Source organism: Neoarius graeffei, chromosome 8 (assembly GCF_027579695.1).
Source record: "Neoarius graeffei isolate fNeoGra1 chromosome 8, fNeoGra1.pri, whole genome shotgun sequence".
Taxonomy (NCBI): Eukaryota; Metazoa; Chordata; class Actinopteri; order Siluriformes; family Ariidae; genus Neoarius; species Neoarius graeffei.
This window is the reverse complement of record NC_083576.1, coordinates 61,326,469-61,470,647: the sequence shown is the minus strand read 5'-3', so window position 1 is coordinate 61,470,647 and position 144,179 is coordinate 61,326,469. Positions and strand designations below refer to the sequence as shown.

Here is a 144,179-nt window from a genome sequence, read left to right as displayed (position 1 = left end):
TTGAAAAGCGCATAGCTCCCAAATGCCATTGAAGTCCACTGAGGCTGGGAGTCCGTGGGAGTCTGTGGGCGTGCGTTTTCACAGTATTTGTCCAATAATCGTCTTGCATTTTGAGACTGAAAAGCGCATAGCTCCCAAATGCCATTGAAGTCCACTGAGGCTGGGAGTCCGTGGGACTCCGTGGGCGGGCGTTTTCGCAGTATTTGTCCAATAATCGTCTTGCATTTTGAGATTGAAAAGCGCATAGCTCCCAAATGCCACTGAAGTCCACTGAAGCTGGGCTGCATCACGCTGTCACGAGGGGGAAAAACTCACGCGCACATTAGGCGAACTGGGGAAAGTTATAACGGAATGATTTCGCACTGTAGTTGGGTTGAGCACATATATTTCTGATTCTGATTCTGGATCTGAAATAGCAATGTTATAAGGTCGGCTATAACATAAGCCTAGCGCAATTCATCCTACACGATGTTCATCATTTTTAGACGAGGCTGAGCCTCCCTCGTTGTCTTAGAGCAATCGCCTGTGCATGGGTTGTATTTACTTATTTAGATAAGTTAGTTACTTAGTTACTGACTTACTTAGTTTGTTTGCTAGCTATCGACACAAAGTTGTTTGCTTGCTTATTTATTAATTTATTGATTTATTTATTTTGTCATTTATAGACACGAAGATAAAGTAGGTTTTACTTTTTTATGAATTTATAAACACAATACAGTAAGAGGTTTTATGTATTTATTTAATTTGATTTGATCGTCATTTGTTTGTTTGTGTGTTTGTTTGTGCAGAGCCATTTCCCTTAATGTTTTGAATGAAAATGATGGGACTGTGCTGCAATGCAGCACCATTTTAATACACCTTTACTGGCACACACTTGACATTTACAGCAATTACACTGTTAAGGCTATATGTGGACCATCACTCCAGATGAAATCATCTGGCATGAAAATAAGCACTACTATTTTTGACTTCCTACCTGTTTGTGTTTCGGAGGTTAATTTTAGACGGTGCTCTGTTTCTGATTTATGGCACTGACTTTACATGTAAAAACAGGACGTTCGTTCATTTGTGGTTGGGTGTATTCAGCTACAAGATGGGTGTCACACAGTTTAACGTGACAGCATGGGTGTTTCAGAGAGAAAGTGGGTACAGGGTATTACCGGGGGATATAATGTGCAGTCTGGAGGTATGAGGTGTGTTGTAACACTGTCCTGTTAACATATTAACTGAATGCCAGGTATTGGACATGACAACAGGGCTTGCAAGTAAACTAATACCTACCTTAGCCTCCTAGGGCTTAGCGGTCACATGCGTGGACAGCACTTTTTAGAAATTCGGAACAAGAATCCACATATGTGGACATACTTTTTCTCTAAAAGTACATCTTATCAAAAGATGATGCTTAGTTTTTATTCTAATCAGGTTCTAATAAGCCCAAATAGCAAAGAGAAATAAAAAATGCATGTAAAAAAACAGCTTGTGCCTTAGGAGGTTAGAGGAGTGTGTCTTTATTGTGTACAATAATCTATAGAGGCTTGTCAGCAAACAGAGGCATTTCAGAGCTTCACTGGAACAGTGTCTGCCTGGATCATTTAGAAGCTCTGCTTATTCAGAGTCCATCTCTGAAAAACAAACTTTTGCATGCACTTCCTGGAGCTGTTATCTTTTGACATCTCAAGCCCTTGTGGAGTAACAGGATATTTAGTTGTAACTTTAACTCTGTTCTCGGAAGTACTCCTGATCTTTCTTTTCACTTTAAGTCCAGCTGGCATGGTTACACATTAACTTGGTGTAAATCAGTTTTTTGTCCAAAAGAGAACCTTTGTAAAATGCAGACTGTCCCCCCAACATCAAAACTACTTTATTAAAGCCAATTTCTTTCTCTCCCGTTCTGAGTTATCAGTTGTGTCTCAGAGCATGCCACAGAAGGAGATATATTAAGCACGGGTGGAGTTTACTGGGCAGAGCAAGTGGGAAAGGAGCCAAGTGCACACTGAAAGAGTAAGACATGATGTGTGTTTTTCCATAATAAGGGATTCCCTCAACTACAAACCCAGACATACTGAGCCATGCATGTTTTTCTCATTGAGAAACAAAGGCCTTGGTAACACAGCTCTGACTCACAAGTGTCAATTCACAGATTTCAGTTTTGCTCAGCAAAGGCAGAAAGGGATGAGGAAAAAGCAGATCTAGCTGGTTTTGGCTTGTCGAGATGTTGACGTGCACTGAAAGTGCACCAGCCCAAGCAATGAAGCCCCAACTTGCACATATGTAATGCAGTCATGCAGCTTTCCTTTTTATTTTCTATTGGCTATTTCATTTATCTCATATTATTTTTACTTTTATATCTAAACACAATATGGGGAAATATATCTGACTTTATGGGGTTTTTTTTCAGTCATGATATCACCATCTGCTAGTGTCTTGCAAAAATATTCACACACACCCTTAGTGTTTGTCCTCTTTTTGTCACATTCCAAGCTGGAACTAAAATGGATTTTTGGACGGTTAATACCATTTGATTTACACAACATGCCTACCACTTTAAAGGTGCAAATTGTTGTTTTATTGTGACACAAAAGACAATTAAGATGGAAAAAAAACAGAAATCTGGAGTGTGCATAGGTATTCACCCCTTTTCCTATGAAATCCCTAAATAAGAGCTGGTCCAACTGATTCACTTCATAAGTCACATAATTAGTTGATTAAGATCCACCTGTGTGCAATCAAAGTGTCACATGACCTGTCACATGATGTCTGTATAAATCAACCAGTTCTGGAAGGACCCTGACTCTACAACACTACTAAGCAAGCAAAATGAAAACTAAGGAGCACTCCAAACAGGTCAGAGACAAAGTTGTGGAGAAGTATAGATCAGGGTTGGGTTATAAAAATATCTCAAACTTGAGTATCCCATGGATCACCATTAAATCCATTGTAGCAAAATGGAAAGAATATGGCACCACTACAAACCTGACAAGAGAAGGCCACCCACTGAAACTCACAGACCAGGCAAAGAGGACATTAATCAGAGATGCAACAAAGACACCAAAGATAACACTGAAGGAGCTGCAAAGATCCACAGCGGAGATGGGAGTATCTGTCCATAGGACCACTTTAAGCTGTACACTCCACAGAGTGAGGCTTTTTGGAAGAGTGACCAGAAAAAAAGACATTGCTTAAGAAAGAATGTTTGGAGTTTGCCCAACAGCATGTGGCAGACTCCCCAAACACATGGAAGAAGATTATCTGGTCAAATGAGACTAAAATTGAACTTTTTGGCCATCATGGGAAATGCCATGTGTGGCGTAAACCCAACCCCTTGAGAACACCATTCCTGCAGTGAAGCATGGTGGTGGCAGCATCATGCTGTGGGGATATTTTCCATCTGCAGGGACAGGAAAGCTGATCAGGATTGAAGGAAAGATGGATGGCACTAAATACAGGACAATTCTGGAGGAAAACCTGTTTGAGTCGGCCAGAGGTTTGAGACTGGGATGAAGGTTCACATTCCAGCAGGACAATGACCCTAAACATACTGCTAAAGCTACACTGGAGGGGTTTAAAGGGAAACATTTAGTCTTGGAATGGCCTCATCAAAGCCCAGACCTCAATCCAGTTGAGAATCTGTGGCATAACTTGAAGATTGCTGTACACCAACGCAACCCATCTAACTTGAAGGAGTTGGAGCAGTTTTGCCTTGAGGAATGGGCAAAAATCCCTGTGGCTAGATGTGCTAAGCTAACAGACACACACCCCAAGAGACTTGTAATTGTAAGCTGCAATTGTCGCAAAAGGTGGCTCTACAAAGTATTGACTTTGGGGGGTGAATACTTATGCACACTCCAGATTTCTGTTTTTTTCATGTTAATTATTGTTTGTGTCACAAAAAACAACAATTTTCACCTTTAAAGTGTTAGGCATGTTGTGTAAATCAAATGGTGCTAACCCCCCCCCCCCAAAATCCATTTTAATTCCAGCTTGTAATGCGACAAAACAGGACAAACACCAAGGGGGATGAATACTTTTGCAAGACACTGTATTTTGCCTAAAAAAACCTTTGCTTGGATGAGGATGGCTTACACCATGCTTTACTGTACCACTATTATTTGGGTGGGTTTAATTGCCAATAGAGTCATGGTTTAAAAATGTAAAACTGGTTTAAACATTGTTCAAATTTAGGCACACTATAACCTTATTTATTATATAACCTTGCATATAACCTTTATTTAGTCCATTCTTCCAGCCCTGCCCAGGGAACATATGAAATGAACCATTGAAAGTAGGTGTGAAAATGAATGATTTAACTGTGAGCTCCATCACCCTACCCAAAATAACAAAGAAGCATGACATAATACTCTCATGTGTGGGTCTCACTCCAAAAATGGGTGTGGGTAGCAGTGGTACGACATTCTAAGGAGCCAATCAGCTTCTTGAACTCATGACTTTTCTTCCTGAAGCAACCACTGGTTGCATGAGAGGAGGCTTTAGTAAATGTTTCCCTCAGCGTTTGGGTGTGATGTGGTCGTTTTGACACAGGAAACTGGGTTTAGGGAGGAGGGAGACTGTTTAACATGCTGAGGAGTGTGTGTTTGGTGTGGAGAATTTCCATGCATGCCTGGATCATTTTGGAAACTTGTGCCTCTCTCAGAGTACAGTCCATAACGGTAAACTAAACACCTTAAATGAATCAACAGTAAAATGAATTCAAAGTGAATCAATTGTAAGCAAACCAACTCTTGCAGCCTTTTACAGCCGAGTCCATATATGTGACTCTTCTATAACAAATTAATTCAACCATTTTGGTTTGACTTCTAAGAATCCTAACTCTGCAGCACCTGGAAAACATGTGTAGATAGATAGCATGTAGTTCGACACAAGAGTGCCGACTGTATGCGTCATCCGTGCTGAGCCACTTCCTCCTCCACTTCCTCCTCTGTCTGTTTTAACTACAGGCTATCACCATGGGAACGGTTTCCTAGTCCACAGAGACAGAGCAATGTTTTGATATGACCACACTCATGGATACAAACTGATAGACAGTTCATGCGTACAGCAGTGTCAATACTGAACTCAGTCTCGCCCTTTCTTTTAAAGATAACTGACCATATTTACAAGTTTCTGAACAGAACCAAAGTCCAGCAGCATTCTGTAATTAATATAGAAAGCAGAGGATATGAAACTTTTTGCAGCCAAAGACACCTACGACTGATTTGCAACTGCAGTTAGAGTTTAATTTCTTTTGCTTTTTGTTATTTGTCATTGATTTTAGTTAAACCTTATTTATGCTACTTTTTTATTGAGTTTTTGAGCTTCCCAAATGAAACATGTTATCTTGCATGGTGTAATGATACAATAATTTGAAATCCACATGACTATAACTACAATCACTATATACTAACTGTAATATTATATTACAGGAACATAAAAGTAGGCAACAGTGATCTCTGCCACCCCAATCATTGCATTAAAACATAATCATAAAGGAGCAATGTAGGTCACAGACTCCTGGGAGTCTCAGGCCCACACTTCAGGAATCACTTTGAAAATTACCTAGATACAACCATAGGGGATTTTGTGGTATAGCTTTGACAATGCGAGCAGCAGCTACATTAAATTAAGGAGATTGCTTATCATGGTTGGCTTTTTTTTTCCTGTTGTGACTTGGGGCTGCCCCCAAAGAACACTGTTCAACTATACAGTAAATCTTTTCCTAAAGTAGACTGTTTAACTAGACTGAATACTTACCAATATTTCCCAGAGTACACTGTTCAACTAGACTGGAGATCTTTCTCCAAAGTACACTGGTCAACTAGACTGGAGATCTTCCTCCAAAGTACACTGTTCAGCTAGACTGGAGATCTTTCTCCAAAGTACACTAGTCAACTAGACTGGAGATCTTCCTCCAAAGAACACTGGTCAACTAGACTGGAGATCTTCCTCCAAAATACACTGTTCAGCTAGACTGAAGATCTTCCTCCGAAGATCACTGTTCAGCTAGACTGGAGATCTTCCTCCGAAGAACACTGGACATCTAGACTGGAGATCTTCCTCCAAAGAACACTGTTCAGCTAGACTGGGGATCTTTCTCCAAAGTACACTGGTCAACTTGACTGGAGATCTTTCTCCAAAATACACTATTCAGCTAGACTGGAGATCTTCCTCCGAAGAACACTGGTCAACTAGACTGGAGATCTTCCTCCAAAGTACACTGTTCAGCTAGACTGGGGATCTTTCTCCAAAGTGCACTGGTCAACTAGACTGGAGATCTTCCTCCAAAGTACACTGCTCATCTAGACTGGAGATCTTCCCCCAAAGTACACTGGTCAACTCGACTGGAGATCTTTCTCCAAAATACACTGTTCAACTAGACTGGAGATCTTCCTTCAAAGTACACTGTTCAACTAGACTGGAGATCTTTCTCCAAAATACACTGTTCAACTAGACTGGAGATCTTCCTTCAAAGTACACTCTTCAACTAGACTGGAGATCTTCCTTCAAAGTACACTGTTCAACTAGACTGGAGATCTTCCTCCAAAGTACACTCTTCAGCTAGACTGGAGATCTTTCTCCAAAGTACACTGGTCAACTAGACTGGAGATCTTCCTCCAAAGTACACTGGTCAAGTAGACTGGAGATCTTCCTCTAAAGAACACTGTTCAGCTAGACTGGAGATCTTCCTCCAAAGTACACTGTTCATCTAGACTGGAGATCTTTCTCCAAAGTACACTGTTCAACTACATTGGAGATCTTTCTCCAAAGTACACTGGTCAACTAGACTGGAGATCTTTCTCCAAAGTACGCTGTTCAGCTAGACTGGAGATATTCCTCCAAAGAACACTGTTCAACTCAACTGGCAATTTTTCTCCAAAGAATACTGGTCAACTAAACTGAAAGTCTTCCTCCAAAGAACAATGTTCAGTTAGACAGGAGATCTTCCTCCAGAGTAAACCATTCATCTAGACTGTATGTCTTTCCCCAAAGTAAAATGTTCAAGTAGACTGGAAAGCTTTCTTCAAAGTTTACAGCTAAACTCTAGGTCTTCTTCAAAGGACACCATTCAAAGTACACTGTTTAGCAATACTGCAAGTCTATTCCCACACCTTATATTTCCACTGAAAGAGCCAAATCAGGCGGCACGGTGGTGTAGTGGTTAGCGCTGTCACCTCACAGCAAGAAGGTCCTGGGTTCGAGCCCCGGGGCCGGCGAGGGCCTTTCTGTGCGGAGTTTGCATGTTCTCCCCGTGTCCGCGTGGGTTTCCTCCGGGTGCTCCGGTTTCCCCCACAGTCCAAAGACATGCAGGTTAGGTTAACTGATGACTCTAAATTGACCGTAGGTGTGAATGTGAGTGTGAATGGTTGTCTGTGTCTACGTGTCAGCCCTGTGATGACCTGGCGACTTGTCCAGGGTGTACCCCGCCTTTCGCCCATAGTCAGCTGGGATAGGCTCCAGCTTGCCTGCGACCCTGTAGAAGGATAAAGCGGCTAGAGATAATGAGATGAGAATGAGAGCCACATCAGGATGGGTATGAAAGGGATTGCATGAAAGCACTGATGACCTCATCTGGAAGGCTTGTAGAACCCTGTGTGAAAATCCTGCTCTCCATGGGATGAACATGAGGAGATGGTCTGAAAGGACTGATAGCTATGTGAGTAAATTGAATGGAGGCACTGATTACCTCCTCAGGATGGCTGTTAGAAGATTGCATGGAGTTACTGATGTCCTTGCCATGTGGAACCATTGAGGACTTGTTTGGAGTGTTTGGAGGATGTCAGGAAGCTCTGATAAAAGACCCAAGTTTATCCTACATGATCATGTCACAGTGACGCCATGTGCTTCTCATAGCACGCTACTGTTTATAGAAACGTCCTCTAACAGATCATTCTGTATACAGTAGTAATGGCACGTCCCACCTACTCAAAATGGATGACTCTCAATGGGTTGGATAGAAACTGATGTCTTAGTCACTGCTTTGGTATGGTAGATGGACTTTGCAATCCACCTACAATATGAATTAATCCAGTATACCACACCTTTTGAAGCACGATGATATGATGTTAGTCATGCAGCAAATATGATGCAACATTTCTCTCCACTATCATCAGACTAAAGAATGAAAACTCAAAATGCTACAGTAGATGTAGTTACAGGGGACAAAACTTGAATTGTGTGGTACAAAATATGGTATGTTATATTAATTAGTCATATGTTCAGAAGGGATTGGTCACTACGTTATAAGGAAGGTGGAGAATGAATTCTTAAATATTACCAAAAAAAATCTCACCAAAGTGACACTTCAGTGAAGGGTTGAAGTGACACAGTAAAACAGGTATTGCTACACTAAAAGTGGTTGTCTGTAAGCTTTCACTTTTACTAATTGCTTGGAAAATCCCTCTGGCTTGCCATGACTTACATGCTATTCAGGCCTTCAGGCAGACTTGGTGGCATGCACTTAACACTAAATGCTATCCAAATGTAATTAGGTATAATCCAGACTCAATACTCTGTGATCCTCTTTAAATGACAGTTCTCTTTGTGCCATTGACGCTTCCTTGTTTATGCCAGTCTGAGCCAAATATCAGCTGTCATTACTGCTGGATGACTTTGTAATATAAGCTTCCTGTTCAAGTGCATGGAATTAATTTAAATGAGAGTTACTGGACAGAACTGTCCCCTTGACCTGAAATGGACTCCTGACATTGCACAGAGCATGTGTTGATAATTCTCAACAGCTCCGTTGCTCTTCACTGTTTAGTTCATGCTTGGCAGGCTTGGGGTAAACCAGCCCAGAAATATAGAACAAAAGGGAAAAACGTGTTTTCTTCTTTTAATGTTCAGAAAGTAACTATGTTCTTTTACCCAGTGAAGGCCTAGATTCTGAGACTTGTCTAGGGGGGAATCTGGCATCTGCAATCCCCTTCACTCCCTGTAATGGCATCTGCAGTTCCCTTCTGTAATGGTGGTGGTGGGAGTGCTGTCCTGGGCTTGTGCATCATAATCAGACACCATCAGTTGGTGATAGTGTGTGATTATGCCTTGTGCAAAGAACTGAGTCGCATATGAAACATGAATTTGTTAAACCTTTCTGCTTGCCTGTTAGCAGAACACCATGGTATGGCAATGTGCGACAACACATTGCCATACCTGCCTATAGAGGGACTTCTGTGGTACAGTCATGAAGGTTTGGGGGGAAACACCAGAAGTGCCTTTTTGAGTCAGAATGAAATCACCTTCATAGCAAGTCCTGAGCATTTTGTAAACTGAAAAAAAAATGTTTTGTTTTGTGACAGATATTAGGAAATGCGTTGGAATGTGCACTGGAATTCAGATGGCCCTTCAGATGTATTTGGTTGTCACTGAGACTGATTACAATTTAATAAAACATGAATTATGTGCTTAAAGCCTTTTATTATATCCTGTCGCATTGTAAGATCAAAATGCTGGAGGCGGATTCAACCTTCTCAGTCTCTGAAATGATATATATAATGGATCAGAGTGACAGCTGATCTGACTGTCCTTCAGCCGATTCAATGATGGTTAAACAGATTAGATGAGAATAACAATATTTTTGTGGGGTTTTGTTTGTTTGTTTGTTTGTTTGTTTGTTTTTGTGAGTGCTCCACCCTTTGTTTTTAAGGGAATTTAGTGGGCCATAAATACTTCTTGTACCCCAGTAATCTACAAGCCATTCCATATTTACAGTGCTATAGTATGTTTAATTAAAGGGGAACTGAAGTAATTTTTAAACTTGCTTTATTTCTTAATTAACGTGTAATTCAATTACGTTTTCGGTTTTAGTAACCTTATATTGTGACTCGTATTGGCAACTAATTGCAATTAAATATACTTATCGGCCTATTTGGTTTTTAGCCATGTTGAATTTAGTTTGTTTGGTTCACAGCAGGCGTCGTTTGTCCACGCGATCTTCATGAGACTTGTGCGAGACTTCGAAACGTGAAATGTCAGCCAGGTGTCAGTGCCGCCATTTTGAAAACTGTTTTCCAAATGAAATATTGCACAAAAACGAGTTTAAATGAGATTACTGCCTACTTTTTTCAAACTTTCCTGATTGTTATCAAAACAAACAAAACTTCCGACTTGATTACATCAGCATTCGAAGGAGGGCGCGCACATCTTTTGACAACATTGCCAGATGTTGGTCACTTTGATTTCCGCTGTATGTTTTACTTCTGTCCTACGATGTCTCACACAGGTCTCAGCGAATCTCGTTTATGGCCATTGCTTCGACATATGGACTGATATCATAGACGTCGCCAGACCCATTTTAGGGTAGCTCCAGCCACCCTATCTTATGGCAAAGCCACCCTATATTTTTTGCCCTTTTTTAAATTATTTATATTTTTATTTTTTTTCCCAAAAAAAAACAAAGGCAGTAAAGCACTGAACATGAGCCATCAAGAACGCAAGTTAATCCGAACAACAGTTTCTGCTTGCTTATTTATTGTTTAATGCAATATTATTAATATTGTTATGATTCCTCCTCATTGGCTCTGTGCCAAGCGTCACGTCGAGTCGTAGGCTAGTAGGACTTAAAAAAACGACGCAGGCATTCTGCAGCAGGCGCGGTGCGGGCTTCCATTGAGTTGGGTTTGCAGAGAGTCAGAATTCTATGCTTTCATTTGCAGACACACACGGTGAGATTGTAATTTGATGTCAGTGGTTTGCATTTGCTTAACTTTACCTAGGCTATATTGAGTCTTCTGTAGAATGTTTACATGATGATTTGTGAAGCACTTGCCCTCTTCAGTTTGCGCAGGAATGCATGACACCTACCATTGTTTTTTTCACATTTTTGTAGTTTAGCTGGTGAAGTTGCTTCAGCAAGCAATTAAATGATGAAAGCAATTTTAAAATAGAAGAGAAATGGTGGGAAGTGTGTCCCCAAGGTGTGATGCTCTTGAAATAATGAATTGATTGACAGCCTTAGTAGGTGCTCTGAAAAATGTTCGGCGCGCGCTGCGCGCGCACAATACCTTTTCTCCTCTGGGTGCTAAGCTACCCCTGTCTCTCAAACCTAGTGACGTCCCTGACTGATATATTACAGAGGCATATTTCAAACACTCATAACTTGCTATAGCAGTGACAAAATAGCTATCAAAAATGCATTCCTATATTTAATAAAATGAGATAAATAGAATTTTGATAAAAAATTGCCTTCAGTTCCCCTTTAATTTGTTATACTGTATATATTATTTTTTATAATGTCCTCCTGAAAATGTTCATGTGATCCTCGCTGTTTTCTGGAAAGTCCCAAACTTTTAAGAAGAATGGGGCTTTGGGGCCTTTATTTGTTACATATATATTATGACACAGTCAGATTCTTTCTCTGAATTTAGCGGTGAACATGCGCGTGCACACACACACACACACACACACACACCTGGAGGAGTGGGTAGCTGTGCTACAGCACCCAGGGAGCAGTTGAGGGTTAGTTGCCCTGTTCAAGGGCATTTGAGCTACAGGTGTAGAAGGAGGGCAAAGCACTGTTCATTCACTCCCCCAATCAACACATTTTTATTTTCCCCCCAGGGAATCTCAACCTTTTGGTCCCAGACCTGCTTCTCTAACCTTAAAGGCCAGGGCTGCCCCACATATAGCTGGTCTATTCAGCAGTATATCCTTACAAAACAAATTCCTTATTTTTACCAAAAGCATGCATTTAAGAGAAACTGAAAGTGTTTTGCCTCAGTGCTTGTGGTTTGGTTGCTTAATGTACTGCTGTGTATAAACACTGTTGTCAAGCGGTTGTCATTGACAACACCTGTGATGTCTGAAATACTCAGAAATAATACATGCCAGTCAACATGTTTAATACTTCATGACTCAGATCAAACTCTCAGATCAGTCAAATCAGATATAAAAACTGTGGAATGCGGCGTGCAATACTGAACATGACATCACACACTAGTCAACTAGTGCTCTTTTTTTTCAGCATTGATAGACTGTTGAAAAATCTCAGAGTCTATTATAGCTAATGGAGCAAGATGTGACGTCTTCTTCAGTCTAAATAAAGCCTAACAGTGTACAGCCATGCCTTCTGGTACAAACAGCTAGCATAAGCATTTGAATTAGAATGAGATTGACCTCATGCTAAAGGGCTTCTTATACACATGCGGAAACAAATCATAGCTATTCTATTAGCGCCAAACCATCTGCACATGTGTTTATGAGTCACTGTGGTGTCCCCTCGGCCAGCCGCGACCCCACTGACACTGATCATTGTTCGCTGTAGTTGAAGACACCTGAACATGTGATTTGCTCCATATGGCCTTGCACTATCTGCTCTGTAACCCTACCACCATTAATCAGACATCTCAGCAGATCACTTAGTCATTACCTTTTTATTCATTCAGCCTTGTTGACATCAAAACCAGTCATTGAACCAAATTACTTTAGTTTATAACCAGCTTGTGAAGCATCTACAGTTAAAACAAACCTTGTATAAAGTAACAGTGCCAATTTTCACCCCCTTTGATTTAATTTATTTTTTATTCATTATTTTAATTCAGTCCCAGTTTGAGCTGCCTCAGATGTGTCAAGTGGTGTTTTGTTTTTCACTTTTGGGCCATGTGTGTCCGAGGAGATTGTGTAGAAATGCATGCATTTTATCAGTACTACAGGGAAGTGTTTAACAACACAGCAGTCAGCAGTTTTAACCTTCAAAAATCAAACACAAAATGAAGATATGGCAGCACGTTTGAAAAAAAAAAACACTATGACAAAGTGTTAACCAGCATATGTCTGCAAGATTTTCTTGATATTTAATTCCTATATCACAATTAATATGGTATTATATTAGTAGCCTCATCAGATAACTACATATAACTGCACATTATACAGTACTGTGCAAAAGTCTTAAGCACCCTATTTTTTTTTCATGTAAGCTGTGTTATAGATTTCTATTTTATCACTTTTACATTATCGAGTCAGTACAAAAACATTTTAGAGTTCCAAATGTTTGTTTTCCAGCACAAAATTAAATGTTAGACAAATAAAAATGTTTGCATCTGAGCAGCATATTACACAAGAGACCACTTTTCAGATTAAGAAAGAAAACATAATGAAGGCTGCTGGGTTTTGCTGCAAAATTAAGAAGTGAGTGTGACAGCCAGTTGTGGTCTACAGGATTTCTTTACATGTGCCTAAGACTTTTGCACAGCATGATACAATATATATATATATATATATATATATATATATATATATATATATATATATATATATAAAAGTCCTTCCCACGCTAACCACTAGGCCAACTCACAGTCACATATATATATAAAATCTCATCTCATTTTCTGTAGCCGCTTTATCCTGTTCTACAGGGTCGCAGGCAAGCTGGAGCCTATCCCAGCTGACTATGGGCGAAAGGCGGGGTACACCCTGGACAAGTTGCCAGGTCATCACAGGGCTGACACATAGACACGGACAACCATTCACACTCACATTCACACCTACGGTCAATTTAGAGTCACCAGTTAACCTAACCTGCATGTCTTTGGACTGTGGGGGAAACTGGAGCACCCGGAGGAAACCCACGCGGACACGGGGAGAACATGCAAACTCCACACAGAAAGGCCCTCGCCGGCCACGGGGCTCGAACCCGGACCTTCTGCTGTGAGGCGATAGCGCTAACCACTACACCACCGTGCATTTTGGCAGGTTTTGAACATATTTTGGGCTGTAAAACGTCAGCAGTATCTGGCAACATATTTTTTTACTTAATACAAGAAATTAATGGATGCCAACGTTTTTGCCAAAATGGTATTTTATTTTCCATTGTTTAGGCAGCTTCAGCATCATACTGTGAGATTCTGTTCAAATTGTTTTTTTTTCTTCTATGAAGCCTGAGCCATTTATTTTATTAGTTTATAATTATTGTTTAATTTAGTCTTCAGGAGAGACTGCCTGCACACAGTACTAGTATTAATAGTTTTTTTTTTTCTTACATGAAAGCTGAGGCATTTATATTATATTTTAAGGTAACTTCATGTTGTGCTGTGAGGTTCTGTGCACTTTAACTTTTGAACCAACAGGAGCATTTGGATAAGTAAAGCCTATTTTTCTGCATTTTTGTAGTCCTGGTAATCTTTTATATTGGTGAAGTTGTTTATAGGACCATTTCTCAGTGTCTGTTTTTTTAATCAATAGTTTTTCAGTAATAACTTAATATTTAACATATCACTCAATTTTAAACAACCCCCGTGCCTCCCCCATGGCTTGCCCCCATAGTCTCCAAAATTTCTGTGGGAAACACTGGCGTGCGTAACAACGCTAATCAAGCTTAAGCTAGACGACCTGCCTCAAATACCTGTCCCGGGTAAATGTTATCCCAGTTTTAGATGGCCTGTTCCAAACCATCCCGCCCCATGAAAAATTCGTACTTGCATATCTCTATCTACGCTATCTATCTATCTATCTATCTATCTATCTATCTATCTATCTATCTATCTATCTATCTATCTATCTATCTATCCCTGCACGCTTTGCGTGCATTATGTCTGCCGCTGGCAGACATTTTACCATTTTGCACCCTGCTGTAAATTATTTGTACCCTGCTATTCTCCCAAACTTTGAAGCCCCTGGGCGGGGCACCATCACGCTGTGTCAAGACAAGAACTTTCCTGAGAAATAACGCGAACGTCTGCATCATGCGGGATTTGCGGGTGGGAGCGGGCGGGAGCGGGACTGAAAATCATAATTTTTTTGTGGGCGTGGGCAGGAGCGGGACTGCACAATGCGGGCGCGGGCGGGAGCGGGACTGAAAAATCTGACCCACGCAGACCTCTATCCCACTACCTCTATTTTTTATGATTCAACAGCCAGATATATTCAAAGTTCAGTTTGGTTGTTTGCAGTAAAAATGATTTTCTTAAGAGATAAAAGTAGATAATGGTTTGTATCTAGGACACAAGCATGAGAACATTAGCATGAGAAACTTATTGAGAAGGGGCAGCACGGTGGTGTAGTGGTTAGCACTATCACCTCACAGCAAGAAGGTTCTGGGTTTGAGCCCAGTGGCCGACGGGGCCTTTCTGTGTGGAGTTTGCATGTTCTCCCGGTATCTGCGTGGGTTTCCTCCAGGTGCTCTGGTTTCCTCCACAGTCTAAAGACATGCAGGTTAGGTTAATTGGTGGCTCTAAATTGACTGTGATTGTGAATGGTTGTTTGTCTCTATGTGTCAGCCCTGTGATGATCTGGCGACTTGTCCAGGGTGTACTCCGCCTCTCGCCCATAGTCAGCTGGGATAGGCTCCAGCTCGCCTGTGACCCTGCACAGGATAAGCGTTTATGGATAATGGATGGATGGAACTTATTGAGAAGGGATAGCTGTTTATCATCCGGTGGCCATTCCTGTCTTTGATGGATTCCTCCTGTCTGAATCTGCCAGGCTGAAAACATCATGCTCTATGCTTATGTAAGTGAAGGTATGAAGCTTCATGCGCTAACTTGTAGTAAGAAAGCATTTACTACATTTTCATATTAGATTTAAATCCCCACCTTATTAAAGCAATGTGCATGTGTCCTTAACTTTATAGCTGACTACTAAAATAGAAACATCATTAAGCACTACATTGTTTAGTCTAACCCTCTCCTCCATGCACCCAGACACAGATAAGGTCCTTGAGTCTTTAAGAATCTTTCATGGTCTACTTCAGTTGATGTTTTGGGTGACTCAGCTAATCTGATCTGTGAAATCATTGCCGCAGTCCAAATGTTAATGAGATAAATTAACTTTGGGGTTGCTTCTTTTTTGGTTCAGTGCCACCTGTAATCACAACTGCATTCAGGAAGTGGATACATGCCACAGATTTTTGGGTCCAAATGAGATTAGATAACGTCTAAAATATCCCGGTGTATCTCTTGAGAACATTGTTATAGCCATAGCCATGGACTACTTCCAGAGACATAAATTCGTATAGATCTGAAAGTATGGACAGACATGCTAGTATATCGTGTGCATATACAACTGGACATGTTGTGAACATTCGTGTATCCAAAATTTCAGCAGCTATTATATGGACTCGAGGTCAGATAAAAATTCTATAAAGTACAAGGTGTACATGTATTGTCCTCACAAGTGGAAAGTTCAATAGATATGGATCATATCTACTGTGCTGTACAGAATTCGTGTCCCCTGTTCAATAAGTAATGTTGTTGTTGATTTTTTTTTCTATCAGTTTTCCACATGGGCCCATCTGTTGCATGTACCAGACAAAACAAAACAACTTAAGCTGCATGTATTTTTTTCCATTCAGATGATTCCTGTTATTCTTTATCTGAGACAATAGTCTGCACGCTGTTTGAGCAAGTAGCCGCTGGCACAGTCTGCTGTATTAATAGCTGCACCAGTTGGAGGAAACAGCATTCGAAAGCCTGCTAACAATGTGGTAATCAAATTCGCCTATACCGCCGACATCTTAAAAATGGCTCTCGTTGTACTCCTTAGATCACCCCATTAGCACAGTACCATAAAAGTACTCTCAGTTCCTCTTGAGCCCATGGGGAATAGTATGTTTATGCTCTGGCTAAAGAGCTATGTGGCTTTGTTTCTCAAAAGGAATTAGGATCATCTATCAGCAGCCTTTCCCGCACATTCAGCTGCTCAGTCCCTGGATCAGGGCTTTGCTGTGCTCTGGAAATCTAAAGAGCAAGTGGTTGTGTTTATCCTCTGACTCAGGCTAAGAATCTGCAGCAAGCAGGGATTCAAAACCACAAGCCTTTTCCACGAGTAAACAACCACGGTAAAGATTCACGACTTTTATTATTATTATTATTATTATTAATTTTCCCCAAGGAACTAAATTTACAAAAGCAGCGGAAAGACTGAATTAGGGAGAAGGTAAATATGTGACAGTCATTACTCCAGCACCACACAGACATCAACAGGTCCAATTATAGCCACATTAGAGCAGGCCAAGATGACTCAGTGAGTGCTGACTCTTAATGTGCCTGCTTCCAGCTCCCTGCCTTACTTGCTATTTACATAAAGATTTCTCGTCATTGTCGCCACGGCAACAGTAGCCACAGGAAAGCAAACAGACGAGGGAGCCCTTAGTTGACAAGGTGAGAGGAAGCTGATGAAAGCTAGACTTTGATCAGTTGATCTGATGAAGTGTGAGGCAGGCTTTAGCGTGGAAGGCTGCAAAGACTTTTTCCCAGCTTCTCTCCCGGGGCGAAGTGTATCAGCCTTTGGCCAGAGAGGTCACTCCAGCTAGGCGCAGATGTGTGTCACAGGAGGACGTACACTTTCAGCTTAGCATCAAGCCACAGGTTGCCTCCCTCGAGTCCTGGGAAAAGACAGCAGGTGGTTATAGCATCTTTAGTATATATGTTCCTAACCTGAAGATAATTTTTTAAAAATTAAAAATAAACCTTTGAAACAGCTGTGCAAAGAAGTTAATATAGTTAATCCCACTGTAAAGTTTATAGAAAGGCACTTCACAGCGGGTAAAATAGACATCAGGTCAGTCATGGAAAATTGTTTCAGTCTGTGGAGTCCCTCAAGGAGAATTTCCCCTGACATCCATATCCCACCACTCCCGACAGATTTAATGAGCTCTCCGTAAGAACCTAGTCTTGGCATGTCTTGGTGAGCCTTATAGGATATATGGGATATATTAATACCATCACACTAATAGCTGTCTGTCACCTCAAAGTTCAGTGGTTGCGCCGCATGGATATTGTCCTGACGTTCTGCACCTAGAGAAAAACACTGGATGATTCACCTCTCCCATGAACTTTAAATGAGAAATTCAATGGTCAGCATGCTCAAGCAGATAATGAAAACAAATTAAAGCAACCCCCTGATGCCAAGTGCACATCTGTTGCTTTTCAAAAGTGTGAGAATTCATTTATATCGTTTTATCTTCTTGATCCAAATGCTGATGTGAGATCTTAAGTACACTATATGTGTCTTGTTTTGTTTTTTCCTTAAAAGTATCCTCTATGGCGGTTTTACCAAGAACTATAACTAAAGTGCAGTGAATTGTAGTGGGCACATCAGTCCATCCTGTGACTTTGATTGATATATATATATATATATATATATATATATATATATATATATATATATATATATATACTCAGCAAAAATAAAAACTTGACACTCATTATTTTTCAAATAGTGTTTAGAAACTTTTCTTGAAAGAGTTCTTGTTGTGATTATGGTTAAATGCATTGTCAAGGGCATTACGTCACACATTCATTCTACTGGTCGGGCCTACGTAGCACGTGCGAGAGCACTGCACGCTAAAATCACGTTTCCATGTGACACAAGTGACGTGACCTATTGATACACGTGCAATTGATCTCACGGTAGCAGAGTAGAGTGTCATCTCAGAAAAACAAGGTTTTATGGTTAATTATTCGTTAATTTGCAATGCCACGACTGTCAAACATTCAGCGTGAACGTGCCATTGGCATGCTGAATACAGGAACATCCGTCACTGACGTTGCGAGGGTTATGGGATGCAGTCGACAGACCATCCATAATCTCCAGACACGTCTCCATCAAACTGGCACCACAGCCGACCGTAAGGAACCCTCCACAGAACTTGCAGGAGCTTGGTGCCATGTTGGTACAAATATGGCGGCGCATTCCCCAAGCTGTGTTCAGACGCATCATCCAATCCATGAGGAGACGTTGTATCGCAGTTGTGAATGCCCATGGAGGACACACCCGATATTGACATGATTTCATTAAGTTGTGACTCACCGTTTTTGATCATGGACATTGTCGTCGCATTTCCGGTGGAACCGATTCCATGACAAACATGATCTGTATGCTATAGCATCTTTAATGACAAGATAATTCAATACAATCGTTATTTCAAACCTATTTTCCAAAATGTTCAAATGATTGACTTTGAAACGAGTGTAAAGTTTTTATTTTTGTTGAGTTTATATATATATATATATATATATATATATATATATATATATATATATATATATATATATATATATATATATATGCCAAAAATACTGAAAGACATTTCCACTTGTTTGCCAGTGAGTAATAGAACAGTGATTAAATCCTCCCTTTACATCAATCATTCGGACCAGGCCAGGCCAAAGTTCTCAAAGCCCTGCCTCATGCCACCAATCTTTCCTAAGCTCTCTTTATCACACTCGGCAATTAGGATTCTGATTATTTAATATATAATTATTATTATTATTATCATCAGGAAAAACATACACTGCCCATGCCAAAAAAAAAATACTTACACACTCTATTATGCCAATGCACCACCTTTAGATTTGATTATGGTGCACATTCGCTGTGGCATTGTTTCAACAATATTATGCAATATTACAACATTTTTCTCCACCCAGAGTTCTATTAGTTCTTTACCGAGCTCTTGCCTTGATGACAGGAGAGTCGAACTGCTGCATAAAGTCTTCTCCAGCACATCCCAAAGATTCTCAGTGGGATTAAGGTCGGGATTGTGGTGGCCAATTCATGTGTGAAAATGATTCCTTGTGCTTCCTGAACCACTCTAACAATTTGAGCTCTAATTTTATGCCCATGCCATCAGGGACAAAAAAAATCCATTGATGTGATAATCTAGTCATTCAGTACATTTAGGTCGTCAGCTGACTTCATTTTATTGCTACAGTACATAGCGTTGCTGAGCCTCGACCTGACCAACTGAAGTCACCATGGATCATAACACTGCCTCCAGAGACTTGTACAGTGATCCCTATGCATGATGAGTGCATCGCCTCATGCACTTCCCTTCTTACCCTGACACACCCATCACTCAGGAACAGGGTAAATCTGGATTCATCAGACCACATGACCTTTTTTGGACTAACTCCTTAGTTATTTTCTATGCTTGATGCAGGCCAATAATTTGACCCTTCTGAAACACAATAAAATCTTTTCCATGACCACAGGATACATCTTCCGACATGTTTGTTTAAGAAATGAGAAGCTACTCACTGCATCAGTTAAGGTTTAAAAGAATTGTTGCCAGCTGAAACAATCACTGCAGTAATTATCCAATCAAAGGTTCTTAAATATTTGCTTATTTAAATCTAAATGGTGACTTTTTTGGAAGGGCAGTGTAGTTGGTAGCAGTATGGTGAACAAGCAGTGTTGTCTCCTCACAGCTACAGTAGCTCAATCCTGAATCCCTCAATCCTGAGCTCAGGGTCTCTGCAAAGTTTCATGTAAGTGTTCTCAGGTTTCCTCACAAGTGGAAATGAGTGTGTGACTGTGTATGTTCCATCTGGTGTCCCTTCCAGGGTGTATTCCACTTTACATCCTGTGTTCTTGGTCTAGGTTCCGGGTCCACCTCAGTCATGAACAGGAAAAAGTGTTTACTGAAGTTGAGTGAATGACGCAAGTCAGGTTCATTTTCATCTGGGACTTGTGGCGTTCAGCTACAGCTATCCGTCTCATATGCTTTTATTTTTGGTTCTACAGTTTTTATTATTGGTTCTAGACCAGGTGGCATGGTGGTGTAGTGGTTAGCACTGTCACCTCACAGCAAGAAGGTTCTGGGTTTGAGCCCAGTAACTGACGAGGGCCTTTCTGTGCGGAGTTTGCATGTTCTCCCTGTGTCTGTGTGGGTTTCCTCTGGGTGCTCCAGTTTCTCCCACAGTCGAAAGACATGCAGGTTAGGCTAATTGGTGGCTCTAAATTGACCGTAGGTGTGAGTTTGAATGGTTGTGTGTCTGTATGTGTCAGTCCTGCAATGATTTGGCAACTTGCCCAGGGTGTACCCCACCTCTCGCTCATAGTCAGCTGGGATAGGCTCCAGCTTGCCCGTGACCCTGCACAGGATAAGCGGTTATGGATGATGGATGGGTTCTAGACAACCATTGATTAAGACATCCCTTTTATGTGCTTCTTGAGAAAGAGTACAAAATAATTCTTCTCCATTATCTCTAAACTAAAGCATATATTTTACCAGCTTTACCAGATTTTGCTCTGGAAATCAACAGGCCCTCAGGTCTCTCAGTGATGACCATGTTTCCATGTTAAGGCACATGAGTCAAGTCCATTGTTGATAGATAAATAAATAAAAATCAATTTTTTAAAATAAACTCAGTTGTCAGGGCTTACGCAAAATGAGCCATCAGTATGGTGTTATTATTGCATCAAGAGAATTTATCAGCCACTCGCTGCTGCCAATATAAACAGGAGGATACGACAGACAAGGAACTGGCCAGAGAGTAGAGTCCAAACTGAGTTAGTTCTTCTCTGTAATTGAAATTGTGCACAAACACATTATTGAGCTTTGGACATACAAGTCAATGAAGCCTCTTCAGTTATTACTGTGAGTTACAGTCCTCCATTAAATACAATACTATGTAAATGAGACCACCCCTTTGTTTTCAATCAAACAGTAATGATAGAGAAATTATGGGAAAACATTAATTATATTTTTTAGACATGTACTGTATAAATGTATTTATGCAGGCCAATAAGATCAACATTGCAAATTAAATATTTACAGACTTTAAGACCTTGGTGTGATTTTTCCCATCATTATTACTGTGAATGTCACAGCAGTGCTGGCAGAGATGTTCTTAAAACGAGACTTTTTTGAAAATGTGTACTGTACATTTTCCCATCATTACTGTTTGCCACTAAATAATTAATGACAAGTGCTGAATGGCCATTTGATTGAAAACAAAAATGGTGGCCTCTGATTTTTGCACAGTATATTACAGTGTCTTGCAAAATTATTCATCCCCCTTGGTATTTTGTCCTGTTTTGTCAAATTACACGCTGGAATTAAAATGGATTTTTGGGCGGTTAACACCATTTGATTTACACAACATGCCTTCCACTTAAAAGGTGCAAATTGTTTTATTGTTTTTATTGTGACACAAACAATAATTAAGATGAAAAAACAGAAATCTGGAGTGTGCATAGGTATTCACCTCCCAAAGTCAATACTTTGTAGAGCCACCTTTTGCTGCAATTACAGTTGCAAGTCTCTTGGGGTATGTCTCTATTAGCTTAGCACATCTAGCCACTGCCATTCCTCAAGGCAAAACTGCTCCAACTCCTTCAAGTTAGATGGGTTGTGTTGGTTTCCAACAATCTTCAAGTTATGCCCCAGATTCTCAGTTGGCTGGAGGTCTGGACTTTGACTCAGCTATTCCAAGACGTTTAAATGTTTCCCTTTAAACCACTCCAGTGTAACTTTAGCAGTATGTTTAGGGTCATTGTCCTGCTGGAATGTGAACCTTCGTCCCAGTCTCAAACCTCTGGCTGACTCAAACAGGTTTTCCTCCAGAATTGCCCTGTATATAGTGCCATCCATCTTTCCTTCAATCCTGACCAGCTTTCCTATCCATGCAAATGAAAAACATCCCTACAGCATGATGCTGCCACCACCATGCTTCACTGCAGGAATGGTGTTCTCAAGGTGATGGGAAATGTTGGGTTTGCGCCACACATGGCATTTCCCACGATGGCCAAAGAGTTCAGTTTTAGTCTCATTTAACCAGATAATCTTCTTCCATGTGTTTGGGGAGTCTGCCACATGCTGTTGGGCAAACTCCAAATGTGTTTTCTTATTTTTTTTTCTTTAAGCAGTGGCTTTTTTCTAGCCACTCTTCCATAACGCCCCACTCTGTGGAGTGTATGACTTAAAGTGGCCCTATGGACAGATACTCCCATCTCCGCTGTGGATCTTTGTAGCTCTTTGTGTTATCTTTGGTGTCTTTGCTGCATTTTTGATTAATGCCCTCATTGCCCGGTCTGTGAGGTTTGGTGGGCGGCCTTCTCTTGGCAGGTTTGTAGTGGTGACATATTCTTTTCATTTTGCTATAATGGATTTAATGGTGGGCGGCACGGTGGTGTAGTGGTTAGCACTGTCGCCTCACAGCAAGAAGGTCCGTGTTCGAGCCCTGTGGCCGGCGAGGGCCTTTCTGTGCGGAGTTTGCATATTCTCCCCGTGTCCGTGTTCCTCTGGGTGCTCCGGTTTCCCCCACAGTCCAAAGACATGCAGGTTAGGCTAATTGGTGGCTCTAAATTGACTGTAGGTGTGAGTGTGAATGGTTGTCTGTGTCTATGTGTCAGCCCTGTGATGGCCTGGTGACTTGTCCAGGGTGTACCCCGCCTTTCACCCGTAGTCAGCTGGGATAGGCTCCAGCTTGCCTGTGACCCTGTAGAACAGGATAAAGCAGCTAGAGATAATGGGATTTAATGGTGCTCCATGGGATTTTCAAATTTGGGGATTTTTTTTTTTTAATAACCCAACCCTAACCAAACCCAATCAAATTTCAAATTGATTATAAAATACTACTATTGACCTTTTAAAGCACTGAATGGTCTCATGCCACAATACCTCAGTGAACTTCTGGTTCTTTATGACCCATCACACCTACTTAGATCAAAAGGTGCAAACTATCTGTTGGTACCTCATATAGTGAAGGTTACATCAGGGGGCAGAGCCTTTTCTTACAAAGCCCCACATTTATGGAACAGCCTTCCAAGTAGTGTTCAGGACTCAGACAGAGTCTCAGTGTTTAAGTCTAGGCTGAAAACATATCTGTTTAGTTAAGCCTTTTGTTAATAGTTTTATTAGGTAAAGGAGTAGATCTGGAGGGTCCTCAGGTATAGAGTGTTTTGGTAAACTTGGATGTATGGATGCTGTCAGCCCCCCATTCACTTGCTCACTCGAGTTTGTTGATGGTGTAGTGGCTGGCTGTTTTATGTCCCAGGACACCCTCATGTCTGTGTTACCTTCAGGCTCTCCCCTTTTAGTTATGCTGTCATAGTTAGTTTTGCCAGAGTCCCTGCTTGCACTCAGCGTAAAATGCATACCGTTTTTACTCATTAGGTGACATTGGGCATACCTAACAACCTGTGTTTCTCTCTCTCTCTTTCTCCCTTCACTCTGTCTGCCCCTCTGAGTTACATCCTGAAACCAAGATGCTGACCTCTTCTGCTCCTCGGACCTGCCTGATCCATCCTGATGCCCTACTTAAAGAAGAAACCTTTATTTGTCACATGCACACTTCAAGCACAGTGAAATTCATTCTCTGCATTTAACCCATCTGAAGCAGTGAACACACATACACACACACACACACACACACACACACGCACACACACGCACACACACACACACAGAGCAGTGGGCAGCCACACTAGAGTGCCCTGGGAGCAGTCAGGGGTTAGGTACCTTGCTCAAGGGCACTTCAGCCCAAGGCTGCCCCATGTTAACCTAGCTACATGTCTTTGGACTGTGGGGGAAACCAGAGCACCCAGAGGAAACCCACACAGACACAGGGAGAACATGCAAACTCCGCACAGAAAGGCCCTTGCCGGCCACTGGGTTCGAACCTTCTTGCTGTAAGGCGACCGTGCTAACCACTACACCACCGTGCTGCCCACTACTTCTGGCTGGAGTCTCATCCCATTGCTCCTGTGGAGGACGGCCCCATATGGACAGTTGAAAGTCACACTTGGAAGATGCTCTGGACATTTACAGTAATACATTTATGTCTGAGGACTTCAGTTGACTTGCTAACTTTAGGACTGCAGTTGTCATGAACAGTTTTGCACTCAAGTTTCCATCAATGAATAGCTTATAACTTCAACAAAACAGACTTCATGTTAAAATAATAATGAATTTCCTGGTTTCACAGTTATACTTTGTGACTATATACGGTAGGACACTGTTATAGAAGTAAGTTATTTATAATCACGTTATCTGTTATCAGCCAAATGAGGATGGGTTCCCTTTTGAGTGTGGTTCATCTCAAGGTTTCTTCCTCATGTCGTCTGAGTGAGTTTATTTTTGCTACAGTCACCACAGGCTTGCTCACTGGAGATAAATTAAGGATAAAATTAGCTCATGTTTAAAGTCTTGAATTTTCTGTAAAGCTGCTTTGCAACAATGTCTATTGTTAAAAGTGCTATAAAAAATAAACTTGACTTCATTTGAAACATGACTTGATCTATACTTCTCCACAACTTTGTCTCTGACCTGTTTGGAGGATCCTTGGTTTTCATGTTGCTTGCTTAGTAGTGTAGCAGAGTCAGGGTCCTTCCAGAACAGGTTGATTTATACAGACATCATGTGACAGATCATGTGACACTTTGATTGCACACAGGTGGATCTTAATCAACTAATTATGTGACTTATGAAGTGAATTGGTTGGACCAGCTCTTATTTAGGGGTTTCATACAAAAGGGGGTGAATACTTATGCGCACTCCAGATTTCTGTTTTTTCATCTTAATTATTGTGTCACAATAAAAAAAAAAACAGCTTGCACCTTTAAAGTGGTAGGCATGTTGTGTAAATCAAATGATGCTAACCTTCCAAAAATCCATTTTAATTCCAGCTTGTAATGCGACAAAACAGGACAAACACCAAGGGGGATGAATACTTTTGCAAGACACTGGATATGAAATTATTGTTCACTGGACAAGTTCATGAAGCTTGGTCAGAAAAAAAAGCAATGGTTTAAAGCTGCTGATCTAAGTTACCTATCTAAATCACACGAAAGATATTTTAGATAAAAATGGAAAGCATGGAATGAGTCACACTGGAGTCTCATCTGTAATTCAAAGATTAACTTCCACAGATAGGAAGAAAAATATCCTGTGTGGAAGCATATATCATACTCTATAAAATATTAACATATTCCCTGAATTTTCTCCAAATGCTTCATGCTTTTCACTATAATTTGTCCCGTTTGTTAATGAATAAAAACTCCCAGAGTGCATAAACACTGATTTATTAACTCATATCACAGAATCTGCTAGGAAAAGCAAACTCGAGCTTTGAGTCTTCAATTAGTGTTTTTTTTTTTTTTTTGTACAGTCTGCCCTGCTTCAGATGTGTTGTTTTTGGAACCTGAACAGATCTTCATGAGAGGATGTACATCAGAGAACTGGAGCACATAATCGATGCACATGGTATCATACAGCATGTGCAACATATGTCCAAACTCTAAGTTCCATCGATAATGCATCAAAAGTAGAAAGAAAGGTAAAGGTTAAATATGCTTCATCCATTTGCATTTTCATGGGATTTTCATATAAATGCTAGCTAGCTAAATAAATAAATAAATATTTTTTTAAAAAAAGGGAGCGGCATGGTGGTGTAGTGGTTAGCACTGTCGCCTCACAGCAAGAAGGTTCTGGGTTTGGGCCCAGTGGCTATTGGGGGCCTTTCTGTGTGGAGTTTGCATGTTCTCCCCGTGTCTGCATGGGTTTCCTCCGGGTGCTCCGGTTTCCCCCACAGTCCAAAGACATGCAGGTTAGGCTAATAGATGACTTGCAACCACGTGATCAAAATGTGCTATGTCATGAGCATCTGCTATGATGGTGGATATACAAAGCAAGTAGCATGGCAGCTACTGAAAGCGTGTCTAACAATGCTGAATTTTCTCAGTATTACCATGATTTGAACAGTCGAGTGAGGATTCAATATGAAGAGAAGATAGATATGTGTGGTTTTGACCCATATTATTTTAAAAAATCAGACTTTTCTGAAAATAAGACGCTTCTACCGACCATCGAGTACCCAGATATCGTGTTCTATCTAGTTTGGCTGCTGAAGAATCAAGTCTGACCTTGGACGAAACATAGCCCATTTTCTGAGTGGGTGCCCAGTGTGAATTGTTTCTATTATATAATTTTGCTGGCAATCCTAGAAGCGAAATGGTAATACACGTTAAAATTATGACAATGACTGAGTGAACTACAACAAGAGAACACTCATTTTATAACAAAATTCTCGCAACACGAAATAAAATTCTTCCATTATATTATTGAGAGAGCTTTTGAATCTCACCTGAGATAAAATGATTACTGCAAGCACGAGCTGTTTTGGTTTTAGCCTCTGTTAGATCAGCCCTGCCGATGTTGTTCAGCCGTGCTTGTCTCCTCTCCGTACTAAGCCTCAGAGTTTCCTCACCCTCTTTCCGAATCACGGACAGAATTCTAAAAAATCGGAACGTTCCACGGTCATGAGTACTGTTGTGACCACCACTGTATACAGCACAAACATATGGCATAGCTAAAAGAACACTTAAAGCAGTGGAAAAACAAAGAGAGTTGCACACATGTGACTATGGAATGTCGCTTGACCCCACATTTGTATCTCCACCAACATGGCCGACATCCGGGTTTCTATTTTGCTTTGACGTCACTTGCAAGTCAAGTATCGGAGGCTCTAAATTGACCGTAGGTGTGAAGGTAAGTATGAATGGTTGTTTGTCTCCATATGTCAGCCCTGCAATGACCTGGTGACTTGTCTAGGGTGTACCCTGCCTCTCGCCCACAGTCAGCTGGGATAGGCTCCAGCTTGCCCGTGACCCTGCACAGGATAAGTGGTTACGGATAATGGATGAATGGATAGATGGAATAATGGATAAATAAAAGGGCTTTCCAATACAAAACTGGGTCACCTATTACTGCCATTACATCACTGAAAGAACAACAATGCATGTGAAGGAGGTGATTTGAGGGGAAAAGCTCCAGACAGGATGTACGTGTATTACAGCTCATCACCACAGCCAGTGTGTTACTCAGCATTAATGGAACACCATGGCATGGGAATGATCTGCCCTTCTGAATCTAGTCACCAAGCTGTTGTTTGGAAAGAAAAAGCGTGATGAAGTGTTTCCTATTTGCCTTCCATATAGTCTAGGAGGGTCCCTGCCATTTTAGGTCAAGTGAACAGCAAATAGGCTGTTTATAGCCATGGTATTGTATTAATTAGAGTAAACTGCTAACAAATTTCAGCTTGAACTGCTGAGCTGTTCCACAGGTTGTGGAGGTGTGAATTCACATTGTGCAACAAGGGAGTCGTTACTCACTCAACACTTAAATTCAAAAGAAAAGTTGGATGTTGCATTGAACCATGAGCATGACTTGGAAGTTTTCTGGAAATTCCCTTTCATACCAAAAATTTAAAAAGAAAGAGCCTGTTCACAAAAGAGTACTGATTATTTCACACGGCGGGATGTTTGGTGCAGAGAAGGAACAAGAAGTCAACATATGAATTTATATAAAAATAAAAAGAGGAACGTCATGCATACAGCGTGACTGTAAATTCAGTTGCATGCCATGACAAGGCCCTGATGGATAAGATGAAAATGGTAGAATTGCTGATGAAAGTTACTTCTTCAACTGTTGTGCTTTTTTTTTCTGCATTCCACAATGCAGAAAATATTGACAATCAAAACTTTCTAGGTTTACCTTTGGGTCCTTCACAGATACACTAACACCTTCTCCAGCTACTCAGAAATCCAGAAGAAATCTCTAATTTTCAAATAAACTCATGAAACATTTTGTTTTTAATCAATTTGAATATTCAAAGCCAGTGAGCATTGATTTCATTACATTTCATTTCATATCAATGAAGTGATCACAAAAGGTAGAACTTCTAACCCACTCTTCACCTCATGGCATTTCATCAAAGAGTTACGCTTCTTCTTTAAAACAAAACTCACTCTTTTGCTTACTAGTTTAGTATTAAATGAGTATTTTTGACGAAACTCCAATAATGAATGAAATATAATGCATAAGTCATTTATTAATTATTAACAAAAGAGTGGTAAAGCAAACCACTGGGCATGGAGTGGGTTGGGAAATAAAAAGAAATAAGCAGTACATGTTCATGTTTTCTTTTTTACTAAATAGAATATTGGATGTTTAGTAAGATGGGTTCATGAGCATTTTATTGATATCTGCTACCCTGTGCAACTCAATTTTTTTCACCTCCTTTATCTATTTTCTAACCCAGTGCAGGGTGGCACGGTGGTGTAGTGGTTAGTCCTGTTACCTCAAAGCAAGAAGGTTCTGGGTTCAAACCCAGCGGCTGATGGGGGGGGGCTTTCTGTGTGGAGTTTGTATGTTCTCCCTGTGTCTGTGTGGGTCCCCTGCGGGTGCTCCGGTTTCATCCAAAGACATTTGGTTAGGTTAATTGGTGGCTCTAAATTGAGTGTGAATGGTTGTTTGTCTCTATGTGTCACCCCTGCGATGACCTGGTGACTTGTCCAGGGTGTATCCTGCCTCTTACTTGTAGTCAGCTGGGATAGGCTCCAGCTTGCCCATGATCCTGCACAGGATAAGTGGTTACAGATAATGAATGGATAACCCAGTGCCCCCTCCCCCCAGCTCTGTATCTCACAGAGGCTGAGTATTTGAACACTCGGTGTAAAGACACAGATTGACAAGAGGTTCGAGTAGAGTTTTGGCTGAAAGCTACTCCCTGGTCTAAGATTTCTGGCTCCGAAACTTACAAATAGATGTAAATGCTAAGAAGAAAGCTTGCGCTCCTGTTTTCAAAGCTCATAGTTGTTGTTGTTGTAGTTTCTGTTTCAATAAAATCAGCCTTTTATGTAAGGTGTAAAGTTCAAAGTAAAAGGTTATTATGTCTGTCTATAAAAATGAAATATATAGCACTTAAAGCCAGAAATTTACTTTCCAGCCTTTAGAATTTCCCTTGATCTTGAACATAATGAGGTTTAAAACCTATGAACCACCAACGTTGCCTGCTGATTTTTTTTTTTACTCTTGAGAGATTAACAGGCTTTAAAGCTGAACTGTAAGCATATACAGTGGATATAAAAAGTGTACCCATTCCGTTAAAGTGATAGGTTTTTCTAATGTAAAAAAAAAATGAGACCACGATAAATAATTTCAAAACTTTTCCCACCTTTCCCACCTCAATAAGCTGGTTGCATAAGTGTGCATACCCTTAAACTAATACTTTGTTGAAGCACCTTTTGATTTAATTACAGCATTCGGTCTTTTTGGGTCGGAGTCTATCAGCCTGCCACATCTAGACTTGACAATATTTCCCCACTCTTCCTTGCAAAAGCGCTCCAAATCTGTCAGATTGTGAGGGCATCTCTTGTGCACAGCCCTCTTCAGGTCACCCCACAGATTTTCAATTGGATATGGGTCTGGGCTCTGGCTGGGCCATTCCAAAACTTCAATTTTCTTCTGGTGAAGATTAGATTAGATTAGATAAAACTTTATTGATCCCTTTGGGAGGGTTCCCTCAGGGAAATTAAGAGCTATTCTTTTGTTGATTTTGATGTATGCTTGGGGTCATTGTCATGCTGAAAGATGAAATTCCTCTTCATCTTCAGCTTTCTTGCAGACACCTGAAGGTTTTGGGCCAAATTGACTGGTATTTAGAACTGTTCATAATTCCCTCCACCTTGACTAAAGCCCCTGTTCCAGCTGAAGAAAAACAACCCCAAAACATGATGCTGCCACCACCATGCTTCACCGTGGGTATGGTGTTCTTTTGGTGATGTGCAGTGTTGTTTTTGCGCCAAACATACCTTTTGGAATTGTGGCCAAAAAGTTCAACCTTGGTTTCGTCAGACCATAACACATTTTCCCACATGCTTTTGGGAGAGTTGATGTATTTTTTTACAAAATTTAGCCGGGCCTGGATGTTTTTCTTTGTAAGAAAAGCTTCCTTCTTGCAACCCTACTCCACAGTCCAGACATATGGAGAATACGGGAGATTGTTGTCACATGTAGTCCACAACCAGTACTTGCCAGAAATTCCTGCAGCTCCTTCAGTGTTGCTGTAGGCCTCTTGGCAACCTCCCTGACCAGTTTTTGTCTTGTCTTTTCATCAATTTTGTAGGGACATCCAGTTCTCAGTAATGTCACTGTTGTCCCATATTTTCTCCACTTCTTGATGACTGTCTTCACTGTGCTCCATGGTATATCTAATGCCGTGGAAATGTTTTTGTACCCTTCTCTTGACTGATTCCTTTCAACAATGAGATCCCTTTGATGCTTTCTAAGCTCTCTGTGAACCCTGGCTTTTGCTGGAGGACACAACTGAGTCAATGTCTGAACTTTATTTGGGGTTAATCAGAATCATTTTAATTGATGGCAGGTGTGAACCCTAAAAGACTGAATGCTGTAATTAAATCAAAAGGTGCTTCAGCAAAGTATTAGTTTAAGGGTGTGCACACTTATGCAACCAGCTTATTGTATTTTTTTATGTTTTCCCCCCTAACAGATTTGTTTGTTTTTCAATTGAATTGTACAGGTTACAGGTCACATTAAAGGTGGGAAAAGTTTTGAAATTATTTATCATAGTCTCATTTTTTTTTTACATCAGAAAAAACGATCATTTTAATGGGGTGTGTACACTTTTTATATCCACTGTAGATGCACCACAGTATTATGCCTCATCCAGATCAAGCACAGAACGCTTACATACTGTATATATCTTTGAAAATGACGCTCAGTGTTGTGAATAAAGCCTAAGAGAAGTCATCTTGCTCCTCCTGGCTCCCAGTTCTGTGCCTGCTTTGTGTCGTGCAAAGTTTTGACATGGAATGATGGATCGAGGACACAGTACAGTAAACACTAATGCCTCAGAGTGTGTACACATTCACTGCTGACTGTATCAGGGGCAAGGGATATGTACGGTGCCACCAACTGTCAACTGTCTCTGTGTAACATGAGAGAAAAGTGCCCTCAATGAACTTCCTCAATGAAAAAAAAGGGAAACGTATTTTAGACATACTGTATTTAGAGTTGAAAACATGGGCCTTCAATAGAACAGGCTGCTTGTTATTAGTTATTATTCAAGACTTAGAAGTCTGTTGACGTCTAAGAAGAGAAAAGAAGAATTCGATGTTGAATGAAACATAGATAATGACAAGTCTTTTATTTAAAAAAAAAATCAAATAAGTTGCATTAGACATGGCTGTGAGAGCAGACAAGGGATTGAATATTAATATTTTTTTTTGTGTAAATATAAAGCTTTGTTCACTGTTTATAATGCTATCAGCCAAGTACACTAAGCTGTTTTAATCACACTGTAATCCAGGCTTGTAATGTAATTACTGGATGTAATGTGACTACTGGCTTTTATAATCACAACCAGGAACAGGGCTTACTTACAGAATCTGATGTAAACCTGTCTGGGAACTCTTAAATATATCAGGAACAAAACACCATAGGTCATGCTCTTGAAGGAAAATAAGCAAAGATGGGTCAATGTGACAGCAAAGTGTTTTATTTCTCTTACACCACACCAATTTTCAGCAATTATTACAATATTGAATTTTTCATTACGGAATGATACGTCATGCTTTATATCCATTTATGATTAGAGTAGAGTGTCCATCTATCACTTACCTTATAGAAGCTATAAACAGGCGTTCCCTCAACACATGTTGAAGTTTATAAAACAAAAACTTGTCCATGTTACACAGAAAACACAAATCCTTCTGTCCTGAAGACTCTGATATGTTGGAAAACTGAACCATACAGCTTTATTTCTGACACAGGAGATGAAAAATGTTAATAAACATCTCACAGAAAACTTCTCCATGTCAACAATTATAATAAAGAATCTGTAATATGTTTATGTGGAATGTCTACTATACTTATTCGACTGAACACATCAAATATAAACCTTGCAGCCAGAACTGTTTTCAAAGCTGCTGTTAATCAAGCTAACATTAATCACCAAACATGATCCACCCATTATCTGTAACCGCTTATCCTGTGCAGGGTCGCGGTAAGCTGGAGCCTATCCCAGCTGACTATGGACAAGAAGTGGGGTACACCCTGGACAAGTCACCAGATCATCGCAGGTATGACACATAGAGACAAACAACCATTCACACTCACTTTAGAGCCACCAGTTAACCTAACCTGCATGTCTTTGAACCATGGGGGAAACCAGAACACCCAAAGGAAACCCACACAGACACGGGGAGAACATGCAAACTCCACACAGAAAGGCCCCTGTCGACCACTGGGCTTGAACCCAGAACCTTCTTGCTGTGAGACGACAGTGCTAACCACTACACTACCATGTCGCCTACCAAATATGAGTTAAATATTAAATCTAAATATGAATCAACAGTGCTGGGATATAAAATAAGATACATTTAGTATACTATACTAACTATTCTAGCTACATATATAGTGCAGGGTGTGCCCCACCTCTTGCCCAAAGTTGGCTGGGCTCCAGCTTCCTCTAACACCCCTGACAGATAAATGGTGTAGATAATGTGTTTACAGGATTACTAATGTGCATGTGCATTATGTTCAACGCCCCATAAGGGACTGTTTGTTTGTTTGTTCGTTTGTTCATTTGTTTGTTTGTTTGTTTTCCCTATAACCTTTACCAGGATATACACTGCCTGGCCAAAAAAAAAAAAAAAATCACCATTTGGATTTAAATAAGCAAATACATAAGAGCCTTTAATTGGATAATTACTGCAGTGATTAATCTTTCAGCTGGCAAGAATTCTTTTAACCCTAACTGATGCAATGAGTATCTTCTCATTTCTTAAACAAATATTTCATAAGACGTGTCCTGTGTTCGTAGAAAAGATGTTACTGTGTTTCAGAAGGGTCAAATTACTGACCTGCATCAAGCAAAGAAAACAACGAAGGAGATTGCTGAAATTACTGGAATTGGGTTAAGAACTGTCCAGTGCATTATTAAACCCTGAAAGGATACTGGTGATCCATCAACTTCACAGAAGAAATGTGGCTGGAAAAAAAATCCTGACTGACCATGATCAGAGATCACTTAAATGCTTGGTGAAGTTGAATCGTTTTTAAAAAATCGACAGTAGAACTCACGGCTATGTTTAATCATGAAATTAAGAGCATTTCCACCCTCACAATGCGATAAGAACTCACAGGACTGGGACTAAACAGCTGTGTGGCCAAAAGAAAACACTTGTTAGTGAGACTAATCAGAAGAAAAGGCTTCAATTTGCTAGGGAGCATAAAGATTGGATTCTGGAACAATGGAAAAAGGTCATGTGGTCTGATGAATCCAGATTTACCCTGTTCCTGGGTGTGTCAGGGAAAGAAGGGAGGCACATGAGGTGATGCATCCATCATGCATAGTGGCCACTGTACAAGCCTCTGGAGGCAGTGTTATGATCTGAGGTTGTTTCAGTTGGTCAGGTCGAGGCTCAGCAATGTTATGTGGCAATAAAATGAAGTCAGCTGCCGACCTGAATGTACTGAAAGACCAGGTTATCACATCAATTGATTTTTTTCTTCCCTGATGGCATGGACATAAAATTAAAGCTCAGACTGTGAAAGAGAGGTTCAGGAAGCACAAGGAATCATTTTCACACATGAACTGGCCACCACAGAGTCCCGACCTTAACCCCATTGAGAATCTTTGGGATGTGCTGGAGAAGACTTTATGTAGTGGTTCGACTCTCCATCCTCAACACAAGATCTTGGTGAAAAATTAATAACTGTGAAACTGTGAACGGAAATTAAAAAAGCTGTCAAAAGTGTCAGGCAGATTGAGATTTATGGATTGAGCTGTGAAAAGAGCTAGTTGAAATCTGTTAATATCCAAAATATTCAAAATTCTAAGCTTTTCAAACAGCGGTGATGAGTGAGTGTAGTATCTGGAACCGGTGGCAATACGTACAAATTTTTTCTGTGTTATTAATATAGGGTGAAGGGAAGTTCTGTAGGCACATCCCCAAACAATATTACAATAGATGAGGTAAGGGTAGATTAAGCTGTTGTATATAGTAATAAGGGTTCTCTGTGTTAGAAAGTGTCTAATTTTTCCCATGATCCCGATAGTTTTTGAAATTTTATTTACTAGCATAGCAATGTGGGCCTTCCATGTCAATCAATCATCAATTAGTATTCCTAGGAATTTTGCCTGACATTCTTGGGAAAGGGGAAGATTCTTTAAGAAAATATTGGCATTTTTTTCTATTGTACATCTTGTTTTACTACAAAAGATAAGGTAGCACGTCTTTTTAACATTAATGGACAGCTTGTTGACTTCAAACCAAGTAAAGACTTTTTCTAATTCTTGGTTGGCTAGTCGTATTAAAGAATCAAAGTCTGCGTGTGAAAGGAAAAGATTTGTATCGTCGGCAAATAAAATAAAAAAGATAATTGAAGATGCTTCAGCAAGGTTATTAACATAGATTAAAAACAATAAAGGTCCAAGAATTGATCCCTGAGGAACTCCACAATTTACTGGTTTGCATGATGACGTGATTTCATTAAGATCAACATACTGTTGTCTGTCAGATAGGTAACTAATCAACCATTTAAGTGCCGTGTCATTAATGCCGTATTTCTTTAGCTTTTTGAGAAGAATAGAATGGTTTACCGTGTCAAACGCTTTGGATAAGTCTAGAAAGATTCCTATGGTAAACTCTCTATTGTCAATAGCCAAAGTAATTCTATCCATTGATTGTATAAGTGCCATTGAGGTACTGTAGAGTATCCCTTTCTAAAACCATATTGGTGTTTGTACAGAATATCGTTTTGGTTTAAATGTTTCAAAAGACGAGTGTATATTAATTTCTCAAGAATCTTAGCTATGCAGGGTAGAAGTGAAATTGGGCGGTAATTATTAACTGAGGTAGAATCATTGCTTTTAAAAATAGGAATCACTTTTGCAATTTTAGTTAATTTAGGCACCACGCCGTTTTGAACTGATAAAGTTAAAATATGCATAAGAGGACAAATAATATGGGGGAGGGATATCTTTAATATTTTAGGACTAATTTCATCGTGTCCAGCAGCGGAATCTTTCAGATTGCGTATTATATCTTTAACTTCGGCAGTGGAAGGTGGTTCAAAAGACGTCAATTAACTATTCAAATGAGTCTTGATGTAATCGAGTGGATCTTTCGCCACGGTGGGAATTTTGCTTTCTGGGGTAGGGCCAATATTAACAAAAAAAATCATTAAATTCTACGGCTATCTTACTTTTATCTGTGATAATTTGGGAACCGTTTTGTATTTTGTTTGGGACTGCTTTTGTTCTATTTTTGCAATTTAACAAGTCATTAATTACATTCCATGTCTGCTTCACATTATTAGAAGCTTCTATGAATTTGCTGTGATATTTCTTTTTGACATTTCTTAATGTAGGATTTAATTTGTTTTTGTAGGTACAAAAAAGTCATTTGACTAACCAGACTTGCATAGCTATTGCAACATTACTGCTTGCTTTAAAAGCACAGACAACTTCATTGCAAGCTTTCTCTTGGAATAAAACATTTACATACCTCAATATGCTTCTGCAGGTTGGACAGTGAGTTTTTATAGGCCATGATGTGGTTCAGTTTTCAGCAAACAAAGCAAACATTTAAAATGAAACAAATCTTTAATCCTTGCTGAAAACTGAAACATGGGTTCTTGGTATGGCCACGGGTGCGTTCATTCCCCAGAAGAAGCACCTCCTTCCATTCTGCCATCAACTGATCGTGTTAAATAATGCTGCTGAAAAATCACTGAACTTGATTTTATACAGTCTATGGACATGACGTGATCCTAGTGATTACTGACAGGCTGTCTCAGTGTCACCTGTGAAAAAACCAATCACGTTTTAGAAAAGAAAAGAAAAAGCATCCACTTTCAAAGCTGTTTCATAGTAATGACGATCTTGATAGAAATGTAGTGGAATGAAAAGTACAATATTTGTCTTTCAAATGTAGTGAAGTTAAAGTCATAAGTTTCCAAAAAAAAAAAATACTCAAGTAAAGTACAGATACTCAAAAAAGTGTACTTAAGTACAGAACTCAAGTAAATGTACTTCATTACTGTCCACCTCTGCAAAAATATAACATGACATACAGTATTTCTTAGCATATGTACCATAATCAAAGTCAAAATACCGTATTTCCTGTTCCAGCACCTAGTATTCCCAGGCAGTCTCCCATCCAAGTACTAGCCAGGCCCTTAAAGGAGATACACAGAGCTTTTATTTTTCAATAAATTTCTGAGTGGATAGTATCTCCATCCTTGACTCTTGTATGCTGCATAAATGGGAATAAAAATATATATATTTTTGAGAGTTAAAATCGACCGCAAAGTTGGCATTCGAGCTGAGCCAGCCAGCCCTGAGTGCGTGATGTCACAGCGAGAAACGGTTTTAAGGCCAAGGCCTTTGACAGCTTTAGACCAAAGTCCTATAAATAAAAATTTACGGTGAAAGTAAGAAATACCGTTACCGACTTGCTCAACTAAGACTGATTTGACGTCATTGATTGTGGGTTGACTCTCATTAAAACAGGATGGGTGTTATAACTTATGCAACATACATGTACATGCATGCATTTTCACTGATAAAACGTAAAAGGCTAATTAAATAATCAGATGAACTGAGACAATCGCGTTCTGAAGCAAATTAAATAATCTTATACCGGTAACTTAAACACACAATACAAGTTACATGTATTAATCTAAATGCAGGTAAACAACGTGTTGTTTTTTTATCCAAATGAGAGTTGGAGCTTACTCGTCTGGGTTCTTGCTTCTTGAAGGTCAATCTTATGGCCGATTGTTTTTGAAACAGTCTGACTTTCAGTTGTTCGTTCAGTTCTCCGTTCATTCACTTCTTCTACGTAAGGGCGAGATGGCAGCAATATCCAGTTTAGAAATAAGACGTCTGCTCCACTCATTCTCTTTTCTTCATACTGTGTACTCCGCCATTACTGCTGGGCTCAGGCAATTACTAAAACCCGGGACGGAACGGGATGTCACTGGTTTTAGCAACCACTGCGGGGAGGTCACTGCCCGAGCGATATGTCCCATCCCGTTCCGTCCTGGGTTTTAGCAACAACCCTTGGCTCACTCCGGGAGGACTGGTGCAACTGAACTCACTTTCCTTTTAAAAAAATAAAATAAAATACTTTCCTTTTCTTGTAGTTTTCTTTTTCTTTAATTGTTGATACTGCGCCCTCTTTCAATACGGGCTTATAGCCAACGCTCCTCAACAGGTCAGAGGTCTCATACGAGTCTTCAGGAAAATGTGCAGAGCAGAGGAGAGACCACTTCGTAGGCGCCCAATGTGCCCATGAACTTCTCGCAAAACGCGTCCAAATCTTTGCAGTTTGAACATTCTTGGGCCATGAATGCAATGTAAATCCACCTTCTGTCGTGTTGCTGCACCGGCCAAAAACACATCTACGTGGCATGGCGATAAATTAGCTCAAAATGGAGGATTGGAGTTGTAGTCAGCTCTGTGTTTTAGTATAGTGGAAGTAGTGATGAGACCGATAGACTTCCTGCTGTGACGTTACGGACGTCAAGGTCATTCACTCAGACCGCTACCTATATAAATTGCTTTAATCATAAAAGTTACTATATTAGATTTATTGTTAATGCTTAAAACTATTCCTGTGCCATTCTTGAGGTCTCAAGGCATTTATAAACGAAAGTGAAGCCATGGCTCTGCATATATCCTTTAAGGTAAATCTGGCGGTGCTGATCTCTGTTTCTATAGCACTCAGCTTCTCGCCTATTACATAACTAAGGTTACAGTGGGGGTCTAACTAAGGTTACAGTGGGGGTCTGGTCCTCTAATAACCCTGAGAGTTTGGCTTCGTACTCACATCTGTATTGTGGCATGCCGGGCCAGATGGCAGTAGGTACCATCTTATGATGGTCTTTGGTATGACCTGACTGCGAGTAGTACTCACAATTTATAAACCAAAATACTATTCCATAAATTAGCACTAAATGTGTAAGTTTTCATGCATTGAAAAGATACACATCATTCCAGTAATTAACACTTTTTATTGTAATTAAGAACATTCCATCCATCCATTATCTGTAACTGCTTATCCTGTGCAGGGTCGCAGGCAAGCTGGAGCCCATCCCAGCTGACTATGAGTGAGAGGCGGGGTACACCCTGGACAAGTCGCCAGGTCATCGTAGGGCTGACACATAGAGACAAACAGCCATTCACACTCACATTCACACCTACGGTCAATTTAGAGCTACCAATTAACCTAACCTGCATGTCTTTAGACTGTGGGGGAAACCAGAGCACCCGGAGGAAACCCATACAGACATGGGGAGAACATGCAAACTCCACACAGAAAGGCCCCCGTCGGCCACTGGGCTCGAACCCAGAACCTTCTTGCTGTTAGGTGACAGTGCTAACCACTACACCACCATGCCGTTCCAGCTTTTTAATATTTAATACTTGATCTTTTTAGGTCTTTCATACAAGGGATGTGAAGCCAACCTCAGCATCTTTTTTGAACTTCTGCTCATAGTACATCACAGGGCAGCATAATACACTCAGAGGAAAGTGCTATCTACTCTCTTCTGCATACGTAAGCTCACAGAAGCCCTGATTGGCTTGTGTCCCTGTGATTGACAGTGGAGAGAAAGTATGCCATCTCTACCATCCAGAAATCACGTCAATAGTGTTCTCATGACTCCTGATATGGATGGCTGTGGCATTATTTGAGCACATCCTCTCCCTACGAGAGGGTGGGATTGTTTTACTTTTTGTCTAATTATTTTTTTTTTTAACGTAACATACTTTAAGATTAAAAATCTCATCTCATTATCTCTAGCCGCTTTATCCTGTTCTACAGGGTCGCAGGCAAGCTGGAGCCTATCCCAGCTGACTACGGGTGAAAGGCGGGGTACACCCTGGACAAGTCGCCAGGTCATCACAGGGCTAAGATTAAAAATAAGATTAAAAATAAACGATGGTCTCCAATGCACATGTATAGCCTGTAGATTCTCTGTTCTAATTAGCCTGTGTTATATACGATCCTTCTAGACTTTTCTGTCTGTGTTTGCTCATTCGAGCAGCAATACATTTCTACACTGTTTCTATCACAGGAGGCTCAGTAGCCGCACTAAACCTCTCCCATTTTCATTTCCTAACTTTATCAGTTTGTGTCAGTGCAGTCTGCCTACAAACCTTAACAAGTGAAAACACAAAGTTCAGATGCCAAAACAGCCCTCGAGCCACTGGCAAACTGAGTGATGAGCATATGACAGCACAAATAGGCACGTCTAATGACATCATTGTTGTTGTTGAGACATTTGTGAACGAGAACAATCTGATATGAAGAGTAGATAATAAGAACGGCTGTTCGGTGTCAAGTTTAGGAGTCTGCATAGATTTAAATGCAATGTACTGGGATAAGGAGGTAAGAGTTCATGGGTTAAACAGGGCCAGTCTGTCTTTTCCTTGTACTTACTTACACTTTGGTACAGAGAATTTATCCTGATGTGTCTGCACTTCTAGAGTATGATTTTATTCCTGAACATAAATGCTAATTGCTAGTATGTGTATCTGTTTGTTTACCTGTCTGTCTGTCTGTCTGTCCGCACATGAGTTCCTGTGTAAAGTCAGCTTTGTCAATAACAGCTGGGAATTTTACAGCCCTTTTCCAAAGAAAGTCTTTGGATTCTCTACACCCGAGCCATACACTTTCATGTTCTCCAGAAATTTAATGAGTAGCCGTTTTTCAAGCCCAACTTGTTGGAGCGCGTATGTTGTAATCAAATAAAACTACCATCCTGGACTGTTAAAGTTGATTTCAAACCTCAAGCAGTGGCGTTTTCCCAGCCACATTTAAACACAGTAACCATAATCATTTTAATTTTAACTGTAAAAATGCAATGTACCTTGGTGGTCTTGGTGTAAATAATTTTGTTTGCCTGACTGTTAAGTTTTCCCAGTGCATTTTATGGCAATTAGCAGGAAGTGAAAAGTAACAGGCAATTTACAGTATACAGTATATTACTACCTATACTACTACTAATAATAATAATAATTATTATTATTATTATTATTATTATTATTATTATTATTACCTTGCCCGGGATAAAGTCCACCAGAGGGCGAGGTATTGTTTTCGGTGGTGTTTCTTTCTTTCTTTCTTTCTTTCTTTCTTTCTTTCTTTCTTTCTTTGTTTTTGTTGTTTGTATGTTTTTGTTTTTGTGAATGATATTACAGGAAAACGGCTGGACCAATCTTCATGAAACTTTCACGATAGATGGCCATTGGTCTCAAATAGAACCTCCAACATTTTGGGGGTCATCCGGTCAAGGTCAAGGTTTTTGGGGCTATTGCTTCATATAGAGGCGGTAGCCACTATGTCATCATGCTGTAAGAATATAAGATTCTAACAATCATGCAGTACGGTGTGTTCTGATTGGCTGAGAGCAGTACGGTGTGTTCTGATTGACTGAGAGCAGTAAGCAGTACGGTGTGTTCTGATTGGCTGAGAGAAGCAGAGAATCACAATCAGAACCATGTTTACTGGGCAAGTATGTTCACACACAAGGTCAAAATCAAGGTCAAGGTCACCAAAAAAGTCAAAATCGTTTTTTTCGCGATATCTTCCTTCATATTCATCATACTACCAGGCAAGGTTTGTTTTGCCTGGCAACACTTGTTGTTTTTGTTGTAGCTGTTGTCTTTTATTTTAATATTTATTAGAATTTATTCATTCATTTATTTTCCTATCCAATGTACACCGGGCGGCACGGTGGTGTAGTGGTTAGTGCTGTTGCCTCACAGCAAGAAGGTCCAGGTTCAAGCCCCGTGGCCAATGAGGACCTTTCTGTGTGGAGTTTGCATGTTCTCCCCGTGTCCGCGTGGGTTTCCTCTGGGTGCTCCGGTTTCCCCCACAGTCCAAAGACATGCAGGTTAGGTTAACTGGTGACTCTAAATTGACCGTAGGTGTAAATGTGAGTGTGAATGGTTGTCTGTGTCTATGTGTCAGCCCTGTGATGACCTGGCGACTTGTCCAGGGTGTACCCCGCCTTTCACCCGTAGTCAGCTGGGATAGGCTCCAGCTTGCCTGCAACCCTGTAGAACAGGATAAAGCGGCTAGAGATAATGAGATGAGATGTACACCATAAACATTCTCATTCACACACTCATTTACTCTAAAGGGCAATGTATCATCAACAATCCATCAACCAGCATGTTTTTGTACCAATAATAATTCCTGAATGTATAAATGTGTGTAAACAGATTTTCTAAACAATAAAACTGATTTTCTTACTTTTCTTTTTTTTTGGGGGGGTGTCTTATTTCTCCCCAGTTTAGGACCAAATTTGTTCTAACACAGATGCTGGGTATAATTTCAGCATGAGCAGGTATGCCTCTCGTTCTGCAAAAGCTGACATGGTGCACAAATGAATGCATTAAATCCATCATGCACTCCAGGAACAAGTCAAGAATCCAGTAAAATATTTCCATTTGGCCCATCAAAATTTCCTTCACCTATCAAAATCCAGTAGGAGATGTTTTAATTAGTCAGTCAGCTCCTGATGAAGCTTTCAAGAGCTACTCACTGACCTTTACGATTTTAGCTTGTTTGTTTGTGTTACATGACAACTTGAGCTATTGCATCTTTAAACTGAGGAACATGTGCAACATCTGGAACATTCTGCTGCTCTGATGCTGTTGTTTACAACATTTCAGCTTGTTCCGTCATGCCACACTACCTCGTTTAAGACCATAAAAACACCATATGTTAAGGAAATTTATTCAGTTTTCTAAGAAATGAAAATAAAAATAAATGACATGACTTGGCAGATTATAAATGGCTCAACTGCTCTTTTGGTGCAAAACAGATGTGATAATGTATTTATTCACCTTATGATGCACCTTCCAACCTTAAAAGTGAGTAATGGCTGACAGTTTTAAAGGTTTTATTGTTTTTATTTTGTATGTACACACATAAATATTCTTTTTTTAAATGCAAATAAGTTGATTTTGTATCCAGGAAGGACACAAGTGTGTCTGCGAAAATGGTCCCTCTGTACAGGATTTGTATCCAACTGTACTTTAAAGGGTGTAAAAGCAATATTGTGTGCAAATGCATGGTGAATGTGTCGAGGCCTGTACATTTTATAAAGTAGAGCAGTTGAGGCTCTACAACTGTCTCTATACCACAGGAAAGTCCTAAAAGCTATAGAGAAGATTCTATAATCAGTCACTCAGGAAAAATGGGTCTTCCAATTGCAGGAGATAATTATGATGTTTAATAACATGATGGTGCATGCAGTGATAGAGACAGGTAACGATACCTGCTCAGTTCAGGCCTCGACTCTATTGACGTTACACGGTGTGTTAGTGCAACGCAATGAACCTTTTTACATTTTTCATTACAGTATGATGTTAGCTGTAATAGCAGGCTATAACCCATTTTAAAGAGTACTCACCAGCATTTTGGGCGTGGAAATTTTGACACATTGTAATCAAATGTGTTGTGTTATGAAGTGGTGTGTTTTCACTCTGCATATTTTGTACTGTGACGTGCATCTTGGTACACCGAGGATCTTTGAGGTGCGCACAGGCTATTTGAATATCGCATTTGGATTAAATATTTTTAATTTAGTTCTCAATTTTTTAGGAATCCAATAAATCTTAACAAGAAGGCAGAGTTGTCTATATCCCCCGCCCTATATACCAACTATATACCAAGTTTCAAGATATTATTTGTCACATTTTTCAAGTTCTACTGCAGGAAACCAACCCTACCTCTTTACACTGACCTCAGCAGCCCATGGCATAAGCCCACTGGATCTTTGGTCCAGCTGAGCTAAAAATTAAAATTTCTCACATTTCTTAGTATCAAAAGGCACATATACATTACTTAATCAACACATATACCAACTTTCAAGACCATACCACTCATAGTTTTCAAGTTCTGCTACAGAAACAAAACCTACCCCTAAGACTAACCTGAGAGACTAAGTCTGAAATTGTTTCCATGGAAACATGAAAAATTAAAATTTCTCACATTTCTTAGTATGAAAAGGTACATCTACATCACCTTGTTAAGACGTATACCAAGTTTCAAATCCGTATCATGAATAGTTTTGGATATATGCTCCAGAAACAAACAGTGCTCTTAGAAACTAAGTCAAAATCTATTTTTTATGTAAAAATTTGAAAAATACTTTTTTTTTCAAAAATCCAAAATAGTAAAAGACACTAGTCCACATGTTGCTTGATATGTATCCAAAATTTCATGAAGATATCTTCAGTAGTATTAAAGATATGGCCCGGAAACGAAAATGTGACCAGACAGACAACCAGATGGACAGATGGATGGACGGAACCCATTTCTATATCCTCTGCCAAACTTCATTTGGGCAGGAGATAATTACAGCTCAAGATAGATGTTTTGTTTTGTTTTTTTTCCCATTAAGAGATATATGAATGCTTGGTCCTAAGCTGAAAAACAGGCACACTGTAAATTTACTTGGGCTTGGAGACTAATCTGTAGGGGGAATAAACACAATTGTGTATAATGTCAGAGATGTGCACAAACTCACATTTACCCATCCAGGGGCGATTCTAGCATCTGATCTTTGGGGGTGCTTAGCTCCCAGAGCTGACCTGGCTTGAACCACAGTGTTTCCACCTTTATTCCGCATTTAGACTAGACTTAACTAGACAAGAAGACTAGACTAGACAAGACTAGACTTATGCAATGTTTGAACAGAAGCTGACCCAATAAACTATGATATCTACACATTTACAACCACTGACACAAATATTTACGTTATATTTTTAACTAAACAAGACCTACTACTGCATTTTGAAAATGTAGGCTATATCCAAACCACACTCACTGTCCCCCCCCAGACAATGACCAGGGTTTGGATTTGTGAATGATAAGCAAACGTAAACGCTATGTTACATTAAATAAAATTGACTAACACATGGTGGTCTAGCACCATAGCACTTGTACAGCTCTGCACAAAAGTATCTCGATATGGATGATAAATGTCGTTTTTATCATTCTGTTCATAGACCAGGGAACATCAATATTGCATTATGCATATTATTGTGTTGTGTTTAACAATTGTAACTCCAGTCCGTACCTTCACATCTCGCTATGCCAGTAATACTCAGGTGCTACTTCGAGTTCCTCATCGGCGTGGAATCCAGTTAAAAAAAACACCATGTCGTAGCAAGCACTCGTGCGGACAGGCAACCCAATCAGAGGGGACACAAGGAGGAGAGGTATTTTACTGGTCATAGAACTATCACGTAACAGGTGAATTCAAGAACACACACACGCCCGCGCACACATTCATTGCGCAGTGCGCAAGGGAACTTATTTCTGAAAATTACGTCCAAAAGCAGTGTTTTTGAGGGTGCTGAGCTAGGGTGTGCTGAGCTCGTTTTGGGGGGTGCTTGAGCACCCCCAAAAATAGGCTAAACACGCCCCTGTACCCATCCATCCATTATCTATATCACTTGTCCATCAAGGTCACAGGGGAATCTGGAGCCAATCACAGCTGACTTTGGTAGAGAGCCAGAGTAGACCGTGGACAGATCACCAATCCATCACAGAGACAACCATTCACACTCACATTCACACCTATGTGAATAGCCAGTTGGCCTAATCTGCATGTCTTTGCACTTGGACTGGGAGGAACAAACCCAACTGTCAATCATAGTGATGCTAGCTGATCATGGGCACCTGTGAGGCTGTGAGCTCATGTCTCAGTGGAAGGATATGCTAGCCTTCCTGGGTGGTAGTTGTTAGGTGATACGGGTGTGCTTGCTATCAGGTAGGAAATGGCAAACGTCCAAACTGGGGAAAAAATTTTTAAAAAATGGGGGTAGCAGATTAGCTAATGAGGGGGTGAGCAACCATGATATTGAGAGCGTGCACGTGACGTCACGAGGTCACGTGATATTTGTTTATCTGCCATCTTGGACGGCATGGCCGCGCATAGAACTTAGACAAACCCGTTCTAATTATCAAGTGTGTGGGAGTAGATCTTTCAAGAATGGTTATATCTTGTTCAGCATTTGGTTGTACCAATAGACAGGGCCAAAAGGAGGGCCTGCCATTTTATAGATTCCCCGCAGACGAGGAGAGACGCACAAAATGGGTGTCCGCTGTGCGAAGAGAAAATTGGTACCCCAGTTCTACCAGCTGAATTTGTAGTGAACACTTCATATCAGGTAGGTGTAATCTTCTAATACATTTATATCTGATATTGAATAATAATTCTGCACAGATAAAGATAGCGGTGATTTGTGATTTTTTTCAGACAAAAACATACATATTTACAACCCTGTCATTATCTGGAACTGAGTTTAGATTTCGAACATTCTTACGATAAAACATCCTGCATAGTCTCTTTATGATAAACCAGGGATGCAAACGGCGCGCCTTTTGGCGGATGCCGCCTTTTTCACGGCTGAATCGTGCAGATCCGATTTTTTTTTTTTTTTTTGGGGGGGGGGGTCGGAGTGTCTGAATAATTTCATCAGAGTAAATTCTGTATTAAAATTACTAAATAAGCAAATGCCGTTACAGTCCATGAAACATAGGAAGTATAAGTATGAGAAGAAAACAGTAAATCAGAAAGCTGCACACGTTTTTGCGGAAGCTGTGCAAATGTGCGCAGCTTTCTGATTTACTGTTTTCTTCTCATACTTCCTATGTTTCATTATAACGTCTTAATGCCACTTCTCATACTTCCTATGTTTATAAACGTCTTAATGCCACTTACCCGTGAGGTTATCAAGTAGACATTCTTCTTCGGAACCTTCCAGAGGTATAGTTGGGATACCCATCCTGCAACAAAATATTTACAGTATAAGCTTCCAGGCTCTTGTAAGCTTTGAGGGCTTTGCCAGTGTAACACGATTCACGATTAACAAGAAAATTGTAAATGTCATGGTAGGCCAGATTGGGCAAATTGCCGGCACCGCAGCTCCGAATTTCCCTGAACAAGGATTGCGGCAAGTTGTACGGATCTGCAATCCCCAACCTGGAACACTTTTCCACGTAACGCTGCCTCACGTCACCTTCAAGATGCTGAACAAACTTAGACAAGTTATCGCGCGATGTAGATGGGGTATTTTCCAAATTTTCTTGGGGATTACTCCCTGGATCCATTACGCTCGCGCAAGGTAAACAATCCTGAAGCCGTCCAATATGGCGGAGTAAACACGGACGGGTCACGTGACTGCACATCCTCTATAGAAGTAGGTGTCCAGCAAACTAGTAGTTAACTAGGTACAGTTAGTAAAGTTAGCTTTGTTACATCAAACCTATACTACACAAGTAGCCATAATGAGAAAGGTGACTGGTTTGGTGAAGTCATGAATTCATAGTGCAGTTTCTTAGCCCCATTTCAATTAAACACTAAGCTAGCTGATTCATGCAGCATTTCACCTAGATACTTACAGTTGAGAAATGCTCCATCCAGTTATGGTGCTTGAAATTGTAATTTATGTGACAGGAAATATCTCATCTCATTATCTCTAGCCGCTTTATCCTTCTACAGGGCCGCAGGCAAGCTGGAGCCTATCCCAGCTGACTACGGGCGAAAGGCGGGGTACACCCTGGACAAGTCGCCAGGTCATCACAGGGCTGACACATAGACACAGACAACCATTCACACTCACGCCTACGGTCAATTTAGAGCCACCAGTTAACCTAACCTGCATGTCTTTGGACTGTGAGGGAAACCGGAGCACCCGGAGGAAACCCACGTGGACACGGGGAGAACATGCAAACTCCGCACAGAAAGGCCCTCGCCGGCCCCGGGGCTCGAACCCAGGACCTTCTTGCTGTGAGGCGACAGCGCTAACCACTACACCACCGTGCCGCCTTGACAGGAAATATATGGATCAATATTTTAGTGGTTACTAAATTTGTTAATTGTTTGTGATGGAGGTACTAGTGTTAAAATATTAATAAAGCATAATAATTTGCATCTTGTGGGTATGTATAATAGAATAGGTCACTGCCTTTACAAATCTCAGTGCGAAATGTGTGAGCTCTCCCCAGAGAAACATCCCAAGATTTGTCAACTATGTTCCCACCCCAAGTCTATTTCAGCATATTTCACAAGCCACCCTGCTACACAAGAGGATCTGTTGCAATACACCTGATCTGTGTGAACCACTGGTCCACTGTAAAGTCAGAAAATTATCAGATTTAGTATATAAAGAAGTGGCAGCATGCCTATTTCAAGCCTACCGGTTTTGAAAATAGACTTCTGAGTGGTTCCTAGATAAGGTAGATAAGCTGTGCCATGTGATTTTCTACTTAGCTTTCAGTATTGTTCAAAGCAGTTGTGCCCCTTCCATGGATTTTCCGCTTTGGGTAGATTTCCCTTAAATAGTCACTGACCAGGCAGAGCTGGGTTCCTGATTTGAGTCAAGACAAGAAACTCAGCAGTCTTGTTGATTATAAATAGCCATAGAAGGCTTCACAGCCACTATTCTTTTCCTTTTAGGCTGGAAAAGGTTGATTGAAACAGCTATCTAATAAAGTGCTCAAATTTTAAATCAAATATTCTCAACACCCAGGTTCCAACAGACTTATATTATAAGACATCAATCCATTATCTATACCACGGATGGAAAGCTGGAGCCAATTCCAGTCAACGTTGGGTGAGAGTAGGGTACACCCTGGGCAGGTCGCCAGTCTATCAGAGACAAATAACCATTCACACTCATATTCACACCTATGGGCAATTTAAAGTAGCCAACTGACATAATCCATATGTCTTTGGACTGTCAGAGGAAACCAGAGCACCTGGAGGAAACCCATGCAGAAACAGGGAGAATATGCAAAGTCCACACAGAAAGGCTCCCATCAATCACAAGGGTCAAACCGAGAACCTACTTGTTGTGAGGCAACACTGATAACCACTGCACCACTGTGCCACTCAACTTAAGACATAATAATAATAATAATAATAATAATATGGTGGTGTAGTGATTAGCACTGTTGCCTCACAGCAAGAAGGTTCTGGGTTCGAGCCCAGTGACCGACAGGGGCTTTTCTGTGTGGAGTTTGCATGTTCTCCCCATATCTGCGTGGGTTTCCTCCAGGTGCTCTGGTTTCTCCCACAGTCCAAAGACATGCAGGTTAGGCTAATTGGTGGCTCTAAATTGACCGTAGGTGTGAATGTGAGTGTGAATGGTTGTTTGTCTCTATTACCCCTTTTCCACCAAATCAGTTCCAGGGCTGGTTCGGGGCCAGTGCTGGTGCTGGTTCACAACTCATTCAACTTGCGAGCCAGCTGAGAACCAGTTTGCTTTTCCATAGCTCGCGGTGCCACGTCATTACGTCGCTGTATACGTCATTACATCACTGTATACGTCAGTTACGTCGCTACGTTTGCTTAAACCTTGGCGCGAATATCGAAGCAAAAACAACACAGAAGAAGCAGCAGCAGCAACAACAACAATAATAATAATGGATGACTTCGCGTTTGTACAGCTGCTGCTTCTTGTCGCTTAAAAATGGCGATCTTTCGCGGTCTTGTTATTGTTGTTGGTCTTAACAACTCCGTCCCCCCGCTGACGTAAGCGGTTCTTTCCTCTGGCCCAGCAGAGAGTTGGTGCTAGCCTGGAACCGTTTTTTCTGGCCCCAGAGCCAGTTCTTTGTCAGTGGAAACAGAAAACCCGGTTCCAAACTAAGCACTGGCCCCGAACCAGCCCTGGAACTGCTTTGGTGGAAAAGGGGCATGTGTGTCAGCCCTGCGATGATCTGGCAACTTGTCCAGGGTGTACCCTGCCTCTCGCCCATAGTCAGCTGGGACAGGCTCCAGTTTGCCCGCGACCCTGCACAGGAAAAGCGGTTATGGATGAGGGATGGATAATAATAATAATAATAATAATAATAATAATAATAAAAGAGCTGTGCTTGCTTTAAAATATTTTTCCCATGGTCTTAATGTCAATATCTATCTTATAAGATTAGCATGACACATAAAGATGCATAAATTTGGTACAGTCCTTAAAAATGCAATCCATCATTTCATACTGCTAGATCAGGTACTTAGAAGGCAGACAAAATACCAAACACGGTAAGTAGCAGAAACATCCGGTGTTTTGAAAATATATGCTATTAACAGTCTGTCCTCAAGGTCATATCCTGGATTGTTTACGACCATACGTTTCCTGAGGTCTGGAGGCAGCAGTGGGAAAGTGACGACTCCAGGAGCACTAAATAACCTAAGAGAAATGCGTCTACTGTAATGGCCAAATAACCACAAACATGCAAAAACAGTAATAAACACAATTACATAATAATGCGACTTGACACAACAGCTTCCAAATTGAACACTAGATGTTTTTCTTAAGAATGGGGTAGCCATGGAAAAATAATGTCATCTGAATCTTCATCGTAGCCAAGCCTTTAGTGTGGCATGTGAGTGTCATTATTGAGGAGCTGAGGTGATTATATCAAACACTTATTTTTTCAGACCACACACCACCCAAAACAACCTGAACCTGCTAGAGTTGTTATTAGATTTCCCAATACCATCATCTCCTCTGGCGTCAGAGACTTAGAAAATAGGTTTCAGATTATTCCCATGGAAATGTACCACACTGCTCTTATCACAAAATGTTATGAAAGCTGTAAACTTCCAAAGCTCATGGTGGGAAAACAGTGTTTAGAGAACCTATTCCCTTCATTCAGTGACAACACACATTGTCCACCCAGCCTTTAGTATCAAAACTCAACACTCAAACATTTGTATTGTCCAAGTGTTTACACTCATGTTCTCAGTGTAGTTTGTTCTGGCATTCAAAAAAATGTGTACACATTGTTATCCCAGAGAAACACATTATACATTTCCGAGCAATAACTAAGTTCCTCTGATAAGACTTACAATGCAGTTTGAAAGTCGCTAGAATTGTATTCCCTTCTGTGGTCCCTCTGGGGGAAGCCCCCAAGGTTCTACTTAGAACTCTACAACAATGTATTTTTGTCAGAAAGCGGTCCAAGTACAACTCTTAATTATTCAAAGAACTCTTAAGGAACCCCTGAAGAACCCTTTTGTCTAAGCAGTTCGACACTGACAAACATTTGTTCATTCATCTTCATTAATAAGAATAAAATAATTAGTTCAATTATACAGCGCCTTTCTCACACCCAAGGTCGCTTTACAATTACAAAACAAAAAAGTCCACCAAAAGAGGGTCAGGATGTAATTTCAATGGCATAGCTACCCACAGTCCCACCAAAAGGTGCACAAAAGTTTGCCCCACACCACCTGCACAGCCACTGTGACGCCATTGGGCAACATCACTCGGAACACTGCACCAAGCACAGAAGCATTGACGCACAGAGGGCTGGACAACCCCGATATTAAAAGAGAAACGAGCTCACTGCAGTCCATAGCAAGGAGCACAGGCATCACCCTTGGCGGACCAAGGCCTGAAGGAAACCGACGCCCAAAACTGGGTCCGGAGCTACACCACAACCGGCAGACAAAACATTCAAACAAAAAAAATTTAAACAAAGAACAAACGTCAAACTATACAAACACAAAAAGAAAAACAAAGGGGGGGATAAAAAGCTCCAGTGAGAAGCGGCAGCCAAAATGCACACAGCGTATGCTCAACCATCCATTACCCATAACCACTTATGCTGTACAAGCTGGAGCCTATCCCTATACAATCAATGGGGCTAACCTGCATGGCTTTAGACCCTGAAGGAAACCCACACAGACAACATACAAATTCCACACAGAAAAGCTCCTGTTGGCCACTGGGCTTGAACCCAGAACCTTCTTGCTGTGAGGTGACAGTGCAAACCCCTACACCACCATGTCACCCTACTCTCAACCATCAACTGCTTTACTCTGATCATGGCTGTGGTGGATCTGAAGCCTATTCCCAAACACTGAGTATGAGATAGGACACATCCTGAATGTGACACTGGTCCATTGTAGGGCACGATCCACACACATTCACACACTTATTTACAGCAAGGGGAATTTATCACAGCCAATATACAGAACCTATTTGGAATGTTTCATAGAAGAAGCTCACATGGACATGGGGAGAACATGCAAAACTCCATATAGAAAGTAACCTGAGCTCAGGATCAAACCCGGACCCTGGAGCTGTACGACACAGCCTGTTGTACCACCATTTGACCCTACCCTTATATCAAGACACTTGATTTGAAATGGGGAAAAAAGCAACACGAGTTTCAACTTTACTTTTATATAATTCAGTTAACTTTGCTCCAGTAAATTGGAGGAATGTTGTAGTTTCTAGAAGAGCCTCCTGTATTAAAGTGAACATGCTGTATTTGAATATTATAGTCATGCCTGGGAAGCCATGGCCTAAAGGTTAGACAAGCAGCTTTGGGACCAAAAGGTTGCTGGTTTGATTCCCTGGACAAGCAGAAATGTCAGAAGTGCCCTTGAGCAAGGCACCTGCTCCCCAGGCTGCTCTGGGTTTGTTGTATGTTGCTTTGGATAAGAGTGTCTGCTAAATGCCTGTAATGTAATGATGCAAGTCTAAAAGCCTTTTGTCACTGTCCACCAACTCACAATCTGTTCTGTACATTTGTATCTGTTTTAACACAAAGGCTGCACCATTCGTCAAACATTAGTCTTCTTGTTAGTCACAATATATCACTTTCTCAATCTAGGGAGGTGAGGTGTAGGCCAGCAGGCCTGCTGAGACTGACCTGCATTTGTCCTCTCCCAGCTTGGTGTTTGTATGGTGTGCATGCAAGTGATACAGGCCCACTAAGCAGCTACTGCGTGCAGGCTTTTCTTTCACAGGGATTAGCTGTCATGACAAAGGCCCTCATTTCTGAACTCTCTGATTTGAAAACTGGCCATGAGCAGGTACTCCTTTGTATTATGCTGATGTTAGGTTTGTTCTTTAACACTGGTGTACCAAGACTCAGGAAGGTGAATGAAGATCAGAAGAGAGTGTATACTTCTTCTTCTTCACATTTTTTGCCCCACTTACCCCAACGTGGGGTTGATGTGAATAGGTTGAGGCGATTGGGTTAAGGGTCTTGCCCAAGGACCCAACAGTCGCAGCTTGGTGGTGCTAGGGCTCAAATTCCCAACCTGTAACCCAGACTCTTAACCCATTAAACTGTTATGTGTGTACGTATAATAAGAATGAAATGCATTTCTGCCTCAAAGCTCCAGGGTCCCTGGTGCAATCCTAAGTTTGGGTTACTGTCTGCATAGTTTGGCATGTTCTCCCCATATACTCTCCAATTTCCTTACATTTGCAAGAAGCATAGCAGTAAGTGGTATGCTTCCCCCGAGGGCATCCCATTACATGACAGGCATTTAGCAGATGCTCTTATCCAGACCAATGTACAACATACCCAGAGCACCCTGGGAAGCAGGGGTTAGGTGCCTTGCTCAAGGGCACTTCAGCTATTCCTACTGGTCCAGGGAATTGAACCAGAAACCTTTTGGTCCCAAAGCTGCTTCTCTAACCATTAGGCTATGGCTTCCCCCATCCACGATGTATTCCTACTATACCAAGTGTTCATTCGATAGGATCTGGATCCATGGTGACCAGAGTTCATTTGTGGATCTCAAATAATTCTAGTCATTATTTGAATAAAATTTGATTCAAATAAGATAATTAGCCATTTGCTCTTTTGATATTTTCATTCATCGTCACAAATCAGTTTATCCTGAACAGGGTCATGCTGAATCTGGATTCTATCCTGGGAACACTGCCATGACATGGCACTGATTGAAACATTTGTCGGTATAAATGTTATGTTAATAATTATGTATGCTATACAAGTATTGAAAACTCTTGTACATAGATTCTGGTTGTTTTGCTCACTCTTATGAAGCCTAATCAGACTACCAACTTAAATTATTTGACAGTGAACCTGTCACTGTTTGGTACAAAAATGCTTTGATTTTAAACCTACAGCAATATTTTTGACGATCATGATCAGACACTGACATTTTTTGTACTCAAGTTACCACAGCAACACAAACTAATTAAAAAAAAAAACCTGTGGTGTTTGTTTGCATTTACGAGACATAAAAATATCTTCTGCTCACAGTAGCAATACAATAATCATTAAAGACACATTTCCATCCATAGGCATACTTTACATTACTAACATGTGTATGAACTGCCTCTGGGTTCTTGTCACTGTCTTACAACACACACTGGGAAACGCCTCACGATGATTTAAATACTGCAGAGATTTGCTCCAGAGCCGATCACACACCTCACCCAGATAAGCCACATCTAAATATCAGAAGCAGGTGCATTGCACAGGGGGAGATGTCCAGAAATAAAACTTGGCACACCTCAAGTATATTATATAATGCTTGGCACACCCCCGGTCAAGGTGATTGCGTTCACACTGCATTCTGGGTTAAAGCTCAGCCTGTGCGTGTCTCATGATGGAACCACAAACTTCACGGCTTTAAATTAAATCCTTCACCTCATGCTGTTGGCCTTTGTTCTGCCCCATTTATTTAGCAAGAGATGTTGTGGTTAGCTACATTCAGAGAAAAAGAATTACAAACATTTACACTCCTTCCAACACCTTCTGCTAAGGATTCCATTGATATAACAGTGAAATAGAAATTTAGGACAATTGACTCACCAATTGAAGTTGTACATTCATCCATGTTCATGGACGTAATATTGTTCAAGCCTCTGTGTTTTACAACATGAGAAAATACCACAGCGCTTTTGAATCCTTCATTCGGATTGCTCATTAACAAACGGTGTTTGTTAATTTTCTATAACAGCTGCTCTGACAGTATTTTTGGCTGCTGTTCAGATCACAGGTGTATATTAATGCATGATTTCTAACATGTTATCATTTCTACAGTAGCTCATTCCCAAACTTGTGTAGCAAACACTCTGCATGATCTCAGGTAAATAATAAATAAATAGGGTTTTTTTTAAGTGGTATTTAACAAATAGAAACATTACATCATTGATATGGTGAAGCTTTTGTCTGAAAACATCTCATCTCATTATCTCTAGCCGCTTTATCCTTCTACAGGGTCGCAGGCAAGCTGGAGCCTATCCCAGCTGACTATGGGCGAAAGGCGGGGTACACCCTGGACAAGTCGCCAGGTCATCACAGGGCTGACACATAGACACAGACAACCATTCACATTCACACCTACGCTCAATTTAGAGTCACCAGTTAACCTAACCTGCATGTCTTTGGACTGTGGGGGAAACCGGAGCGCCCGGAGGAAACCCACGCGGACAACATGCAAACTCTGCACAGAAAGGCCCTTGCCGGCCACGGGGCTCGAACCCGGACCTTCTTGCTGTGAGGCGACAGCGCTAACCACTACGCCACCGTGCCGCCATAAAATAATCTGCTGAAGCATAAAATACAAGTATAAAATAATGTTGAAGCATAAAATAAGCATAAAATAAAAGGATGATGTCTAACACTAAATGTCTGTTTTGAGAAATCAGATTTATGAATGTTACCAGTCATGTGAGTCGTATGTGAAGGTGTATGAAAGTCACGGGAAAACAGAAATGAGGATCGGAGCATGTGGATAATACAGGACTGTGCGCATGGGCGTAAAAATGCGTATGGACGGTATGGACGCGTCCATACCAATATTCAGCTGAGTTTAAAATGTCCATACCATTTTTGAATGGAGAAGCCGCGATGCGGGTAACGCTGAATAAAAACACCAAACGCGGTATCGCTTCCAGCTGATTTTCAGTTGTGAACAGACCTCTCAAAGACGGCTGACTATTGGTGGGGACAGCAGGTAAAAAAGCTTTATGAAGCTTTGATTGGCCCACCTCCCGTTGCCTTGACGTTGCTATGGTTTTTTGTTGTCATTGGCTGTAAGCAGTAGCAAGCGGTAAAATCAGCATCCAGCTCGCTGCTACAGCAAAACAGCACACAGGCAGTGATGTCGGGCAATAAAAGAAAACGTAAGGAGGACGTTTCTCTCTCTCACACACACACTAATAAATGCTTGTCGGTAATGCTAAATGTTTACTTATATTTACTGTAACAGCAAGGAGTTTCTGTTTGTAATCTCTCTCTCACACACACACACACACACACTAATAAATGCTTGTAGGTAATGCTAAATGTTTACTTATATTTACTTTTTTCTTGCTCATTGTTTGCATGTATATGCATATGTATATATGCATGTGTATATGCGTATGTATGTAACCTCTGCAATAAAATGTAAAAATGTGAAACAATTGTCACTTAACCCTTTCAACTTAATGAATAAACATTTTTGCAAAATGCACTACAACTACCAAAACTCTTCACACTTCTACCACCCATACCTACATTACTTCCAGATTTTGAAATTGCAGTAACTCAAAAGGAAGCACATGATGTTTCAAATGTGTGAAAATAGTAAAAGTTGTGTGAAAATGAAGCAGCAGCACATAATTTTGATTGATTGTGTTGTTGTATTTTGGGTAGGTCATCCACTACAGCGAAATTCACAGCAACTTCAATGTCCACTTTCTCTGTGTGATAATGTATTGCCTGTATACATGCAGATGTTAGCCTAAGTCTAAGACTAAGTGTACCTGGTGCTAAAAATCAAAATAACACAAAGGAATGGACAACCAATCATTTGTACAGTGTAGGCCACATTTCGTGCGACAACCATGGCGCACTGGGGCGCTCGGCCAAATTATGTCCCCACCAATATCAACACCGTTTTTAAGCCCTTGACTGTGCGTTTGTAGTTAGGACGTACTGTACGTTCCACCTAGGTAGAAATGAACTGTGCTTTGTTCAACTGCTCAACTGTAAATACAGAAGGACTCACCTGAATGTATGTTTGCACATATGGTACCTGCAGCCTTACATGTTCTTACTTTTATCCCAGTGCAAAGGAGATTTATTTGATGCCTTTCCACAATTCTTTACATGAATCTCTATAAAGCCACCATGTATAATGCTTGCTTTAAGCTGCTGTGCAATAAAAAATAAATAAACTTGCCGTTTAACACATTTAAAATCCTTTCATGAGCTTGGGCTACAGTATATGAGCCAAAACCCCCATCACATGTACAGTATATATTCAGTGACATCAGAGGGGAACCGTCAAGGCTTTCGAGCCCTTCAGAGAAGGCCCAAACATTCAAGAGATTCACAATTCAAGATGTTTATTTGTCATGTACAATAACAGACACAGCGGTTTATTATTGGGTAATGAAATTCTTATTTTGTAACTACCCGACCAAAACTATGCTTACTAATATAAAAAGAAATATATATAAAATACTCATCTCATCTCATTATCTCTAGCCGCTTTATCCTGTTCTACAGGGTTGCAGGCAAGCTGGAGCCTATCCCAGCTGACTATGGGCGAAAGGCGGGGTACACCCTGGACAAGTTGCCAGGTCATCACAGGGCTGACACATAGACACAGAGAACCATTCACACTCACAGTCACACCTACGGTCAATTTAGAGTCACCAGTTAACCTAACCTGCATGTCTTTGGACTGTGGGGGAAACCGGAGCACCCGGAGGAAACCCACGTGGACACGGGGAGAACATGCAAACTCCGCACAGAAAGGCCCTCGCCAGCCACGAACCCGGACCTTCTTGCTGTGAGGCGACAGCACTAACCACTACACCACCGTGCCACCCCCTATATAAAATACGAAATATAAAATATAAAGTGCATATGCAATGCAAAATATAAAAGTAGACTGAAAACAAAAATAAACAATTTTTTTAAAAATGCAAACATGGAGGTAGATATAATGTGCAATGTCTTCTGCAAAATTGCAAATATGGAGGTAGATGGTGATTATAATCCGTGGTTCAAAAGCCTGATGATATATTCAAAAATATAACATTTGAAACATATCAGCATTTCAAATGTTATATTTAATTTCTTTCATGTTTTCATAATTTCATTTTCATTATTCTTTCCTAATTCTAATTTGGCCTCATTTTCTATCAAATTTGCTTCAGAAATGAAAGGGTTGCTGCCCTGAAAACATTAAAATAGAGTTATCCAATGAGTTTGTTTGTTTGTTTTTTTGTCTCAAAGCTGAGAAGAGTTTAGAGCTGGCTCACTCATTGGTTAGGACTTCATTGCCGGGACAGAAGGCCATGGCAAGGTATGTTTGTGTAGGAAGTGACAGATGAATTAACCAATCAGATTTTGAGTTATAGTGGGAGGGACCAAACATGTATTGCCCTAGGCCTTCTCGAAGGCCAACGTGAGCTTAACCACGAGTCGGCACCGTCAGAGCAGCAGTGAAGTAACCTTCCAGCCGGTGTAACGTTCATCAGTAGTGTTAGTGAATGCTAATAAAGCAGTCAAGCCCGTGTTATCGAGAGCAAGTAGCACAGGCTAGCAACCGAGAAACTAAGATTTCTGTCTCTAGATTCTTCTTCCACGCACACTCGCCACAGTATTTTTCACTCAGACTTAAGTGTTCATTTCCCTGTGTAATTTACTTCGTTACTTTTAAAATCAACATCGACAACTACACACAACGGAGCTACCTGGCACCCTGCTGCTAATCCCTTGCAAAATCCCTTGTCCTGTTGCCTTTTTTGGTGTGTTTGGCTAAGTTTCAGCTGAGCTGAAGTCCCAGCTCTAATAGTAATGGTTCGCCACTGAGTGACATTAGCCCCTTCTTGATGTAAATGCCATTTGTTTCACTACAGGATGCACCTGCCTGTGCCAAGCATAAAAGTTCTAACAAGGTTCACCCATCATTTTCCATAATGTGGTCATGACAAGCATTATTCTGCATTGAACCATCAAACTTCTTCAGGGCTATATTTAGGCAAGAGACAAACATATCTTGTGTATCGAGTACACTGGTGTGAATTATCACTCAGAAATACACCAGTAGACCAATCTTCATTTTTACCCTCCATCCCATGAAATTTTAAGAGCAATTTAGTGCATCTAACACTTGACAAATCATTTTAATGATGATGAAATGATGATTAGAAAGTGATTTGTTTCCTTTGCTATCCTGTGCTAGTCAGCGGATACACATTCATACTGCTTGAGTGGATCAAAAGTGAAAACACTGGCTGCATGGAATCATTTCACACAGACTCCAAGGGATATTAAACAAGACCGTCAATGATGGCGTAACTCACTCCGGCCCTTTCTAGCCCAGAAGGAACGATCTAAAGTGGGTCACCTTTCGCAGTAAGTATTGCCAGCTATATATACAATATATACAAGCTATATATAGAAGCTATATACACCCTGGGAATAGCTACCTATTTGACAGAAAGAATCCAAAATGGTGAGGAATTGACCGAGAACAAGCGACTTTTGTTGAACTGCTCATTAAGGCTTAATTAGTCCATAGCTTCGTTAATTATTATAATTAAGCAAATCTGGGTAGAAGTTATATGCACCCTTGGTACCTCTACCTTCATGCCAGAAAGAATCAAAATCAGTGAAGAATTGAGGGAGAAGAAGCGATTTGTGTGGAAACTGCTCGTTAGGGCTTAATTACTCCATATCTTCATTATTAATTGCAATTATGCAAATTTGGGTAGAAGCTACATATATGCACCCCAGGCAGACCTACCTTCCTGCCGAAAAGAATCAAAATCGGTGAAGAATTGAGAGAAAAGAAGCGATTTTTGTGAAATGTGGATGGCGCCGGATGGACAACGGATGGCGGACGGACAACACGTGATGGCATAAGCTCATCACCTGTCAGCCGGATGAGCCAACAAGCGATTTGTAAAACGACAGTGTCAAAAATGCAGTGTGTGTTATGTTTTGTACTATTTCTGGCATTTTCTCCCTTCCCAGGACATTATATAGGCATTATTATTGGCATGAATGTTATAGCTATTTAAAAGGCTTAGCAGCAAATAACTCTTTGCTTGCATGCAATGCAAACCGCAGTCAGTCTAGTCCTGATATCCACAACAGTTCACCACATCGTAGTCATCCAGATGTTGGAGAGTTGCATAAGAGAGTTGCATAAAAGCTACTTTTTTAAATGTTTTGGCTTAAGTTGAAGTACAGCGCCCAGGCCAGAAGCCATTATGCACTCCAAAGAGCGTGCACATTCCAACCAAAGGCATTATTGTGAAAAGAAAATATTTCTTCCAATCTCAATCAGGGATAAAGTTTTATTTAGACCACTTCAGAAGCACTAAACAGGATTATTGGATGGAACTATGAAGATTGAACAAAAGCCTATACACTTATAGCATGAAATGTTTTAAACATCTGTTTTGCTTTCAGAGCTAACAATCAAGACTATTTTTATTTTGCACTATTACAACGTGAAAGAATACTAAGTCATGACATAAAAACACTTAAGTACTACTTATTGTGTTTCAGAATAGAGTGAACCGAACACGAACAGAGGATACTTCTTTCCAAGACTGCATGCATGAAAAGGTTGACCCCGTGGACATTCCTCAAGAGATAGCTGAACCACATAACCTTCGTATAATCCCCTTTTTTGGCTGGTGAGCCTTCTAAGGAGTCGCATTGAAATGTCGAGCTCTGATTCGTACATGGAAGCTCGCCAGCCAGGAACACAACACTGCTCCGGTTTCACTAAATGTGCCAGTGTTGAGATTTTCTCTGCTTTGAACAGAGCGTTGGAAGGCTCTTACACGTTAGAGGTCATCTCAGGATCTTGTTGCTGATTTCTTCAGAACCTGTTGTGTAACTGATGCACAGCAACTCCTACAATTTATATGGAGGCCTATCAACTTAAATTCACATTGCAAAATCATATTTTAAGTCGTACTTGTGTTGCGTAAGGTCCTCAATGATAAGTAAATATCCAGTATTTACCTGAATCATGGTGTGCAGTGTAGAAAGGGCACAGATAAGTTACAGTACTCAGCGTAAACGAGTCCACCCCCTTTGAAAAGTAACATTTTAAACAACATCTCAATGAACACAAACGATTTCCAAAATGTTGACAATACAAAATTTAATATATCTGTTTAACTTATAATATGAAAGTAAGGTTAATAATATAACTTAGATTACACATTTTTTCAGTTTTACTCAAATTAGGGGGGTGCAAAAATGAGTACACCCCACAACAAAAACTACTACATCTAGTACTTTGTATGGCCTCCATTATTTTTAATGACAGCACCAAGTCTTCTAGGCGTGGAATGAACAAGTTGGCGACATTTTGCAACATCAATCTTTTTCCATTCTTCAACAATGACCTCTTTTAGTGACTGGATGCTGGATGGAGAGTGATGCTCAACTTGTCTCTTCAGAATTCCCCAAAGAAAATAATTTCTTTACACCACAAAGGTGAAGGCTACAAGAAGATCAGCAAAGCTTTACTTATCAGTCAGAATACTGTAGCAAAAGTGGTACAAAAATTTAAGAAAGATGGAACTGCAACCATTTCACAGAGACGTCCAGGTCGTCCACGGAAGTTAACACCTCGACAGGAGCGTCTTCTGATGAGAAGGGTTGAAGAAAATCGGCATGCATGTTCACTGCAGTTATCTAGCCAAACTGGGGTGACTATTTCCCGTGACACAATACGGCGTACGCTGCAGAGGAATGGCATGCATGGATGCCGTCCATGAAAGAAGCCTCTCCTAAAGCCCAGGCACAAAAAAGCCCGTCTAGAGTTTGCCAGGGCCCATGCTGACAAAGATGAAGGCTACTGGGACTCTATACTCTGGAGTGATGAGACCAAGATAAATGTTTTTGGAACTGATGGTTTCAAAACTGTATGGCGTCGCAAAGGTGAGGAATACAAAGAAAAATGCCTGGTGCCTACAGTGAAACATGGTGGTGGCAGTGTCCTTATGTGGGGCTGCATGAGTGCTGCTGGTGTCGGGGAGCTGCATTTCATTGATGGCATCATGAATTCACAGATGTATTGCTCTATACTGAAAGAGAAGATGCTACCATCACTCCATGCCCTTGGTCGTCGTGCACTTTTCCAACATGACTAAACACACATCTAAGGCCACTGTTGGATTTCTGAAGAACAGGGTGAAAGTGATTCAGTGGCCAAGTATGTCTCCTGATCTGAACCCAATCGAACACCTATGGGGAATTCTGAAGAGACAAGTTGAGCATCACTCTCCATCCAGCATCCAGTCACTAAAAGAGGTCATTGTTGAAGAATGGAAAAGGATTGATGTCGCAAAATGTCACCAACTTGTTCATTCCACGCCTAGAAGACTTGGTGCTGTCATTAAAGATCATGGAGGCCATACAAAGTACTAGATGTAGTAGTTTTTGTTGTGGGGTGTACTCATTTTTGCACCCACCTAATTTGAGTAAAACTGAAAAATGCATAATCTAAGTTATTAACCTTACTTTCACGTTATAAGTTAAACATATATTAAACTGTCTTGTCAACATTTTGGAAATTGTGTTCATTGAGATTGTTTAAAATGTTACTTTTCAAAGGGGGTGTACTCATTTATGCCGAGTGCTGTATTCCTACTCAATATGAGCATATATTTATTTGATAAACGATAGAGCAGCTAGAGAGGAGACTTTTGATGGAAGATGTCACTTGAGCTCGTGGTTGTTTTGTCTAAGGTTTTATCCAAACCCAGAATTGACATGGTTTCTGTCCTTGCCAGATTTCCTTTCAGAATCTGGTGCATTGCTCCAACTACAAAATTGACTTTGTATTATTTCATAATTGAGAAAGTTAATTATAAGCTCTTATGACTTCATATTTCATGTCCATGTTACATTACCTCTGAAGATGTATTTAACAAAATGTAAGCTAATAGCCATAGATCAATCAAATACCACTGTTAAAGCTACCAGCCTGAATTCATTTGATGGAATTTACTGCATACATTTTTTTTTTAAATAAGAGTAATTGCAACAGACTCAGGAAAGATTTAGTGTAAACATAAGGTTTATTGCTGTGTGCATTTTGTATCCATACATTGTTGAAAACATTGTTCAATGGACACAGTGAAGCAACAACACTCATGTTTTAAAAACAGGCGAAAAAAAAAAAAAAAAAAAAAGATACCTTCGCCAATGAATGACGGAAGTATTAAGTGAGACTTTGGTAGTTAGAAAAGTTAGCTCAAGATCATGTCGTCGTCTTCGGACGAGATGCCTACACAAACAAGTCCTGCCAGTGACCATGTTGGCAATATCAGGAGTGCACATGCAAAAAGAGCAGATGCTGCTCCACTCCATCAGTCCATCACTTTTCTTTACATCATGTGCTCATTTACAGAACTAAGCAAATTTATACACATCACTTCCCCCCACAAAAGAATCAACAGTTTACAGGAGTTGATTTTGTTCAGTTTCAAAAGAAAAAAACATCCCTTACAAGCAGCAAGCCCCATCGGCAAAGAAAAAAAAAAAAAGGAAGCATGTGATTTCTTTAAAAAAAAAAAATTATAAAAAAGAATTCACCAAATGTAATAGCATGGAACCTAAAAGGTCCAGCTCAACTACACAAGCTCTTGTGGATGTGTGCATGTGAGACTGTTAACAGGCAGTCAACAGGCCTGACCATGTGCAATCCCAGGTAGCTTGTAGCATTGAGAACTCCACATGGGGCTCTTGTGACTCTGAAAGCAAGTCTCTAAGGGAACATTCCCTTGGTGCTTTTTTTTTTCCAGGACCAGCACTGTCAGACAAGCCTTTCTCGTCCTCAAGAGGCAGCAAGAGAAAAGCTAGGCCGGGTTCCCCCTCCACGTAGCCGGTGGTCTGGTCGTACTGCAACCTACATCACTCTCTCTTTTTCCGCATAAGTCCGAAGAGATTGTCGGATATTACAGAAGAGGCAAAGGCCACTGAAAACGTTGGAGGCTTTCATTTGGGTCAGGTTTTCTCCCCCCCATTTGTACAGCCAGCTTCATGTGGAAGCTGTACATCAACAACGACGACAACTTGTGAGGTCCATTTCAGGTGAGAGCCGTGACTCTGCCCGCCCCAATGCAGAGCCACTTATACAGCCGAGCCCTTGTACTGGCTGCGCTGCTCGGACGTCTCCAGCCCCTGCATTTCCAGTGGAAGCAGGGCTTCTGATGGAAGACGTGACTGGAACTTCTCCAGCTGCTCAGGGCTCGCCAAGTTCTTCAGCAAGCTGTTTTCACGCTCCAGCTGGTTGTTCTTTTCAGCCAGCTCCTTGATCTGCTCTTTCAGGATCTCGACTTCCTCCCTAACTGCATACATAAGGTGGTTTTTCACAAGATCCTGGGTTAAAAGAAAAAAAAGAGGAGAAGATTTAGTTTTTCCTGTCACGTTCATTCATTGACTAAAAACAGTCAGGTTTAAAATCTGCACTAATAAATGCACTGGATCGAAGGAGAAATGTAAGGCATGCAGGATTTTAGAGTTATAAAATTGTTACCGTGGGTGTGTAGGGATATCTGCATTCCATATTACTGATCTAACCTCTTTATATTATAATGGATCATATGCATTGCTTTCAAGACCAAGCTTGAGAAAGGAATTTATCTGGCATTCATGCTGATCAGGGGAATTCCTTACCATTGCTTGCTCAATCTTGTTGTCTATAGCCACAACGCTAGCACCAGAGGCACTGCAAATGAAAGAGAAAGAAAGCATATCATTAGTAACTCAGGACCCACAGGGAAGGAGAGAGGGGGGAAAAAACAGTGCATTAGGATTAAAATAATAAGAAGCAGAAGAACTGAAAGATGACTTCCGGTTCATATGGACTGATAAAGAGAACCATCAAACTGACCGGATGTTGTTTTTTTGACAAAAATACTCTCTCTACAGGCTCGGGTCACACCAAAACAACACAACAACACTTCAGACTTGGTTTAAAGTCAGGTATTTACCTGTTGTCAAGTTTGACCGATACAACATCTCCTCCCAAGAACGACGAGAAGAAAGAGATGGAAAAGTTGTGCAGCTCATAAACAGCCACCTCCATAGGCGTTTTGAACATCTCCGTATTCATACTCAGGATTAAACCGGTCTGAATAATGTTTGTCGCCACTTTTGCGACTTTTGTCAGGACACTAAGTGAAAATTCACGGTTATTATTATTCAAGCTTGTTTTGCTTTCGCGTTGCAAAAGCCGAGCGCTACTTCTACTCCTTCTGTTTCAGAGAAACGCCGTCGGCAGACTGCTGCTATTTCTGCTCCAGCACGCATTTATACTCCCAGCGGTGACATCAAGGCTGACGCATGAATATATTATGCAAATTAGGTAGGCGGTTTTGACCCCTCCCTGAACTCTCGCGAGAAACACCGCAGGCACAAAGAAGCCACGGGTCAGAAACAAGAACATATCGAACCACAAACAAACCAAACCAAGCGTGACTTGATTACGGGTTGTTTTACAATCAGGGCACGCAAGCTAAAAATCACATTTAACACTTGTCTTCAATATCAAAAGGCTTGACTAAATAAACTTGGTTGTGTATTGTAGCCCTGTGATAGCTCTATTTACCATGCAAAAAAAAAAAAATTTGGTGATAACGTTATTTTTGGTGAATGTATGGCAATATATGTCATATTTAGCAAAATTACTCGTGTCATTTAGAAAAAGTGCTTTTTTGACCACAGGTAGCTCCAAAAGGGATGCACTTAAATCATTCTTTATACCATAAAACAAATATTTGGTTCCGTATCATTGGAAACACAGTTAAGTTTTAATGCTGAATGCCAGTAAGATTTCAGACTATTTTGATCAAATTAGTATGCAATTGTGTAAAAAAAATGTCGTCTCCGAGACAGCTAATTTCTCAATATAAAATAACATATCTAAAATGATTATTTTCATCCTAAAATGTGGTCAAGATATTGGGACATAAATATTAGAGACAACTAACACAAAGCTTACAGCCTTATATTTAAAAGCACGGAAGCATGGAAGTAGTGGATTCTGAATTGTCAAAAAAAAAAATGTCCTCTCCGAGAATCACTTCATTTGTTTCTCCCAGCCCTGCTTAAAGCTACACTTAATCTTGTTATAATCCAAACTATTACACATGCCTATGTATGTGTATTAATTTCCAAAAGTGCAGACTTGATAGTTTTTTATTATTATTATTATTATTATTATTATTTGAAGGGGCGGCACGGTGGTGTAGTGGTTAGCACTGTCATCTCACAGCAAGAAGGTCCGGGTTCGAGCCCCGTGGCCGGCGAGGGCCTTTCTGTGTGGAGTTTGCATGTTCTCCCCGTGTCCGCGTGGGTTTCCTCCGGGTGCTCCGGTTTCCCCCACAGTCCAAAGACATGCAGGTTAGGTTAACTGGTGACTCTAAATTGAGCGTAGGTGTGAATGTGAGTGTGAATGGTTGTCTGTGTCTATGTGTCAGCCCTGTGATGACCTGGCGACTTGTCCAGGGTGTACCCCACCTTTCACCCGTAGTCAGCTGGGATAGGCTCCAGCTTGCCTGCGACCCTGTAGAACAGGATAAAGCGGCTAGAGATAATGAGATGAGATGAGATGAGATGAGATGAGATTTTGGACCCCTGTGACACAAACGTTGTACCCTGATTGTAAAACAACCCTTACCAAACAACTCTTCAAACTAATCAACCTGACCTATTGCATATCAAATTATATTAGAGTTTTAGGCCATTGTTTATTATTTTCTCACGTTATATCCTGAAGGATTTACCCCAACACAAATTATATTTATATTTTAATTGTATTTATATTTATTATTCACTGTGTTTTCGCCTGTATTATGTATTTTGACTCCAGTGTTCTCCCTCGGTATTGTCTGTTTATTGGCTCACTCTCGACATCTAGTGGCTATAAAGGAAATTACAGCAAGCAGGTACACATTCAGAAATGAAATATACCCAAACAAACTGCACTATTCTTTGTCATTTATATCTTTAGTATCTGGAAACGTGAATATAGTTTGGGTTAGTGTACCTTTAAAAAATCATTCACATTTTTATCATTTATAATCGGGGCGGCAAGGTGGTGTAGTGGTTAGCGCTGTCGCCTCACAGCAAGAAGGTCCAGGTTCGAGCCCCGTGGCCGGCGAGGGCCTTTCTGTGCGGAGTTTGTATGTTCTCCCCATGTCCGCGTGGGTTTCCTCCGGGTGCTCCGGTTTCCCCCACAGTCCAAAGACATGCAGGTTAGGCTAACTGGTGACTCTAAATTGAGCTTAGGTGTGAATGAGAGTGTGAATGGTTGTCTGTGTCTATGTGTCGGCCCTGTGATGACCTGGCGACTTGTCCAGGGTGTACCCCGCCTTTCGCCCATAGTCAGCTGGGATAGGCTCCAGCTTGCCTGCGACCCTGTAGAACAGGATAAAGCAGCTTGAGATAATGAGATACTCAGAAGGAACCATCTGGAGGAGAAACTGTTAGTGGCAGCACAATCGAGAGCATCCTGACATACTGCATTACAGCTTGGTACGCCAACTGCTCTGTGGCAGAAAGAAAGAACCTGCAGAGGGTCATTAAAACTGCACAACACATCACTGGCAGTCCCCTACCCTTGCTAGAAGACATCGCTAGCACACGGTGTCTCAGGAGAGCGAGGGCAATCACTGCTGACCCCTCACACCCGGGACAGCACCTGTTTACCCTCATGCCCTCTAGCAGGAGATGCAGGTGCCTCAAAAGCAGGACAAACAGACTTAAAAACAGTTTCTTTCCCTGGGCCATCAGGTCCCTGAACTCATAAGAGAGTGTATGCTAGTGTAATGTGTAAATGATGTAAATATGCATTCCTTTCTTATTTCTATTTTACTACTTTCTTATTCTTATTTTACTGTTTTCTTTTAATATTTTACTGGGTTTTTTTTTTTTTTGGTTGGTTTTTTTTTTTTAATATTTATTATGCACCGGCCGGAGAAGCACCGCAATTTCATTATATACCTGATGTGCAATGACAATAAAGATTCTATTCTATTCTATATGAGATAATTTATAATTGGACCCTTTATTTTTATTTTAAGTGTTCTGTCTGAGGGCGGTACAGTGGTGTAGTGATTAGCACTGTCGCTTCACACCAAGAAGGTTCTGGGTTCAAGCCTAGCAGCCGGCGAGGGCCTTTCTGTGTGAAGTTTGTATCTTCTCCTCATGTCTCCAGTTTTACCCACAGTCTAAAGACATGCAGGTTAGGTTAATTGGTGGTTCTAAATTGACCGTAGGTGTGAATGGTTGTTTGTCTCTAGCAACTTGTCCAGGGTGTACCCTGCCTCTGGCCCATAGTCAGCTGGGATAGGCTCCAGCTTGCCTGCGACCCTGTAGGACAGGATAAGCGACTACAGATAATGGCTGGATGGATGTTCTGTCTGAGGCTGGCACCGTTGTGTAGTCACCTCACAGCAAGAAGGTCCTGGGTTCGAGCCTAATGGCCAGTGAGGGCCTTTCTGTGTGGAGTTTGCATGTTCTCCCCGTGTCCGCGTGGGTTTCCTCCAGGTGCTCCGGTTTCCCCAACAGTCCAAAGACATGCAGGTTAGGTTAACTGGTGACTCTAAATTGACCGTAGGTGTGAATGTGAGTGTGAATGGTTGTTTGTCTCTGTGTGTCAGCCCTGCAAGGACCTGGCGACTTGTCCAGGGTGTACCCCGCCTCTCGCCCATAGTCAGCTGGGATAGGCTCCAGCTTGCCTGCAACCCTACAGAACACGATAAGCGGCTACAGATAATGGCTGGATGGATGGATGTTCTGTCTGATAGCAGGTCCGAGTTTTTAGGGAAGGATTACAATAGTGGTTTTCCGTTGCCTTCTACTGGATTATTATAGAGGTTTTCTCCTCTCAACCATTCACACACTTTCACACCTACGGGCAATTTAGAGTAGCCAGTTAACCTAACTGCATGTCTTTGGATTGTGGGGGAAACCAGAGCACTTGGAGGAAACCCATGCAGGCACAGGAGAACATGCAAACTCTACACAGAAAGGCCCTTGTCGACTATAAGGTTCAAGCCCGGAACCTTCTTGCCATGAAGTGACAGTGCTAACCACTACACCACTGTGCCGCCCAATTGGACCTTACAGACTCGAAAAAGCTAATTAAGACGACATTACGTGCACCATCCCAGGTAAAAGATACAATCTAAAGGTATAAAATATGTCCTTTTTATGGTACGACTCCAGCGACAAGACAAAGAAGATTGTTGCATGGGAGCAGACACAAGCTATAACTCGAGCTTTGCAGCACATAAACAGCACAATGTTACACTGAATGTTACAGTGTCCTTAAACTTAAACAGTCACACATCCATAAGTCACTAGTCACTTGTGTCTAATGGCCGAATGCAGTCTGCATAACTTATAATAAAATATGAAAACTCTCTCTCTCTCTCTCTCTCTCTCTCTCTCTAAGTGTGGTGCCATATGGTCTACTTTTTAAGGTAAACATGTCCCGCCCCTGGCTGTTACTTACAGTATATTATGCTAATTGAGTTATTTGTGTGTGTGTGTGTGTGTGTGTGTGTATCAAGATTGTATCATTTGTACTTTGGCTGCTTTCAGTCTCATGTGAAAGCATTCCTGAATATTATCATTCACCCCAACCCATGTGTTTACTTGTGGCTCGTTTTGTTCTTCCTACAACTGGTTCGCACTTGGCTTTTTGCTCTATCTGTAGAAACATCTGTCATTCTGCAGCACTTGTGTAATTCTGTTTTATTCATATGACACTTTCGATAAAAGTCTTATTTAGTACATGAAGCACACACTAGGCACTCAGTCTCACCGTGTACTTGATTGTAACTTTTTATAGATTGAAGTTATATTTAAGTTCAGTACAAATTGTACAGGGGCGGCACAGTGGTGTAGTGGTTAGCGCTGTCGCCTCACAGCAAGAAGGTCCGGGTTCGAGCCCTGTGGCCGGCGAGGGCCTTTCTGTGCGGAGTTTGCATGTTCTCCCCGTGTCCGCGTGGGTTTCCTCCGGGTGCTCCGGTTTCCCCCACAGTCCAAAGACATGCAGGTTAGGTTAACTGGTGACTCTAAATTGACCGTAGGTGTGAATGTGAGTGTGAATGGTTGCCTGTGTCTATGTGTCAGCCCTGTGATGACCTGGCGACTTGTCCAGGGTGTACCCCGCCTTTCGCCCGTAGTCAGCTGGGATAGGCTCCAGCTTGCCTGCGACCCTGTAGAACAGGATAAAGCGGCTACAGATAATGAGATGAGATGAGACAAATTGTACAAATCATTATCTTAGAACGTAAGCCTGCACCATATGGTTTGTACAGGCTCTGAAAGAACATGTCCAGGCTTTGTACAGTGTGTGTGTGTCACAACTATGCCACTGCTCAACTACAAGTTCTAAACATGGGTGTTTAACAACTTTCCAGGCACTTCACTTCACCTAGGGGCCTTGTAGTCCCTGTCCTGCCTGTAGTGATCCTCCTGGTCTTCCAAAAGTGTTTGGAACAGGATTTGTACCACAAACTGGAAGGCAGTTTTTGAAAAAGCCCAGGGAGTTTACGTCAGTGCCTACTGTGCAAGGTTCTGTTGTGTTTGTCACAGCAATTGGCATCCCAGACTGAAATTGGACCCTTTGCATGAATAAAGATAATTAAACAGAAAACAAATGATCCTGTAGTGGTTATTCATTACACACCAGCTTGAGGAAACATCTGAAATATGCAGGTACCTCCAGAAACGACACCAGTTAAACATTATAACCGTATTGAATCAGTAATAACATGTTTTAAAAGAATCTAGATTTTGACATCAGTGAGGTTTTTTTTTTTTTTGGTCAGTTTTTCATCAGAGTTTGAGAAAAATAGTGATCCATGAACAGGGATCTGATCTATATTATCAGTTTCTCGGTATTGCTTCAAGCACTTAAAATGGTGCCAGTTTCCTGGAAGGGAAAAGAATCCTGTAAAAAAAAATGATATAATCAGGAAGTAATCAAGATGATGCAGGTATAAATGATTAGCTTTGTTTGTGGGTGTTTCTGAGTACTGAGCTGGATCATTTCCCATGAAAAATGATGCACTGGTTAATGATTAACCCTTAATCCTGACTATGGAAGGAACGTTAAGCATTCCTTAGCTTACATGGTCACAGATTCAGAGAATGTAAATAGCTGTGCCTTCTGATACTGTTGGTCTTTTGGGCAAGGAGTTTAACAGGTATATTTAACAATTATTCCACGAAATCAAGTCATACATGAGCTGATAGCCAATGAGGCGTGTAGAGCCAAGTTGGCAATAAGCCATGTATGACAAGATTGAGTGGAATGTCTGTTTTATTCTATCTATATTCACTGGATTTTGAGAAACAGAGCATTTTTATTTTTATTTTTTGCAAATTCGATAAAAACTTTATAGGGCGGCACGGTGATGTAGTGGTTAGCGCTGTCGCCTCACAGCAAGAAGGTTCGGGTTCGAGCCCCGGGGCTGGCGAGGGCCTTTCTGTGTGGAGTTTGCATGTTCTCCCCGTGTCCGCGTGGGTTTCCTCCGGGTGCTCCGGTTTCCCCCACAGTCCAAAGACATGCAGGTTAGGTTAACTGGTGACTCTAAATTGACCGTAGGTGTGAATGTGAGTGTGAATGGTTGTCTGTGTCTATGTGTCAGCCCTGTGATGACCTGGCGACTTGTCCAGGGTGTACCCCGCCTTTCGCCCGTAGTCAGCTGGGATAGGCTCCAGCTTGCCTGCGACCCTGTAGAACAGGATAAAGCGGCTTGAGATAATGAGATACTCAGAAGGAACCATCTGGAGGAGAAACTGTTAGTGGCCTTTTACCGCAGCACCATCGAGAGCATCCTGACATACTGCATTACAGCTTGGTACGCCAACTGCTCTGTGGCAGAAAGAAAGAACCTGCAGATGGTCATTAAAACTGCACAACACATCACTGGCAGTCCCCTACCCTTGCTAGAAGACATCGCTAGCACACGGTGTCTCAGGAGAGCGAGGGCAATCACTGCTGACCCCTCACACCCGGGGGATAAAGCGGCTAGAGATAATGAGATGAGAAAAACTTTATACAAAAAGTCAGACAAAATCATTCCCACTTAGGCGGACTTCTTAAAATCTTATCAATGGCTGCACGAATTGACTTTAGTGCTTTTTTTTTAGAAAGAGCTATCTTGTTGTCGTGCCAAGGTATAGAATAGCTTTAGACATTTATTTAATTCTTCCTTGGCCATTTCAGTTCTGTAATTTTCAAGCTTCTTTGAGCTTTTGAACCGGTCTAAAAAAATTTTCAATTAATTTTAATACTTAAAGATGAAGAATGTAAACAAACCGGCGAAATGACAGGAGCAATTTGTGAAAAGTGCTATAATAGTAATTCTTTTAAAAAAAGATACATTCTTACCATCAAATACTTCCATTTCATATTTTGTTGCTTTTTTTGTGTGTATTTTTGGGGATTTTGTTTTCGAGTAGAGTTTTTATTTCATCCTCAGTTGGTTCAGCAACACATGCCGCCATTTTGTTTTTCTCTACTCACGGTATATGAGCTGATAGCCTAGTAGTAGAGTAGCCAATCAGAGCATGTGATTACTCATATCCAGTGAATGTGGATAGAATAATATCAGGTATATTAACTAAGACTTGCTCATAGCATTGTTGCTTTATATGGTCTCTAAGGAGAACATGGAGATTCACATGTTCTCCACATGGGTTTCCTCTGGGTCGTCCAGTTTCCACCCACCTTCCAAAATCATGCATGTAGGAGGATTGACAATTAAATTACCTACCCTTAAGTGTGAATGAGTGCATGTGTGTGTGCATGTGCATGGTGCCCCGCAATGGACTGGCATTCCATCCAGGGTGCACCCACACCTCACCCACCAGTGTTCCCAAGATAGGCTCCTGATCCACTATGACCTTGATCAAGCTAAAAATGGTTACTGAAGATCAATCTTCAGTCTGAATTTATTATGGTATCAAATATTTTGTCGCAACTTTTGCTACAATTTATATTTTCATATTAGTAATTGCAATAATTCTAATATTTGTCAGATCCTTTGGTTAGACTATTTTCTACTCAAGGTTCTCTTAAGAAAAAGTCAGTGTCATGATGCTGGAATAGTCCACGTAACCAAATTAATGTCTCGTCTGATTGCCGTTTCATTCCTAGATATACAATATGATAAGCTGGCGACTTGTCCAGGGTGTACCCCGCCTCTCGCCCATAGTCAGCTGGGATAGGCTCCAGCTTGCCTGCAACCCTGTAGAAAAGGATAAGCGGCTACGGATAATGGATGGATGGATATACAATATGGTGGTGGGAAAAAAAATCCCAAAGAATTATCAGATTAAGATAAAATAAAGAGAGAATGAACAGAAAAGTACTGAGCACCCGTTAGTGGTAATATGAACTGGCTGTCATGTTTCATTTTAACTGGTGTATGCAAGGCTGCTAGGTTGGATTTGAAACCATTAGGGCTATGTTTGCAGCTCCTCTCCTGGACTGTGGACACCAGCAGTGCTACAGTCGAGCTTATTGGTGAGGGCTGATGACTGTCTAGTGGATGAAATGAGAAGAGATGTGAACCTCTGCATCATGGTGACAGCCCTGTAGGAGCCAAGGATAAATCTTCTTAGTTAGTGGTGAGCTCAACATTATAACCTTCTTCAAAGGGATTGGTGTACTCTTTTAGTTTCATATGAATAAATACAAAAGAAAAAAAAACAGAGCGTGATGGTTCCGTAATGACAGAACTCACTGTGCTGTGTTGCAGTGATGTACTGACACAGCGCTCTAATAGCAGCTGCTTTGTGCATATACCATTACATTCAGGAAAGTTCACTCACTGTTTTCAGTTTTATCTTTTCCTAATACACTCACTCATTTTCAGTAAACGCTTTATCCTCATGAGGGTTGTGGTGGATTCGGAGCCTCTTGTCGGAACACCAGGTGTGAAATGGAAATACACCCTGTATGGGACACCAGTCCATTTCACACACACATCCACACACATTCATGCGCACACACATCCACATACTCATTCACACCTAGAAGCAATTTAGACAATTCACTCAACCTACAGGCATGTTTTTAGGAGGTGGGAGGAAACCTGAGAACTGGGACGGAACCCACACGGCCACGAGAAAAACATGCACACAATCTCTGCTTTTCTGATACAGTTTTGTAAGACTGATTGCATCGCATTATTATATAACTCTTCACTAACAAAAGGGAAATTATTTTATCAGTTTCTCAAGTCGAGATGATGATGATGATGATGATGATGATGATGATAAAATATGCATGGTGGCTTGGGATGTCACTGTGGCTAAATTCGGGCAAACATTTGTACCTTGTTCATGTACCTGGGTATAGTTCATTAGTATCAGTTATTTTAAAGAAAAGAAAACATTCTTCTTTGTCTGTAATCTTCCATCAGAATGCAATTACCTTTTGTCCTTTTTTTTGTCTCCTTCGGATATTTGAGCTCACTATGAACTTCAACTTCAATGTTGATGGCAACAGAAGGAAAGGGAGGCCACAGAAGTCATGGAGGGAGTGTGTGGAAAGTGACCTTAAAGGGCTTGGTCTAAGTTCAACTGACACCCAAGACAGAAGGCGTTGGAGAATTCTGACGAACCATGTGCCGTCCAACCCTCTGCATTGAGGATAAAGGACGTAAAAACGGATAGATAGTGAGTGAGTGAGTGAGTGAGTGAGTGAGTGATGCAAATGCAAGCAGGGATTTATTTATTTTTATTTAATTTATTTTAAAAAGTTATTTTTAAATATCCATCCATCCATTATCTGCAGCCACTTATCCTGTCCTACAGGGTCGCAGACAAGCTGGAGCCTATCCCAGCTGACTATGGGTGAGAGGCGGGGTACACCCTGGACAAGTCGCCAGGTTATCGCAAAGCTGACACAGAAACAAACAACCATTCACACTCACATTCACACCTACGATCAATTTGGAGCCACCAATTAACCTAACTACATGTCTTTGGACTGTGAGGGAAACCGGAGCACCCGGCGGAAACCCACACAGACATGGGGAGAACATGCAAACTCCATACAGAAAGGCCCTCGCCGGCTGCTGGGCTCGAACCTAGGACCTTCTTGCTGTGAGGTGACAGTGCAAACCACTACGCTGCCTATTTTTAAATATATTTTTAATATATATTTTAATATCTTGTGGCTTTATGTTTCCGCACCCTTCTCTGTAATCACTCAGAAATAGCCTAATTTACATTATGAAAGAAAAATATGGGAGAAGTTTTGTTTCACATTGTCTTCAAGAAGCATAACCTGAGAATTTCAAATGAGGCTTTGAGCTTTGGCTAAAAAAAAAAAAAAAAGATGAAGCCTTTTTAATTAGTGAATTAGAAGAATCATATGTATCATTTAATATGTAGATTTAATATAGCTTTCATTTAATAAATAATTTTACATATATATATTTAGAGAGAGAGAGAGGATATTACATGGTTGCATGAAGATATGAAGTTTAGCTTCGAGTGGTGATAACAAACCATGAATAACAACAAATATTGTTAGCATATCGCTTATCCTACGTGTATTACAGCACTCTACCCAATGGAGAACGAACATTGAATATGTCAAGACAACATGACATCACACATCGGAGACGTAAAACGTCTGCGCTAGCGAGCGACTGTGACAATTTTTAAACAAGTATCTTCACAAGCGAGCGAAGCGAACAAGTGAAAATATTTTCAACATGAGAAGATAAACTTCATATCTTCACACCACCGTGTAATGTTTGTTATATTATATTGGGCAGCACAGTGGGTGTAGCGGTTAGCACTGTTGCCTCACAGCAAGTAGGTTCTGGGTTTGAGGCCAGCAGCTGGCGAGGGCCTTTCTGTGTGGAGTCTGCATGTTCTCCCCATGTCTGTGTGGGTTTCCTTCAGATGCTCTGGTTTCCCCCACAGTCCAAAGACACGTGGTTAGGTTAACATGGGGCAGCCTTAGGCTGAAGTGCTGTTGAGCAAGTCACCAAACTCACAACTGCTCCCCGGGCGCTGTAGCATAGCTGCCCACTGCTCTCTTGTGTGTGCATGTGTGTGTGTTCACTGCTTCAGATGGGTTAAATGCAGAGAGGAATTTCACAAGTGTGCATGTGATTAATAAAGTTGTTGTTCTTCTTCTTATATGGGCACATCCATAAAAAACACTCAAATTAATCAAAAGAATTTTGAACTGGTTCTCCATTTTGACAACGCACATCTAGTCAGTGTGAAAACACTGGGAGTGACATCATCGGAGTGAAATATCGTGAATTATTATACATACAGGACACTTTTTCGATGGGATAAAAACATGTATTCTATTCCCTTCTAGCAGGTTTCATTCATTTGGTTTGATAGCATGCAATATTGTTAGTATATCGCTTATCCTACGTGTATTATGTCACTCTACCCAATAGAGAATGAGCGTTGAATATGGTTTACGATATTGCATGGTTGTCAAGACAACATGACGTCACACATCGGAGATGTAAAACTTCTGCTCTAGAAAGCGACTTTGACAATTTGTAAACAAACATGGCCACCAGGTTTGCTTTTTTAAATACGGAAGATTTTGAGAGAATTTTGAAAGAGAAACATGCATTGAACACCCGAAAGGAATGTGTATGTATAATAATAATAATAATATCGGCTGGCTTTTTTCATGGTATATCAGATATATTCCATTCAGCTTGCAACTCGCCTTCAACTTGTTCAATGATGCTTGCTGAATGGAATATATCTGATATACCATTCAACACCAGCCAATGTTATTTAACTATGTCATTCAGATCTGCAAAGTATTTTGTATGAAAAATGCGAGTTTTTCAACACGAGAAGATAAACTTCATATCTTCAAGTCAACATGTGATGTTCTTTTTATTATATAGACACATTCCCAAACAAAAAGTACCCAAATTTATCAAAACAATTCATCAATTTCCTCACAAGCGACATATAGGGATTTATGTCACGGTTTTGAATCTATATCCCAGATGTAGCGTGTATGAAAAATATATGTATATGTATATACACACACATAAACCTTTGGACCCTACTGTATAACAGATTCTAATCTTAATTATACAGATGCACAATACGACAATAGGACATTTTGTCAAGTTTAAATGGAAGTGGAAGTGGGTCAGTGTACAGTGTGTCTCTGTCCTGTCAACATGGGACAGTGGAGACGTCTCCAACTCCCACCAATACACAAATGCTCTGTGCTGCTTTGGCACAAACAGTGTGCTTTAAAAGACTACTTAAAATAATACTGATGTTGATTTAATGTCAAACATAAGAAAAAAAAAAAACAATGCTGAAAAGAAGCTGTAGTCTGTATTTCTGTATCCGAGAAACAATGCAGGCCATTAGAGCATGTATCTCAAAACTGATATTGATGTTATGACTATCATTAATGAGCCTGATTAAAAATCTCTTTTCTAATTAATTGTGAGAACACAAAGAAGTGATTTGTCCCAACATTAAAAGCAAATTGTAGGTTATATTTGTACCGTTTGCTCAATATTCAGATTGATTAGTAAAAACTGTTTTATTAGATTTTAATGAATTCATCGCCAAAAATACATTACAATACAAAAAAAAAGAGGAACAATTATTGACTCAGATAATTCAAACTAAAACGGGGTGTGACGGGGGAAAGAAACAGAACTTGCGTCCCAATCAGAACTTGCGTCCCAATCTAACCCCGTACAATACTACATACATTAAGAATATACTCTAAAAGTGCATACAAGTAAATAAGAATATGGCAAAGGAGTAAAATGTATATCAAGCTAAATTAATATCTAACCTGGAGGACTATAAGTTCCTCACTTCGACAAATAAATAAAAGTAGTAAATAGGTTAATTCCCTAAGTACTAGATGGCAACAAGTTCCACAATTCAGCAGTCCTGACAAAGTATGATTTCCTATAGTAATCCTGATTATGTTCACAAATAAAATTATAATAATTGAGGTCATAATTACGTTTACGATAATATGGTTCAAAAGTACGCAGGTGGTTTCTAATATCAGTAGGTCATTTCTGGACTTGAAAAATAGAAGTAAATCTGATATTTCTCTACGATATTCTAAAGGCAATAAATTAAGTTGAATTAGTCTCTCTCTATATATATATATGTTTTGAGGATGGTTCAATATGAATTTAGAAGTCAACTGTCATTGTATTAGTACACCATCAAGCTCCTCTGCACTGCCAAACCTTTTAAATCCACATAGGTCAAATAAAGGTGAATCAACACATCACTGATTTCAGCAATGAGGTTAGGCGGGTAATGAACTTGTTAATGGCAACCATGCCTAACAATTTTCACATCTGCAACCCTGAGCTGGAATCAGTTAGACGAACGCTCATGTTTATCACCCTCGCTGCACACCTACACAACCGATCTATCAGCTGTCAGCAGGAATGATCTCCAACCACTTACCGCCTGTCCCTCCTGTTGAAGAGGCTAGGTGAGAAAGGGGGCTTGTAGCTCATGGCTACATGCGTATTGTCGAATTTTACAAGCTATCTTGGTGCCAGGCACTGGCAGTACTGTGCAGGATCTTTGGAACAATCAGGATATGAGTGAAAGTGTCCTATTGTCTCAGCTGAATGGGAGGAGACAAGATAGACAATGATGTTTTCTCTCTTTGCTCGACTTTTAATACGTACGATGAATCAAAAGCACTATTCAGAACGCCTTTGGACGTGAACAATCTGCAAATTCTATGACAGGGTGTCAAATTCATAATGATAATTGACCAGCTGATTATATGACAAGATCACATCAGGTCACAGAGCTAGTTCTGTCCATGTGCCCTCATTTCCTGTAAATATAAAGCTGATACCTGCCTGCTTTTGTAATCCCTTGTGTTGTGGGTTTTTTCTTTCTTCTTTGAAAGAAGTTATCGTCATACCTATCTTGAAGTTTCCATAAATCTTAGCTGTTTACGCTTTTGCGCAGGATAATTGCACCTTTCTTCAAGGTGTCCAGATAACATGTTTCAACTTTTGCAAGTCTAATGTTCAACTTAACTCCCAGACAGCATTGTTCCAGATGAATAGGCAAAATCCAGACAACAGGAATGGAAAACCAGCTTGATAATACCCTAAAGAAGGCTGTTGCCGAGCCCAATTTGGTTGTGCAGAATTATTGGAGGGTGTATAAACATGTGCAAACAGGTGCTGTCTATTCAAGCCAGAGGATTAAAACGTCTTTCAATCCATTGAATATGGTTATTAGTTTGATTGGGATGGGCCGAGAGAGCTGGGCTTTACCTGGAGAACATGTGCATAAGGTACTTCCTTCATCCCAAAATGAACCATCTGCTTAATTGTCTACTATTCAGATACCATGCATTAACTGTATCATGTTCTACAATCAAATATTTCAACCATTTCAATAATTGTTGTGTTGTTATAGAATTCAGTAAATCAGCACAACACACCAGGAACACGTTACAAATACGTCCTGGCTGATGCACTAAGACAAGCTTTAACATGTTCAACCTTTCAAATATTCATATTTTTTCTTTTGTAGGCTTGACCCGTTCTGTTCTGTTTATTCCCATAACCGCATTGCAATCGTAGGGAGGCATGAGAGGTGCTGACACAGTCACTCATGTCTTTTCTCTGGGCTTAGATTGCTTGGTGGCGCCCATTTCCTCTCCAAGCATATTCACACCTACGGTCAATTTAGAGCCACCAATTAGCCTAACCTGCATGTCTTTGGACTGTGGGGGAAACCGGAGCACCCGGAGGAAACCCACGCAGACACGGGGAGAACATGCAAACTCCACACAGAAAGGCCCTCGTCGGCCGCTGGGCTCGAACCCAGGACCTTCTTGCTGTGAGGCGACAGTGCTAACCACTACACCACCATGCCGCTCCCTGCTTGACCTGTACCCAGGAAAAAAAGCAATTGTGCCGCCAGACTCCAGTCTTTGGAAATGCTTAAAAGACAAAGAAAGGTCAAAAAGTGTACACGCTGTTCCTTTGCTCCTGGATATTGCTGCATTAAATAAGTTATGTGTTGGAGTGTGTGCATTGTAAATAGACTTTACATTGTTCGGAAAGCAGGTTCATCTAGCCTTAAGGGTGAAGTGCTCCAAACGTCTCTGCATGGCCAGCCATCAGTAGAAACAAATAAAGTAATTTTCCAGCTGCACGCCCACACAGGTAATTCTGTATGCTGATCATGTGATATGCTCAGTTTTACACCAGGGAATTGGTAAAGCTGTATATGGCACCATTATTTGATGATGTAGATGACATTTAGATGAAGCTGGATTGCATGAACAGACTCACAAAACATACACAGCTTTCAATAACTTTATGACCCGTATAACTACTTCTTTGGTATCTGCGCCATCAACAATAAAATCCATGTCTTTCCTAAGAAAGAAGTTTATACAATCTAGCCACAAAATACTCTACAGTATGTGAGGTGTTAAAAGTTACAACTACAGTACAATCATCATAATCTGGGTGCGATTTGCTGGGGGGGATGGTGGGGATCATCCCCCCCCTCTGGTTTTTATCTCTGCTGAAAAAAAATCCTCGGGAACAACCCCGTCAATAAAACAAACAAACCAAAAAAAAGTTGACATGACAGGCATGTTGTGACACAGTTTTCTATGGTATACATTGCACTCACTTTCAAAATGACGCGAAGTGGCAGCTTTGATGTTCACGAACGTCCCCAGCAAATAGATACATTGTAGATAATAACAATATCCAGAGTGTGAACGTGGATTTAGCACCATGAATCACATCCTTACTGATGAGCGCAACAGAATGAATGTGTATCCACACTGAACAGCCTTCTTTTCCTCGCTGTCAATGGGCCAGACGTGCGTTCCTTCCCTGCTGAGAAATTCGCAGAAATGTGGATTAAAGAAGGGCGAAACGCGGCGGATAGCGCACTGACGGGAAAGCAGAAAAGGCCACATGAACTGCGCCATCAGAGCAAACTGTTCATTTAGTATTCATGTATTTTAGTGATTTTCGAGTCACTGTCCATTTAATCCGGAGGGAGAGAAACATCACAGCAACGCGACAAGCAATGCGAACTTTGTTGTGTGTTAGTGTTCGTGTATTTAGTCAGAGAGATAGGAAGATGAATTTACTATCTCTGGTTTAGTGTTCGTTTTCATTTAGTGTTATTCATTTGATATCATCGGATGTTATTGAGCTGTTAGCCTATTGTTACCTTAATTTTGTGACGTTTCATGATTAAAAAAAAAAAAACATCCCCCCTTCTGTTTTTTTGACAAATCGCACCCTGATCATAATGATAATACATTATCTGATGATTGTAGAACTAATTATTCTATTCACATTCACTGGATATGAGTAATCTCGCGCTCTGATTGGTTACTCTGCTACTAGGATATCAGCTCATTATACCGTGAGTAGAGAAAAACAAAATGGTGGAGCATGTTGCTGAACCAACCGAGGACGAAATAAAAACTCTACTCAAAAGCAAAACCCAAAAAAATACAAAAAAAGCAACAAAATATGGAATAAAAGTATTTGATGGTAAAAATGTATTTTTTTATTTTTCAAGAATTATTATTATTATTATAGCATTTTTCACAAATTGCTGCTATCATTTTTGCCGGTTTGTTTGCATCTAAGCGGAAATTATTATGTCGGACGTTTTGTATAAAGTTTTTATTTATCAAATTTGAAAAAAAAAGAAAAGAAAAATGTTTCTCAAAATCCAGTGAATGTGGATAGAATAAAACAGTTATTCCAATCTATCTCGTCATACACGGCTTATAGCCAACTCAACCCTATGCGCCTCATTGGCTGTCAGCTCATGTACGACTCGATTTCGTGGAATAACTGTTAAGTATAACAGTTTGAGTAAATCAACATCAATCTGTTCGTACTGTTTTGTATTCAGCATGGATGAACTTAATTGACGTTCATACACTGTGAACATTAAAGGAGTTTTGTTCAAGGTATTCCTAGAATATTAAAATACTTGAGTCACGTTTAGCTTTTCATACAATCTCAGATTAAAATAAAATCAAGCACCCTTAAATGTCTTTAATTTGTTTCCATGGGGGAACCCGTAGAGATTATACAGTATGAGTCAAAAGTTTGTACACCCCTACTCATTCATAGGTTTTTCTGTATTTAGACTATTTTCTACATTGTAGAACAATACTGGAGACATCAAAACTAGGAAATAACATACGGAACATATACGGAATTTTTGGTAAACAAAAAGTTTTTTAAAAATGTTTAATATTTTAGATTCTTCAAAGTATCCACCGTTTACCTTGATGACGCTTTGCACATTATTGGCATTATCTTAACCAGCTTCATGAGGGAGTCACCTGGAATGCTTTTCAATTAATGGGTGTGCTTCGTCAAAAATTAATTAGTGCAATTTCTTGCCTTCTTAATGTGTTTGAGATCAAACAGTAAACAGTAAATAATAAAAATACAGTAAATAGCCCTATTCCACAACTGTAGCAATCCGTATTATGCCAAGAACTGCTCAACTAAGTAAAGAGAAATGACATCCATCATTACTGTAAGACGTGAAGTGACTTTTAATTAATAAAAATAAAGAAAAAACAGTGAATTCGAAGGTGTGTCCAAACTTTTGACTGGTACTGTATGTAGAACACTATACTAGTGTTTCCTATTCACAAATGATTGAGAGCAGAGTCCTTTACCTCCCCAAAGGAACCTTCTTTCTTTCTTTCTTTCTTTCTTTCTTTCAAATTTCCACCCCGATTTTGTTGCCTACCTATTCCCATCCACCAGCCAGTTCTCAGATCCTATACAACAGCTAACACGTGGTGAAGGCTAATGTCAGCCAGCCAGCTGCTTTTTTTTTCAAACTGCTGCTTATGTTGTGTAACAGTTCAGTATAGCACACTTGAAGAAAGTCTTATCTGTCCTCTTCCACATACAGTACTGTGCAAAAGTCTTAAGGCCTCTGCATGCTCTTGCGACAAGGCTTTCGCAGACAGCTTTTCGCAGACAGTTGTAATTTATCATTGAGCGGGGAGTAATAGGCGTGCGCAATGTTATTCACCGCCACAACGCAAGGGGGCGCGAAGTCGCGAAATCGCTAGGAGTAGTTGGTGGGTGTGGTTAGTGGAGTGTTTATCCTCCGGTTACTTATAATGACTAGAACTGGAGTCGTATAGATGTACGTACTTTCTCACTTCCTCGATCAACTGCTCTTCGTGCTGCTCCATCTTCGCTCGTGTTTTTAAAAATGGCGGTCGTGAAAACAAACCTAACCGGGAAAGTAGGGAAGCGGAAGTGCGTGTACAGCGGATATAGAGTGAACCAATCAGAGCCCTCTTGTCTGCGACGCTGTCTGCGAGGCTTCTGCGGTGGTCACAATTTTTGGGAGGTGTGCGCAGAGCGTCTGCAAAGGTGGGGGGGCCTACGCAGACGCTATCTGCGACACCGTCTGCGAGGACTGCGTTGTCAGCATAAATTGGCCTTTAGCCACCCTGTTTTTGGGGGGGGGTTTCACACAAGCTGTGTGTACATTTATCGAGTCAGTACAAAAACATTTTAGGTTTCCAAACGTTCATTTTCCAGCACAAAATTAAACGTTACAGGAAAAAATGTTTGTATCCGAGCAGTATATTCCATAAGAGAGCACTTTTCAGATTAAAAAAGAAAACATAATGAAGGCTACTGAGTTTTGGTGCAAAATTAAGAAGCAAGTGTGACAGTCAAATGCCGCTTTTCCACTACAAACGCGGCTGAGTTGGGCTGAGCCGAGCCGTGCCGTGCTGAGTTGGGCTGAGTCGAGCTGAGCGGGGCTGTTGGAGTTGCATTTCGACTACAACCGCGCTGAACAGTGCTGGCTGGAAGTGGGTGGACACATTGGGTGGAGTTAGCGAAAGTGGGTGGACGTCACGTGATGTCGTTAGGCGGCGCAAACAGTGACATCAGTGATCTTTTAAGCGGTAGTTTCACGACCCGGATAGTAAACAATAAACATGGAGGACATGGAGTCGTTAGTGTTGCTGGTCTTGGTGCTGTGGCTTGTTGTCACCGACAACGCCGACAGATACTGGCAAGAGCGTATAGATGAGGCGAGGCGCATAAGGCTTCAGAAATTCTCGTAATTCGTAATTATTCTTCTTCCGGGTTTACGGTGTTTACAGATCCCGGCGTGCTCGCGGGGCGTGTGAGGACACTCCTCCTCACCAATCAGTGCACAGGGGAGTGTCTCCTCATGCCCCTAGCCCCACTCGGCTCGGTTTGGCTCGCTTCAGCCCCACTCCAAAACCGTGCGAGTTTTGGGTGCTAAGCAGGGCTGAAGCGAGCTGAGTCGTGCTGCTTTGAGGTAGTCGAAACGCGAGCCGTGTCGGGCTGAAGTGAGCTGAAGCGAGCTGAAGTGAGCTGAAAAAGGGTAGTGGAAAAGGGCCAAAAGTGTCCAGAAGAACTGTGGCTGGTTCTGTAAGATGCTCAGTAAAACCTACAGCTCATTTCCTTATAAAACTGCACTCATTGTATCTGAGATTACTATTTTTTTAAGCAAAGGGTCATCTCACACCAAATATTGACTTTGTTTGATTTATTATGGCTTACTGCTGTTCATAGTATTTTTTTAGTGTTGAAACATTTCATTTCATTATTTTTTAAGCCAAGTTTTGTCTACAGCATTTCTTTACATGTGCTGAAGACTTTTGCACAGTACTGCACATGAACAAACAGCTATTAATGTCACTGTGATTTTGACAGAGGAGAATCCCTGAAAACCATCCCACCCACCCAGAGAGCATGGCTAGGTTTGATCCCTTATCTCCCAGCCACATGTAAGAGGAAACAGTTACTTATTAGAACAGTATAGAAAGACCAGTTCCCTTTTGTGTTGCCTGAGTTTTTTTTTTTTTTTTGCGTCAAGCAATAGGATGTCATGTTTGTTTTTTTGTTGTTTTTTTTTGTATTATTGTAAAATATTTCATGGAATGCACCACTAATATGTTTCTCTCCCTCTTTCTGATCCCTGTTTACTATTCATACATCCCAAGTCTAGTTCTAGTCCAGACCTGACTGGCTGTTAGTGTTATAACACAAGGTTATACAGTGGAGAACTGGGGTCCAGCCAGTGCTCTGTCTTAAATCAATGATGATATGAGCAACATAAACCAAGTCTCCAGATTTCTCTGGCTGGGGAATCCCATTTCTTACTGATGTCTGGTCTCACCTTATTACAGACATACCAAACACTGCAAAAGGATCAAGTTCTCAGACGAGTCTTCTTACATGTTTTCACTGAAAGGCAGTAAGTCACTTTGCTAGGGTGTGTATATATAATGCAAATGCTTCAAATTCCTTTGATTCTGGTTTCCAGGTGAGAATATATTTCTTATCACGTCACATGACAACATGCAGTGAATCTGTCTGCATGTGGATTTACTTTTAGCCTGCAAAGATCCTGTTCTGTCATATTTAAAAGCCCAAGCCACAATTGCTTACTTTCAAGGAAGGATCTTCATGCACTGCAAAAAACTGAAAACTAAATTTGAGGAGCAAATTACACACACTACCGTTCAAAAGTTTGGGGTCACTTTGAAATGTCCTTATTTTTGAAAGAAAAGCACTGTTCTTTTCAATGAAGATCACTTTAAACTAATCAGAAATCCACTCTATACATTGCTAATGTGGTAAATGACTATTCTAGCTGCAAATGTCTGGTTTTTGGTGCAATATCTCCATAGGTGTATAGAGGCCCATTTCCAGCAACTCTCACTCCAGTGTTCTAATGGTACAATGTGTTTGCTCATTGCCTCAGAAGGCTAATGGATGATTAGAAAACCCTTGTACAATCATGTTAGCACAGCTGAAAACAGTTGAGCTCTTTAGAGAAGCTATAAAACTGACCTTCCTTTGAGCAGATTGAGTTTCTGGAGCATCACATTTGTGGGGTCGATTAAATGCTCAAAATGGCCAGAAAAATGTCTTGACTATATTTTCTATTCATTTTACAACTTATGGTGGGAAATAAAAGTGTGACTTTTCATGGAAAGCACAAAATTGTCTGGGTGACCCCAAACTTTTGAATGGTAGTGTAATACTAGTGAAATTATCTTGCTGCATGGACAGATATTTTTACTTCAAAAGACATAATCTCAGAATTGGTGTCCTGTATTCTTCCAATAGGAAATGCTAGATCGTTTCAACTATTTTCAAGTTATTTTTACTTGCTAAGATATCATTTTTTGCAGTGTGATTCCTCAATAGTATGCCTGTGAAACAAATTTACGTTGAATGCCTAACTATATATTTGAGTGTTTCAATGGCTTAACTGTGCTCTCCATAAACTCTACATGATTTTTTTTTTTTTTTGGAAGAACATGTTTCTTCTGCCATGGCCAAAACCAAACATGTAATGAGTCTAAGCCCATGGGACGAAACATTCAAGGGAGCATTATAGTTACATGCTATGAGATTATGATACATTGGCACGTTTTATACAGTTCCCTTTGGGCGTAACTCTTTCAAAATTATGAAAAGCCATGCAAAATAAATAAGAATGTGAAAAACAAACCTTAGGTCAATTGTCATTTAATTTATATGATTTAATGGCGCTTAAAAGTCTAAACATAATCTTTGCAAACTGAATGTTCATGTTGGAGAAAATTCTCCAGACTGTACACTCTGTTCTGTGTTATGTTTTGTTGTTTTGGTTTTTTTTTTTTTTTTAAACACTCTCATGCATGCAAACGGCAAACGATAAAAGTCAGAAAGCAAACGTTTTGCGTCATTGTCATGTCTTTAGTAAAAGGATTTCTCTCTAGGCTTAAAGCCAGAACAAAAGCACACGAGGAAGCTCCACAATGAGCTGCTCCAATCTGATTAGCCTCTACGTACATGATCACAATCTGCCGAGTGTCCCAGAGCGAGTTATGCTTCACAGCCAAGTGTGACTTTGTACCGATAAGCAGAGAACAGCCTTTTATTACAGCAATGTGCCTGAAACATGACTTTTCTTGAATTCTTGAACTGGTGGGGAAGCCATGGCCTAATAGTTAGAGAAGCAGCTTTGCGACCAAAAGGTTGCTGGTTCAATTCCCTGGACCATCAGGAATGGCTGAAGTGCCCTTGAACAAGGCACTTAATCCCCAACTGCTCCCCAGGCTGCTCTGGGTATGTTGTATGTCGCTCTGGATAAGAGCGTCTGCTAAATGCCATTAATGTGTACACAATGTAATGTCATAGATTAGATTAGATTAGATTAGATTAGATTAGATTAGATAAAACTTTATTGATCCCTTTGGGAGGGTTCCCTCAGGGAAATTAAGATTCCAGCAGCATCATTACAGATAAACAGAGAAAAGGAATAGAGAAAACTTCTAGATAAATTAAAATAAATTAAACATTTACATATACAAATATAAAAGAATAAGATATGGGGAAGAGAGGAAGGGGGAAAGGGGGGGAGAAGTGAGGTTAGAGTAAGTGTGTGTGGGGGGGGCAGGAAAGATATTGCACATTATATTGCACATTGTCCAGTATTGCTTATTGTTAGGCTAGGCTAGGCTAGGCTACTGCTCCTTCCTGTCCTCTGTCCTCCTGTTACCCCTCCTTCCCCCAGAGAGGAGTTGTACAGTCTGATGGCGTGAGGGACAAAGGAGTTTTTAAGTCTGTTCGTCTTGCACTTGGGAAGGAGCATTCTGTCACTGAACAGGCTTCTCTGGTTGCTGATGACGGTGTGCAGAGGGTGACTGGCATCATCCATGATGTTCGATAGTTTGTCCATAGACCTCTTCTCTGCCACCGTCACCAGAGAGTCCAGCTTCATGCGGACCACAGAGCCAGCCCACCTGATCAATTTGTCCAGCCTGGATGTGTCCTTCTTGGATGTGCTGTGGACACTGGCGACCACAGACTGATAGAACATCCACAGGAGTTTCCTGCAGATGTTAAAGGACTGCAGCCTCCTAAGGAAGTATAGCCTGCTCTGTCCCTTCCTGTATAAGTGATTGGTGTTGCAAGTCCAGTCCAGCTTGCTGTCCAGCTACAGCCCGAGGTACTTGTAGGAATCCACAGCCTCCACCTCGACTCCCTCGATCAGAACTGGTCGTGACCTTGGTCTGGACCTCCCAAAGTCAATGACCAGCTCCTTGGTTTTCATAGTGTGCTTGTGTACAGGCGCTAATGTCAAGTATCAACTTGAACCATCAGCAGTTCAGCTCACAGGAAGACATTTCGTGCTTGAAAGACACAAGGCCTCTAAGGAGACAACTGGAGCTCTCTTGCATACACATGGTGGGAAGAAAAAAAATAGCTGTTCAGGTCTGAAGACAGAATGTTCCAGATGTGTGTGCAGCAGTGGCCATGCTGCTGCAAATGAGTGCAGTTAATAATGCATGGCTTTCTGGAGAGGCGCAGAAATGTCAGAGTGGCTTTCCTACGCATGACCACTCAGCAACTGAACTAATCCACATTTCTGGTTACACAATAGCCTCCTGTGGGCTTTGCTGCTTCTCAAGAAAGTGGGCTCTGCTGTCACGCCAGGTTTATATAACCAGCAGCATCTAAGGAAGCTGGAAAGCCAGTGGTTGCTTCTGCAGTGGGCTTTTCCTCCTTAGCACAATCATCAAACATGCATGAACAAAACATACATTAAGTCATGCCAGGGCATATGCATATCCATCACATGTTAGGTGGGTCCTGAAACAAATCAACTGAAAAGGTCTCATTTTAATATTTTGCTTAAGCCAGTGTTACATTGTGCCATTTCAATGGTCTTTTAACATTATTATTAGTCATACATTATTGTATGAATTTATTATAATTTGGGGCAATTTCTATAATATACCCTGAGAGCATTTGCATTTTCCATGTCAAATATTAGAACTACATTCTGTTTATGTCATCAAGCAGCGTGATCCAGGCTCATGGAGAAAATGGGCTCCAAAACTTGATTCCAAACTTGTCAGGCTTGGATGCAATGTACTGCAGAAAGGGACAACAAACCTTTGAAGGAAATAACTGCTCATCCACAGTAACATGTTGCCCTGGACTGTAGGACGACACACAATTCTGAACAAACCGCTGCCAGATGTCTGAAATTGCTGCAAATGAGTCCGTTTTTATGCGCTCCTTGCGGGTGTCCTTGTTGTTGAAGCGAAGGTACCGCTTTATTTCAAGAAAGCGGTTACGGGGCATTATGGCTTTGATATCTGGGTCGCCGAATCTATTGGCCCACATGAGTCGCATGGCACCAATGTAGCCCTTGGCAGCCCTTCGAAAAAGGATTGCGAGGAATGCCATCAGCTCGAAGACACTCATCTGCCAGCTGGGATTTGTTCTATGGCCCTCCTGGACTGTGCAGTCTCTGATGGTCAACAACATGCTGATATCCAACAAACACAGGAAGCTTTGAAGGCGACTCGTGATTTTGCGTGTTGCAAACTCTGTTGGCCCTCCAGAGCCATTGAATGCTGTCTGTGGAGTTTCATGAGCAGAAAAGTCTCCAACTTTGTGGTGGAACCACACAGTGCCATCTTTCGCCTTCTCTGTGGATCCAGGTGTTATGCCCACATCTACAACTTTTTGTTTTATTACAAGGGGGTTGACATGCGTTGTGTCTTCCTCCTCATCTGATGTGGCCTCTGTGTCTGAACTGTCCTGCTCAATCACATACTTGACCACCCGTCTCCTGGTGTGTCTTTGGAGGGGAGGATTTACTGGTGCAAGAGCAGTCGCATCCTCATCACTTGACGAATCGGTGACAACATTTTCATTCTGAAATGCGAGGTCCACATCTCCACCATCAGATTCACAGTCCGACATGCTCTGTAGAATTGCTAAAGCCTCCTGAGCACTGATCCTTCTTGGTTGCCTTGGTTGTGACATTGTGAAGTCTGGGTCTGCGTGCCAGGCATTCCCTATTTATGGTTGTTTCTCACCCACAACATTCACACATTTTACGACACTCCCTTCCTCTCCCTTCCTTCATCGAATCTAAATTGTATGATGCCCATTGAGTCTTACAAAAGGGCACATCAGAGGCTATTTCTCAGGTAACACAATTTGTCTTATGCCCTTGTCAAATGCCAGCACGGTTTTTGTTACAAATGTTATAGTGGAAAAATGGCAAATATTTTGGTATGTGCCTTTTATGGCTAGTGATTCTTACAGAAGGGCACATCAGAGTTGCTGGCCTGCAGAATATCCTGTGTGTGGGGATGGGGTGCTGGCAGGGACACAGCTCAATAATTAGGCTTCTTTACACAGCAATGGGAGACAGTTAGTGGTATGTTAGACTTAGCCCATGTTTACATTAGACCGTATCAGCGGATCATCAGATTAACGTTTTTAAAACGATTAGTGTGCACACAGCAACACCAATACACGATTTGCGTGCACACAGCAATACCAATACACGGATACGCTCGGCTCCGCAGGCATCCTGCGCTCCAAATCACTCCGCCCTAAACAGTGAGTGCCCTCTGGAGGGTGCGCACTCCGGCCCTGCGCAGCTCACAGAGCACGCGAGTGAAGTGAACAAGCTGTGATTCAGGACTGAGCCGCTGTGTGTGTGATCCCAGCGCACATCACTTACCACTTGCAAGTGGAAGGATGGCAAGCCTAAAGACAATCATAACTACACAATGGGCAGTATTTGCATCAGTATTTGCAGTATTTTCATACTTTTATACTCTTTAATGAAAGGTGATACAAGGCGGAAGTCCGCGCCGTTTTTCAGCAGTCGCGTCACATGACCAACGCCAGCAAATCAGGAAGGTGGATGTCACAGTGACGTTGTCCAATGAGACACCAGCTAGAGCTCAGCACAGCGTATCCGCGTATTCTCAATGTTTACACAGCACCGGAGCTGACACGATCTGGATTGAATACGTGGACACTGGTGGATTCCCGTTTCCCGGCGTTTCCAGGCGTTTTAATGTAAACGGACAGTGCATCCGTGAAGAAAACGAGACAGATACGGTCGAATGTAAACGTAGCCTTAGGCTACATCCACACGACAACGGCAACGAGATGTTATTTAAAAATATATCGCGTCCAAATGGGCAACGATCAGTAAAATATCAGGTCCGTATGGCAACGCAGCGCTTGCTGAAAACGATGCAATACACATGCCACACCTCTAGGGGCGCTGTAAGACGGTCCCTTCGGAGACACCAGAACAATAGAAGAAGTAAAGACGCATGCGCATAAACTATTATGCGCGAGACTTCATATTAGCCACAAAGTCAGGAAAATCTGTTCGTAAAATTACATTATAATGACCAAATACAATGAAAAGTATTTTTCCAGTCTCACCTGTGAAAGGTAATCCCATGTGATCTCGTTTGGACGGCAAACCTGTTGGTACAGTTAAACGCAGCTAATCTTTATTCTCCGCTTTGACCTATCCAATATGGCGGCGAGGATGACGTATGATTCTACGTGGAAGGCGGCGTCTTTAATGGTCCGGAATAAATTGAATGCTACACGTTGATGGATTAATTTGCTCTTCTACACCCTTTTTGAGGAATGTATTGTCGGACTTAAACCAACATTTGAAGAGGTGAGATCGCTCCTTTTTTTCCCTATTTTTGCTGGCGGGATTGACTCTGCCCTAAGGGCTATTTTATCTCTGTCTCTCTCTCTCTCTCTCTCTCGCTCTCTCACTTTGCACCATTACACAATAAATATTCACAGTGAAAATATTTTGTAAGCGCGTTTCATGAACCAAGTTATAGGATTTGTTGACAACTCGCATCGAGTTCGTTACACTTCTACCCGGCGTGAAGCACTCACAGTCATGTGGTTGTGACGTCATCGTAAACTAATCCGTTCTACTCATCCAGATGACTTCACAACGGCAGCGTTGCCAGATCTTTCCACTCTGGAACCCGTTCTCAAAAAGATTGCGTTTTGGCCACCCAAAACGCTGGTGCCGTGTGGACGCCAGGCCTAAACGATAAGCAATTGTATCGGAGTCACCTGAATCCATTGCCGTGTGGACAGGGCCTTATTCACACATTTGGGGGGGATTTCATTGCAGACTAAAGTCTGCACTTTGGGCCTTCTAGTTTAGAGAACTCTATTCATGAGTGAGAAGACAACATGGTACAAGAAGCCCATTTCTCAAAGTGATCTTAAGGTAATAAGGATATTTTTGTCCATTAGTGTTCATGGTACCTTTGCAACTCACTGTGTAAGGGGCTAGGCATGTAGGCTGGGAACATTGGTACATTGAGTCATTACATTACAGGCATTTAGCAGACGCTCTTATCCAGAGTGATGAACAGAGCAGCCTGGGGAACAGTTGGGGGTTAGGTGCTTTGCTTAAGGGCCCTTCAAGCCATTCCTGCTGGTCCAGGGAATTGAACCAGTGACCTTTTGGTTCCAAAGCTACTTTTCTAACCATTAGGCCATGGCTTCCTCCAATGTGAATAAGTTAGTATTTCCCATTAAATGCTGTCCAGTAATTGTGCCTATGTCATCATTCTATTGGTGGCTTTAAGATGGCCATTATAGCAGTGATCACATTCTGAGATTTTAATTAAAAAAAATTTTTCTGACTCTGCAGAAACTTTGCTGTCGGCTGACATTTTGTTATAATGTAGGCTTAATGTCGCATTGTGTTTTCGAAGACCACTGGTTATATCTCATGACCAAAGAATGATTTTATGATGTGATGCTTGTGATGTTTGTGTATGACAGCAAAACTGGGCTCAAATTCATCCAACAAAAAGTCTTCTTAAAACGTAAACTTCGTATTATTTTTAAAGTTCTATCTGTGCTAAGCTTGAATGGAAGATTAATCAAAGGTCAGGAAATGCAAAACATTAAATACTATTTTTAAAAAATATATACGTTACAGAACTTTGACCTGAGGCTAACCAGATAAAATAAAGATACCAAAATTATTTTTGTAAGCACTTACACTCACTGGCCACTTTATCAGGAACATCCATCCATCTATCCATCTGCTGTTTTATTCAGTTATCTATTCAGTCAATCCCTTGACAGCAGCACAATGCATCAAATCATGCAGATACAAATCAGCTTCAATTAATGTTCACTTCAAACATCAGAACGGGAAAAATTGTGATCTCTGTGACTTTCACTGTGGCATGGGTGTTGGTGCCAGATGGACTGGTTTGAGTATTTCAGGAACTGCTGATCTCCTGGGGTTTTCACACACAACAGTCTCTAGAGTTTACACAGAATGGTGCGAAAAACAAAAAACATTGAGTGAGCAACAGTTCTGTGCGTGGAAAAGTCTTGTTGATAAGAGAGGTCAGAGGAAAATAGCCAGATTGGTTCAGGCTGCCAGGAAGGATATAGTAACTCACAGCAACTCTTTACAACCGTGGTGAGCAGAAAAGCATCTCAGCACGCAACAGTAGAAGACCACATTGGGTTCCACTCCTGCAGCCAAGAACAGGAATCTTAGAATCAAGAACAAGTTCCTATTAAAGTGGCCGGTGAATGTATAAGCATGTGTTTTGTGAGCCCAAGGTAAAATATAGACTGTCTTGCTCAATATGGCATGTAGTGCTGCAGAAAAACGATATCTTGGCAAGTACAAATATCTCGGATATATGAGGTGTGATCAAAAAGTTCCAGGTCTTTGAAAAAGTTCCAGGATGCTGACAGCGCGATGTCTCACGGCATACTGACTGGTGAGAGTTACTGTTCGCTCTTTCAGCATGCGTATGACCTTACAGCTCTGTTTGTTCACAACAGGAACAGTCTCGAAACTTTTTTTTAATCGCAGCTCATCGCCACTGTCAACTAATATTTCTGTTTATGAGACGTCTTTAAGCAAATATAAGATTATTAAGCCTCATTCAAGATATTTTCTACTCATGCTAATAAATAATTTAGAAAATAGCATAAATTTGATCATTTCAAGCATTTATTTCCAGAAAGAAACAAAATGGCATGTATATTTGTGATATAATAATCTCATAATGAGATAGCTTGCATAGCTTTTCTTTTATCCAAGACATCTTTACCTGCTAAGATAAACCCAATTTGAGCCATTGCAGATTCAGATACTAGTTTTCCCCATTTCACCATGAACTGAATGACATTAGAACCAGACTTAAAGAGACATAATTTATGTCTTGGGGTTATTGTTTGGGTGATCATGAAGCCACTGCCTTTCCTGCCTTGAAAAGCAGCAGTGTTGTTTTGGCCCGAGCAGAAGGAAAGAGTGCCAAGAGCAGAGGATGCGACTCTTCCGAGAATCCACTCTCCTGTGGATCGGATGGCATCAACAGCGCAGCAGAGAGTCTGTGCCTAAATCAACTCATCAGAGAACGCCTGTTCTCCAAGCAGAGCCAAGCGCACACCCGCTGTGTCTCATTTATTTGCTCAGGTACAGAGCTGGCAGAGAGTTGCTTTGTTTGTTGCAGGCAATGAGGCCTGAAAATGAGTGTAAATGTATTGAAATTCAATATTTCTTCCCGTGGTGTCTCCAGACAAGAGTGATTTAATGAATTCATTACCTTGTGTGCAGAAAGAATAATTAACCTCACAGAAAAGTAGGGGAGAAAATGGAAAGGCCCGAGATGGTGAGGTGTTTTTTTGGGAACTACTGCTGATAAATTCACCCTCTAATTAGTCGCATCAGAGCTTTTATTACTTCCATTACTTTTCATCTCTCCACATGGTGGATTAAATTACTTCTACTATTGTGAGATGTCTATTCTTTACGCAGCACAGGAGTAAAGATGTTCTTTATTGTTCTCTCAGACAATACAGTGCATGCACACATAGAATGAGTCATAGAAATCCAACAATCTGTGAGACCAGTGAGTAAGAATGTTCATGGCATGGCTGCATGTTCAGGCTAAGAAGGCAGGGCAGATTTAATGTGCTTGTTTCTCACTGGCTTTTCTGACATATTTTGTCTTTAAGCCCAGAACTGAGGTCGAAAGAAATTCCAAGAAAAAGCCAAACTAGAGCCAAATGAAAGCTTCTTGTCGCTAGTGCAGGCTTGCTCTAGTGAGCGTCGTGTATAGGTATGTTAGCATGCACATGCACGAGTGTGTACTAGTGTGCCTTTGTGTACAGACACTATTTGAATTCTTCATTTATGTCAGAAGAGAATTGAAACACGCCATAAACCAGGGTTTCTCAATCTTTTCTGCTTTGAGGCCCACCTATTCATACTTGTAACGAGTCAGGGCCATTAAAAAAGATCCCCAATTATTTTGGCTCATCTATTCTATGAGAATCTAATAATCTATAGTAAAGTGTATTAAAGGGATTCAACATCACTCCCTGTTACACATGGGAGCCCAGGAATTAAATAAATGCAATAAAAACAAACTGTTTTTAATTGTAGGTATTGTATTTAAAACTGTATGGATGTGCCAGAAGCCAAACCATGCATGCAGGGCATTCTCAGTCAAAAGGGATTAATGATCCAAAAGTGGAGTCTGGCCCATTAACACAAGAACTTATTGCCATGTTTGTGTACAGCAAACAAGCAAGTGATTAAAACCAAGAAGTACACTCAAAAGAAGTGGATATAGAAACTACTCAATGCAATAGAGCCTTACATGCTAACAAAGAAGGTTTTTTTTTCCTGCGAGTTGGAAAATTATCCATCCATTGAGTTCCCCGACATCTCAAACTACCTGGTGCTGCAGACATCGTTCTACACGGACAAACAGATGAAAACCTGGAAGAGCATGGAAGAGTACAACTTTTTATATGTGGCTGGGTTAAAGATCTGGGGATCAGGACACTACAAGATAGATGGCAGTAGACTAGGTGCAAGAAGTGTTTATTAGCAGGTGTGATATTTACAAAAACAAAACAAAGCAAAATTTTTAAACAGCGTTTTTAACATGGCTAGAAACAAACGTGACAGTGATAATGATAATATTTCGTAAAGCCTCTGTGAAAACAGCTTCCGTATCTGTGTTTGCTGATTGCACTCAGTATCAGGTGTTTCCTATAACGACTGGGTCCCAAGCACACACACAACGGCCACTCGAGCTGCGCCAGGCTCAAGCACACAAAGGCGTGACAGTCAAGTGTTCACCTGCTGTGTGACCACAACTTTTAGCTCACGTGAACAGCGCCACCAAAATGCCTTATTTTCATCGATAACCCATCACAAAGCATTGCAAGCTGTAGTGTGACCATAGCTTAATGAGGCAGCTGTGACATCGGATGCAACCCAATAACTGTACCCTACTATAAGTAAAAAATTAACTTCAACTTGAAAAAAAATTCACAGCCCACTAGATGGCACTTCACGGCCCACCACTGAGAAACATTCATTCATTCATTCATTATCTCTAGCCGCTTTATCCTTCTACAGGGTCGCAGGCAAGCTGGAGCCTATCCCAGCTGACTACGGGCGAAAGGCGGGGTACACCCTGGACAAGTCGCCAGGTCATCACAGGGCTGACACATAGACACAGACAACCATTCACACTCACATTCACACCTACGCTCAATTTAGAGTCACCAGTTAACCTAACCTGCATGTCTTTGGACTGTGGGGGAAACCGGAGCACCCAGAGGAAACCCACGCAGACACGGGGAGAACATGCAAACTCCACACAGAAAGGCCCTCGCCGGCCCCGGGGCTCGAACCCAGGACCTTCTTGCTGTGAGGCGACAGCGCTAACCACTACACCACCGTGCCGCCCCACTGAGAAACACTGCCATAAATACAGGTTTGGCAAAGCAGTGACGTAAACACTCTCATCTCATCTCATCTCATCTCATCTCACGCTCCTCTCATCCAGCCAGAAAGGAGTGTGCAGCTGAATAGAGCATAAAAGAAATGGAGGTTGGTGATGTGTAGGATTTGCACACGTAGGCAGATAGTTCGGAGCCAACTAGCTGTCATTTTATCTCCAGAACAATCTGCAAAACTGAAGATAGTACACATAAAGATGGTGATATGCTGGCACTCTTCCAGTGCTCAAAGAACATCAGGGGTCAGCGAGGTTAAGACTGCACACTACCCTATGATGTTTACTGTTATATGTACTATATACAGGGTTCTAATTAGACCAAAATTTCTGCATAGTGGCACCAGTCATCACGGCCGGGGGTTCAGGGGCCACCTTAGGCCCCCAAAAGCTCATGGGTTCTACATGCTCAGAGATACATTCTAGTGCATTTCCTGGCACTTGCAGGCCTCCCTGAAAGTCACTCCTTTTTCAATAAAATTAATAAGATTTTTTTTGCCAAAAGTTGCTGTGATTGCTTTTGATTGAAGACTTATTATAATTAATATTCAACTATATTGGTGACATATTGAAAAACACTTCACGCACATGGGGAGATAGTATGCTTGGACACGTTTGCTTCAAGGTTTTATTAACTCTCCTTTTATGGAATAAGAATAAAACAAGTTGTTGTTCACCAAGTGTCAGCTTTATTTTCAGTTTCAGCCATTCAGTTACAATACATGACTATCCAGCTCTAACTCCGGGACCGGCACGTAAGCGCCTCTTAACATGGATGGCACTTTACCGCGAACACAGCATAAAGAAGGAGGCAAACTGGACTCGCATGATCAGTGACAATCTCCACACAGAACTACTCAGGCAGCTATGCACTGGGTGCTTACGTGCATGGGGAGTGGAGTATGTCCAAATGTAGAACATTCACATGGCAGCACACTGTCACTGCCGCGTAGGGATAACAAGAGAAAATTAAACAAAAGACCACATCTTCAAGACTGACAAGTCTTTTTATTAGTGTAGCAGCAACTTTTACAGGTGTGTCGGAAGATTGTTGGCATAGCAATAAGGAAAGACTGCGTATCGGTCTGATTTGCTGAAAAGGCCTAGTTAGAACCTTGGTATATAGCTTTTGTTTGTTTGCTTGTTTATTTTGGGGATGGCTCCCCAGGAAATGTGGTGGTAGATTGGCATTTTAAAATAGCTTTAAAATGATCAGCACCCCACAGTGTCAATATCCATCTATCCATCCATTATCCGTAACCGCTTATCCTGTGCAGGGTCACAGGCGAGCTGGAGCCTATCCCAGCTGACAATGGGCGAGAGGCAGGGTACACCCTAGACAAATCGCCAGATCATTGCAGGATTGACACATAGAGACAAACAACCATTCACACTCACACATCTGTGAAGATTCTCAGGCTACATCCACACGACAACGGCAACGAGATGTTATTTAAAAATATATCGCGTCCAAATGGGCAACGATCAGTAAAATATCAGGTCCATATGGCAACGCAACGCTTGCTGAAAACGATGCAATACACATGCCACACCTCTAGGGGCGCTGTAAGACGGTCCCTTCGGAGACACCAGAACAATAGAAGAAGTAAGGACGCATGCACATAAACTATTATGCGCGAGACTTCATATTAGCCACAAAGTCAGGAAAATCTGTTCGTAAAATTACATTATAATGACCAAATACAATGAAAAGTATTTTTCCAGTCTCACCTGTGAAAGGTAATCCCATGTGATCTCGTTTGGACGGCAAACCTGTTGGTACAGTTAAATGCAGCTAATCTTTATTCTCCACTTTGACCTATCCAATATGGCGGCGAGGATGACGTATGATTCTACGCGGAAGGCGGCGCCTTTAATGGTCCGGAATAAATTGAATGCTACACGTTGATGGATGAATTTGTTGTTTCTCACCTGTGAAAGGTAATCCCATGTGATCTCGTTTGGACGGCAAACCTGTTGGTACAGTTAAACGCAGCACATGAATCTTTATTCTCCGCTTTGACCCATCCAATATGGCGGCGAGGATGACGTATGATTCTACGCGGAAGGCGGCGTCTTTAATGGTCCGGAATAAATTGAATGCTACACGTTGATGGATTAATTTGCTCTTCTACGCCCTTTTTGAGGAATATATTGCAGGACTTAAACCAACATCTGAAGAGGTGAGATCGCTCCTTTTTTTCCTTATTTTTGCTGGCGGGATTGACTCTGCCCTAAGGGCAGAGTCTCTCTCTCTCTCTCTCTCTCTCTCTCTCTCACTTTGCACCATTACACAATAAATATTCACAGTGAAAATATTTTGTAAGCGCGTTTCATGAACCAAGTTATAGGATTTGTTGACAACTCGCATCGAGTTCGTTACACTTCTACCTGGCGTGAAGCACTCACAGTCATGTGGTTGTGACGTCATCGTAAACAAATCTGTTCTATTCATCCAGACGACTTCACAACGGCAACGTTGCCAGATCTTTCCACTCTGGAACCTGTTCTCAAAAAGATTGCGTTTTGGGCACCCAAAACGCCGGTGCCGTGTGGACGCCAGGCCTAAACGATAAGAAATTGTATCAGAGTCACCTGAATCCGTTGCCGTGTGGACAGGGCCTTAGTCAGACAGAACTGAAGAAGCCTTTCGGATGAGATTCTCTTCAAGAATCTTCAAGCAAGTCCAGTTGCTCTCTTTTACCGCCCACATTCACACTCACATTCACACCTACGGTCAATTTAGAGCCACCAATTAGCCTAAACTGCATGTCTTTGAACTGTGGAGGAAACCCACACAGACACAGGGAGAACATTCAAACTCCACACAAAAAGGCCCCTGTTGGCCACTGGGCTCGAACCCAGAACCTTCTTGCTGTGAGGCAACAGTACTACACCACCGTGCCGCCCTTTGTAGCAATATGAACAACACTAAAGAATTTTAAAATGAATGAAAGCATTGTGTTCTTCAGCAGTAGCAGGTACTTACTGAATACTAAGAAAGGAATAAAACACAAATGGGGCATGCTGTTACATCAAAATAATCCAAAATGGGGTGGTGTGGTACAGCCCAATGAGAAGCAAAAAGCAGTTACCAGGAAGCTGATGCTTTCTGTCACATTATTTCCCAAAGTGTTGCATTCAATTCTAGGACAGGAATATCCCAACATGAACAATACTTGTTTTGTCCATTTTCGTTGCATTTAATGTTGTGGAACTTCCACAAAGTGAGTTAATTCCTGTTATCACTTACATTGTAGCAGACTAGCAATTATTTCATAAATACCGGATTCACTTACATTCTAAACAGTCATTCCCTTAGTCTTCACTTCGCCGTTGTTTTACTCTCTCTTGAAGTTTAAAAGGCATAAAATGCAACTTGTCATGTTACCAAGAAACTGCAAAGGCTTTCCATCCATCCATCCATCCATCCATTATCTGTAGCCTCTTGTCCTGTACAGGGTTGCAGGCAAGCTGGAGCCTATCCCAGCTGACTATGGCCAAGTTTACATTAGACCGTATCTGTCTCATTTTCTTCGCGGATGCACTGTCCGTTTACATCAAAACGCCTGGAAACGCCGGGAAACGGGAATCCGCCAGGGTCCACGTATTCAATCCAGATCGTGTCTGGTCCGGTGCTGTGTAAACATTGAGAATACGCAGATACGCTGTGCTGAGCTCTAGCTGGCATCGTCATTGGACAACGTCACTGTGACATCCACCTTCCTGATTCGCTGGCGTTGGTCATGTGACGCGACTGCTGAAAAACGGCGCCGACTTCCGCCTTGTATCACCTTTCATTAAAGAGTATAAAAGTATGAAAATACTGCAAATACTGATGCAAATACTGCCCATTGTGTAGTTATGATTGTCTTTAGGCTTGCCATCCTTCCACTTGCAAGTGGTAAGTGACGCGCATGCCCGATATGCACTGGGATCACACACACAGCGGCTCAGTCCCGAATCACTCCTCGTGCGCTTCACTCATGTGCTCTGTGAGCTGCGCAGGGCCGGAGTGCGCACCCTCCAGAGGGCACTCGCTGTTCAGGGTGGAGTGATTTGGAGCGCAGGATGCCTGCGGAGCCGAGCGTATCCGTGTATTGGCGTTGCTGTGTGCACGCGAATCGTGTATTGGCATTGCTGTGTGCACGCTAATCGTTTTAAAAACGTTAATCTGATGATCCGCTGATACGGTCTAGTGTAAACCCCACCTATGAGCGAGAGGCGGGGTACACCCTGGACAAGTCGCCAGATCATCGCAGGGCTGATACACAGACAAACAACCATTCACACTGTGGGTGGTAAAGTGTGAATGGTTTCACAGACATGAAACCATTCACACTCACATTCATACCTACGGTCAATTTAGAGCCACCAATTAACCTAAACTGCATGTCTTTGGACTGTGGGGGAAACTGGAGCACCCGGAGGAAACCCACACAGACACGGGGAGAACATGCAAACTCCGCACAGAAAGGCCCCCATCGGCCACTGGGCTTGAACCCAGAACCTTCTTGCTGTGAGGCGACAGTGCTAACCACTACACCACCGTGCCACCCACAAAGGCTTTCCTATCTCTGAAAACTCAAATTTACAGTTTTTCATCAGACCTTTACAAAGCACTGACACTGGAAATATACACCATCTAAAAATGCGAAATAAACATCTCATTTAATTCAAAACTTCACCAGATCAACAACTGTGTGTTTGTGTTGCTTTTTTGACCAATCAGAATAGAGAAGTCAGCAGTGTTGTGGTATGATTGCATTTTAATCAGACAATCAGATCCATTATGAGATGAAATGGCTATAAGGGAAGTAAAAGTGGCATTTTCTGTCCCGAAGTGTGTCTGCACTAACCAAAATGACCACAAAGTGAAATACAGGCTCTTTATATGGAAAAGTGGATATGTGAAGTAAGTATTCAGGATATAATCGGGCTATTGGTGTTCTAATTCCATACTGAATGTAAACTTAATGAGGAGCATTTAATTAACTTCTTCTTCTTCTCCTTCCAGCTGATCCTGTTAGGGGTCGCCACAGCGGATCTGTTCTGCATATTTGATTTGGCATAGGTTTTACACCCGATGCCTTTCCTCACGCAACTCTCCCCAGTCTATCCAGGCTTGGGACCAGCACTAAGTATGTACTGGATGCACTGGCTTGTGCAACCTCAGTGGCTGGGTATTTTACCTAATCTGCATGTCTTTGAACTGTGGGGGAAACCGAAGCACCCAGAGGAAACCCATGCAGACATGGTAAGAACATGCAAACTCCACACAGAAAGGCCCCAGCAGATGTGAGGTTCAAACCCAGAGCCTTCTTGCTGTGAGGTAACACTGCTAACCACTACACCACTATGCCACCCAGGAGCACTTAATGAATCTAAATGTCAAATTCCAACTCGCCACACCCAGATTCTTTCAATGTAGTACCAAAATATTCTAATTATCTCGACAAACAACTCAGTCAAAAGCAGACATCGCATGTCTGTTACACATGAAAAAAATGATAATCACTCGATACCATTAGGATGGACAATTGTCTCTCATTCCATTCCTGAAGTCCTGTTTCCAGCCATCTAAATTGTGAGATGAAGTTATCTTTTGGGGGAATAGTGATGAAAACAATCCCTCAACCAACAGCATTGTGCACTAAAATACAGTATGTGTTTGAACTCATCCGACCCACCCAGTGCACCAGCTGAATTAAGTTCCTAAACCACTAAATGGGTTCAGTCATTCCTGTGCACATGATGTTTTTTGTTGTTGTTGTTGTACAGATCATGATACTGTGTCAACACGGAAAGCTCCTCTAGCCTGAAGCACAGGAGTGTACCGACGTCTGACCTCACCAGGTAATTAACACGCCTTTTGCGTGTGCATGAGTGCTCAACTGCTTGTCTGGTTCTCTGGTATTCCTGGCACAAGCAGAGGCCTCTTGCTCTGACATTCAGAATGCCTCCCAGGGCTCTGGAGATATTCCCTTGAACTGTGTATTTGCTTGCAGCAAAGCATTGTTTGCCTTGTCTCCAAGCTTTTGGCTTTTGCATGCTCTACTGATAGAAGGTGTTGACTGTCTACAACCCACTCACTTGATCTATCTGTCAGTCTCCACCAACACATGGTGGATGTTTGTGCACCCCTGGATCAAAATTAAATTCCTGCCAACACTTACTTATCAATACGATGATGTTAATTATTTAATACAGTATTAGTCAATTTATTTTTAAAAGCAGGTGCTTCATAGGCTTCCATGGAGCCTGTTCCTATTTTCCGTGCTAATTCTTTTTACTCGTTTATGCACCACAGTTTGATGTGATTCCAAACAAATCCACATGTTTGCCTCTAAAACTAGTTTTGAAATACATGTATTGTATAATATACAAAATTCTACAGAATCCATGACTATTATTATTTATTCTATCCACATTCACTGGATATGAGCAATCACGTGCTCTTATTGGCTACTCTATTACTAGGCTATCAGCTCATATACCATGAGTAGAGAAAAACAAAATGGTGGCACACATCAAATCAGATATATCACTTTATCAAGTATTTAAAATAAACAGAAGTGGCTAAAAGAATAATATATATATAAATATATATATATATCCCCCCCCCCCATATCTCCTGTTCCACACTCTGGGCCCAATTGGTGGCAGTGATGCACCTTTAAGTTGGTTTGCCAACTGCCAAAAAAATCCTAAAGAAGAAAAAGGAGAGGAAAATGGCGGCGTGTGTTGCTGAACCAACTGAGGACGAAATAAAAACTCTACTTGAAAACAACCCCCCCCAAAAAAGTAACAAAATATGGAATAAAAGTATTTGATGGTAAGAACGTATCTTTTTTTTATTTTTCAAGAATTATTATTATAGCATTTTTCACAAATTGCTACTGTCATTTCGCCGGTTTGTTTACATTCTCAGCGGAAATGATTTTGTCGGACTTTTTATATAAAGTTTTTATTTATCGAATTTCAAAAACTAATAATAATAAAAAAACAGATTCTGTTTCTCAAAATCCAGTGAATGTGGATAGAATAAAACAGTTATTCCACTCAATCTCATCGTACATGGCTTACAGCCAGCTCAGCACTACGCGCCTCTTCGGCTGTCAGCTCATGTACGTCTCAATTTTGTAGAATTACTGCTAAATATGCCGTTCCAAAAAAAAAAAAAGTCTGCCAACACCCAGCTTTAGTGTACACTTAGAGATTAGGTGGACTTGATCAGCGCTGCACTTCGGACCATGTACAAACTTGGTAACTAGGAGTTTCCTGGCAACATGGGACGTAAACAGAGTGGAGAACGAGCCTGTGCATGACCCTCACATGAGGACAGCGAGGAAAGCAGCCACAGAAAAGCCCTATTATTAGACAGATCCCCTGAGACGTGGGATTGGAAGTGGCAGTTAAAGCGCTGCACTTTCAAGCTGCTGAATATTCTCTGTTGACTCATTTCCTACATGAGTGAAGTGCGTCCAAAGCACACAGCGCACAGATTCGCTTGAATACAATGTTTAGGGTGCGGTGGAATGTTTTAATAGCTAGAATATTTCTACTTCAGAAAATATTTTTCTGCACATATTTATTTTGCTGCTAAAAGTGATCAGTTTGCTGTATTTTCTGAAGAAGGTGTAGCATTAACACTGACGCTCATTAACATACATTATTCCATCATGGGGTTTTTTTGGGATGTTTGTGAGAAGGGTGTGCTGTCTCACTGTCTGACACAGTTCACGGGTGTGTGTGTGTGTGTGTGTGTGTGCATGTGTTTCGGTGCATGTGTGAGAGAACATTGAAAGGGGGAAATTAAAAAAAATGAGGAAGAGAAAGAGGTGGGGAACGAGGGTGCTCACAGCTGTTGTTCTGTTATGCTTCCTCTGATAGTGCACTTGGCAGTACTCCCAGTTCTTTAGGTAAACTGTAGAAAACATTAAATGAAAGGGGAAACAAAAGTACATTGGATGCATTTTATCAATAAAAAGTACGTCATTGCTCTCAAGACATGCAATAGTCTCGAGTGGGACTGGCCAATTTTTTTTTTCCATATTGTCCTGATATATGTTTTTCTTATAAATAAAACATTTGGCTTTGGTTTGCTGAATTGTTTTATTCATTGATTTCAACTATTTTGTCCAGAATCTCTTCATGCACATATTGTACAGATTCTGGACATATTCAGTTTATCCTATCCACAACTTTTAGTCCGGCTGTTAAGCAACAAAAAAAATGGAATTGTTCGTTTTGTGATAGAAGCATGAAATTTGGCATGCTAGTTCAAGTTGATGTATATAATAATTCTAGATATGGGGGCATTTGATTCATTGTGGTTGCAAGAAAGGGTGATTGGGTCACTGTAAATGCATGAAGGCTAATCTTCAGTGTACAGCATTATGCTTCTGTGGCGAGGATTGTAATCAGTAATGACGAGAGGTGTTTTATCAATATTTTGATATCACATGATCATATGAATCCATATTAACAGCTAACTTGTCATGTGACTAATCACGTGATATCTTTGAGAACAAGAAATTCTCTGTTTGTGAGGTAGACATTCAGTCAATGTGTCATTTTTTGTAAGCAATCTTATAAAAAGACCTTTAAAAAATTAATTTAGACTCGTTTTCATGTCGGGCCGATTTTGCGCATGCGTATTCCAGGATTTAGCTTCTATCACAAAGTGAACAATTTCTCACCTTAACAGCCCGACTATTTCCCAAACTCTGATCTTTCCCATGATTCATTGCTGCGTCATAGTGGAAGCCATGGATTTTTCTTCCACTCCACTGTGTTGACATTTGTATCTAACACTAACTGCTAGGTAGGTAAGCTCAAAGATGGCCAAAAGATGGCTACACATGCTCTGGGGATAATACGATCAAAGTGCTCCATCCATCCGTCTACCGTCATGGAATAGATAGATGACCTGAAGTTGTGGCCCAACATCAGCTATGTTGACATTGTCAATTATTTTATTCTGAGTGAGGGCGTTGATGGCGAGGAGCTAAGGAACTACAAAAGCATGGAGGTGTACAATCTTCTACACAGTAATAAAATTAAATTATATGTAAAAGAGAGGGCGAGTTTGTTTGCTCAAAGGTTGAGCCTAGCCAGAGTACAAAAAAGGGAAATACTGCAGTCATGCAGCAGCTATCATCTGAAAGGTAGACTACCGTATGTCAGAGTAGAGCGATTGTATTATTGTACTGGTTTACGAATAATGTAGTGTTTATATATTGTAAGTCGCTTTGGACAAAAACGTCTGCCAAATACTGTACAGACTCAAGAAGCAAAAGCTAGGCGAGAAGCATAGGCTAACTATTTTAATGCAGACACAAATGCTGTCAAAATTTGGAAACAAGAAACATACCATACTTAAATTATTCCTTGTCTATGTATTTGTCCAAGCTTCTTCAACTTCTTACCTATATTGGATGGTATTTGTAGTCTATTTGTTTACACTAGTACTTCAGCACTGGTCGCTCTTGGATTCTTTCGGCTACATGCACTTATTGTTAGTCGCTTTGAATAAAAACGTCAGCTAAATGACTGTAATGTAGCGTAAAGTTTGAATAATGTACAATATCTAAATAACAGTTACACAATTAATGTTGTTGATTCAGGTCCAAAATGCAGTGGTTAGTGGAAAGACAGGAATCGCATGTACAGATGAGCAGCGTATGGTCCTGGACGACATGTCTTGCGAGTCCATTGTTGCTCAAAACATATTCGTTAGGCTTTCTTTTAAGAGTTGTTTGTGCACCTGACGACGGCACACGTTGAACCAGAAAAAGACATAATTTAAAAAGACATTATACTCTGACTAAAACATGGGCGTCGTAGATAGCTCCGCTTGGCTATGTTCGGTTCCCTCAGCCACAGCTGCTTGGATAAATCGGAAATCAAAGACCAGCATCTGGAAGAGGTGGGTGTCATGACGACCCTCATTGTCTCTTGCAGGAAAACCATGGATATATCAGAAACAACTATCATGATTGAATGGCACCTTTGTTTATCCATTAATTAAAACTAATTGAAGTGGTTCTCATTGCTTCGACACATTTTGGATAGTGATTTTTTTTAAACAATTGTTGTTGCCAGGTTGCCATTTCACTATTGAGTTGCATTTGCATTAAATACATGCAATTTAATAAACCAAACCAAAGATCTACTACAGAATACAACCTGGTTAATGTTTGGAAAACTAGAGACACTGAACCATAGGCACTTTTTTCACCTTTATGTTTTTTTTTTCTCTTCTACAATATTTGTAGGGGCGGCACGGTGGTGTAGTGGTTAGCGCTGTCGCCTCACAGCAAGAAGGTCCTGGGTTCGAGCCCCGGGGCCGGCGAGGGCCTTTCTGTGTGGAGTTTGCATGTTCTCCCCGTGTCCGCGTGGGTTTCCTCCGGGTGCTCCGGTTTCCCCCACAGTCCAAAGACATGCAGGTTAGGTTAACTGGTGACTCTAAATTGACTGTAGGTGTGAATGTGAGTGTGAATGGTTGTCTGTGTCTATGTGTCAGCCCTGTGATGACCTGGCGACTTGTCCAGGGTGTACCCCGCCTTTCGCCCGTAGTCAGCTGGGATAGGCTCCAGCTTGCCTGCAACCCTGTAGAAGGATAAAGCGGCTAGAGATAATGAGATGAGATGAGACAATATTTGTTTCAAAAACCCGGATGAAATACTTTGCTGGGTGTGCGTCAGGACTACGGTCTGCCAGTCGACAATCATTGTCATTATGTTCATGTACATTATGTTGATCCCCTATTACATGAATGACCATGCTGACATATGGAAAATCCTGAGCTTCTTATTACTGAATCAGCTGATAGACTTTAATTCTTTAATCTGTTCTTGACAGTTTGCCCTTCATAAGTATCATCCTGGGCAAGATGGAGCAATGAAGGAATCTCTAAAGAAATATATCGAGCCTTAAGTGCTAATAAGCTTTGGGTCTATAGTGACTGAGATGTGAATTTCATTGCCACTTCCAGATGTGACTTAAATTAATTCTGGGGATTGGAAATCTCTAGAGAGGAGGACAATAAACGTAAGCATCCAAACAAGAGCTCTTAAGCACAGCAAAGGACATCAGCTGAGGTACATGTAAGCTGTGTGAGAAGTGTATACATTTTATTCACTGCCACATCAACTTAACATTACACTTACCAGCCACATTAATAGGAACTTGTTCTTGATTCTGAGACTCCTGTTCTTGGCTGCAGGAGTGGAACCCAGTGTGCTCTTCTGCTGTTGCATGCTGAGATGCTTTTCTGCTCAACACAGTTGTAAAGAGTGATTATATGAGTTACTATATCCTTCCTGGCAGCTGGAGCCAATCTGGCCATTTTCCTCTGACCTCTCTTATCAACAAGGCATTTGCTTCCACCCACAGAAATGTCGCTCACTCAGTGTTTTTTGTTTTTCGCACCATCCTGTGTAAACTCCAGAGGCTGTTGTGTGTGAAAACCCCAGGAGATCTGCAGTTCCTGAAACACTCAAACCAGTCCATCTGGCACCAACACCCATGCCACAGTGAAAGTCAGAGAGATTACAGTGTTTGAAGTGAGCATTAACTGAAGCTCTTGATTTGTATCTGCATGCATTGTGCTGCGGTCAAGAGATTGGCTGATGAGAGAACTGCATAAAACATCAGGCGTCTGGGTGTACCTAATAAAGTGGCCGGTCAGCGTATATCTAACTGATATTGCAACAGTGTCAAGTTTTTTGGTCTGAACTTGTGGATTCATTTTCTGTAACAGTAGCTCTGACGGAAGTGACAGCTGTAATTTTAATCACAGGTTTGTATCATCACGCTTGTTCTTATAAATTGTTGTTTCTATAGCAACAGCTGTTTCACAGAGACTTACAGGGCCAGTCAAAAGTTTGGACACACTTAATCATTCATAGTAATTCATGTATGGCAAGTTTATTTTTAAAAGGGGCTGTTAGTTAACATAGAAAAAAATAAGTCTACTTATTGATACGGTGAATATTTCTGTAAGGAGAAATGTTTATTTTTAAATTTATAGAAGGAGTCTCCAGTGGCAGTGCTTTGTAGTAGTCCAAGGTCAAGCTGTTTCTTTTTTTTTCCACCACAGGAAACTTGACATTCCCACAGTTTCCCAGTAACAAGTTGTTGTTTTTTGTTTTTTTGGTTTTTTTTTTGGGGGGGGGGCATTATTAACTTCAAGAGAGAAGAAAGAAAGGAGACTGTCAGTGTAGCCAATAGGAATTAACTTTCATTGTGGCCAAGATTCCACAAGATTAAATGAACTATACATGGATAAAAAGTATGGTGTGTAATGTTCATCAAACTGCTGTGGATTAAAGGAATAAAACTTCAGGACATGCTGTTACTGGGAAATAATTAACTTTGGAGTGGTAACAGAAACAACAAAAACACGTTTTATTTTAAAATTAAAAAAATACTGTACAGTACCAGTCTAAAGTTTGGACACACCTTCTAATTCAATGGTTTTCCTTTATTTTTATTAATTAAAAAGTAATGATGGATGTCGTTTCTCTTTACTTAGTTGAGCGGTTCTTGACAAATTATGGATTACTACAGTTGTGGTGTAGAATAGGGCTATTTACTGTATTTTTATTGTTTACTATTTACTATTTGATCTCAAACACATTAAGAAGGCAAGAAATTGCACTAATTAACTTTTGATGAGGCACACCCGTTCATCGAAAAACGTTACAGGTGACTATCCCTGTATCCGAAATCACTCACTCGTTCACTACTCCCTACTCACTATATAGGGCATTACTATATAGAGAAATATAGAGGAATTTTACCAGTGAGCTCACTGGTAAAATAAAATTTAAAAAATGCTTTCAGACACTACTCCGTTACGTTGTTCCTTACGTCATTACTGTTGCACAATTAAAACGTGCCAGATCAGTCGGCTGGTGGGTTTTCAAAATAATAAATACATGCATGTATTTTTGTGATAAATACATATTATACTGAGTGTATTTCCCACATTAATAAATACAAAATACTTTGTGTCTGCTGCATCTTTCAGTTCTTTTAAATCAAGGCTGAATACTTTCTTCTTTGCCGCTGCCTTTTATTAAATCAAATTTGAGGTTTTTGATTAATTCCTCGCTCTGCACCATCACATTTATTCTTGTATTTTATCTGTCTTATTCTATTTTAGGGGCGGCACGGTGGTGTAGTGGTTAGTGCTGTCGCCTCACAGCAAGAAGGTCCGGGTTCGAGCCCCGTGGCCAGTGAGGGCCTTTCTGTGCGGAGTTTGCATGTTGTCCGCGTGGGTTTCCTCCGGGTGCTCCGGTTTCCCCCAAAGACATGCAGGTTAGGTTAACTGGTGACTCTAAATTGACCGTAGGTGTGAATGTGAGTGTGAATGGTTGTCTGTGTCTATGTGTCAGCCCTGTGATGACCTGGCGACTTGTCCAGGGTGTACCCCGCCTTTCACCCGTAGTCAGCTGGGATAGGCTCCAGCTTGCCTGCGACCCTGTAGAACAGGATAAAGCGGCCAGAGATAATGAGATTAGATGAGATTCTATTTTAGCTTATTTTCTATTCTCTTACTATTTTTAATTGTACTTGAAAGTCAGTTTATAATGTGTTTCTTCCTCTGTCTCTTCACCCCAACATACTTTTTTTTTCTTTCAGCGTGACCGCAATGCATGATGGTATACTTTGCTTGGTTTGTGACCATCAGTTGTACTGTACACTACTTTTCATGATGCATTGTGGGATACTTTGAGTGCACTATATAGGGTGTAATAATTCTCATTATACACTCGGACAGGACTCCAAAATGGTGAACTCAATATATAGTCCACTATATGCTGAGTAGTGAGTGATTTCAGACACAGGGTACCTCATGAAGCTGGTTAAGATAATGCCAATAATGTGTCATCAAGGTATTCTGAAGAATCTGAAATATGAAACATTATTTTTGTTCACCACATAATTCCATTTATGTTCCGTATGTCATTTCATAGAGTTGATGTCTTCAGTATTGTTCTACGATATAGAAAATAGACAAAATACAGAAACACGTATGAATGAGTAGGGGTATACAAACTTTTGACTGGCACTGTATATCATGTCTTTTGGGTGAATAGAGCAGTGCATTGAGATGAGTTTAAACAATGGTAAATTGTTTCAGTGCAATGTTAGAAGAGATGGTATATTTGAGATGATCTCAGCTGACTGACATTGATACCGACAGAAGGCGGAGTCGAAACCCTGAGAAGATTATCATGTAATTTTTGGGAAATTATCATGCGTGCAAAGAAAAGTCAGTACTTTATTGGGAATTTTTTTTGTTTGTTTTTATTTTTGTAGAATCAACAACAGGAAGAACGAGGCCTAAATAAGGAGCAAGAACAAAGAAGAAGAACAGGAGAACCATCTGGAAATCAGAGCCATTCAGAAATAAAGGTGCTGTTTGTTATTTGCTCGGAGGACTAAATTCTTCGTCAAATGAATGGCACACTTATGGGATGATGTTTCAGGAGCCAATCATTAGCAGGCTCTGAGAATGCAGAATTAGTAGAGAGGAGAAGCAGATGCTAGACAACCTAATTTGCTTGAAATGTGAGTTTCAATAAATTCATTGTTCGTGGTTTGGTTATATGTTGTATGAATGCATCAGGACACTCATGCAAAATAGCGTTGGAAGTAAAGTTTGAATGGCACACTGTGCACACATTACTAATAAAATTATGCTCATAATTTTGAAGTCTTTTTTAGTATAAAAATCATATTAAATGACCGTTAAGTGCACCCTCCCAGGAGTAGGCCACTGCAAGTGAATGAAGTCGCTCAACAAACGAGACTTTTATCTGTAGTCAATAATGAAAGAGCCCTGCTCTGTGGAACCCATTCAACCTTTTGGACAAGGCAGAGAACAAAATGTTTCATGTTCCAGGCCCCATTCTCTTGGGTTTCTTGGCAGTCTGTGTGGGTTTCTTTGGCAGGACTCGTAAGCTGTGTTCTTTTTCTCTTCTCTGTTTTCCAGACTGCTTTGCTCTACTGACTCATTTGCCTATTAGCTGCCATGTTAGCAGGCATACTTCTACCTCACTCATGATTTGCTCTATGACATCTCAGTGGAAAGAATGCTGCCACAAACTGGATAAATGGCACCTAATGTCCTTCTGTGACAGCAGAGGTGCTAATGTATGCAGAAGATTTAGTGCTCGTGCACATCTGGCACAGCAGTTTGAGAAAACAAATCATAGAAAGTGAGGCTCAGACAGAATCTTGCTTGGATTGTTGGCATAATCAGCTTGAATTTTTAATTTGGGCAAAGCTTAAAGACAATCAGTTCACCCTTTGAGTTTGACAGGGGGCGCTCTTAATACAGCAGCCTGCTCAGGAAGACCTTATCTGGAGAGACTGAAAGTGAACTTGTTCCATCTGGTATGTACAAAACAATTAAACAAATCCTAACTTACAAGAAAGGGACTTAAGGCTGAAAGGTTTAGTAGGAATGAACACTTAGTGGCAGACACAATAGGATGTAAATAAAAAAAAAACATAACACAGAAGGAGATTGGCGCAGACATGCAACAGGGCGTTTCCAGGACAAGCTGATAATTTCCTGTAAAGCCACATAAAGATTGTTTCACTAAAACTGCCTTCAGTCATTCTCCCACAGCTATGGTAAACACAATGGGGAAATGAATGCAAAGGAAAGAACAGATTCTTACATGCCCAAACACTGCATGGATTATTGAAAAGGCAAAACCTAATCAGTTATTTCTGAACCCCTGGATCTGTAACTGGGACTTTACAAATATACATCATACACCTGTGTGTTATACGCTGGCACCAATTTTAGTTAAAACTAGATTCGGGGTGGTGGCATAAAGTGAGAGTGAGTAAGATTTGGTCGTGTATAATTTATACTTAACTCAGTATAGTTTTAGGTGGAGGGGTGTCTCATCTCATCTCATTATCTCTAGCCACTTTATCCTTCTACAGGGTCACAGGCAAGCTGGAGCCTATCCCAGCTGACTACGGGCGAAAGGCGGGGTACACCCTGGACAAGTCGCCAGGTCATCACAGGGCTGACACATAGACACAGACAACCATTCACACTCACATTCACACCTACGCTCAATTTAGAGTCACCAGTTAACCTAACCTGCATGTCTTTGGACTGTGGGGGAAACCGGAGCACCCGGAGGAAACCCACGCGGACACGGGGAGAACATGCAAACGCCGCACAGAAAGGCCCTCGCCGGCCACGGGGCTCGAACCCGGACCTTCTTGCTGTGAGGCGACAGCGCTAACCATTACACCACCGTGCCGCCCGTGGAGGGGTGTGAATATACAAAATGTACAAACAAATGTGCAGGAATTATGGGTAAATATTTGTATCACTAGTTAGCTTTCATAGATAAATGAACATTTTATATATTATATCCACATTCACTGGATATGAGCAATCACGCATTATGATTGGCTACTGCACTAAGCTATCAGCTTATATACCATGAGTAGAGAAAAACAAAACGGCGGAGCGTGTTGTTGAACCAACTGGGGATGAAATAAAAACTCTACTCGAAAAGAAAATCCCAAAAATTGTTATCCAGTATTTAAAAGAAACAGAAATCGCTAAAAGATATTCTTTTACACACACACACACACCCATATCTCCTGTTCCACGCTCCAGCCAAGTTGGTGGTGGTAATACACCTTTAAGTTAGTTTGCCAACTGCCAAAAAAAGAAGAAAACCCTAAAAAATACAAGAAAGCTACAAAATATTGAATGAAAGTATTTGATGGTAAGAACGTATCTTTTTAAAATTTATTTCAAGAATTATTATAGCATTTTTCACAAATTGCTACTGTCATTTTGCTGGTTTCTTTACATTCTAAGAGGAAATGATTTTGTCTGACGTTTTATCAAAAATTTTTATTTATCAAATTTGCCAAAAATGAAAATAAAAATGCTCTACTTGTCAAAATCCTGTGAATATAATAAACAATTATTCCACTCAATCTCATCGTGCATGGCTTATAGCCAACTCAGCGCTACATGCCTCATTGGCTATCAGCTCATATATGACTCGATTTCGTGGAATAACTGTTTATATATACACACACACACACACACACACACAGAGACTCTGCTCTGAATCATCTGTGAATAGGAAACACTAATGACTACATTAGTTCTACATACAGTAGTAGTCAAAAGTGTGGACACACATTTTAAGTCAGTGTTTTTTCTTTATTTTTATGAGTTAAAAGACACTTCATGTCTTGAAGTAATGATGGATTTCATTTCTCTTTACTTAGCTGAGTGGTTCCTGACATAATCTGGATTACTGCAGTTGTGGAATAGGGCTGTTTACTGTATTTTTATTAAAAAAAAAAAGGTTTGCATTAAGTAACTTTTGACCAAGCATACCTGTTAATTCAAAAGCGTTCCAGGTGATGACCTGTGAAGCTGGTTAAGATAAGAATCTAACCCCCCCTGAATACTTCTATTTTCCCATCGTCTTGATTTCATCATACTAAACTAATGAAGAGTTGCCACACTGAGCAAGAACCTGATTAAGGAAGGCTTGTGTTGCAACCGTACCATGATCACCTTACGCAGTATAACTCAGTGGGAAATCTATATCTGCTTATGTTTGATGAAAATGCTCTGCTGCAACATGTGATTTCTGTACTCTGTCAAAACCATTGTGCAAGTTTGTGGTTTGTGAACTCTGTAATTAAAATGTATATATTGAGTATGGCAATTTTTCAAGATACTTCGCAAGTTTTTTAGATATTGATTTATATGCATACAAATTTGTATGATAGTAATTCAACTCAAATTTCAGGTATCCAAGTGCATTGCTTTTATTAGACAAGCTTGTAAAAACTGTTGTTTGCCATAGTGTGGAAATTACAACTTCCCATCTGATAGTGGGACCAAAATATGCACTCTAGAAAATCAGTGTTTTTTACAGCTTGTCATATGGTCTCAACCAGTTGCGTGAGAATGCCATTTTATAAAAGAAAGCTCCTGTAATTACCCGTCAGGGGCCACAAAACCAAAACAGACAGTTTAGAGTTGTTTACCAAGGAAAGGCTGTTTTGGAGGAAGAAAGGCTCGTTTGCCAGACTCATACAATTGCAGTCAGTGCACACACGCTGCCGTGGACATCAGTGTAAAGGTACATAGCAAAATCCTACTGTTTTACTGGCAAGCTTCAGTACTATGTAACGTGTGCGCTCTGGCTGCCAAGCAACAAGCCTGTGGAGAAGCATTATTTGGAGCTCTCCAGTTGGACAAAGGATAAGCTGTGATATCTGGATGATTCATTTCTCCCACTGTATATGGAGACAGGACACAACATTGCCTTCAGGCTAAGCCAGGGCTTGTCAGGGTTAATCTTGGAACAGTGAAAACATGACTTCATGATTTCAACAGATTTTTTTTTTTTTTTAAATAACGGCCATTTTATTATTGGGTTATTTGCATTAGTCATGTTAATAATGTCAATCAGATCACATTAGAGCCAGTGCCGAGGTCATGATGGAAGGGATCTAATTGCATGAGTTGGATTATGCTTGGCCATGAAGGGGGATGGCTATTGCTGACAGGCTCTCTCGTTATCGTAAGAGATGTCATTGCCTGAATGTGAGTAGATAGGAGCAGCACCTTACCACAACTCAACACTCGGCACTTGCTGTCATTCACTCTCTGTTGTGTAACTCACTCAGCTGACAGCCATGCCCGATAGCATGGTGGACACAAATGAGCGAGGAAAACTGGCAGTGCAGAGGTGGTACTCCTTCATCGGCAGATTGTGATTGAAAAATCAGCAACAGCCTCTGAATCAAAGTAAAAACCAGCTTGTTATCAGTTACGAATTAAAAAAATAACTCAAAATACGGTCTGTGTGTTTGTCAGATAGTTCTCTTCTCTCGCCTCACACCTTCCATTTGCATTTTCAAATCATGAACCTTGTAGGTTTGGGGGTTTTGTTTGAGTCTTTGTTTCTTTGTCTGACATGGTATTCCTTCAGGACAAACAAATCTGGACCAATTCCTTTACAAGTTTTGTTGTGCCATAGACAGGCACTGTAATTTCCACACTGGAAAGTGTAAGAGGATTAGGGATTGTGGTAATCAGTTTCCAGTAGCTATGAGGTCTCTCATCTCATCTCATTATCTCTAGCCACTTTATCCTGTTCTACAGGGTCGCAGGCAAGCTGGAGCCTATCCCAGCTGACTACGGGCGAAAGGCGGGGTACACCCTGGACAAGTCGCCAGGTCATCACAGGGCTGACACATAGACACAGACAACCATTCACACTCACATTCACACCTACGGTCAATTTAGAGCCACCAGTTAACCTAACCTGCATGTCTTTGGACTGTGGGGGAAACCGGAGCACCCGGAGGAAACCCACGCGGACACGGGGAGAACATGCAAACTCCGCATAGAAAGGCCCTCTCCGGCCACGGGGCTCGAACCCGGACCTTCTTGCTGTGAGGCGACAGCGCTAACCACTACACCACCGTGCCGCCCAGCTATAAGGTCAAAATATAAAAATATCCCATAACGAAGACAGTGATAGGGATCGGGATCAAATCAATCCCAGAGAAACAATCTTCAAATAAGTAAATATATAAATCCAGAAAGCAAGATTCATATAAAAGTCATATATTCGTGTGCAAAGTGGTGACGCATCACCTTTAAAATGGATCGTGAACTAACTCTGAACAGTAATGAATACACATAAAGTAGATGTACAATATTTAAGTTAGATACACACTTACTGGCCACTTTATTAAGAACACCTATCCACCTGCTGTTTGATGCGGTTCTCTAATCAGCCAATCCCTTGACAGCAGCACAATGCATCAAATCATGCAGATACAAATCAAGAGCTTTAGTGATTGTTCACATCAAACATCAGAACGGGAAAAATTGTGATTTCTGTGACTTTCACTGTGGCATGGGTGTTGGTGCCAGATGGACTGGTTTGAGTATTTCAGAAATCGCTGATCTCCTGGGGTTTTCACACACAACAGTCTGTAGACTTTATAGAGCATGGTGTGATGAAGAACAAAAAACACTGAGTGAGCGACGTTTCTGTGGGTGGAAGCAAACGCCTTGTTGATAAGAGAGGTCGGAGAAAAATTGGTTTGAGATTGGTTCGAGCTGCCAGGAAGGATATAGTAACTCATAGCAACTCTTTACAACCGTGGTGAGCAGAAAAGCATCTCGGCATGCAACAGCAGAAGAGCACACTGGGTTCTACTCCTGCCAGGCAAGAACAGGAATCTCAGAATCAAGAACAAGTTCCTATTAAAGTGGCTTTATATATATATATATTGGAGGCGAAGTGGTTAGAGCGCTTGACCACTAAGCGAACGGTCCCCGGTTCGAGCCTCGCCTTGGACGGTGATCTGGGGCTCGCCTCCTGTCCACCCAGCAGTGAATGGGGACCTGGTGGAAACACTGGGGAAGTTAAAGGTGGCGAGGAAAGGAACTGGCCACCCTACCTCACCATGCGGACAGCCTAGACAGAGTGTGCTCTCTAACAGGCACTCACCAACATATGTACGAAAATGTATATGGGACTCTTTGACTTTTGATATATATATTTATAATTTTTGCTTGCTACGTACTGTCCCCAAATCATTACTCAATGTGTATAAAAGAAAAAACATATAGCTCAAGGAAACTCTAATATTTGGTGATGCAGTGTGTGCATAGGGTGTGGATGGAAACTTGTGGGAAGAGGCCCATGGGCATAGGGTGGGGATGGCATTAGGGTTGCTGGGATTTTCAACCTTGTGCAGTTTTCTGCACTAGACCCTGCAAGAGCAACTCCCTCTCTCCTCTCCTTAATCAATTTCATCATGTATTGTATGCTAGCATGTCTAATCACTAATATATATTGTAATGTATATTATAAAATTATGAATAATTTACAATTTTCCTACTGGACCTTTACAAGGCTCTAATTTTGTTCATAGTCAGGTTCTGTAACGCTGCAGGTGATTGACGTGGAAAGTTTTCTTGTTCTGAAAAATTCATGTTTGCTATGAACTGGTCAAACTGGCTATAGGGAGGTTGATAAAATCATCTAATCCTGAGAAGGTTTTAGAAAATGCCTAATTCTCCTTCAAACTTTCCTTTAAAATTAACAAAACACGGGTAATCTGGTTTGACAACATAACACACATTTTTATTTAACTAAGTTATAATATAAATGCATTGCCCATATTACTACCCCCAAAAGAGAGAGAAATGTACCATTAAAAAAATAATAAACTGCTGTAAAAAGAGTATTTTCTGTTGCACTCGGATTCTGTCAAAGGTTGATTCAGTATTGATTTAGTTTTAGGAGAGGGGTGAAGTAAGGGCAGAAATGCAGTAGATTTTTGCTGAGTTATTTTGGCCTTTTTAGGGCATCGGGCCAGGTCTGAAAGCAAAGGTGAGCTATTTCGGTCCACAGCTGCCCCTGCCAGCAGTCTTTGAGGGCATGAAGAATATGTTTTGGATGAAGCTTAACTCGCTTTGGTCCTCTTCAGATGCTTTGAGAATAGCAGTCTGTACTTGTTGAATTTCTGGCTTTATAACTTCATGGCATGCTGGATACCGTAGTATCACAACTACACATAGATGTATGCAGACATACTGTACATACGCCCATATTTACATACGTGACCAGATTCCTCCTCTTTTTTTTTCACTTGCAATGTCTTGCAAATTAATTAAATTGAACTGGAAATGGAACGCTATTTTAATTACAATGGCTCTGTACAGATTTCTACATGTTTGCGTTCAAAGGCAGCCGCAATCTATTACCTCAAGGCAATCCCTTGAGTGTAATCAGGCTTCATATTATTCTGTAATTAACATCACTGAACCCATCCAAGAGGGAGTGTATTGTGTTTTCTTGATCCGAAAATCCATGACCTGAGTGTCTTTCACAAGCTACCAGTGCTAGGCTATTTATATTAGCGAGCATTGCTATTTGTTTTGTTCCTTACACATAAACAGGTTTACTTTTCTTTCCATAGAAAATTCAGCCTTTTCTTTCTGCCTCTTTAATCACTCCATTATTTGTGAACCATACAGGCCCAGAAGCTATAGGTTTTCTATATCTGCCATTGTTTTATTCATAGGTACAGAATCTATTACCTTGATACTGAATAGCTTGACATAATCTGCTTGATTCTATTGAGTCAGATGTTTTGGGTGGTTTTGTAAATACCAGGACTGGGTGTGCCTGGTAAGCAGTGGCTTTTAGTACCCAGAGCCTTGCCTCTGTGAACAGGAGCACGATATACCAAGGATTTGCTCCCCTGCCCTTGACTGGGTCATGAACAATGCTTCAATTCAACCAGTCAATTAAAATGATATCATACACCAAAGTTCAAATTCTTGCAGATCCATTGACGCCTACAATAATCAGTGCTTGTCACATCATAATCCCTATTAAATGAAAGTAATTCAGTGATCAAATGTGCTGTGTTTAATGGCATTTACAAGATGATTTACAGGATTACTCTTGTGGTAGTCACCATTTCAGGATTAGAAATGTTGTCAGAGCACCAAAATCAGTGTGTGACATCCATTATCTGTAGCCACTTATCCTGAACAAGGTCGCAGGCAAGCTGAAGCCTATCCCAGCTGACTATGGGCGAGAGGCGGGGTACACCCTGGACAAGTTGCCAGGTAATCGCAGGGCTGACACAGAGACAAACAACCATTCACACTCACATTTCACACCTACTGTCAATTTAGAGCCACCAATTAGCCTAACCTGCATGTCTTGGGACTGTGGGGGAAACCGGAGCACCCGGAGGAAACCCACGCAGACATGGGGAGAACACGCAAATTTCACACAGAAAGGCCTTCATCGACCGCTGGGCTCAAACCCAGGACCTTCTTGCTGTGAGGCAACAGTACTAACCATTACACCACCGTGCCATCCAGTGTGTGATATTGATGTTGAAGTTTGGCAATATGGCTTTTGATTTGATGCCAAGCAATTACAGTGTAACTTTTATCTTATCTAAGTCATTTATCCACACATTTTGGGGAAATGTTGAGTTCCTGATGGGTTTGTGTTATTTGTTGCTAAGGGCATCATGGTGGTGCAGCAGGGAGCACTGCCACCTCACAGTTCCAAGGTTTCTGATTCAATCCTGAGCTCAGGTTACTCTCTATGTGGTGTGCATGTTCTCCCTATGACCAGGTTCTCCTGTTTCCTTGCACCTCCCCAAAAGTGTTCTGAGGATAGGTTTCGAATTCATCATGATCTTGACCAGGATAAAGCAATTACTGAAGATGAATGAATGAAAAGGGGTGGTAGATAGCCTTCGTAATTGTTAGTCTGACCAATTTGCTAGTGTATGCCCAAATTTCATAGATGATTTACATATAAGCTGGTTTTGTATTTCACAAGCTCCATTTTGTCATATCAAATATCAAAATTTCAGTTCATCCATTCAGGGTGGCACGGTGGTGTAGTGGTTAGCACTGTCGCCTCACAGCAAGAAGGTTCTGGGTTCAAGCCCAATGGCCAACGGGGGCCTTTCTGTGTGGAGTTTGCATGTTCTCCTCGTGTCTGCGTGGGTTTCCTCCGGGTGCTCCGGTTTCCCCCACAGTCCAAAGACATGCAGTTTAGGTTAATTGGTGGCTCTAAATTGACCATAGGCATGAATGTGAGTGTGAATGGCTGTTTGTCTCTGTGTCAGCCCTGTGATAACCTGGCAACTTCTCCAGGGTGTACCCCACCTCTCGTCCATAGTCAGCTGGGATAGGCTCCAGCTTGCCTGCGACCCTGTAGAACAGGATAAGCGGCTACAGATAAAGGATGGATGGATGGAATTCATCCATTCAGGATGGCACGGTGGTATAGTGGCCTCACACCAAGAAGGTTCTGGGTTCGAGCCCATGAGTCGATGAGGGCTTTTCTGTGTACAGTTTGCATGTTCTCCCTATGTTTGTTCCAGTTTCCCCCCACAGTCCAAAGACATGCAGGTTAGGTTAACTGGTGGCTTTGAATTGACCGTAGGTGTGAATGTGAGTGTGAATGGTTGTCTGTGTCTATGTGTCAGCCCTGTGATGACCTGCCGACTTGTCCAGGGTGTACCCCGCCTCTCGCCCGTAGTCAGCTGGGATAGGCTCCAGCTTGCCTGCGACCCTGTACAGGATAAACGGTTACGGATAATGGATGGATGCAACCACTATGTTTAACAAATTACCAGCACTAAAATATTATGACTCTATAAAATTAGGTGTGAGAGAATATTTATGAAAAGCATATGACTCCAGACAGTAGTCAGTTCAGCCTGTAAAGGAGTCGCTAACATTTCCGCTGGTTGCTTCCATTCATTTTTTTAGACTAACAGGAAGAAACCAGTCACCCGATTTCTACCTTTCCTATTTCAGTAGGTTCTCATGCTTTAACGGGTTTAATAGGGCACGTTTGGAAATCATAGTTTATGGACTCATCCCTGAAATCACCCGTTTTTCAAAAACAACTTCATTATATCATATTAGATGAGCTCATATGGGAAGTTATGAAAAGCTTATCTCAGTTTTGTGTATTTCCCTGTCGGAGAGGCTCCCTGAATCAGCGCTTCTGTTCACACTGTGCTTTTCCCTTGCACATCTTATTTTTTCTGTGATCTTGCACAGGCATTTATTGACACAGCTGGGAGCAGCCCTGTAACTTGTGAAATGCATTCATTTGATCTCCTTCCAAGAGATGGCCATAGCATACAAATAGGTTAAGGGGCACTGGAGAGGTAGGAAGTATGTTATTCTCAATGCTTGAGGTCCTCAAAGCGCAGATTTCCCCTGCCATATCCTATCTTGTCGGATCAGGCTCGCTTTCTCAAAACAACTTTCAAAGGAAAGCTCTTCAGCCAAAACCTCAACCGCCTTGCATGACCCCAGAAGTATTTATGCAAGTAGTCTGGTCCATATTACTTTCGAGAAATATCCCACAAGATTAAAAAGAGTACATAAAAATGTGTTTCATCCTTCAGTAATTTCTGTCTTTTAAATAGGGTATTGGCGCACTACAATTTTGATGCAACCAGAACTTCAATATGTTTTTGGCGAGATAAATCAGGAAAACACACACACACACACACACACACACAAATTGAAGGGAGTTGCACAACTCCATGTTTCAACTTGTAGTTCTTAAATTATGAGAAGAAAACAGTGAGCATTCAACATTAATTTTATGTTGAAATAACGTGAGTTTTTTGCCCCCTTGTCTGGGCTGCTCCTGCTGTCTTTCCATATGTCTGGGCTGTTGTTTACGACCCCACACCGTCCCCTCCCATCCACTCTGGAGACGGATTTTAGGTCCCCAAGCAGGGCACTGTGCCAGGGTTGTTTTTGTTTCACTTGTGTTGTCGACACAACAACTGCACGTGTGCTGTTTACATTTGACCTGCGTTTTCGATAGGATTCCTTTATCCTTGTATACGAGTGACCATGTACTGTACGCTTTCTTAGCTGTTGCATGGCAGAAATATTGTTTTGCATTAACTGCTGGAAAAGAACGACACTGTGACCATAAGGAAGTCCGGAAATACACTCTTGAATCTCAAGCCTGAGAACACAATGTTTTGCTCAGGGGTGGCTGTGTTCTGTGCTTTTCAGTTACTTAGTAACCTAGCTACAAAGTTGGCAGAATGATATCTGCTGTTTCTTTACCATTTGATAAGTAAGGAAAAGCACACACTTGGGAATGCTATTATAGAAAATAAACCAACAACTTGTAACCATTTATAGTTACATTTAACATTGTGGGACGACGAGTGCAGTGATATAAACACCAGAACCTGCATTAGTTTTCCTGCTTGTATTAACCTTAATCCTGCATTAGCATTTATAGTAAAATCCATCTTAACTTTTAGAATGGCGTAAGTGCTACTCCGCCCAGACATAATCCTCAAAGGGATGGCTGGAATGAAGCAACTTAAAGGCTGCATGGAAAGTAATGGTGCAATAATCATGTTGTGTACACCCCACTCCAAACCTCTGGTGAAATCCTTCACGTAGATGAAGTACATGAAATAAACTCATCAGGGTTGTTTGGTTTTTAGCAAACAGGTCACAGAGTTCTGCCTTGTACAGGACACCAGACAGCAGTCCTGCCAAAATTCCAGTTACTCCTTGTCCTGAACCCTTTCAGACAGACACACCCCCTTTATCTCAGCTGTATCAATAGCACTGTGCTTTTTTCACAAAGGATTACATCCTGGGAAAAATGGAAGCTATTATATGGGCTATATAAAATATAAAAATCTGACACGTTATGTGCGGCAAATGGAGGAGGGGGGAAAATATCAGTGCTTATAAAGGAGAAAATGTTTGTGTTTGAATTGTGCACAGCTGTGGCAAGAGCACAAAATTCTGGTCACATATTGACTAAAAGCATTGAGGTATTTATTAACAGTGGCTAATTGATTCTAATACTAGTAACAACCGCTGATGCATGATATGGTATGCATGAAAGCAAGGTTCCTGACCTTTCTCATACATAGGTCAGGAATCAAAAGCAATTATGTAAATAATGTAGACTGTAGTCGTTCAGCGGTACATATGAAAAGGAGGATTTCATGGTCAAGTAAGGCTACATCCACACGACAACGGCAACGAGATTTTATTAAAAAATATATCGCGTCCACATGGGCAACGGATCAGTAAAATATCAGGTACATATGGCAACGCAACGCTTGCTGAAAACAATGCAATACACATGCCACACCTCTACGTGCGCTGTAAGACAGTCCCATCGGAGACACCAGAACAATAGAAGAAGTAGGACGCATGCGCATAAACCCCTTCTTCTACCCGGCGTGAAGCACTCACAGGAACAAGCACACAACAACAAGAAGAAGATGGCTGCGACTACGTGAGGAAATCGTGCCTTCTGTGTGTACAAATTAGTTTTATTAGTGTGTATAGTTTTATATAACTTAATTTTCTTATTGTGTGTGAACATTTTGAAAAGCATTTTTATATAATTTATATAACTTTTTATATTCTGTGTGAACATTTTGAAAAGCAGTCTTATCCAATAAAAAAAAGAAATTCAAGAAATGGTTCAGTTACTTGTTTATTTAAAAGAAAAGCTGTATACAAAAGTGAATGCAATGCAGTGGTTCATACAAAACAGCGAGACTGCTGCTTGTTCTAGTCATGTGGTTGTGACGTCATCGTAAACAAATCCGTTCTACTCATCCAGACGACTTCGCAATGGCACCGTTGCCAGATTTTTCCACTCTGGAACCCGTTCTCAAAAAATATCGTTTTGGGGCACCCAAAACGCCGGTGCCATGTGGACGCCAGGCCGAAACGATAAAAAAATTTTATCAGATTCACCTGAATCCGTTGCCATGTGGACAGGGCCTAAATGAAAGCTTCTTTATTCAGCAGTCAAATACTCAAGGCTCAAGCACTGGTTTTAAAGTACTGTACGTTAGAACGGAAGTGGCATCATTTAACACACAAAAAGAGTAGAGTGTTTTGGTAAACTGGGATGTATGGATGTTCTCAGCCCCCCACTCACTCATTCACTCGGGTTTGTTGACGGTGTAGTGTAGTGGCTGGTTGTTTTATGTCCCGGGGCACCCTCATGTCTGTGTCACCTTCTGGCTCTGCCCTTTTAGTTATGCTGTCATGGTTAGTTTTGCCAGAGTCCCTGCTTGCACTCAGTGCAAACTGTAAATTGTTCTTACTCATTAGGTGACATTGGGAATACCTAACAACCTGTGTGTTCTGTCTCTCTCTCTCTCTCTTTCTCCCCCCCTTCACTCTGTCTGTCCCTCTGAGTTACATGTCAATCCTGAGATTGAGATGCTGACCTCTTCTGCTCCTCGGACCTGCCTGATCCATCCTGATGCCCTACGTCTGGCTGGAGTCTCATCACATCGCTCCTGTAGAGGACGGCCCCATACGGACAGTCAAAAGTCGCACTTGGAAGACGCTCTGGACACGTAGAGTAATTCATTTATGTCTGAGAACTACAGTTGACTTGCTAACTTTAAGACTGCAGTTGTCATGAACAGTTTTGTGCTCAAGTTTCCATCAATGAATAGCTTATAACTTTAACAAACCAGACTTCATGTTAAAACTATAATGAATTTCCTGGTTACACAGTTATACTTTGTGACGCTACAGGACACAGTTATAGAAGTAAGTTATTTATAAACATGTTATCTGTTAACAGCCAAATGAGGATGGGTTCCCTTTTGAGTCTGGTTCCTCTCGAGGTTTCTTCCTCATGTCGTCTGAAGGAGTTTTTCCTTGCCACCGTCGCCACAGGCTTGCTCATTGGGGATAAATTAGGGATAAAATTAGCTCTGTTTAAAGTCTTTAATTTTCTGTAAAGCTGCTTTGCGACAATGTCTGTTGTTAAAAGCACTATACAAATAAACTCGACTTGACAAAAAGACCAACAATGAATGAAATTCACTTTTTTATCACTGATGAATAAGAGCTATTAAAAGATTTTGCAAATGTAGTTATTCAGAATGAGTTTCGTTAGAGCAGTGCACAAGTTACAATGATTTATATGACAGCACTGCTGAGTGTGTGACTGTGATTGGTCAGAAGGTTTAATAAATTTTCTAAAACTGTACGAGTCTGAGAAGAGTATCCGGTTTATATTACCGTACCTGTTCTAATGTAATTTCTAGAGCAATAAACGTGTCGAGGATTTGTATGGTGGACACTCCATATACCATACTTCTCTTTGTGGATCTAGCTAGCTAGCCAGCTAGCTATTTTGTTGATATGTTAAAGTCTGAGGAAAGCTTTTTTTTTTTTAAAGAAATTTTCAGGACAGCGGCACGGTGGTGTAGTGGTTAGCACTGTCGCCTCACAGCAAGAAGGTCTGGGTTCGAGCCCCATGGCCGGCGAGGGCCTTTCTGTGCGGAGTTTGCATGTTCTCCCCGTGTCCATGTGGGTTTCCTCTGGGTGCTCCGGTTTCCCCCACAGTCCAAAGACATGCAGGTTAGGTTAACTGGTGACTCTAAATTGACCATAGGTGTGAATGTGAGTGTGAATGGTTGTCTGTGTCAGCCCTGTGATGACCTGGCGACTTGTCCAGGGTGTACCCCGCCTTTCGCCCGTAGTCAGCTGGGATAGGCTCCAGCTTGCCTGCGACCCTGTAGAACAGGATAAAGCAGCTACAGATAATGAGATGAGATGAGAAATTTTCAGGACAGAGGATATTGTGGTTTCTCAGAAACCTGGCATCGTTTTAATTAACTTTAAGGGAACTAAAAAAGAGAGGCTGTTGAGGGAACAACTCTTTATAGCTCTTATACCATGAATGAGCTATAAGTAGTGATAAATTAATTAAATAGATGTGTCATTCTTTAATAAAGTAAAAATGAAAGTTAGAATTGGTGTAGTGGTTAGCACTGTCACCTCACAACAAGAAGGGTCTGGGTTCAAGCTCAGCAGCTGACAGGGGCCTTTCTGTGTGGAGTTTAACTGGGATTAGGTTAACATGGGATACCTTGAGCAGGGCACCTGCTCTCTGGGTGCTATAGCATAGCTGCCCACTGCTCTGGGTATGTGTGTGTGTGTTCATTGCCCCAGATGGGTTACATGCAGAGAGGAATTTCACTGTGCTTATGTGTACGTGTGATAAATAAAGTTGTTCTTCTTCTATAATAGGAATAAAACATGACTGTGCTTGTTTTTGAAAATAATCAACTAACATACACTACCGTTCAAAAGTTTGGGGTCACTTTGAAATGTCCTTATTTTTGAAAGAAAAGCACTGTTCTTTTCAATGAAGATCACTTTAAACTAATCAGAAATCCACTCTATACATTGCTAATGTGGTAAATGACTATTCTAGCTGCAAATGTGTGGTTTTTGGTGCAATATCTCCATAGGTGTATAGAGGCCCATTTCCAGCAACTCTCACTCCAGTGTTCTAATGGTACAATGTGTTTGCTCATTGCCTCAGAAGGCTAATGGATGATTAGAAAACCCTTGTACAATCATGTTAGCACAACTGAAAACAGTTTAGCTCTTTAGAGAAGCTATAAAACTGACCTTCCTTTGAGCAGATTGAGTTTCTGGAGCATCACATTTGTGGGGTCGATTAAATGCTCAAAATGGCCAGAAAAATGTCTCGACTATATTTTCTATTCATTTTACAACTTATGGTGGTAAATAAAAGTGTGACTTTTCATGGAAAACACAAAATTGTCTGGGTGACCCCAAACTTTTGAACGGTAGTGTATAATAATGTAGCACGCCCTGAAATGTTTTATTCTGTTCATAAATCACTATCATTGTTATTGCAAAATGTTTCAGCAATACAAACATTATAAAAGGACATCGATGACCTAGGAAGGCTGTGCACCTGATTTGACCTCTCCCTGATTTTCATCAGTCATGAAATTATCATGAAATATTTTCATTACCCGTGGCCTACGGGTCTTGTGGTATTAAGTGAGTAATACAAGAATAATATTTTACTTTATTGGCACAATAAAGTAACCATGAATCATTTTGCAATCAATCAATAATTCACTATAATTTACTGTAGCTATTTAGCTTGAATTTAATTCCTTAACAGCTAATCAAACTGATAGACTTCTCAAACTCTACCTGGGACTTGTTATCAGGCCACTTACTTGGCTGGTGTTTAAGTTTATTGGTGAAAGGTAATAGCACACTGTGGCCATTAATTAACATTCAGTAGGGAAAGAGAAAAGACACAAAAGATTCTGGGGGGAAAAAGGCACAAGATATGACGCTAAAAGATGCTACTTTGCTATGTAATGCAAATGATCTGATAAATGTTACACAAGGAAACTTGTTTGCAGGGTGTGTTTGAAATATTTCACTTATGTATTGTACTGTGGTACTGTGCAATGACAGCTGCTAATGCCATGTATTATTATTATCCTGAGCCTGAAAGACACTTCTGTTAGTTATTCAACAAGTGTAAAAATACTTTTCACACCTCCATTAGTCCTTTCCTTTCATACAGTGGCAGACTATATTTCAAACTGTAACAGGTTTAAGAAGGAGTTCACATTCTGTGGAAAGGGAAAAAAAATGCACCGAGTGATTATATAAGTGATTATATCACCTTTAAAAGTGGTCTCTTGGGGGGTTTGTTTGTTTGTTTGTTTGTTTGTTTGTTTGTTTGTTTGTTTGTTTGTTTTCCATACATACTGTATATATATTCATTCTATCCACATTCACTGGATATGAGCAATCGCGTGCTCTGATTTGTGACTCTACTACTAGGCTATCAGCTCATATAGTGTGAGTAGAGAAAAACAAAATGGCGGCACATGTTGCTGAACTAACCGAGGACGAAGTAAAAACTCTACTCAAAAACAAAACCCCAAAACCTGTTATCAAGTATTTAAAAGAAACAGAAATAGCGAAAAGAATATCGTCCCCCCCCCCAATATCTCCTGTTCCACACTCCAGCCCAGTCGGTGGCAGTAATGCACCTTTAAGTGGGTTTGCCAACCGCCAAAAAAACCCTAAAGAAGAAGAAGAAGAAGAAAACCCCCAAAAAATACAAAAAAGCAACTAAATATGGAATAAAAGTATTTGACGGTAAGAACGCATCTTTTTTTATCTTTCAAGAATTATTATTATTATTATTATTATTATTATAGCATTTTTCACAAATTGCTACTGTCATTTCACCAGTTTGTTTACTTTCTAAGCAGAAATTATTTTATCTCGACATTTTAGATAAAGTTTTTATTTATCGAATTTGCAAAAAATAAAAATACTCTGTTTCTCAAAATCCAGTGAATGTGGATTGAATAAAACAGTTATTCCACTCAAACTCGTTGTACATTGCTTATAGCCAACTCGGTACTGTGCCTCGTTGGCTATCAGCTCATGTATGACTCGATTTCATAATCAATTTTGTTTTCACTGTCAAAAAGTCAAAGTCCTTCCTGTGCCTCTCCCATCCAAGTACTAACAAGGTCCTTAGGCACATTGGGCAGCACCAATCTCTGTTTCTATAGCCCTCAGCCTCTCACCTATTACATAGCTAGGTTTACAGTGGGAGTTAGTTCTCTGGTAACCACAAGAGTTTGACTCCACACTCACATCTGTATTGCAGCGTGCCTTGCTAGATGGCAGTAGGTACCATTTTTATGATGGTCTTTGGTATGATCCGACCATGAGTAGAACTTGCGATCTAGAGGCGGACGTGCTAACCACTAGGCCAACTCACGGTCACAAACTACATTTTCACTGTAGTTAGTGAATAATATGCTTTAAAATGAATAACTCAGTGATAAATTGAGAGTAACGAAGCACCAGCAAACGTAATTTATACAAAAGATTCTCGCTGCTAGATAAAGAGGAAGGCTGTCCGGAACCCAGGCTCAACCGTAGGTCCAATTATTATATACTATCATTGTATTAGTATTAGTGTATTATTTATATTGTATGATTATTCTTCACACATTGTAGTCTTTGAGCATTGACAAATTAGGATTAATAATAAAGGCTACAGTTTCTTCTGGGGTTTTATAGAATATTTTTCAAATCATAAGATGATTAATTTAATTTTATTAGCTTTGCCATAGCAAAATACATTATGGCTGGGAAACCACTACAGCTTGCACCAATTACAGTGGCCCCATTGTATTTAATCTGCATGTCTTTGAACTGTGGGGGAAACTGGAGCGCTCAGAGGAAACCCACGCAGACAACATGCAAACTCCACACAGAAAGGCCCCTGTCAGCCACTGAGCTCGAACCCAGAACCTTCTTGCTGTGAGGCAACAGTGCTAACCACCGTGCTACCATGATGATGATGGTGGTGGTTTTTGTTGTTGTTATGATCACCCCTGTACACTACCATTCAAAAGTTTGGGGACAATTTGAAATGTCCTTATTTTTGAAAGAAAAGCACTGTTCTTTTCAATGAAGATCACTTTAAACTAATCAGAAATCCACTCTATACATTGCTAATGTGGTAAATGACTATTCTAGCTGCAAATGTCTGGTTTTTGGTGCAATATCTCCATAGGTGTATAGAGGCCCATTTCCAGCAACTCTCACTCCAGTGTTCTAATGGTACAATGTGTTTGCTCATTGCCTCAGAAGGCTAATGGATGATTAGAAAACCCTTGTACAATCATGTTAGCACAGCTGCAAACAGTTGAGCTCTTTAGAGAAGCTATAAAACTGACCTTCCTTTGAGCAGATTGAGTTTCTGGAGCATCACATTTGTGGGGTCGATTAAATGCTCAAAATGGCCAGAATAATGTCTTGACTATATTTTCTATTCATTTTACAACTTATGGTGGTAAATAAAAGTGTGACTTTTCATGGAAAACACAAAATTGTCTGGGTGACCCCAAACTTTTGAACGGTAGTGTGTGTGTGCATGCGCACATGCATGTGTGTTTGCATGTGTAGTTATTTTCTTCATTTTCGTATTTCTGTACCACTTGTTAAGTCGTTTGCCTCTTTACCTACCTTTATGAGTGCAGTTTAACAAGAAGCGACATTGTAACTGAAGTATGTTTTGACATTTCTCAACGTTACAAAGTATGAGAAAAGCATTCTACTACAAAACAGCTTTACTTCTGACTAACATTCTGCATTTTATGTTAACTATGCATGTATGTTTCTAGAATAATGATGGTTAATACATTTTAAAAGCATATTCTGTCATGACAGCACTATCAGTGTATATCTTCTGTTTCGACTTATTATTATTATCCATCCATCCATTATCTGTAGCCACTTATCCTGTCCAACAGGGTCGCAGGCAAGCTGGAGCCTATCCCAGCTGACTATGGATGAGAGGCGGGGTATATCCTGGACAAGTCGCCAGGTTATTGCAGAGACAAACAACCATTCACACTCACATTCACACCTACGGTCAATTTAGAGTCGCCAATTAACCTAACCTGCATGTCTTTGGACTGTGGGGGAAACCAGAGTACCCGGAGGAAACCCACGCAGACACGGGGAGAACATGCAAACTCCACACAGAAAGGCCCTCGCCGGCCCCGGGGCTCGAACCCAGGACCTTCTTGCTGTGAGGTGACAGTGCTAACCAAAGCTAATAAAATTAAATTAATCATTTTATGATCTGAAAAATATTCTATAAACCCCAGGAGAAACTATTATTATTATTATTATTATTATTATTATTATTATTATTTCACCATTATAAATCTCATCTATACAGTATCTGTAAAGGATTTAACCTTGCTACAATTTACTTAATATCCAAGCTTATATCCTTAAGTGTAGCATTCATAAAGAAAGAAAGAAAGAAAGAAAGAAAGAAAGAAAGAAAGAAAGAAAGAAAGAAAGAAAGAAAGAAGTTTTGAGTTCTTTAGTAGATTGAGTTACTGAGTTTGTTTGTGCTTAGATCTCAGAAATGAGATGACAGATTTGGTTTGAATTCTTTGGCACAGTTCTATTTCTTAAATTATCTGTGAGGGAATTCCTTTTGTTCAGGGTTCAGGAATCAACATGCTTTAAACAGTAATAAAGACAAAATATTTCCTTAAATTGAATTGTTATGACACCTTTATAACCACCACTGTAATGAAAGCATTGTAAGTTAGTGTGAATGATTTCCTGCTTTTGGTCATGTGTGTGTGTGTGTGTGTGTGTGTGTGTGTGTGTGTGTGTGTGTGTGTGTGTACCTGTGGAAGAAGAGCAGAATTGACAGCATGGTCTGGTCGATGTTGCTGTTGCAGATGCCCTCGTTGAGCAGGTAGCAGGGGTCACGCACCACCGACTCCAGCGAATCCTGTCTCATGATGGTGTTCAACTTGTCTGTGTTCAGGTTCTGGAAAATCAGCTGGTCCCGGAGCTGCCTGAAGTTATTGATAGAGGTCGGGCTTCCCAGGCTGGGGAGTCCAGATCGTCCTGGTTCTGGCTCGCTTCCATTGGCTAGATCCAAGCAGCAGCTGCAGCAATCCAGGCCAATGGGGGAACGACAGTCTTCGTTTGACATCAGGCCAATTCAGGGAAGATAGATTTCCTCTCACATGCACATACACAAACACACACGATCCAATCAGTAATGCTGGCAGCTCTGAAACTCCAGCGAAGCAGGCGTATGTTTGTTTTAGCTGTGAATATGGAGAATTCCTTGCTCCCTTGCCTCCCTGCAGGTGCTCTCCGTTGGAGCTCTAGTCATCCAAGTGGGTGGCTGGACAAAAACTCTGTGTTTGTGTATATGTGTCGATGTGAGTCCTCCGTGAACGTGTACAAGAGTGTTTGAATGAGAGTGTCTGTGCTATGCCGGTTATGTGTGCACAGGGAGGTGATATGGCATGCAGCGAGTGTTTGAAAGCAAAACCAGAAGCTGTCGAAGCTTTTCTGTCCCCTCCTCCTCACACCCTGTACTTTTTTCCCTGCCCATGTGCGTGAGTAGAGCAGCACACAAGCAGGATTGAGAGAGAGGGAGGGTGAGAGGGAGGGTGAGAGGGAGGGTGGGGAAACTCCTGTGACTGGTATGAGCTTCTGCTCTGTGCATGCACAACCGCCCTCCCCTTTCTGTTCACACATACTCACATCACAAATTAGGAGAGGACCTCAGTGGAGGAAAAAAAAACAGTTTGCATGTGCTGAAATGGAAGCTGTAGAAAGAAACATGAGGGAGACAGAATAAACGTGCACATAGAGGACACGTACTCACGCTGTGCTGCTTAGCTTCATTTTATTGCACTGATTTTAAACACGTTTGCATACAGTAGGTGAATGGATTAATGTCTCAGGAATGTATTTGTAGACGGGTATGAAAGGCTCTCAGCTGTCTTTCGATTCCTGTTGATATGCAGGATATTTAAGCAATGCTGCATGACAGCAAATTATTGTACAGTTCTTTGAGTACTAGCACTTAATGGCTCAACATCCATTGGTTTTGTGCATGTGTGTGTGTGGATTGAGAGAGAGAGAGAAAGAGCAGGCAATAGGGCAAGGTCTATGGAAGGACGCCAAGAGCGTCTGCTTAAAGTCCATTTGTTGCCCCTGATGACTGTTTTTATTGTTATTGCTGCTCATTAATTTACAAAAGATAAATAAATAAGTAAATAAAACATGATAATGCTAAATAACTTCTATGTCCTTGTGAGGAAGTGTGATATATCAGCCTGATTGCACAAGCAGCAGTCTCCTTCTTGTTTTTTTTTTTTTTTTTTTTTAAACCAAATGTTAAATGGATGGTTGTCTGTGTCTATGTGTCAGCCCTGTGATGACCTGGCGACTTGTCCAGGGTGTACCCCGCCTTTCGCCCTTAGTCAGCTGGGATAGGCTCCAGCTTGCCTGCGACCCTGTAGAACGGGATAAAGCGGCTAGAGATAATGAGATGAGATGTTAAATGGAAAAATCCTGTAGTTCCACCATGGCATTGCATGCAAAGGTCATTAAATGGTGCATATCTTCCCCATAGAACAGGTTTACCTCAGTTCAATCTTGTTGGTATGGAAGACTAAGTGTTGCATTATGTAGCGCACTACTGTTTGTTTTGACCTTTAATCTGAGAACAGAATTCGAGAGCTGAACCCAATCTGCCGCTTAGTACAGCAAAGCCATGGCAAAGGGTGTTCTTCGGAGAAGATCTAGAGAAATTTCCTGATGTTTGTGTGCAGTGTCAAGACAACACCACAGCATTTTTCTATCTGGTGAAAAAAAAACCCAGGAACTCTGTTTGCACAATCCCTGTGCTCTGATACCTAACAACCTGTGTTTTCTCTCTCTTCTTCCCCCCCAATCTGTCCCTCTGAGTTACATGTCAATCCTGAGATCAAGAAGCTGATCTCTTCTGCTCCTCAGACCTGCCTGATCCATCCTGATGCCCTACGTCTGGTTGGAGTCTCATCACATTGCTCCTGTGGAGGACGGCCCCATATGGACAGTTGAAAGTCACACTTGGAAGACGCTCTGGACTCTTACAGTAATGCTTTTGTGGCTGAAGACTACAATTGGCTTGCTAACTTTGGGACTGCGGTTGTCATGAACAGTTTTGCACTCAAGTTTCCTTTAATGAAGAGTTATAACGTCAACAAAACTGACTTCATGTTAAAACTGTTAATGTTATAGTCATGTTGTCTGTTGTTGTCCAGGTGAGGATGGGTTCCCTTTTGGGTCTGGTTCCTCTCAAGGTTTCTTCCTCGTGTTGTCTGGGGGAGTTTTTCCTTGCCACCGTCGCCACGGGCTTGCTCATTGGGGATAGATTAGCAATAAAATTGGCTCATATCTTGGGTCATTCAGATTCTGTAAAGCTGCTTTGGGACAATGTCTATTGTTAAAAGCGCTAGACAAACAAACTTGACTTGACTTGATATTGCATGCGTGAGAATAAAAGCAGACAGCGGTAATGTGTACACTGTTATATAAAGGGTTACATGTGATGCAATGGAGACACGAGAGTCATCATTTCACAAGAAATCTTACTTACTCTCATGTAAACAATATGCACTATTGTGTCTGAAACATACAAGACACAAAACGTCTACAGATTGTGCAAGCTGAATAAGGGTATGTGGCTTGGTAACTCACATAACATCTTTATAAACATTGTTATTGAGGTAAATCCTATGGGTGGCAGCAGCATGGTGATGTAGTGTCGCCTCACAGCAAGAATGTTCTGGGTTCAGGCCCTTCTGTGTAGAGTCTGCATGGGTTTCCTCCAGGTGCTCTGGTTTCCCCCACAGTCCAAAGACATGCAGGTTAGGCTAATCGGTGGCTCTAAATTGACCATAGGTATGAATGTGAGTGTGAATGGTTGTGTGTCTCTATGTGTCAGCCCTGCGATGACCTGGCGACTTGTCCAGAGTGTACCCCGCCTTTCACCCACAGTCAGCTGGGATAGGCTCCAGCTTGCCCGCAACCCTGCACAGGATAAGCGGCTACAGATAATGGATGGATGGATGATGGGTGGCACACTGGTGCAGTGCTGTCACTTCAGAGCAAGAAGGTTCTGGGTTTGAACCACATGGCCAACTGGGCCCTTCTGTGTGAGGTTTGTATGTTCTCCTTGTCCCTACATGGGTTTCCTTGGAGTGCTTGGTTTTCCTCCCACAGTCCAAAGACATGACGATTAGGTCAACTGGCTCTCTGTGATAGTTTGGCGACCCGCCCATGGTGTATCTTGCCTCTCACCCAAAGTCAGCTGGGATTGGTGACCCTGACGGGTAAACAGTATATAGATGAGGGATGGATGCAAATACTATATATAATAATAATAATAATAAGTTAAATGTATATAGCGCCTTTCAAGAAACCCAAGGACGCTTTACAATAATAGACAAAGAAAGAAAAAAATTAATTAAAAATATAATAAGAATAAAAAATAAATAAGTAAAAAGTCCACCAAGTAGGGGTCAGGATGTAATTCCCGTGGTGTAGCAGCCACAGTCCCACCAAAAGGCACACGAAAACAAGTCCCACATCTCCAGCACCGCCGCCACGACGCCATCAGCAACATCGCTCAGAACATCACGCCATGGATCCACAAAGCGAGCAGAGAAGCTCTGCCACGCAAAGCGCTGGTGTGTCCCAAACCGCCTGCACAGCCGCCGCGACACCACCAAGCAACATCGCTCGGAACATCACGCCAAGCGTTAAAGCGCAGAGCACTGGACAACCATGATGAAAATGAGCAACGAGCTCACTGCAGTCCACAGCTGGGAGCACAGGCATCACCCACGGCGAACCAAGGCCTGGAGGGAACCGATGCCCAAAACTAGGTCCGGAGCTACACCACCACCGGTGGAGAAAACACTCAAACAAACATCAAACTACACAAACACGGGGGCGTCGTGGCTCAGGTGGTTAGGGCGCCATGCCATGAATGCGGGCGACCCGGGTTCGATTCCGGCCCGAGGTCATTTCCCGATCCCTTCCCGTCTCTCTCTCCCGCTCATTTCCTGTCTCTGCACTGTCCTATCCAATAAAGGTGCAAAAAGCCCAAAAAAATATCTTTAAAAAAAAAAAAAAAAAAAACTACACAAACACACAGAAAAAAAATAGAAAAAGAAATAAAATAAAACAAAAAAGCTCCGTTTATATAGTAAATATGTTATATGTTTATATAGTAAACAGTACAGAGTGTTCCTCATGAGCATGACATAATCTAATGTATGTCAATCTGTTTCTAGTTCTCGCTCTGTTCACCTACATTATTCATAGACCTCAGCCTTGAGGATTATTTATCCATCTGCTAAAACCACCTCGCTTCCTACCCTTTAGTCAGTCATTTCAACTAGTAATCATGCAACACATACATTGGATGTTCCAACAGCAACCTGTCTGTTTCACAGACACTACATCTGTTTTGTATTTGCATATTTGAATGTCACATTGAACTTCATTCCTTCTGGCCTTCATCCATTCCTTCTGGCCTTTTTTGGCTAAATTCTCATGTTGCCCAGTCTCAACCTTAGCCTTGGTCAGAGATTCATCTACAGCATGTTCACTCTCAGAAAGAAACTGGAGCTTTCCTTATCTATTACATGTGTACAGTGGTGCTTGAAAGTTTGCGAACCCTATAGTATTTTCTACAACGTTGTATATTTCTGTATAAATATGACTTAAAACAACATCAGATTTTTACACAAGTCCTAAAAATAGATAAAAAGAACCCAGTTAAACAAATGAGACAAAAAATATTTTCTGGTCATTTATTTATTCAGGGAAATTGTCCAATATTGCATATCAGTGAGTGGCAAAAGTATATGAACCTTGAGGATTAGCAGTTAATTTGAATGTGAAAGTAGAGTCGGGTGTTTTCAATCAATGGGATGACAATCAGGTGTGAGTGAGCACCCTGTTTTATATAAAGAACAGGGATCTATCAAAGGGATCAGGGATCTATTAAAAAAATCTTCACTCTGTATGTTTGTAGAAGTATATCATGGCACAAACAAAGGAGATTTCTGAGGACCTCAGTAAAGAGTTGTTGATGCTCATCAGGCTGAAAAAGCTTACAAAACAATCTCTCAAGAATTTGGATTCCATTAATCTACAGTCAGTCAGGCAGATGAAGGAAATTCAAGAGCACTGTTACCCTCTCCAGGAGTGGTCAACCAACAAGAGCAAGGTGTATAATTGCTGGGTTTCACGTGACGTCACATCCGCCTCATTAGTTATTCGAAACTTTAGCTGTTGGTCTACCAAAGCTCAGCTGACAAAGCGTTTGTACGGAGAAGGTGTGTTGCTCGCATGAAAAATGCCTTACGCTTGCGTTGTTTTAGGTCGTTCAAAGTCAAAGTCAAGTTTATTGCATCCATATCAATGGAAATTACATTCCATACGCCCACCGTCATGCCCACATAATAAAAAAATATGTTCGAATCAATCAAACCATGAAACTGATAAAAGTTTCTTCAGGGTTCCCCATGAACTAATAAAAAAGGGTGAACGAACACAGGATTTCACAAAAAGACATCGAGAAAGGTGGCTTTTGAAGCTCTCACTGAAATCGAAGGGAGCCGAGTCGAAGCATGCTCGGGTTTGCAGTGATCACTTGGTGAAAGGTTTGTATCTCCCTCTCAGCGATGTCCTTAGTGTTTTCCAAGTACTTTTCTTGCTATGTGTCGTTATTTTACGGTACTTTTTTCTCACCCCTCACAAAGTCCATATGCATGAAGGTCATGACAAAATTCGTACCCAGCCATACAGTTACAATGCGCCGTGATCACTTCTCCATCTTGTTTAACTAAGATCCAGGTCTTTAAAGGGGTTTCTGATGAGCTTTGTGAATGATTTACCTGAGAGATAAGAGCCAACACAAGTGAGAATCAAGCGAACTGTTGTTTGTTTCCACTTCAACTTGCAGTACTTTGTTGTAAAGACACAAACCAAAAGCTTAAAAAAAAACCTACTTACATGGGCAAAAACAATACAGGATTCATTCGGCAGCGACTTGATACCGAGGTCCTTTACCCAGCCACATACAAAAAAGTTGTAAGCCTCCTTACTCTTCCACGCTTTCATCTGTTTTGCGATGTAGAAGGACGTCTGCAACACCAGATAGTTCGAGATGTCGGGGAACTTGACTGAAGGGTAGTTTTCAAGATCATATGACAAATCCTTCTTTCCCAGATTGTAGGGGGTCTATTCTATTGCACATAGCAATCTTCTGAATATATCTAAAGCGAGCAGTGGCTTCTAGATTACGAGCGTACTCTGATAAGTTATCACTAGTTGTTTGCATTATGGCAGCTGTTTTGGTTTGTTAAACCACCGGCTGTTTTACCAGAAGTGAAATCGCTAAGAAAAGTCACATGAATGAAACCCAAGAATAGTCTATAAGGTCGTCAAGTAAACCCAGGGTAACTCCTAAGCAACTAAAGGCCTCGCTCACATTGGCTAATGTTAATGTTCATGAGTCTATCATCAGCAGAACAGTGAACAACAATGATGTGCACAGCAAGGTTGCAAGAGGAAAGCTAATGCTCTCCAAAAAGAATGTTGCTGCCTACCGACAGTGTGAGATCACATGGACAAAACAGAAGGCTACTGGAAAAATGTTGTTGATGGATGAGATCAAAATAGAACTCTTTAGTTTAAATGAGAAGCTTTATGTTTGGAGAAAGAAAAACACTGCATTCCAGAATACACTGAAAGGAAAACATTGCATTCCAAACCATCATTTGGCAGAGTGACTTGTGTGCTAAGGGTTGTTGTCTTGCTGTGTGATGCACTTTGTCTTGAGATTCAGTTCACAGACAGATGTCCTGAGATTTTCCTTTAGAATTAATTGAAATAATTCAAAATTCATTGTTCCATCAATGATGACAAATCATGCTGGCACCTTATCCCATCTGTGAAACACAGGGGTGGTAGTATCATGGATTGGCCCTGTTTTGCTCCATCTATGCCAGCATGATCTGTCATCATTGATTGAAAATCTCAGGACATCTGTCTGTGAACTGAATCTAAAGACAAACACGCAGCAAGACAACGACCCTAAGCACACAAGTCATTCTACCAAAGGATGGTTAAAGAAGAAAAAATTAATGTTTTGAAATGGCCAAGTCAAAGTCCTGACCTTAATCCAATTATGCAAGCAGTTCGTGTGAGGAAACCCACCATTATCCCAGAGTTGAAGCTGTTCTGTACAGAGAAATGGGCTATAATTCCTCCAAGCCAATGTACAGGACTGATCAACAGTTACCAGAAACATTTAGAGGCTGTCCACACGGCAACGGATTCAGGTGAATCTGATAAAATTGTTTATCGTTTCGGCCTGGCGTCCACACGGCACCGGCGTTTTGGGCGCCCCAAAACGAGAACGGGCTCCAGAGTGGAAAAGTCTGGCAACAGTGGCGTTGCGAAGTCGTCTGGATGAGTAGAACGGATTTGTTTACGATGACGTCACAACCACATGACTAGAACAAGCAGCACTCTCGCTGTTTTGTATGAACCACTGCATTGCATTCACTTTTGTATACAGCTTTTCTTTTAAATGAACAAGTAACTGAACCATTTCTTGAATTTCTTTTTTTTATTGGATAAGACTGCTTTTCAAAATGTTCACACACAATATAAAAAGTTATATAAATTATATAAAAATGCTTTTCAAAATGTTCACACACAATAAGAAAATTAAGTTATATAAAACTATGCACACTAATAAAACTAATTTGTACACACAGAAGGCATGATTTCCTCGCGTAGTCGCAGCCATCTTCTTGTTGTTGTTGTGTGCTTGTTCCTGTGAGTGCTTCATGCCAGGTAGAAGAAGGGGTTTATGCGCATGCGTCCTACTTCTTCTTCTATTGTTTTGGTGTCTCCGATGGGACCGTCTTACAGCGCACGTAGAGGTGTGGCATGTGTATTGCATCGTTTTCAGCAAGCGTTGCGTTGCCATATGTACCTGATATTTTACTGATCCGTTGCCCATGTGGACGCGATATTTTTTTAATAAAATCTCGTTGCCGTTGTCTCGTGGATGTAGCCTCAGTTGCAGTTATTGCTGCACAAGGGGGTCGCAACAGAGACTGAAAGCAAAGGTTCACATACTTTTGCCATTCATAGATATGTAAGATTGGATCATCCATCCATTATGTATCCCAGCTATCTGTCAGGGTCACAGGAGCCAATCCCAGTCGACTTTGAGTGAGAGGCGGGGTACATCCTGGGCAGGTCGCCAATCTATCACAGGGCTAACACAGACATGAACAACCATTCACATTCACACCTATGGGAAATTTAGAGTAGCCAGTTGACCACATCCGCATATCTTTGGACTGCGGGAGGGAACCGGAGCCCCCTGAGGAAACCCATGCAGGAACATGCAAACTCCATACAGAAAGGCCACAGTGGACCACAAGGTTCAAACCTAGAACGTTTTTGCTGTGAAGTCACAGCGCCAGGCGACAGTGAAATAACACATACTAAGAAAACCAAAACTTTCAGGAACTTGGTCATGATATAGAAATATTATTTTAAAAACTGTGTGATAAGTAACCAGAGTGAACAGGATACTCTTTTATTTTACCTCTGGGATTAATTTAAATCCTGAAACTGCGCTGAATCTACACAAACAGCCTTGATCAGAAGAGTACTTCAGTCTACTTTCGAAAGGGTGTCTTTCACAATTTAGGTCAACACTGAACAGCGCAATGATCAGAATGTTATGTAAAATGCAAAACAAACAAAAAAAACCCACAGTGTTCACCATTTTGCAGTTAAAATATGACAGATTTTGTAATATTGCAAATCAAAATAAAGCTTCTTTGTGACCATGAACAGTTATACATCATGGTCATGATCTGACTCACTGTCAGTGACATCACTGCATTTAGTGGAGGTGTGTATGACTTACCACAAGATACACGCTACGCTTCAGTCACTTAAGAAATAAACATGAAAAAAGTGATGAGCTTGCGAATGGATACCTGAATGAGTTTTGTACTGTTTTCAGTGTGGAAAAAACTATCACTTTATCGTTTCTGACACTAAAAATGCTGACAATGCTGTATGAACTGAATTGGAATAACAGAATTTTTGTAGATACTATGAACTGATGTTAGAATTGAGGTGGAAATTAAGATGCCAAGGCTTATTGCAATGACAGTATTACACCACCACCCCATTCACAAACATGAGATTAAATAAATGATGTTATTCAGGCAGGCTGTATGCAGAACATGAAAACAATAATGTTAATAATGTTAATATACACTGTCCGGCCAATTAAAAAAAAAATCTCACACTCTAATATTTCCTTGGACCACTTTTAGCTTTGATTATGGCATGCATTCGCTGTGACATTGTTTCAACAGTGTAATGTCATAACATTTATTTCAGTCCAGAGTGGCACTGATTTTTTTTGCTGACATCTTGTATTGACAACAGGAGAGTCGAATCACTGTGTAAAGTCTTCTCCAGCACATCCCAAAGCCTTTCAATGGGGTTAACCCTCATCCTACCGACTGGGGTCCGATTGGACCCCAGAGGGTATTTTTCATATGCCACACAATTATTATTCGCACAATTTTTTTTTATTTTATGACTTTGTCAGACTATGTCAGGTTGTTCCAATACAACATTTTATTTCAGGTTTCTAATTGTTATGCAGCAATAATAAACAATATTCCTTTGGGGTCCAATTGGACCCCAGTCAGAAATGTGAATTTGTCAACATTTTTGATGCATATATCATACTGATTTTGGTTTTTTTACAGTGAATAATGGCAAACAATAGAAGATTGGCAAGATACACTGCTGCTCAAGCCCTAAGAGCTATCCTAGAGGTAGATGATGGGTCTGATTTAGAGGTTTCAGACCTATCAGATGCAGAAGAGGATTATATTTCAGAACAGTCAGAATATAGTGACACTGAATCCGTAGACCCAGGAAATGGAAAACAAGTTAATGCTAACCAGCTTCCTCAACCCAACCCAAACGGACCCCAGTCAATAAACCTTGTACAGAACATAGATTCTGTGTTCAGAAATGTTTATTTTCATATAACATTCTTGCATATGGAGGCGGCACGGTGGTGTAGTGGTTAGCGCTGTCGCCTCACAGCAAGAAGGTCCTGGGTTCGAGCCCCGGGGCCGGCGAGGGCCTTTCTGTGTGGAGTTTGCATGTTGTCCGCGTGGGTTTCCTCCGGGCGCTCCGGTTTCCCCCACAGTCCAAAGACATGCAGGTTAGGCTAACTGGTGACTCTAAATTGACCGTAGGTGTGAATGGTTGTCTGTGTCTATGTGTCAGCCCTGTGATGACCTGGCGACTTGTCCAGGGTGTACCCCGCCTTTCACCCGTAGTCAGCTGGGATAGGCTCCAGCTTGCCTGCGACCCTGTAGAAGGATAAAGCAGCTAGAGATAATGAGATGAGATGAGATTCTTGCATATGCTTATATTTTTTTCACATTTAGACTCTGTCTGACACAAATACAACTCCATTTGAATTTCAGGTAATTCAGTTGCAAAAAATCGGCAAAATATCTCAAACTGTGCCTATTTTTTAGGGTAGTATGTGCCGATTATAGCTTAGTTAGAGGAGATAAACTGTTAATAATGAGCATTTTTTATTGTAATCCTGTTTGTTTTTAATTAATAAAATAAGTTCTAACTAAAAATGTTGTTTATCATCAATACTTATTGAAAAAAATTCACATATTGTAATTGGGGTCCAAACGGACCCCAGTCGGTAAGATTTGTATGTAAAATATGTCGGTAGGATGAGGGTTAAGGTCAGGACTCTGTGGTGGCCAGTTCACGTGTGAAAATGATTCCTCACGCTCCCTGAACCTCTCTTTCACTATTTGAACTGTGATTTTATGCCCGTTCCATCAGGGAAGAAAAAAATCCATTGATGTGATAAGCTGGTCATTCAGTACATTCAGGTCGGCAGCTGACTTCATTTTATTGCCTCCTGATGTTTCTAAGGGCCTCTGCATGCTTTTGCGACAAGGCTTTCGCAGATAGCTTTTCGCAGACAGTTGTAATTTATCGTTGAGCGGGGAGCAATAGACCTGCACAATGTTATTCACCGCCACAACGCAAGGGGGCGCGAAGTCGCGAAATTGCTAGGAGTAGTTGGTGGGTGTGGTTAGTGGAGTGTTTATCCTCCGGTTACTTATAATGACTAGAACTGGAGTCGTATAGATGTACGTACTTCCTCACTTCCTCGATCAACCGCTCTTCGTGCTGCTCCATCTTCGCTCGTGTTTTTAAAAATGGCGGTCGTGAAACCAAACCAAACCGGGAAAGTAGGGAAGCGGAAGTGCGTGTACAGCGGATGTAGAGTGGACCAATCAGAGCCCTCTTGTCTGCGACGCTGTCTGCGAGGCTTCTGCGGTGGTCACAATTTTTGGGAGGTGCGCGCAGAGCGTCTGCGAACGGGGGGGCTACGCAGACGCCATCTGCAACGCCATCTGCGAGGACTACATTGTCAGCATAAATTGGCCTTAAGCCAATACCTGACCAACTGAGGCAACCTCAGATCATAACACTGCCTCCAGAGGCTTGTACAGTGGCCACTATGCATGATGGATGCATTGCTTCATATGCTTCTCTTCTTACCTTGACGCATCTATCACTCTGGAATACGACAAATCTGGACTCATCAGACCATATGACCTTTTTCCATTGCTCCAGAGTCTAATCTTTATGCTCCCTAGCAAATTGAAGCCTTTTCTTCCGATTATCCTCACTAACAAGTGGTTTTCTTTTGGCCACACAGCTGTTTAGTCCCAATCTTGTGAGTTCTCATCATCCTGTACATTGAGCTTACTTTCACTATTAAACATAGCCGTGAGTTCTACTGTTGATTTTTTTTAACGATTGCACATCATCAAGCATTTAAGTGATATCTGATCATGGTCAGTCAGGATCTTTTTCCGGCCACATTTCTTTCATGAAGTTGATGGTTCACTACTATCCTTCCAGGGTTTAATAATGCATTGGACAGTTCTTGATCCAATTCCAGTAATTTCAGCAATCTTCTTAGTTGTTTTCTTAGCTTAACACAGGCCAATAATTTGACCCTCCTGAAACACAGTAACATCTTTTCCATGAGCACAAGACACGTCTTCCGACACGTTTGTTTAAGAAATGAGAAGCTACTCACTGCATCAGTTGGGGTTAAAAGAATTGTTGCCAGCTGAAACTTTAATCACTGCAGTAATTATCCAACCAAAGGCTCTGAAATACAACTCTTTTTGGGGGTGGACAGTGTATAACTTATTTCACAACTATTATTAGCTCTGATATGAAAAGCTATCTCTTGTATCTTAAATACATTTAAGGTCTAATCAGTGAGTAATGCTGTCATCTCATAAAGAATTATAACCAGGACTAAAGCACTGTGTAGTCAAATGGATATGTGAAATGAAAGCTTTGCTGCCCTCTTGAGGGGAAACAATCTTGTTGTCTCATCTCATCTCATTATCTCTAGCTGCTTTATCCTTCTACAGGGTCGCAGGCAAGCTGGAGCCTATCCCAGCTGACTACGGGCGAAAGGCGGGGTACACCCTGGACAAGTCGCCAAGTCATCACAGGGCTGACACATACAGTAGACACAGGCAACCATTCACACTCACACCTACGGTCAATTTAGAGTCACCAGTTAACCTAACCTGCATGTCTTTGGACTGTGGGAGGAAACCGGAGCACCCGGAGGAAACCCACATGGACAACATGCAAACTCCACACAGAAAGGCCCTCGCCGGCCATGGGGCTTGAACCTGGACCTTCTTGCTGTGAGGCGAAAGCGCTAACCACTACACCACCATGCCACCCCCAATCTTGTTGTTAATATTATTAATCTTCTTATTGCAAGTGAAAGATAACTGAAAACGCTTTACTAATGCTTTCATAATGATGCACTAATTGTAAATAATGAAGCATAATTTACAGTTTAGATTAACAGCAAAATAAATCAGAAATGAATAGCCATTCCGGTTTCCCCCACAGTCCAAAGACATGCAGGTTAGGTTAACTGGTGGCTCTAAATTGACCGTAGGTGTGAATGTGAGTGTGAATGGTTGTCTGTGTCTATGTGTCAGCCCTGTGATGACCTGGCGACTTGTCCAGGGTGTACCCCGCCTTTCGCCCGTAGTCAGCTGGGATAGGCTCCAGCTTGCCTGCAACCCTGTAGAACAGGATAAAGCGGCTACAGATAATGAGATGAGATGAGAT

At 41.1% G+C, this 144,179-nt stretch overlaps 1 protein-coding gene and 1 long non-coding RNA gene across 3 annotated transcripts; both read right to left on the bottom strand.

Annotated features, from left to right (window-relative positions):
* Positions 1-36,029: 36,029 nt before the first annotated feature.
* LOC132890196 (uncharacterized) lies at positions 36,030-44,738 on the bottom strand. The gene is made up of 3 exons (XR_009655170.1): positions 44,621-44,738; positions 36,634-36,696; positions 36,030-36,322 (listed from the first exon to the last, which is right to left on the bottom strand). It is a non-coding gene; the product is annotated as an uncharacterized LOC132890196 (long non-coding RNA).
* A 17,621-nt stretch (positions 44,739-62,359) lies between these two features.
* Positions 62,360-131,418, bottom strand: tsc22d3 (TSC22 domain family, member 3). 2 transcript variants are annotated; one of them, XM_060927974.1, is made up of 3 exons: positions 130,718-131,418; positions 63,979-64,030; positions 62,360-63,681 (listed from the first exon to the last, which is right to left on the bottom strand). In XM_060927974.1, exons 1-3 carry the CDS (start codon positions 131,029-131,031, stop codon positions 63,433-63,435), a joined length of 615 nt encoding a protein of 204 aa, XP_060783957.1. In that variant the 5' UTR covers positions 131,032-131,418; the 3' UTR covers positions 62,360-63,432. The 2 variants fall into 2 exon arrangements, with proteins under 2 accessions (XP_060783957.1, XP_060783958.1); XM_060927975.1 differs by lacking the exon at positions 130,718-131,418 and adding an exon at positions 64,296-64,601.
* Positions 131,419-144,179: the final 12,761 nt, after the last annotated feature.

Excerpts from the sequence above, each read along its gene's own strand:
- tsc22d3 (XM_060927974.1), bottom strand. The coding sequence starts at position 131,031 with ATGTCAAACGAAGACTGTCGTTCCCCCATTGGCCTGGATTGCTGCAGC. Across the intron at positions 64,031-130,717 it reads ATTCTGCTCTTCTTCCACAG|TGCCTCTGGTGCTAGCGTTG; the intron begins GTACACACACAC and ends TTTCATTTGCAG. Across the intron at positions 63,682-63,978 it reads ACAAGATTGAGCAAGCAATG|GATCTTGTGAAAAACCACCT; the intron begins GTAAGGAATTCC and ends CTTTTAACCCAG.